Source organism: Mesoplodon bidens, assembly GCF_964165515.1.
Source record: "Mesoplodon bidens genome assembly, chromosome: 9".
Classification (NCBI taxonomy): Eukaryota; Metazoa; Chordata; class Mammalia; order Artiodactyla; family Ziphiidae; genus Mesoplodon; species Mesoplodon bidens.
The window spans coordinates 39,876,156-40,020,334 of NC_138166.1; the positions used below are offsets into that span (position 1 = coordinate 39,876,156).

A 144,179-nucleotide genomic window follows, 5' to 3' on the forward strand; every position below is an offset into this window, starting at 1 on the left:
GGAAGAGTGTGGACCATGGCAAAACTGAAACCCATGCTCCTTCACAAGAGCTTCACAAGCTCCAGCTGATGGTTGCTCTTTGGGAATTTAGTCTCAGTGTTATCATATTCTCTGATTTGTCAAGCAATAGTGGAAATCGAAATTTTACGTGTTGATGAAATTTCCAAGCATGTCAACATTATGTGGGTCAAGCAAAACATGTCCAAACTAGTAAACATTGCAGGTCTCCCTTTGGATTTCTGGTAGAGGTCCAACCCAGGGTTTCCCCAGAAAGATTCAGAGGCCAACTACAACAAAATCCTCTGCAACAGAATTTTCATGTGATGTGCTTGTTGGGCCCAAGTTCAGGTCTACTGAATCGGAAACTCTATGGGTCCATCCAGGAATCTGAATTTTTATCAAAGAGTTTCTTAAGTAATCTCAAGTTTGAGAACCAGGAACACAGCATACTTTTTAACAGCTATGTAAGCACCATAATTGAATTGCAAAGTATGAAATGATCATACTATGTTAAAAACCATGTCCTTATTGGTGGGTATTGAAGTTGCTTCTAAATTTCCCCCGCTATACATAATACTTCAGTAAATGTCCGTATGCACATTGCTTTTATTTTTATAGAATAGATTTCCCAAATCAGGATTATTGGGTCTAATTAAGGTCTAATAGATACTGTACATTTTAGATCTAGTAGATACTGACTTCATACTTACTTTAGACATTTTAGGGTCTAGTAGATACTTGCTTTATAAAGGTTGCAGAAAGTCACGTTCCAACTAGCAATACATATGAGTGCCCTTATCCCAACACTAACATCCCTGGACATTAGAATTTTTTTCCAACTTGATGGGATAAAGATGTTTTTAATTTTTTTAATGAATAATGTCCTGACTTCCAATGCAGTTAACAATTTTTTAAATCACATTTCCTCTACAAGGGAATATTGGAAATATTCCCCTGCTGAGAATGGCAGGGTTAGAGTGGGAGCTAACACCTTGTACACAGCATCAATTTTCTTGATACCCTTACCTTCTTCCTAGGGTCTACCCTCCTCTCAAATCCCTGCTTCTCTTCCCACAGGGAGCCCACTATAGCCACTCATTATCTTTCACTATTCTGGCAGGTTTCTAAGTTTTCCTTTAAAATTATATTCACCTGTTCATTCCTATGCCCACTTGTCTATTTAATGGTCTATCTTTTCCTTATCTATTTGATGTAGCTCTGTGCAAACTAGGCCATTAACAGTTTGCTTATAAAGAATTAAAAAAATTATACAGTTTACTATTTTACTTAATAATCAACCCAGTTTGAACAAATTTCATTTAATTTTAATCATATTAACCATTTCAAACTATCACTACCATTTTAGTTTCTTTCTGCTGCTTTTAGAAATGTGCTTTAACATCAGGCATTTTCAGTATAATGCTATAATAAGTTAACTGCAGAAAAGCCACTAATGAATTTTATTTTATTAAATAATAGCAAAGGAACTATAAAGATTTAAATAGCTTTTTATGCAAGTTAAAAACTTTCCAAACTCAGAAATGGATTTTTATGGGGGGCGGAGGGGGGCAGGTGGGCTTTCTCTCAAGAGCTCTAATTTCAAAACCCAAATGGAATTTCAAAATACAAGTAAATAAATGTCAAAGCCTCTTGGCCTCTGCTCTGCCATTCTATGCCTGAAATCCTGCCAAAATGAAATTTTCCATTCAAGAAGGACTGGCGTTTACTAAGCTGATTTTTAGACTCACTTTCAAAAGTAGTGGAAACTTTGTGCAACTTTTGACGTTCCTCTCTGTGGATAGAACAGCTGCCTCTGTAGACATTTTCCACAACGGTAACAATTTCTGAAAAACGAATTTTTTTTAGCCCTTCCAATGCCTTCAGCCACTAGGTCTACTGGTTTTTCCCAGCGCCAAGCAGAGAAGATAAACAGCAGCCAAACTAAAAGCTAGTGTCTCACTAAGTATCTCGGCACAAAAAGGACAGAAAGAGAAAGGGCAGAAGAGAAAGTGGGAGGGAGGAGGGAGCACGGTCCCATAGTCCACTTGCTAGAGGGAAACATTAATCTCAAAACTGTGTGCTGTTTCAACAAAACTGAGCTGTAGTGAGACTGGCTTGTCTGCTTATTCACATATCATCATATTCAGTTACTGTTAAGGTCAAATAGTTAGAAAAGCTGAGTTCGTTTAAAGAATACAAAGGGAAAATATGGAGCCCCTGGTAGTCAAATCCGAGGATTAAGGCTCAGCTTCTGTTGGTCAGTCCAGCGTAGGTGGGAAGTAGGGGCAGTGCTTTTGGGGGCCTGTGAAAGAGTGAAGTCTTGGCAAATGGAAACTAAAACTGTCAGCCAGTGAAAACCTGCAGTGTGCCTAAAAGAAGTTTTAAAAACTTAACAAACTATGGGATAAATCTAAGGTAGGAATGAAAATTACAGAGTGTTGTGAGAAAACTGAAATCCATTTACTCTTTGACAGTCTAAAAGCAATAACTTGAAGCAGCAAGCCTAAGTTCCTAGCTTGTCCTTAAGGCTTTCTCCCCACTCCTTTATTCTCTTCCTTTCCTCTTTCGCAGCTTTTCTCATATGCAGTGTATGTACCCCGTAATTATCTCCCTGTGAGTCTTCCTTTAATTTCGGACTTATTTTTTTCCCCCCTCTTTGTTGCTCCCAGACCCAAGCCTCCTTTTCCTCATCTTCTAGTATGTGTTCGTTCACGGAACAGAGAGGAGGTAGCGAGGCAGAAAAAAGTTCTGTGGCTTGGAAAACTTGGGCCTTTGTTGTGTCATTTCCCCTGCCCCGCCACGCCCCCAACCACGTGACCAAGAAAGGCCGGAATTTTGTGAATGGAGCCGAAAGGTGGCTGCAGGGGCGGGAGAGGCTCCGCCTCTTTTCCTAAGGCGGCCAATCTCCTAGCGGAGCGCTGCGGGGTCAGCAATAAACAACAATGGGCTGGGAACAGACGGTAAGTTATTGGCTGCCGAGAGAACCTCGCGGGGGCTGAGTCTAAAGCTCCGCCCCCTCCCGGTTACCATCGTTACCCGTCAGGCTCCAGCCGCAGAGAAGGTCTTTGGAAACTGTTGGTCAGGTTACGGGGGCTGGGTTATCCCGGGAGTGCTGCGCGGCGGGACACACTTGCCGCCTGACTGCACCCTCAGAAAGTACCCTAGAGCCTCACGATGCCAGCCTCGAGGCCAGGCTGCGCCCGAACCCCTCCCCGGCTCGGGTAAATGTGCAGTTCCCTCTCAAAATGCTTGTAGGTGCGCGCCTTAGGACGGGCTAACTCTGATTTACTACTTTCAGGGAACGCACGGTGTGTCCTTGCTGTCTACAGTTACTGGGTGTTTCCCCAGTAATAAGTTTTTTGTTTAATATTAAAAAAATTTTTGGACCCATGACCTCCATGGGTCCGGAATTGAGCCTTGTGCGCTCACACTCCGGTTTAATACGGCTCCATAACGTTCCATTTAAGGAAGGAAACTTTCAATTAGAAATTAAGAACTGCAGCACGTTTCTCAAAGGGCTGAACAGCTGCCGGAAACATCCTTTGGTCTCTAGCTCTGGTCGCCACCAGGATAACAAATGAATTTCAACACCACTGAGTCCCTGGTCCCAACCCCGAGGCCTCTCATCCCCGGTTGGGCCGAGGCTTCTTAAGTGACTCTTTACAGCTCTAAGCCCCATAGGAGGGTCAGGGCAAGTGGTTTCAGAATTGCAGCCCTCACTTTTTAACGTCCTAGTCATTGTCCTTGAAACCCGACCCCCCTCGCCTCTCTCCCCCAACTCCCGGCTCTGGCTGTTTAAAAGCTGGAGAGGAAGTGAAAGCGTCAAGTACAGTAAGTGACACCCTCCGCCTCCGTGTATACATAACAAAAGCTCAGGAAACGTGCGGGTCCCTAGGATATCCGAGCCACCCCTAACCTATCCCTGCTCCTCCCCACCTCCACCAGGGACTGGAAACACCTTGTCCCAGTACACACGTGGGACAAATTTTATTTTAATACTTTCCCTCACCTAGATCGCTCTGTAGTTCTCCCTTCCAACGCAACCACTCCTGAAGCAATTCCTCTGCCTCTCCCAGGTGCTTTCCCCATAGATTTTACTGTCCCATGAAAGATTTACTTGAGGATGACGTTAAAAAAATAATGTTTTTGATGCGCCATAATGGTTATGGTGGGTGTTGAAAAATGGGAAGAGAACCTGGGCCAAAAACTTAGTGGGAACGAGGCTTTAGTGTGAGGTGGGCTCCTTATCAGGTTCAAAGTAGAGGGGCTGGAGATCTTGAGGGAGGGGTGGTGGGAGACTAAGGAGGCACGGTCTTGGTGGATCGCACTTCAGAGTATATATCTGACCCGAACGAATGTGCTTTAGGAAATCAGCCCAATTAGTGGACCAAACACACCAGTAAGGAGAACTGGCGACTCGAAACACATGGCTTCGGTGTCCCCGGGCGCCTTAACAATAAGCAGCGGGTTAGGACGGCAGTCGATTTGCTCTGTGGCGTTTCCAGGCTGTGGTCACCGCGCCAGCCGGCGGAGCACGGGTATGGGCAGAGGGGCGCGGGAGATTCACGAGCAGGGGCAGCAAGCCTCCTGATTGACAGCCCGAAATCCGATCTTGTGAAAGAGACGCGGAGCCAATGGGAGGCAGCGATCCATCAGTTTGGATTGGAGGCCCCTGGAGGAGAAATAGAGGAAAAACCACCGAATTGAGCTCTGTCAGAGGCGCTTTCGGCTTCCAAGGGGGAAGTGCTGGGCAATAATTAATGTTTTTATTAAAATTGGAGGGAATTTTTTGCAGCCGTTCGCCTAGCGTGGCCTTCAGGTGGGTCTTTCCAACAACTTTTTATGTCTCTCCAGATAATTGCATGGTTGTGGGTTGCAAAAACTATCCTTATGAAAGAGGTGTCTCCGTCTCTTTAGTCCCGTTAGGTGCAAAGCAAGTCTCGTTGATCGCCATTGCTAGTTTTGCACACGTTTGCGAATCAGAGCTGCCCGGGGTACACCGACCGCGCAGGGAAACATCGAGAGTGTAAATAAATACATCGCCTCTGGTTCGGATTTTTGCTACTGCCGAAAATATGTAAATTGTGAACTCTCTTGGCTCTCTTTGGATCCAGGTGAAGGAGGCGGTGTAGGGAGGGTTATTTTTGTGAATGGGACTGTCGGAGGGTAATTAGCTATGCAAATTCAAGAGCTTCATTCATGATTTTTTTTTTTTTTAGCCTAAAAGCCATCTTGTTCCCCTCTAGGTTGATAGAAGTCCAGATCCCGAGGAAATCTCCAGCTAAATGCTCAAAATATAAAATACTGAGCTGAGATTTGCGAAGAGCAGCAGAATGGATGGATTTTATGACCAGCAAGTGCCTTACATGGTCACCAATGTGAGTGATCAGTTCGAAAGTTGCTGTTTATAAACTTGACTCCGACGGAGGGGGTGGGGTGGGGAGGAGGGAGAGAATGAGAAGGGAGGGGGCAAGGGGGCTGGGATTGCAGATACTTTATCTGCTTTGTTGCCACTGTAGGGCGACTCTGCTTCTAGAAGCCCAATCTTCAAAATGAGCTTACCTTTCAGTGATTTGGATAAGGCATAGTTTTGTTTTTAAGACTCCTTTTTCTGATTAAAGTGCTCAAGATGAGTGGAAGAGGAGATGGAGGGCAGCAGCAGCTGCTGCTCTCAAAGTTTTTGGCTGGGTTTGTCTGCCACATTGAAAAGAATGAAGTTGAGACAAATGCTGACACTTTTTGTTTATATGGGGTGTTTTTCTTCTTCTTTTTTTTTCATTGTCTCTCTTACATTTTTCATTTCACCACTCTGTTTTTGTTCTTTTTTTAGGGGGGTATCAGAGAGAATAAAATTCACTGTGTTTTAATCTAGCTTTGATCCAGCCTAAAACGACTTTAAGTGTAATTGCTTAATGTTGTTTTGATGTTGAGATACCATGAATATATGACTGATAAATAGTGTATTACCATCGGCACAGGGAAGCAACTCTCCCTGGCTGTTGAGTTCTCAGCATAAGCTTTCACTGTCAAATGAACACAGAAAATGATTATTGGAATTGATACGATGGACTTTTATTTTTCTATTTAGGGAGAAGATCCAGTAGACTTTTGTATGCATGTGTGTTTCTATGTGTGTGTGACATGTGAGGTTTACATTCTTTTAAAGGATTTTATCTTTCCCTTTGTAGAATCAGCGTGGGAGAAATTGTAACGAGAAACCAACAAATGTCAGGAAAAGAAAATTCATTAACAGAGATCTGGCTCATGATTCAGAAGGTGAGGTTTGATTTTGGGCTGAATCCCCCCTCTTTACCTATACTTCCCACCCTCCTAAAGAAGTGAAGCACTTCAGTCTTACCTTAAGAATAATACACTTTCAAATTACTGCATTTAACCAAGACTTTTATTTGGAGCAGTAAACATGATGTGACAGTTTGCGCTGAGGGGTATCTGATGGCTCTGTCACAAAGGAATGCAAGAAGGAAATAAAAACTTAACAGTGACATCCTTCTTTTAACCATTCTTTTGTGTTTAAATACCTTTGTCCATATGGCATACAAGTAATCCCATACACTAAGGTAACAATTTTGAAATATCCAACACAGTGGGACAAATTAGGCAGCTGTGCACACTGCTTAATTTCTCTTTTCTCCTGTATTAGAAGTTGAGCAATATAAGTGATTGTTTGATTTCCCGTCCCCTTACACTAAAATCATATACTGTTATCAAACTTTTCATTGATGATTTTGATGACCACATGGTGAGGCCTTAAAATGTTCAATGAATCATAATCAAGGCCTAATTAGTAATTATAATACCTATTTGGGAAATTGGGTCACAGATGCTTTTTATGAACTGTTGGTAGGAGGTCAATATATTATAAATTATTCCAGCCCTATGCAGGCATTCATAATAAACTTACCATACTTAGATTTAATTACCAAAGTTCAGTTTGCCATTTAGATTAGGTATATTGAATTCTGAAACATCCTCAAATCTTCATATAAGTATAAATAAGTTACACATGCCTCTCCCTCCCCACTGTGACAGAATACACAGTTTTGGACTTGATAATAAACAGGTACCAGAGAATTATCTCTCTGACTTTTGTAAACCTATTACTGTAGAAATTTTCTTCCAAAATCTTATATTTAAAAGTTGTCCCTTTTAGTTTTGAGGCATTGAACTTCAAAACATATAGTACTTTGAGAACTATACAATGTACTGTTACATGTTTTATATAAGATTCGGAAGATAGAAATAAAACGTTTTTCAGTAGTTCTGATTTTTCCCCTACTACTGTTTTAGCAAGAGTTTAATATATTTAAGAAAGGTTTCTGTGGATAGACACATGCCTTTACCTCAGCCGTTTTGAGTCCTAGTGTATGCGTGTTGTTTGAGGTCCCTAAGCTTATTTATTAAGTTAACTGGTAAAAAGGGGAAAAAAGATATTGAGAAGTATTGCTTAATAGGCACCAAAATGGGCAGCATTATTGATATGATTAAGTTATAAATCCTGATTTATTTTTATATTGATGCCCCTCCCCAAATTAAATTGATCTATAGTACTAATTTCATGACAAACATTTCCATTTAATGTAGGCTAAAGGTTTGCAAATCTTTTGTTTATGTCTTTGACTTGTTTTTTAGAACTCTTTCAAGATCTAAGTCAATTACAGGAAACATGGCTTGCAGAAGGTAAGGCAAAAAATTGCTTTCAAAGGAGGGGAAAAGCAACTCTAGAAGGGGAGGAAAAAAAAGTCCTGAACTTGCTGTCTTAATGTTCAGCCCAATTAATTGAGCTCTAAAAGAGCCACCTCATGTGTCATGCATACATTAGAGCCTCTGATGAGTTTGTCTTGGGGGAATCTGGGACTGCACTACCCAGTGTCATCACAAATTACCAGGAGAAATTGCTTCCAGCTCACAATCACATCTGCTTTTGGCAAGAACTAATGCACCAAGACTTCAAGTTCTAAGCCTCTGTTCAGATTTTAATTGCAATTGATCAGGTTTATATTATTGTACCTCGAGAGACCTCCTAGAGCCAGAACTCGGCTTGCTGTTTCCTTTAGAGCAGCGCATATCATTATTTGGTGTTCTGGCGGAGGACTTTTCTGATGGCAGAAATTAGTTTCTCTGGGTTCATCAGGACGGGATGCTTCAAGATTTAAGTGCAAGTGTCTTCTTTCCACCTTGTTCACAACACAGAACGTTAGGTGTGTATCCAATGCTAAGGAAATCCATGGCTTTAAAATAAATTTTGGGGGGATTGGAGGATTTTAAAAATGTTTTCTGTTTGTTACTATGATGTGATGTTTGTTGAAATTGACCTTTGCTATTATAACACTTTTATTAGGATTTATTTAATATAGCAAGGAGATATTTAAAGGCATTACTTTTATTTTTGATTGCTTTTTGATAAAATTTTGTGTTGCAGGCTATTGTATCTTTTATTGTGAAACTTTATTTTGTAGGAACAAGGAGATATTGCTTCAGTACAGCTTTATACAACTTGAGAAATGTCTAATGTTGAGGGACTTGTGTTGGCGTCTATAATTTGAAATTTTTCTTTTGGATTTGGTATACTAAATGTGAAATAATAATTTTATCCTACGATGTGTTTTGTGGGAAATACAAAGAAAATTATAGATATTTAGGTATTGAGTATAGTTGTATTATTTCTGTCTTTGCATTACATGGGAAACATGCAATTTTTGGAACAGATTTTTAAGATGGTTCAAAGAAGAGAGAGGGTCTCTTTAAATGGAACCCAAGCATTGCTGTTGCTACTTTGAGGCAGACTGCTGTGTTTTTTCTAGTGGTCTTGCTTGCAGTTGATCAAGTTGCTGTTAGCATGTAAAATAAGTTTCTTTGTTTTGCTGATATTCTAGTTCCTCCAAAGGGCTTCTGCAATCTTTATAAAGCTTTTAAGTTAAATAGCTTTTCCAGTATCCCTTTGCAAGGGTGATTGTGTTTGTATGTTAATGAAAGGTAAGTATTAATGAACGTTTTAGTTACATTTAAAGGTCATTTTGCTTGTCACTGTAAATGAAACTTATTGCAATAGATTACTTATTATTGTAACATAAGCCATATATTCAAATGTAACTTTCTCAAGAAAAATCTGCACAGAGGCTCTTGCATGAATTTTATCTGTTAGTTTTGCAAAGTTAAATGTTGTGAGAACATTATATTTATGAGGGAATTTATTTGCTTATCCAAAATACCTTCAGATATCTATTTTAATTGTTCTGGAAGGTTTGTTGCTTCTTAAGATGTTTAAGTCTCATTGATTCCAAGTCAGTGCACTTGCTGGCAGATTTTGAATGTGCACAGCAACTCTGTTCCTGGAATTTAAAAATGTGGAATCTGTGACAGACTCTTACCATTTTATAATCAGTTTCAGTGCAGTGTTTTACTTTTGACTTGTTTTGTTTCTTTGTCCCTCAGTTAAGTGATTTGGTAATTTATCCAAGTTTATTTTAAAACCCTGCACTGAATATTCTTACCCATGATAATTAACTTACCTGTAAATCAGATCTGAAGATCTAGCTTTATATAAAATAAACCTAGAAAATGATTGATGTATTTGAAAGAACATGCACTTTTACTTAGAAAAGAATTTATAAGCTTAAATAAGTTCAGGAATTAATCCTCGGAGTGTTTTACTGAATACCCAGGTGGGCTCCTATTTACAAACCATGAGTAAGATTGCATTTTAGGATAATTTAAACATTTTTTCAGAATACTTTACATTAATTTATCCTGTCATGATATAAGCATAACATTAATTTTATTTTTAAAAATCTAAGAGTAAGAAGAGAGGTGGGTTTTTAAAATTATCTGTTAATGGACTGCACATTTATTTTTAGCAATTTTATATAATTATGCTATTTGCATTAGTATTTTAACTTATCCCACATCTTGAACAATATTAGCTAAGAAGAGATCTCAGAATTATACTAGTTTATTTGTAGCTAGATCTGTTCATTTATGTTCTTCTGGTCATCCAGAAATTAAAACATTGCCAAACTGGCAGGCTATAAACGGTTTACATATTTCTTTTCATAATTCTTTATCGCCAAGAAAGGGACCGTGGAATTTTAAGGCATCTTGACCCTTTTTAAAAAGACCATTGGCAATTAACCAAGTTTCTCCCATAAGAATCCCACTGGGAAGTTAAACAGGTCTAAAAATGTTACTAGGCAGGAGAGTCAAGGTACTTGTAATGTGTCACGTGAATTTAAAAAAAATTATCAAAGTCCCTAAATACTTGGGAAATAATATATTGTTTCAGGTTTAATTTATTTTTTTCCTGTAAAAATTTTTATAAGGTAGACCCGAAGTGTAACATGGATTGGTCATAGGTAAATTATTATGGATTATGAAATGTGTTTTATGTCCAAGGAAAAATTTGGATAGATAAGGCAGGATTTTTTGAGGGTGGGGTTGGAACCAGTATTTTCAATTCACTAAAGTCCTCTCCAAAAAATATGCTTCCATTCTTCCCCCAAATTTCTAAACAGGGATCAAAAATATGTTTTTGAAGAATATAACTTTATATTAGTATCACTTTTGAAGTACTAACACTGCAATTTTAAGGTTTTTTTAACATATACACCACAACTTAAAATAATCACATCTTATTCTGAAGAAAATTGAAAAGGTAATGTTTTCAGTGACCAGAGTAGTAGTTAAAAAAGTGAAGAATGTGCTTATTTTAATAGCCACTTTATATTGTCATTTTACTGTGTACAATTCTTTATTGATTCTTTGACTTTTGAATTAGATTGCCACTGACAGAAAGGCAATTCCCATTATTTGATCCCATGAAATAATGAGTTCAAATATCAATTCTATCAACATCTTGGTAACATCCTGTTTTTTAAAGTGCTGCTTTAAGGAAGGGCATCCTAGAAATTCATAGTTAAAATGGAACCTTTTGTGGGGGGGGGACAGAAATAGAAGGATGTAAAATTGAGTTAAAAGAGGATCACGTTCTTTTAAAGTTGCTTGTTAAAGTTTACCTTTAACACAACTTAAAGAAAAATAATACATTTCATAGGTATCTAATATAAATACATAGCAACTTTTGAGTGTTATTTTTGATGTTGATCTAGATGTCCTTGAGGTTTCTTTTCACCAGTAATATTAAGGAAAATTGTCGATAGTGATTCGCTGCCATCAGGGTAGAATGTTTTTCAATTGTGTTGTAAGTCAAGTTTCATGCTGCCAGGACACTTGAGTCAAGTTGTGCCTCCAAGAATAACCTTTATACACTAAAGATTATTATTACCTCATGCCCTCATGCTGATAAGCTTTCTTCCTTTTGTTTTATGTGACCTTCTATTAATAGTCAGGTTTGCTGAAAAGTAGAGATGTCATTCTATCTCCTCAGTTCACTTCAGTGGCTGATACTAAATTTATAATCAAAATCATTTATTATGAATTTCCTCAAATAATATGTGCTCTTGTTACTCAATATACATAATGCCACCCATAATACACAGTAGTCATGATGTACTCATTTTTATTTTTTAAGAACTAGACTGTTTCTTTTTGAAACGGAACATAAATTGGGTATGTACTCATGATTTTTTTTTTTTAATGTGAGGCAGTAAGGAGAACAGGCTTTAAAAACGACATTATTTTGTGTGGTTTAAATAAAAAAGGAATTGAGAATTAGGCATTAAATTACAGAAGTCCATACTATATCTTAGAGTTGAGCAAGAGTCATTGTATGGGGGGAGGGGGAAGCTCCTATCCATCTTTTTCTTGTACCAGGAAATACTCTAAACTATGAAACAAAGACTTCTTGTTTGGACTTCAATAAAGGATAGCAGGTAGAGTAGATGTATTCTATTTCTCAACATTTACTGGAAGTATATAAATGCATTTTCATCTAGGGTCTATTTGCAAAATAGAAAAATTTGTTAAAAATAGAATTCGGATTTGGTGTAGCCTAGATATCGGTTTTCCAGAGGGTCCTAATACATGTTAATGAAATATTGCTGAGCTTTTCTAATTCAGTTACAGAAAATGTATAATTTCTTGAATTTCATAATATAACTTTATTTCCTTTGATCTGTGCACAACATTGTAATTAAAATAATAATAATGATAATAATAATAGAAGTCAGACCTCAGTAGCATTAGAGAAAATATATGGGTAATAACAACAGCTCTGAGCTATGCTTAAGTTTTCAAGCCTCTCTATAGGTTAGAGTTAGTTAGGAAATTGAAGTTGATTTGAGACTAAAGACAACTAAAACTGTTTTCTTTCTTTTAGAGCATACAGAAAGAATGCCTTTATCAATATTAAAGATGTTTTTGTCATGGGAAAAATGCACCCCCTTTTTTCGTCTGTTTAAATGTATTTATACTTCTGCATTAATTAATGTTTATACATTGGTACAATCATTTTAATGTTAAAAGCAATGTGGTATAAAACCAGGCTTAGTGGCCTCATGATTATTTTCTTCCATGGCCTGAAGCTTCATTTTAGGATTAAACAAAATATGACTGTGTGAAGGTTGATTTTCTTGTTGTTTTACTTTTATTTAAAAGAAAATTTAAATTTCTTTAGAGAAACTTGTTTCTTAACCCTGTGAGAGTGAAATGCTACTAAGTTCAGCAATAAACTATTATAATCTTAAGATAAAAAGAACATTTGAATAATAAGCAAGAAAAATAAGGTATTTCTTTAATGGTTTGGCTTTTTTTCCCCCTTCCTTCTTTCCTTCCTTCCACCCACCCATCCATCCATTCATCCGTCCGTCTATCTTTACCTCTTTTCTTTTTTCCTTCTTAGTTTTATACATTCAAGTTTCTGTGACAAATTACCCTATAAAGCAGGATGGGTTAAACATATGTAAATATATGGATTTAACTTTGTCATTTATTTAAACGTGTACCTTAATGGATTTGAGCTGTATTTGAGACAGAGCAATAAAACTGGTATGTTTATACTGCAAGTTCAAGTTGACTTGCTTTAGCTTCTCTGGAAGGGTGTGACATGAAAAGATTGCGGTTGGGCCCCATGGCTCATGCTGGACTGTGTTTTTGTGAATGGAGGCGGAACTCCAGCTCTGCCTGCTTGTCTGGAGGAATTGCTGAGGAGATCAGCTGTCTCATTCACGGGCAGAAAGAATGACTCATACATCTTCCGCCTTGTTTGGCTCCAGGTCATTGTTACAGTGGATAGAACTGGTTTTAATTAAATATTAACCCCTTTTCAACTTGACATTTGTTTCAGTTGTAATTTTTCCACTTTTTCCCTAGCTTTAAAAGAAAACCTGACAGGCGCCTAGTTTGTAAGAAAAAGGGGTTTTTTACTTGGTTGCAGCCAAACTTGGAAAATATTTCAGCACTCACCTTTCCTTAAGTAATGATTATTACTTTATTTGAAGGTTTAAAATAAGCACAAAAGACAGACAAACTCTGTTTAAAAATTGTACACTCCCCACCCCAGCCCCGCCCAAGAAATGTTAGTTAAGAAAGAATATTAAAATTCAAAATAAGGGTTAGTGATTCTGTGACATCAAGATTGTGATTAATATTTTCATGGGTTTCTTTCTCATAATATGTATTGCGATGTAGTAGAATGAGAGAGAGAGAAAGAGAGAGAGAGAGAGAGGGATAGGAGAAACAACTTTGGATAATAATGTAGGTAAATAGCTGAGAGTGCAAATACTTCCCTTTTAAAGGCGAAGTCCTGAGACTTGATGGCAACTTGTCTATTAATGTGTGATGAACTGATAGAAGCGCTCCAGCTATTACCAGTAAAATCCACATGCTTCATCTTCTTGAAAGCCTTTTATTGGTCTTTTGGTATATGCTTTCTCTTCTCCTTTCTTACTCTTTCCCCTTCCTCTTTAATTACAGAGTGTGGGGAAACATTTTCATTCCCCAAAGGTGATTATTCCAAGCATAGTTTATTATAGATAGCAGTGAAAAGACTAATTTATTTTTAGGTTGGCCTCTATTGTTAATTTTCCACTTTGGAGTTGGTATGGCTTGTCGCAAATTTTCAGGAAGCTGTAGTTTGCTACTTCACAGAATTCCCCGTGAATGGAGGAAAAAAAAGGAAATGTACGATATGAGTGTGGCAATACTTTGTCATATTTTCCTTGCCCAGATCCAACTTGTGTTTTTCGTTAGCTGCTTTCCTTTGACTCTAACTTGAAGTTAGAGGTAGACTTCAGCTTTTGTCCATTTAAGTAGCATGCTGCTTCATTTGGTCTATTCAGTTTCTTAAGATTAGCTTCTGTGAAAATGTGAGTCATATGTTTTTTGTTAAAATTCTGGAATATGTTCAGGCATAAGTGTGAAGTATTTATTCAGTATGTTAAGGAGTTAGAACAGAAATAGCAGTTCTTATTCTTTTTACAAAATTGTTGGTATGTAGCTATTTTCTGTATTTGTGAGGTATAACTTCTGGTATCTTCTTCTCCTGAAGTTTTCCCTCCCCGACTCCCATCTCCCAACGTACGCTGCTTATCCATCAGCGATTTTTATGCCTTTCTTGCAGTGATATATATCATTGAATTGCAACTTTGTCTTCTGATAGTAAGAAAAAAAAAGTCTGGCCTTTGGGACAGTCATACCAGCATATTCTGTTACAAATACATTTTTGTTACTCACCCGCTATTTTTAACTATTCCTGTAAGGGGATATTACGTTTTTATTAGATTCTTGTAAATGTTGGCTTTTTAAAAGCATAGTAATTGCTGTGGTTGATAATTTTGCATCTCAGTAGTTATCTGGGTTTAGCTGTTAATTTCAAAGGCAAACCAAAACCTGTGGATATGGTGGGGAAAATGTGTAGGATTTGATTCTGTCTGCGCGCTGTTATTTATTAAATAGATATTAAAAACATTTTTTTGTAATTTTTTTTGGTGAAAAGACTTATTTTAATGGATACTCCTCCACTTATAATTTGTGAGTCTTTGCGAAAAATCAGGTTTACTGTACTGTCAAAAAATGTTTATAGCTAAGAGAATGCTAATGTACAAATTTTAGCTGCGATTTTTATCTGTCTCCAATATAATTCATTAGAAGTAAAGATATTAAACTTGCATTGTAATGATTTGAGTAGTACTTTGTGTGTGGATTGAAAAAAAGGGATGGGTGGTAGAGGTTTGGAAAGAAGAATATAAGTAACGTTTTAATTGAGTATCTGATATTGTGTCTGGCGTTGTGTTTAGACTATTCCATTTAATCCTCATGAAAAACCTATATTATCACTATTAAACTGATGAGTAAAATGGAGTTCAAAGAGGTTAAATAATGTTACACAGTTTACACAGCATAACATCGAACAATGATTTGAAGGTTGTTGGCCTTTAGTTAACCTTGGTATCAGGTATTAGTGGAATCAGAAGAAAAAAGTACCTCTTCCTCCAGTACAGGCTGATCAAATAGGTGTCAGTTCTAATTTGGAAAAAAGTGCTTAATTTGTTTGGTTTCCTTAAGTGGCAGAGGATGGAATTTGTCTTCAATAAACTTAAGTATTGGTGTACAGAAGAAAGTTGTTAGAAAATAATTGAATGTCAAACTGCATATGTCTTGGTAATAGGCAAGATTATCGTTTGTTCTGCTCTTAATAATATAACATAAATTTATTTCAACTAAATATTTGTTTTTTTAAATCCTATTAAATAAGCTGACACAACAGACATTTTAATTCTATGTATGTTGTGTTCCTTTTTTATACAGAATTTTTTAAATGTAGAATTTCTTTTTATATGAATTTTTTTCTTAACTCAATTACCAACACAAAACTTTTTCAGCAAAGACTGATTATGTTAATAAGAATTCCCCATACAGAATAGGCACTTTTAAAAAAATTAATTGACATCTGTTTTAGTATGACTTGATTGGATAAAAAGTTTCACTATTAGATAATACTAGTAAAGTAATACTAGCTAATCAAGTTATAGCTAAAGTTAATTAGGATGATAACTCATTATAAACCCATCTTTTATGTAGTTTGTATGTCTGTAAGTGTGCATATTTGTGTGTGCAGATGAAAACTTATTTTTGTAATATGTCAATTTGGAATAGGTTATTTTGACATCTAAATTAACTGTGATGAAAATATTCTAGAAGTGAAAAATATACTTGTGTTTTGATTACCGAATACATTAAGTTCTTGCTCTTCAGAATTTTTTTCCTTTACTAAAAATAGGGTAGTCATTTGACATTAGGACTGATGAAATAGTGATATTCTTTTGTCACCTGGAAAATATTTTGCATGAAAAGACTAAGTTTGTTTTTATTATTTATTATTTTTGTTATTGTGACCATAATCATTGAGATATAATATTTTATTATATATGACCAAAATCAATGATAATCTTTTCATGTAAAAAACTTTGTCACATATTTTGGCCAAATTTAGGGCAAACATTTTTAATTATGGTAGTCTAATTGGCAGTAGACCAAACATATCAAAAGCAGATATTTCTAAAAAGCAGAGGGATATGTGTAGTAATTACACATCATTTGAAAGGATTGTGTGGTTAATTTAAATGCGCCGCTTAAGCACCGGCAGTAGGTGAATTGAAATACTTCTTACTCCATTCTTGCAAAAACAAAAAACAAAAAAACCCCCACGGCATCTAATGGAATTCCTGTAGCTTCTTTTATTTTGCATGTTTCTTTTATTTCCATGTGGCAGGTGAAATTCAGAGGGACTACAGCTGCCACCATTTTATTTCTGACATATGTGTTTTCTGGTTGACATTGATGATGGCTTCTATTTCTCCTCCCAAATATTGCTGTCAATGCCATTTTAAATATGAGCTCATTGGCAAATAATCGTAGGTTTGGTCTCAGTCTAAAAAGCTCTTCCATGAGAGATCTTACTTGACATTCTTTATGCCTTGGCAGTTTCTCTCTTAATTTTGTTTTCTTTTTTTTTTTCTTCAGCTCAGGTACCTGACAATGATGAGCAGTTTGTGCCAGACTATCAGGCTGAAAGTTGTAAGTATACTATGACTCATCTCTTGAACTTTTCTTTGTCTTTGTTTCCTGCTTTTATCCTTTCTCTTTGGTTGGTCTCCACTTCCAGTGTCTTTTCTTGCATTGTGTCCGTGCCATTTTAGCTTACAGTCATGAGGAGATTGTATTTGTCGGGTTGTGACATCAGTAGAACCCCTGTAGGATCTGAGCAGAGCTTAGGAAAACTGTTTGGATTAAAAGAAGGTCCTGTTCTCTATTTCGTTAATATCCTTGGAGAAGAAACAGGGTGTGATCCATGAACATGCAAGTGTTTACTTCCAGCTTTTCAGTATGTTCAGCAGGAAAAGTGTGTGTGCTGATGGGAGATGGTCAGTAGTTCAAATCCTCATGAGATTTATTGTATAACATAAAAATCGTAGACCACGCATCCTCTGGCTTATTGTATTATTTTACGTTCATGAACTTTCACCTGCTTGGATTTAATTTTTAGCCTCATTATCTGCTTCCTGGTTGCAGTCACACAAATGCAAGTAGCCATTGGCTTCTCTTAGGATCCCTTCTGTGTTTCTTTCCCCGAGCCTTGCTCCAGGGCTTGTCATAGCATGTGAGAGGAGTGATTCAGGGGTTCTCCCCTCCTCTAATGGAAGAATGAGCATTTTGCCTGTATCAACATGGTTGCCTCGGGGTTTACTTCCGATATTTATGGTTTGCCTCTATCAGCAAACTGCAGCTATTGACCTGAGGTGTGAATAGTAAAGATAAGGGTATAAATGCCATCCTGATTATAAAACTGACCTAATACATTTTTGTTCTTTTAGCACCAATTAAAGCTCTAACTTGTTTCATTTTTCCAGGCCATTGACGTTTCACAGGAGGCAGTAGCAACAGCAACAACAGATGCTTAATACCTTACAACTTATCAAACCCATATTTTCACACCTAATATCATAAATCTAACACAAATACCTGCGTTACTTTGAGTAACAGATGTTCGTGTGCAATGTTTTCACCTTTTATGTTTGCTATCTTACATTTCCCAGGTGTCAAGGGTTGTAAGAGGTTTCTTCCAGATTCTCTCCCGTGTTACATATTTTAGTTCGGCCTCATTACAGTTTTTTTTTTTCATTTGTGGTAAAATATATATTACAGAAAATTTATCATTTGAATCCTTTTTAAGTGTGCGGTTCAATGGCAGCCACATTGTTGTGCAAACATCAACACCATCCATTTCCAGAACTTTCTTATCATCCCTACTGAAAGTCTGTACTTACTAAAAAATAACTCCCCACTTACCCTGCCCCCAGCACCTGGTAACTACTGTTGTATCAGCTTGATTTTTGATCTGAGAAGAGAATTTTCTGTACTGTTTGATATATTTATTAGACATAGGATTTCAAGAAACCTGTTCAGCTAAGGTTTAGACCTTAATTAGAGACTCTTAGAAATTCCCGGAAGGATGATGGCTAAGGAGGACAGCTAGGCAAGGTCTCCCTTTCTTTAGTAAAGTGTGGGAAGAGAATGGTCACATTTCCACATGTCCCTTCCTGTGAGGCACTGGAGCTCTTTCTAAAAACTAAACCTGTCATCTGAGTGGGAGAGTTAGTCTCATGGAGTCATTTTATATCTGAAGAAATTGGTAATGATTTTAATACTCTACCAAACGCCTAAAGGTAATTTTTTACTCCTTTTCTTATTTGCCCTCTTTTTGGTTTTTTGTATTCTTGATTAATTCGTCTCCCTGAACTCACTTCTCTAGGTTCACAGCATATGATTCTTTCTTTCTTTCTTTATTCCTTTGATTACTCCTTCTCAAGTCACTCATCTACTTTCCCTGTCTTTCCCATGGTTCTGTCCCCAGACCTTTCCTCTTCTTTTCCTTGTGCCATGCCAGCACAGTCTCACAGAACTTTCTGCGATGATGGGAATAATCTATGTCTGTACCGTTCAGTATAGGAGCCACTAACCACATTCCTCACTGAGCACTTGAACTGTGGCTAACGGGACTGAAGAAATTAATTTTTAATTTATTTATTTTTTATGACTTTAAATTTATGTGAACACATGTGGCTCTCGGCTACTGTGGTCAGCATGCTTCTGTCGAGCTATGTCTCCTACGTCGTTTTCTCTAGTGCGGGTCTCCAGTCTGTCCCCGTCTACTGAACATCTGGTGTCCCTGATCCACCACTGAGGTCCTGGTGCAGATTAGAAAAACGCAGCACCTCTGCACTCACCCCCTCCGCCCTCAGCTGAGCATCAGCATAAAACACCATTTACATAGCACACCCAGTTTTCAATGTGATGCTCCACTGACAGTTCACTCTCAGTAAGGCCAATGGTGAAATCTTTACCTTTTTTCTGCCCAGCATCTCTCTTCAACTTCTGTTGCCTTTCTAAGTTGATGGCATCACCAATCCAAGCTGAAAACCTTTAATTTATCTTCAGTCCGTCCCAGTTCTTTACCATTAACCTCCCTTTGCTTACTAAGTTGTTAATTCTACATCTCAGAAGTATCTTAATTTCATGGCTTCGACTCCATTTCTAATATTTCACTGCCTTAGTTCACACCCACTTTCTGCCTGCACGGAACTTGTGAATCAGCCTTTCTGTTGGTGTTCTCGCCTTCGGGTTTCCCTCCTTCCAGTCTGCTCTCTGCAATGATATTAACACACAGCCATGTGACCTTGTTAATTTTCTCTTTAAACTTCTTTTGGGACAAAGTCCTAATTCTTTAGCTGTACAGAACATTGTTCTATAACCTGGGCCTTGGCTATCTTTTCAGTTTTAACTCTTGCTATCCCAGTACCCTGTGTCTCTCCATTCTCTAAACTTGAGCCTTTCTAATTTTTCAGTTCCCCAAACAGAGTGAGCTCTCTTATGCCTCTTTACCTTTGCACGTGTTCATTTTGCTTTAAATTTTTTTAAAATTTTGCTTTGCAGTTTGGTGTACCTCCAACTCCAGACTCAGCTGCGAGTTCACCGCACTGAGGTCTTTCTTGACCTTTCTTTGCATCATTACCCTGCAGAGTTAGACTCTATAGCATCTTGTACCTTCTGTTTATTATAATATTTTAGATACATGTCGGTAAGACTGTGAACTTCTTGAGGATTAGGAGCATGTCATAGTCAGTATGCCTGGCGTGTTTCAGAAGCACAATAAGTAAAATTGTTGTCATAACCATGATCAGCTTCTTAGTGCTGATTTTCTCCTAAGTATTTTCGAAGTCCTAATTCCCTTCTTAAGGTGGAAATGCCTGATCGTGCCTTAAAGCATTATATATAGTGTCCTTCTGGAAAAACATGCTAAAACCATGCATGTTTAGCCAAGCACTTTCAGAATGCTGAAATTTTATTTTACTTCAGTTAGTGAATATTTACAGTTTAACAAATATGGCTCTGGGACTTGTGAATAAAACACCTAATTATAAAGGGAAACCTATAAACACATGTAAAAATAAATCTGAAATAATCTAATAAGAAGAAAGTGGAGGTGTGATTTATTTTAAGTTTCACTGAGTTAAAGAACTATTGTTCAGATGATGGTGACCAGCTAATTTCAATCTTCACTGAGGATGGAACAAGAGGGAAATAATTTAAATAGAGGAATAGAGCATATGGATTAGACTCTAAAGAGCATTTCTGGATGGAGAAGGTTATCAAATATTGGAATTGAAAGGCTATCTTGTCTCCTGAATGCCCTTTACAAATGTTTGATACTTGTCTGTCTGGAAAAGCTTAGTGGAGTGGAGGGATCCTATCTCTAGGAACAGAAAGAAACTCCATCCCCTCTGTGTGGCCCATCTATAACTTCTGTGGGGCTATTTTTTTCCAATGGGAATAATCAGATTTCCTTACATACCTCAATCAAATAAAATGCTTCTGTTTTTGCTTTTATTGCTTTAGCCCTTTGGTAAATATAGGTTAGGAGAATGAATGGCAAGTTTCTGCCCAGCACTGTTTTACAGAACATACATTCGAGTGTAATGTGTATAAACATTCGTAGAAGAGTAGTGAACAGAGCATTCAAAAAATCTGAAAAATGAAATTAAACCATAACACTGGGGTATTTCCTAGAAATTTTCCTGAGCATTTCTTATATTTATTTATAAAGTTTTTCTGTTGGAAACCTGGAATCTTAATGATGTCATGCTATAGTTTGGCAACCTTTGAAGGATGCTGACGTTTGAAGCATGTATAGACATTAAAAACAAATGAAAACAAACAAAAACATCATACAAGCCCATCCTAGGAATTGAATGGAGGCTAAGAAAAACAATTATGTGGCTCAAATACACTGTTTCTTAGAAATGAATCTTTTCAGAATTCAGACACTGTGGAAAAAGATAGAGTAACTTTAGGATACGCTTTAGTCCAGAGGAAGTAGAATTATATCTCTTCAGAAAAGAGAATTAAAAGAGTACTTAGAATAATAGATGAGCCTTATCTTTCCAAAGTAGATACAAATTTGTGTATAGACTGAATTTTTGTAAATCATGTGTTTTAAATTCAATACATCAATAATCTTATATTTTAAATCATCTACTTTAAATTTAGTTATACCACTAGTCTTTTAAAATCTACCACCCCTCATTTTCTTCATTTACAAAGTTGTGTGTTACTGTTTTTCTAACTTGTTCGTTTCCATTTGATTACATTAGTTCCTTCCCATGTTTCCTCTGCAGTGATTCACATGATAGATGATATTCACATTTACATTTTATGTTCTCCCAGAACATTCCCAGGGGTTTAGCCAGGGTTATGCAAAATTCCCAGTAGGACAGATCCTTGTAACGCTACACCTTTCTTTCACACCCGAGAAAGAACACTGGAATGCAAATCAATTAGAATGATGTCATTAAAGGAATAATAACCTTGACTCTTCTCTGATATATTTATGAAAGTAAATATAAAAAGTTTGCAAATTTCTCTACTTTAATTGAAGTTTGTAACACAATACTAGTGACCCATTCTGAAAATAATCAAGACAAACCAGTGTGTGCGGACTCAACTGTTTAAAGCCATTATTACATGGGTGATACGTTGTCTATGTAAATGAAAGTCATAGCTGCACTTCATCTTCTTAGGAATTTTTTTAAAAAAGAATAGCACTTGGGGTGCTTTTTGCAGTGAAGTGGAGAAAAAAAATACCTTAACAGATTCATGTTACAAATCTGCTTCTGAAAAAAGCTGAAGTTAGGTCTATGCAGACCCTGACTGAATAATTCCTTTTATATTAACATGTGTTTGTCCTGGGTTGGAAAGTTCCACTTAGTATTTCTTAATTTTCTTCCTTTCTACTAAGCTACCTTCCTGCATTCTGTTCCTTTCTACACAGACAGTGAGTACTTTATAAAATTTACTTTTTGTTACTAATTTTGAAACCTTTCTTACCTGATTCATGTTTTGGATGTGACTTGTCAGGAAGATTTCGTCTTTTATTTCTCTAACTGCTTTTACCAGAAGGTGAGCACACATTCACAGAGGAATTCTGTTTCTGAGATTTGAGGAAATGAGTTTGTTACTGTGTTTTGTCTTCTTTTTAAACATTTTTGGAGGTAAATTTAAGCATGTCACCGTCATCAGACTTAAACTATCCATTTCGAGGACGAAGTGGCTTCTGCCTTTCTCACCTGCGATCATACGTATGTGTACGATCTCAGCCATTGCCAGCCCTTGAAGGTTGATTGCTTTGTGTATGGTTTTTGTTGTGGTTTTGGTTGTTTTTGGTCTGTTTGTTGCTTTGCTTTTTCTTTTTCTTTTTTCTTTCTGTTTAAATATTTTATCAAAGCAATATATTGATAGAGTAGGAAAACGCAAGTAAGATCATTCCCCATTTTTCACAGTTCTCTAGAGGCAACCATTTTTTTTTCCTTTGTAGTTGGCTCACATACTAAATAATGTAATTGTACTGCAACTTATTGATTTATCAGTTTTAGGGGTTTTTTGTTGTCCTGTTCAGATAGATAATCATTTTGGGTAAGTTTAAATTATTTTCCTGAAAGTCATCAGCTATGTAATTTTACATGAGTCCAGTAATCTAATTCACACTTGAGTGTGAATATGAACTATTTGGGAAGCTTATTCAAATGCAGCTTTATGGTCCCTATCTGTGAGAGTTTGCCCGTTTAGGTCTGGAATTGGGCCCTGTAATTTCTAACGAGCTGTTAGGTTATTCTGATGCAGGCCTTCCAAGCAGCACAATGTTAGACATTTTACTATCCTGTTATTTACTTATTTGTAGAATAAAGATAGCAGCATCAATTTTTTGCAGTTAAGTTGTAAGATGGACTTGGCTATTCATACACAATTCATTATGTAATAGATACAGTTTCTGAAGATGTTATTAAGTAATATATTGTCATCTTATTGAAATATACTAGGGAATTAAATCTATATAGAAATGATACTGTTGAAGTGGTTTCTTCATTTTTATCATTTTACTTGAGTTATTTGTGTTTTCCAATTGCAAAGACTATTTTCTACTTATTTTCTCTTACCTTTAGCTATAAGAAAGTCATGTAGATGATTGTAGATCCTGTCATCCTTGAATCAATTCTACTTTAGAAGGCTACCTAGTAAATTGTGAATTTTCCCAATATGGTTAGAGAGAACCAAGCATTGGGGGCCCCATCCTTTTCCAAGTACATTCATTAGGGATTCTTGTTATTAGATAGTCTACTCTTTCATTGGTAGTGTACATCTGCCCTATCTATGCCAGTCTTGAGTCCAGCAGGCACATTTTCAGCAAAAAAAATTTTATTTGGTGCTTGTTTGTTTCACAAGGAACGTATTTTTCAAAGCAAAATAGAAACCCAGTGAAAAATAAGCTGCATCTTGTAGTAATTTTCATTTTAGATAACCTCCCAGGAATCCACGAAGTTTTAGAGAAGAAAGAAAATCTAAATAATACACCTTGGGCCTGTTTCTTAATCTTTATTTACTTATCCATAAAATGACAAAGAAATAATCTCTCAGACCCAGGCCACGTTGTGATTGTGACTCTTTTTCCACGCTCAAGGGAAAAAAAGAAGGGTAACATCTAAATATGGTAAATGCTTGCTTGAATTTGAAAGTGGACTTTAGAAAAAACATAATTAATGGGGAAATGTATAAATAGAAATTACAACAAATTACTATGTACTTATAAGTAAACAGTTGGATCAATTTTATTAAGATCTGCTCTAGGAGATAGATCCCTTTCACAAATTTTAGTTCTACCGGTTTATTCTTCATAAGGTAGATAGTTCAGACTCAGTGCCAAAGTGAAAACCAAAAGACAAAGGAAAACAGCCCCACCTTCCAAAAAAAATTGGAGTTTGTTGTTTCCTTATAGCTGAAAGCTAAAATTACGTATCTCAACCCAAGATTTTAGCTTTTTGCTTCCTATTTTCTTTATCATTCCTTAATTTTGCCTTTAGTATTACAAATTATCCTAGAAATTAACTTCAGAAACATGCTCAAAGGGAGTACGTCAACAAATGCTTTCCACTTAGCCTGCCTATACTTAGTAACAAATTATTTTGAGAAAAGTGATCTGTGCCTTCTTTGGTTGAACGTTACTCAATATTAAGTAAGTATATCATTATGCAGTAACTGGATTTATTAGTCTGAAAGCCAAACAGTATTTATTGGAAAATTTAGGTAAGGGTTGAAGGTGGAAAAGTATTTGCAGAACCAAAGTTATGTTCTTTGTTCTAGTATTTTTAATATATACACAGATGCGTATATATATTGATGAATAAAAAAAGCAAAAACAACATTTATTAGTATTTGCAAGTAAAGCCAAAGCAGTCATGAAAATGAGTACATTTTGGGGCCATCAAATTTATGTAAAATTCATGAAATCAGATATAGAGGACAGATGAAGAGATAATCTGAGCTAAACTAGTACATGAGAATCTTTATGTCATAATTGTATGTTTAGTGTTCTTATGGGGTTTTATTTATATCATTCTTTTTTTCCCATTTTTTCCCTTTTATAACATTAAACGTCTACTTAATATGCATAGTGCTTATTTGCTTCTGTCTGTTAATGAATTTTCTCCTAATGAGAGTTTGTGCTGTGTGTCACTAAGTAAAAATGGTTGGTTTGATGTGGTTGCTTTTTTAAATCTAATGAATTGTGCCCCAACAAGCACTACTTTGCTTTGGCATTAGCTGAGGCTTTTGTTAACTCAAGAAAGTATTTATCGACAATTTATCAGGAGTGGCTAGATTAAAAATCCTACTTATATAATGTCTGATTAAAGTTTAAGAAAAACTGCTTTTGTGTGCTAATGATTTTGTATGCCATCTTTAAATCTTATTTAAATCTAAGGTTAACAAAGTTCATTTTGCCATGGATACTATATTGTTAAACCGTTCAGGCTTGTTTCATAATTACTCCTAGTTGTTGAATTTACAGTGCTTTTAAGAGCGATTTTTAGATCCCATGGAAGAGGTTTGAATTGTGATTGTTCCTTTATGTTTTATAGGGAAATATTATATTCATATTTCTGTTTGCAAAATTGGAGTGCTTATGTATGCTTACAAATGTGAGCCATATCCATTATCTTCATTTTTATTATTTAAAATATGAATAATAAATCTTAGTAGTATAAACATTTTTATTTTACTTAGGAGATTTTAATTTAACTTATTTACTGATACATATGTCTATACAGTTGTATATTAAGGATGCTAAGTAAGTTTATAAGACAGTAAAAGTTTATTCATTCAGCGAATGTGTTTTGAGCCTATTATATGCCGTGCTTTGTTCTAGGCACTGCTGATACAGTGGTGGGCAAACAAGAAAAGTACCTCTGTTCTCATGAAGCTTTCCTTCTTACTGCATGTAACTGATAAAGTCTTATTCATCCCATGTTGAGGGATGTGAAATTGTATCGGGGTCAGTGTGTATTCATAGTCATTGTCTGTTCAGACTCTGATCTATTATGTTCTGAAGAAAATGTACTTAGGTGTTTTTTTTCAAATTTTATGTTTATTTCCACAGAAAGCACTCTGCTTAAAGGTGTAGCCCCTGGATTTCCCAGTGGATGACTCTCTGTGTTCATACCTCTTTAGCCTAAGCCTAAATTCCTGTGATGGTTGACTAAGAAGAATATTTTACAGCTTTTTAAAAATTAGGTACTCTCATGTTAATATTGGGTTGGCCAGGAAGTTCGTGTAACATCGTACGGAAAAAGCCGAACGAGCTTTCTGGCCAACCCAATACTATACATTGTATATTACTATATACAGTGTATTAACCTCTACATTTTGAGACCCTACTTGTTCTTTAAGATTCAGTTCATATGTCATTTATTCCTTAATTATCTTAGAATTAATGACTTGTATGTGCCCATAAATGCTTTGTGTACATCTCAATTTAAACACTATTTCAATTGGCTTGTAGAGGATGGATCATGTCCTAGTGTATGATTCACATGTTGTGGGGATTGAATGAGTATTGAAATGAATGAATAGCTTCTTGGGTGCTTAGACTCTTTTTAAAAACATATTCATGCACAGGTGGCTTAAGCTGTTTGAAATCTAGCACAGATATCTTCTTTTATTTTCCATGTTTCATTTTTATTTGAAGGATAATGGAAAGCTGTTTGCATTTGTGTAACAATAGAGCCAAGTCTCAGTTATCAGATTAGGGCTCTCTGATAAATATTATTTAAGACTCATATCTCACATTTCTCAGTAATCTCTGTTTAGCACGAATACTCTGAAATAACTTGGTATTGTTCCAATTTTATACAGAGAGAAACCTAGGATGTAAAATAATTCAGTAGGTAAAGCATGTGATAACTGATATTACAGAGGTCAGACCCCAACTCATACTTGCTTTCTCTGTGGAAATCTTCCTTCCCTGAGAGCCCTTCCTTAGCCCACTTGTAAAGATTTCAAAACTGTTATTACCCTTGGGAAAAAACCTACATTGCTCAAAAAGAATGTTCTTCATATGGGACATCAATATTGTTTTAAAATTCTTCTTATCAAGGCATGATAAATTGACAGAGACCAAGAGAGCCAGGCGTTTGTCCCAGGAAAGATATTCGGTGAACTGATACGAGCTAATTACCCTACAGGAAAGCAAGATGGGAGGACTTGGTATTTGGGGACTATTGCCAATTCTTATCTAGGCTACAGTGCTTTTTTTCCTCTTCCTCAAATATTTTATCTTACTTTTCCAGCATTTGAGAGGTTTTTGACAACACTATATATTTTCATGTTTATGTGCAGGTTTTGACTTCAGAAATGTTTCAGATCTGGCATATTTTCCCCACAGGAGGTGGAGGGAGAAGAATAGTTTGGGTAATTATGAGAGTAGTAGTAGTTAGCAGCAGCAGAGTTAGTAAGAGTACTAGTCACAGTAGTAGTGTTCATGGAATTGCCAAAATAGTAGTAAGTATTCATGAAAATCCCAAAGCTGCAGCTTGAAGAGACATTATAGATTAGTGATATCAACAGTCTTATTTTAAAGATGAAAAACTGAAATCCAGAAATATTATTGGGCTGTCTCTGATTTTAAAAAGAGTATATGCTCTCACTTGTGTCTAGGTAAAACAGCAAATAAAAATTCTATGAACCTAGACACTTTCACTTATATGTGACATTTTCTTTATCAAATTCTGTTTGTAACCCTGGAATAAAAAATATTTTTCTCAACCATTTTCTCATTCAAGAAGGTACTTTTAAACTCTGCAACCTTATTAGCACAAATGTGTATTTTTCAGATAAAGGAATGCATTTAATTCAATACATCTTTATGGTAGGCTTTTGTTTATCTGCTTTACCAATTTTAGTGTGTCTGTATGTAATTCTTAGTTTACTATTATTTAGGTTTTTCACATTAAGTATGATCAAAATTTATAAACTGCTATAAAATTCTGGATACATTTTGATCAGAAAGAAATATATACCCTGCTTTGTCCACTTTTCCCTCTGAACTTTTCAACGTTGACATTTAATCCCAAACCAAAATACACTCTTCTTAGATTGTCTTCCAGCTATAGAGTTGCCAGGAAAAGTTCTGTCAAATACTCTCAAGGCAACTGGACTCGGTTAAAAGTGGCTCTTTCCTATCAAGATGTATGGATAATATTGAAGCAAACCCTTCAATAGTGTTAGCTTTTCCTTTGAAATGGAGGTCATGCTGTGAAGTGAACTCTTACTGCTGTTTGAGGTTGTTTTCCTCCATCCTCATGGACACAACAGCCTTATTATGTTGATTTGATTTGATTCTCTAGTCCATGGCACTGGGGCTAGAATGTCAGGTGACTCAGTTGTCTCAACTGACAGGGCTGCAGGGAAAGCCAAGTAACTGGATGTCATTGCTCCCTTTCTTCTGAATGTTTTTGCCTTTCTCAGTCTCTCCACATTCTTGTTTTCTTCTAGGGTAATCAAACCTTATTTTCTTTTCTGAAAGCTCTACGTTCATTCACTGTTTTATTGCAGATTAAAGGCTGGTGCATTAGAAGGTTATCAGCTAATCAATAAACTTCAGTCATCCCATCTTGTGGTAAAACTGTTTCATTGATCAGAGTGGAAATTTAGGCCCTTAGCCTTTAAATGGCAGTTTCTGAAGGTTTGGAGAATGTGCTTATGGAATGTATAGCCCAATCCTCTTATGTATATTGAGAGGTAGTCATATGAGTTTATGTGTGTGTGATGTACACAGAAGCGGATCCACATATAAAAATGTCTTTAACTGTATTTTATTTAAAATATTGTTCTCACTTTTCTTAATTTTTTTTCAAATTCTGATCAGTAAAACTCTTTCTCCCTATCTCTCTAAATATATAAAACCTATTTTTGTTAAGACTGGTATTAAGATGTCTTCTAAACCCCTAAAGTGAATTTTCAATAATTGCACACATAGTAGAAAAAGGTTCAAATGCTGTGATTGTGAAATCGGAAAAATCATACTCTTATTTTCATATTAATTACGTAGTTAAATAGATAATAGCTTAAGAATCTTAAGATTTCGCTTCTTTATTTTGGTAAATCGAAGCTTGCTCTTTTGGTTGAGTTCCTACCATTGCTTTTTTCTTTTCCATAATGAAAAGTAAGTTTTGCCAACAAATATTCATAGTGCCAGGCATTATGCTAGGTGCTATAGAATGAAATTTAAAAACAATATTTGTGATAATACTAATCTCTACTTGTTTAGCAATTTAGAATTCATAGATCATTTTCACACCCACGTCTCATTTGTACCTCGCAGTGGTCCTGGGATGTAGGCAGAGCAGACAACATCATACAGGTTTAGTGAGATCCCCAAAGTCTCATAGATAGTGAATGTCAGAACCAACTCATCTTGTAGCATTTTCTCTTATACGCATCTGAGCAGTATGTGTTAACCCATCATTCCTTGAAATGCTAAGACTAGACAAGTGAATAAAAAACATAAGTATTTTTTCCATTTGCATGTATACATACATAAATTTATGTTTGTATAATATAATAAATTAAAGGAAAAATGGAAAACATCCAAAAGTTTCTTACTGTTTATAGATTTCTTCTAATTTATAACAATGTACAAAATAACATATATGGAAAGCACAGGTGGAGTAGACAGTCCTTTAAGTTCCCTATTACTCTATGAAAATCATGCTCATACTTTGAGTTGTAGAGGTATGGTTAAGTCCTGTGTATACATAAGCCTTCAGCTTCAGGAATCCTGAATGTTTGATTAACAAAATAATGAAGCTCTCAAAAGAGAATTTTTAAATTTTGGTTTGGAACACTATTTCTCTTTGGGCAGTGTATAATTTGGCCAGAAATATTTCCTAATATTGTGCAGAAATTAATTGAACATTATATTTGACATTTTGTCTGGTACAACTTTTTATGTCTATTTATGCTGTTTTATAGTATTAATGCTGTAGACACTAAAGCCATGTAATATAAACATGGGATCCTTTCAGGGGACCAAGGGCAGTGTACTACATAAGAGCAAGGCATTGGACCTAGGATGCTTGAGTTTAAATCTCTATTTACTAGGTGTGTGGCTTTGTAGAAGCAACTTAAGATCATTGTGCCTCAGTTTCCTCTTTTTTAAAACCTGGATAATAATGTTCCCATCCCTTAGGGTCACTTGTGTATGTTTATATAAAATATGTAAGTAATAAACAGTGAGTAATAAACTACTATGCCATTTTAAATAAGGACTTGAGCATTGGGATTTTGGTATCCATGGGTGGGAACAGATCCTAGAACTAATACCCTAAGGATACCTAGGCAACAGCTGTATGTCTGGCACATAGAAAACACCATATAAGCTTTTATTCTATATATACACAAATATATATAAAATACACAAAATACCTAATTCATATTATAATATTTCACAAATGCATTTATTTTGATCAACTTACTTTTCTGTGTTGTTTTTATTTGTTTATTTGTTTGCTTTTGCTATATTCAGAAATTATATCTCCCAACTTACAGGCTTATCTACACATATTGTAAAATAGTATAAGAACAATTTGACCTTTTACTGTTGGTCACACTAAGCAGTTCAGTGCATATCCACAGTGATACTGTCAGAAGACACTCAGAAGTGTTGTTTGTTCAAAGCTACTTTCATTTTGACTCTAAGGATTCATAAACAGAAAGTTGACCTGGAAACATTCGGTACTTGAAAAACAGACCTGGTTATAGGATCAGTTAACATCTTACGTTTAAGATTATGGTTTATGCATTCTGGTTGATCAAGGACACCCTGATTTGTGGGTCCAGCAAAATTGCCTGCATCTTCAATGTTTTTGTTGATTTTGAAGTTGATGTATTCATTGAAAGGGAAAAAAAGTGTTGATTTTTCAAGATGCAACCTTTACAGTGCAAAGCGATAATAATTATAGTGTTCACTCAGCCTGAATAAAAAATTTCACCAGTTAAATAGGAATAATCAAGATGGGAACTATATTAGAAGTGTGCTAATTTTATGATCCTCTCTTATTTAAATAATAAAAATTAATCCCCAGGACCTTTGCTGTAACACTACGTGCAATGAAAGGGTATTCAGCTTTAGATGTAGCCTGTGGAAGCCCATTTAAAAGTAATTGGTTGCTTAAGTTGTGAATGACCTAAGATCATCCTTATCAAATAGGATGAATGAATTAGTTAGGCAGTGGCTGGGCTTCTACCAGACCAGTTGTGTTCGACCTAAGAATTGGACTCTGCGCGCTAAATTTAAGAAAAGTTGATTCTAGCTGTACCTAAAACAGAACTGGAATTACTAACGTTGGATGCTTGTTCAGCACTGAAGTAAATAAAGATCTTAAAGTAGCTGTAATCTCACAAGGCAACACGTTGGCTTTAGGTCAAATCTTAAGTTCCACAATTTACCGTATTTGTGATCTTGGGCTAATTACTTAACTTCTTTAACCCTTGTAAGTAAGAGGAGAAAGTAAATGAATTGGTGTAATGATTAAATGAGATATTTTATGTCAAGATTTTGGCATGCAAGTTAGTATTTGATAACTCAGTAACTATAGAAGTAAGACGTTATCAATGCCTATACTCTTGAGGCCAGAGGATTTCATAAGCTACAGTGACAGTTTCAGAGTAGTAATGCTAATAATACAGTTAAAAACAATTGAAAATGACTGCACTTGATTGACCTAGCGGTGAAGAAATTTGGTTTGTGTTGTCATTCCTGCTACCTAACCACCTGTTGGTAATATACCTACTCTAGATAGAGATAATGAATAGATTGTTCTTTAAAAAGTAAACCTCACCCTCCTTTCCATTATGCTCCATTTTCAACCCACAAGGAAGAAACACTACAGATGTAGCAGTGTATACATTACAAAATTGTGGAAGATCCTGCTCTTTCTCTAGTTGGTGTGGTAGGTTGTCTACGCCCAGTGCTTGAAGTTTTTCCTATAGGAAAGATAAACACTGTATTCATGACTCACTACTGGAAAAAAAAAAAAAAAAAAAAGGTGTTTTAACAGACCCAACCATTTTTATTTATTTTATTTTATTTTTTATCGACAGAGGCACATTTAATTTACAGTGATTATACTATCTATTATTCAGCACAGTTTTAAGTACTACAAGCTCCCTGGAGAACAGGGGGGAAAAATGCATGTAAAAAGAACCCAACCCTCTCCAAAAGCACACAATGACAGAAGAATCTCAGTGACAAAATACAATTCATGGCACAATAGTGTATTTTAAAGTACTTTACATTTCTCAGTTCTGTATTTCATTCCCATAAGGAACTCAGTTTATTTATTCTTTTGAATTTTATTTTATTTTTTTATACAGCAGTTTCTTATTAGTTATCCATTTTATACAGATTAGTGTATATATGTCAATCCCAATCTCTCAGTTCATCACACCACCACTACCATCCCCCGCTGCTTCCCCCCTTGGTGTCCATACGTTTGTTCTCTACATCTGGGTCTCAATTTCTGCCCTGCAAACCGGTTCATCTGTACCATTTTTCTAGGTTCCATATATATGCATTAATATAAAATATTTGTTTTTCTCTTTCTGACTTACTTCACTCTGTATGACAGTCTCTAGATTCATCCACGTCTCTACAAATGACCCAATTTTGTTCCTTTTCATGGCTGAGTAATATTCCATTGTATATATGTACCACATCTTCTTTATCTATTCGTCTGTCAATGGGCATTTAGGTTGCTTCCATGACCTGGCTATTGTAAATAGTGCTGCAATGAACATTGGGGTGCATGTGTCTTTTTGAATTATGGTTTTCTCTGGGTATATGCCCAGTAGTGGGATTGCTGGGCCATATGGTAATTTTATTTTTAGTTTTTTAAGGAACCTCCATACTGTTCTCCATAGTGGCTGTATCAATTTACATTCCCACCAACAGTGCAAGAGGGTTCCCTTTTCTCCACACCCTCTCCAGCATTTGTTGTTTGTAGATTTTCTGATGATGCCCATTCTAATGGGTGTGAGGTGATACCTCATTGTAGTTTTGATTTGCATTTCTCTACTAATTAGTGATGTTGAGCAGCTTTTCATGTGCTTCTTGGCCATCTGTATGTCTTCTTTGGAGAAATGCCTATTTAGGTCTTCTACCCATTTTTGGATTGGGTTGTTTGTTTTTTTAATATTGAGCTGCATGAGCTGTTTATATATTTTGGAGATTAATCCTTGTCCGTTGATTCGTTTGCAAATATTTTTTCGCATTCTGAGGGTTGTCTTTTTGTGTTGTTTGTAGTTTCCTTTGCTGTGCAAAAGCTTTTAATTTTCATTAGGTCCCATTTGTTTATTTTTGTTTTTATTTCCATTACTCTAGGAGGTGGGTCAAAAAGGATCTTGCTGTGATTTATGTCAGAGAGTGTTCTTCCTATGTTTTCCTCTAAGAGTTTTATAATGCCTGGTCTTATATTTAGGTCTTTAATCCATCTTGAGTTTATTTTTGTGTACAGTGTTAGGGAGTGTTCCAATTTCATTCTTTACATGTAACTGTCCAGTTTTCCCAGCACCACTTATTGAAGAGACTGTCTTTTCTCCATTGTATATCCTTGCCTCCTTTGTCGTAGATTAGTTGACCATAGGTGCGTGGGTTTACCTCTGGGCTTTCTGTCCTGTTACATTGATCTATATTTCTGTTTTTGTGCCAGTGCCATACTGTCTTAATTACTGTAGCTTTGTAGTATAGTCTGAAGTCAGGGAGTCTGATTCCTCCAGCTCCGTTTTTTTCCCTGAAGACTGCTTTGGATATTCGGGGTCTTTTGTGTCTCCATACAAATTTTAAGTGTTTTTGTTCTAGTTCTGTAAAAAATGCCATTGGTAATTTGCTAGGGATTGCATTGAATCTGTAGATTGCTTTGGGTAGTATAGTAATTTTCACAATATTGATTCTTCCAATCTAAGAACATGGTATATCTCTCCATCTGTTTATATCATCTTTAATTTCTTTCATCAGTGTCTTATAGTTTTCTGCATACAGGTCTTTTGCCTCCATAGGCAGGTCTATTCCTATGTATTTTATTCTTTTTGTTGCAATAGTAATTGAGAGTGTTTCCTTAATTTCTCTTTTAGATTTTTCATCATTAGTGTATACGAATGGAAGAGATTTCTGTGCATTAATTTTGTATCCTGCAACTTTACCAAATTCATTGATTAGCTCTAGTAGTTTTCTGGTAGCATCTTTAGGATTCTCTATGTATACTATCATGTCATCTGCAAACAGTGACAGCATTACTTCTTCTTTTCTGATTCAGATTCCTTTTATTTCTTTTTCTTCTCTGATTGCCATGGTTAAGACTTCCAAAACTATGTTGAATAATAGTGGTGAGAGTGGACATCCTTATCTTGTTCCTGTTCTTAGAGGAAATGCTTTCAGTCTTTCACTATTGAGAAAGATGTTTGTTGTGGGTTTATCATATATGGCCTTTATTATGTTGAGGTAGGTTCCCTCTATGCCCACTTTCTGGAGAGTTTTTATTATAAATCAGTATTGAATTTTGTCAAAAGCTTTTTCTGCATCTATTGAGATGATCATATGGTTTTTCTCCTTCAACTTGTTAATATGGTGTATCACATTGATTGATTTGCATATATTGAAGAATCCTTGCATCCCTGGGATAAATCCCACTTGATCATCGTGTATGATCCTTTTAATGTGTTGTTGAATTCTTTTTGCTAGTATTTTATTGAGTATTTTTGCATCTATATTCATCAGTGTTATTGGTCTGTAATTTTCTTTTTTTGTAGTATCTTTGCCTGATCTTGGTATCAGGGTGATGGTGGCCTCATAGAATGAGTTTTGGAGTGTTCCTTCCTCTGCAATATTTTGGAAGAGTTTGAGAAGGATAGGTGTTAGCTCTTCTCTAAATGTTTGATAGAATTCACCTGTGAAGCCGTCTGGTCCTGGACTTTTGTTTGTTGGAAGATTTTTAATCACAGTTTCAGTTTTATTACTTGTGATTGGTCTGTTCATATTTTTTTATTTCTTCCTGGTCCAGTCTTGGAAGGTTATACCTTTCTAAGGATTTGTCCATTTCTTCCAGGTTGTCCATTTTATTGGCATAGAGCTGCTTGTAGTAGTCTCTTAGGATGCTTTGTATTTCTGCAGTGACTGTTGTAACCTCTCCTTTTTCACTTCTAATTTTATTGATTTGAGTGAGTCCTTTCCCTCTTCTTCTTGATGAGTCTGGCTAATGGTTTATCAATTTTATTTATCTTCTCAAAGAACAAGATTTTGGTTTTATTGATCTTTGCTATTGTTTTCTTTGTTTCTATTTCATTTATTTCTGCTCTGATCTTTATGATTTCTTTCCTTCTGTTAACTTTGGGTTTTGATTGTTCTTCTTTCTCTAGTTCCTTTAGGTGTAAGGTTAGATTGTTTACTTGAGATTTTTCTTGTTTCTTGAGGTAGACTTGTATTGCTATAAAGTTCCCTCTTAGAACTGCTTTTGCTGCATCCCATAGGTTTTGGATCCTCGTGTTTTCATTGTCATTTGTCTCTAGGTATTTTTTGATTTCCTCTTTGATTTCTTCAGTGATCTCTTGGTTACTTAGTAATGTATTGTTTAGCCTCCATGTATTTGTGTTTTTTACGATTTTTTCCCTGTAATTGATTTCTAATCTCATAGTGTTGAGGTCAGAAAAGATGCTTGATATGATTTCAATTTTCTTAAATTTACTGAAGCTTAATTTGTGATCGAGATGTGATCTATCCTGGAGAATGTTCCATGCACACTTGAGAAGAAAGTGTAATCTGCTGTTTTTGGATGGAATGTCCTGTAAATATCAATTCTATCTGGTCTATTGTGTCATTTAAAGCTTGTGTTTCCTTATTAATTTTCTGTCTGGATGATCTGTCCATTGGTGTAAGTGAGGTGTTAAAGTCCCTGACTATTATTGTGTTACTGTCGATTTCCTATTTTATGGCTGTTAGCAGTTGCCTTACGTATTGAGGTGCTCCTATATTGGGTGTACATCTATTTATAATTGTTATATCTTCTTCTTGGATTGATCCCTTGATCATTATGTAGTGTCCTTCCTTGTCTCTTGTAATATTCTTTATTTGAAAGTCTATTTTATCTGATATGAGTATTGCTACTCCAGCTTTCTTTTGATTTCCATTTGCATGCAATATCTTTTTCCCTCAGTTTATTTCTAGCAGAGGAAAAAAAGTATATCAACAATTTAGAATTCTGAGACCCAGCCATTTTTAAACCATGGTTAAGAGTCATTCCATTTTGGAAATTGTGTGAATTATTTGCATAGATGTAGTGCCAAGATAAAGATAGACAAATATTTAAGTCTTTATTTACATGGAATACAGTGCTTGTGCATAAAAATATGTTAAAAACCAAAACCATGATCCTTGAATTCAAAAAACATAGTGGGAAGTTTGGAAGAAGAGGGTGGAATATGCCTGGGATAGTTAAGATACAGTAGAGTGAGGAGTTAACATAGCAGCTAAGAGTACACGTTCTGGGGTCCTACTAGTTAGGCTCATGCCTCAATCTACTACTTTCTAGTTCAGTGATCTTGGTAAGTCACTTAATCTCCCAATACTTCTATTTCCTCAGCTTACAAAAAGGCTCTCAGTGGTAAGGATGCTATAGATGTGGAACAAGGGAACAAACATACAACTAATCAGGGCATTTATAATTATTGACACTATTACTATTATAAAATTAATAAAAGTCCTGCATGACTAACAAATTAAATAAATGTTACATAAGTTCTATAGCTTTTTTAAGAGATTAATGTAAATTGGAGTAGTTGAGAATGTCTTCATGAAGCAAATGAAACATGACCTGGAACCAGAAACCCAGATTCATGGAATGAAATGATCCATGAAATGAAATGAAACTAGAGATTATCCACCCTTCGTGGGCAGTAGTAGTGAATACTTGCTTAGTGCTCCCTGTGTGCTGGGTACTTTTCTAAGCACTTTATATATATATCTTCATGCATCATCCAATCTTTACAGCAACCTTGTGTACTGTAAACTATTAGTTCCTTTTTTTCAGGTGGGAAGATTGAGGCACAGAGTGGTTAAGTGGATTGTTTCTGATCACACAGCAACCAAGTTGCAGATCTGACTCTAGAGTTTACACCCATAACCACTATCCTATGCTGTTCCAGATAGAGTTTTGTGCCATAGAGTTTTGTGCCAAAACTAAGGTTGGTGAGGGAAAACAATTTGCTCAAGGTGACTAGTAGATAGTGCCCAAGAAGTTAGGCACTTTTTGTGTGATTTCCCTAGTCATGATGGGAGGGCCCATGAGGTGAGATGAAGGCCAGGTGTTAATTTCTCTGAAGAAGGCCTGAGCATTTTCTGTCCTTTGGGGAGCAAGGCAGCAGTATTTGGAGATTAGGTGTGCATTGGATAGTGGGAAGATGAAGTTTGATAGGTCACAGTCAACATTTGTGAGCCAGCAAAAGTCAATCAGGTACATTTGGGATTTATTCCTAAGGACAAACAGGCCAGCCTGGAAATTTCTAAGCATGAAATCAGATGTCGTGTTATTGAGGACGAGAAAGTGGAGAGAAAAAAACAAAGGCGCATAATATATATATTTTTTGTACATATATTTCAGCATGTAAGCACACTGTAGTTAACCATATTTAAAAGGGATACATACTAAGTAATGCACCTGTATCAGAAATGTTATAATTATGTCGGTGGAATCTAATGTGGTAAATTGAAGAAATGTGCAGTGGCTACGAATTTATATGCATGCAGTTGTAAAGGGAGAGGGGAATCAAGCTTAATCTGACTTAATATTTATCCCTATGCACACCCTCAGTTTACAAAGCTTCTATTAACTTCAAAGGAGCGAGGTGGAGAATGCAACCCAGGCCTGTTTGGTTTGTGATCATACACTTGTTTTGCGGGTGGTATCCATGTGTTTCTCCAAAGTTCATCTTTTCTATTTGCACACACGGAAGGAGAGCCGAGTCCTCTTTCATCTTCTTATTTTTCTAGTTTCTTGGAAATGTCAATTACAAAGGAGGGCTGTATAAATCTTTGTGTGGTTTAAGTGCTAATATAAGCTGCCAAACGTATCAGCTGGCTACAGTATTTGACACACTTAATACTGACTTTACACCTGCAGTTATAGCAGACGCAGTGGTAGAGCTCTGTGTTCTAAAGAATGAGATTATATTTCAGAATACAACATAAAAAAGAAATATAAAGAAATCCATTCTACTCATGAGTTTCCTACATTGTGTTACATCGGTAAAACATTAAACGGCTTGAAAAAACGCTGTTTGTTTTCATTGTCTGTTATCCTCTTTGATCACTAAGCTGTAGAAAAATGATTATTCCTGTATAATTTGTGATCTACAGTAGGCATTATAATATCCATTTATTCACATGGGCTTGCTGTTAACATTTAAGCGTCTCAAGAGACAAATTTTAAATAGGTGCTTTAGGTTGACACAGCAGTAAATACAGTTTTGACAGTTTTAAAAGAAAGCAGTTAAACATGAGAATACATTGATTGTTTGGATATACCACCTCATTTGAGCATGGAAATCCATTTATATATACCTTACATCTTTAATTTTTAAAATCCACAAGGATTATTAGTAACTAATATTTATTTAAGTGAAATTTATGTGAAAATACAATCCAATGCAGAATTTATTTCCCAGTTAGTGCATTTATATATTATGGATAACATAAAGACTTGCATTGTGCAAAGATTAGTATGATTTGATATGTATCTTGATGTTACCACAAAATGCTTTTCCAAAGTAGAAGTAAAAAGATTTGTAATATACAAACATTGCCTCCATGTTGTGATTTTCTATTTCCAATAACACCTGTACAATACTGCTTCCTAGTTATGCTCTACATTTTATGTTTAATGTGGTAATCTAATTTCCCCTTATTTGCAATTAGCAAGTCAAAGTAAAAAATGTACATTGGAAAGTTGCCATGACACTATTGCTCTGGAGCCAAATTTAGTAACTGGTGAGAAGTCTTGGTTCCTATCAGAGAGGGCTGGTTCCTGAAGGACGAAGCAGAATGATCTTATTACATGGCGTTTTCCCCTGTAATGTAACCTCAAGGATGCACTTGTGGGATCATGCAATAGGAAGGCTCTAGAGTAGCAGAAAAAAGGAACAGACTTCCTTTGAACTAGCAGCTGCGAAGTTACATCAACAACTCTATGAAGTGTAATAAAATTTTGGGGATAATTTTCTACACATTTAAGAAGCCCTTCTGGAATACTGTGAATAGGGTGAAAATTAAGGAAATTTCTAAGGTTATCAGTGTGTGTAATTAATGAATAGTTGTATAATACTTGATTTCGTATTTTCAGCTATTCTCATGATTATATATCCCTAGATCATAGCAAGTAAGTCACATATAATTGTAAATTTATATAAATATGTCGAGATAAATTGGGCTGCAGGGTATAAAAATCATTTAAAAGGTTGTATATCCATGGTTAAAGTCTTTCTTAATAACTGTTCATTGTGAAGATTGTGAAAGTGGACAAGAGTAGTCTCTTAAACTCTTTATGTAATACCATAAACTGACTTGGTTCATTTGTGATTCATAACTCCCAACTGTTAAGCCAATTAAAAATTAGAGATGTCTTCCTGTAGAAAAAAAATTAATTTAATCTATAATATAATACATTAAAAAAAAACTTACATTCAAAGGAAGCAATCTATTTTTTTTTATAAATTTATTTATTTTTGGCTGCGTTCGGTTTTCTTTGCTGTGTGCAGGCTTTCCCTAGTTGCAGCGAGCGGGCTTCTCCTTGCGGTGGCTTCTCTTGTTGCGGAGCATGGGCTCTAGGTGCGCGGGCTTCAGTAGTTGTGGCACGTGGGCTCAGTAGTTGTGGTTTGCAGGCTCTAGAGCACAGGCTCAGTAGTTGTGGCGCACAGGCTTAGTTGCTCCATGGCATGTGGGATCTTTCCAGACCGGGGCTCGAGCCCATGTCCCCTGCACTGGCAGGCGGATTCTTAACCACTGCGCCACCAGGGAAGCCCTGGAAGCAATCTATTAAAAATAAGTATGTTAAGAAATCACAGAAACCACTTAAAAAATGCTAGTGTAATTCTGAAACTCTTCATCCCAATAACAGTTTTCTTGGGATTATATCCTTTAGCTGTGGAAATGCGATCTGTGTATACACTGATTGTTTACATTTGCTTTCTGAAACATTTGCAAAGTAAAATCAGCTCCTTATATCTTATGTGGTATCTCTTGACTGTTTATTTCATGGCCATGTTTAAGCCTATCCAAAGCTCTCTTGGTTGGTTTTCTTTATCATCCTTCAGCTTGTTTGCTTATTTTATTTATGAAGGCTGGGCCTGTGTCAGTAGAGACTTTTTATAGTTATTCTGATATCACTCATGCTATAGAAGTTTTACATTAATATTTATTGTTAAGAAATGACAAAAGGGCTTGATTGGCATCTGGAGGTACTGATGGTATTGTCACAGTTTAGGAAGCAAACACTCTACTTAGCTACGAGTCTCATTTTTTAAGAAAATCTTATGAATTTTCATAAGGAAGTTTGGTCAGCAATATTATCTGCTGTATGAAAAATAACGTGCACTTTTCTAAATGTTTCTACATAATAATGACACATTTTTTTCTTCATAAAGGCTATTTTGGGGTTAAAAATGTGGCTCCCAAATCATAGTATTTACTTTTATATTTCATGAATCTCCCTTTTCTTGGAGAGAGTTCTTAATCTGGTACAGTTAAATAACCATTTTTCAAGATGGGCAAAATAGTTTGGATAAAAGCTTTTCTGTAAGAATGGTAATTTCTCATGGAAAATGCTCTAGTGTACATTGAATTAAATATTACAGGGCATATTTAAAGAAAATCCCCAAATTTATTTTGGGGAAGAAATTCTAAAAATTTTGTACCAAATTAGTAGTTGGTTTAAGTAAGACATGTTTGTGGGATTTATCCTCATTAGTAGTAACATCTGTAACAATTGAGGCCAAGTGACAGATAATTTCTTTTTTAAGAAGGTGTTTATTGTCAGGAAAATTACAAAGTTTCCTTTGTAATTACTCTTTGTTATTTTGGCAGCCTGTAAAGTTTTATTGGCATTTACTGAAAGGTACTTTTTTTGGCTCTAGCCAGCTGCCTTTCTTTGTGGGGTAAACTTTTCTAGCTCTGGTATTCACAACATATTTTCAACTTTGTCTACCGATGGTGTCTTTTTGAACAAGGAGCCAAGTGGCTAATAATGTCTGAGTTGTTCTCAATCATGTTTTCAGGAGAGTGACATCAGAATACTGCAGGTGTACTTCAGCCATTTGAGTGTTGTATCCTACTTATCCGGTGTATCATTTTGGTACTAAAGTGGTCAATTTAAGACCATGCAAATTACAGGCTGTTTCACATACAGCCTGGAGGAAAAGTATGTTGAAATTATGAATCGAAAGTGAGGATTCACTAATTTGAAAGAAAATAGAATCTTTCAAGCAGTACTGGGTCACCAAATCAGAATTGAAAGATTCTTTTCAAGAGGTGAATATTAAAAGAAGTAAAGCCCAAACATTGAAGAAATGGTGCTATAATAGAATTTTGTTAGACTTGGGAGTGTGACATATACGTTTGGAATTTCAGTTGTCTTGGTGGCGGTATTCACTCGGTCGCCCATGTACCATTTCTCTTACCTCTGGGCTTATTTAAAGACTTTTCTAGTTCAAGCCATTACATGTGAGATGAATTCTAAATTTAGAATTACACTGCTCTAGTTCTGAAGACCACCAAATTCATTTAAGCAAGTCTTTGCATCACTAATTACTTATTTCATTGCTTTGAAAATAATACTGGAGAAAGTGGTTATACTTTATTTCACAAAAACTTATTTATTTGACTACTTGTTCTTAGTGAGTAAGACTTACAAATCATAGAAAACTGCTGGTCTTTTTACTAATTATTATTCCAAGGTGATGACAAGGCACGTTAGTAATTGGCAGTCTTCTTTGGCAATGAAATATCATCTTAATTTTGTTTTTTATGTTACTATGGTCTATAGAGTAATTAATGTAAAATTTTAGGTTGGAGCTTCTGTATTTGTGATTTCATAAAAAAGGAAAATTAAAGATTATATTTATCATTTGCTACTTCTAAGTAAAAATATCCTTAGATGCTACTATCTGCCTTGGTTCTTCTCTACTGTCTGTGGTCTACTTTCTTTTTTTATCAATAGATTTCAAAGAATATATTTACCACCTTTTATCTGAACCACTTGTTAGAAATCTATATAGATAGTTTGCAGAGGGTGGTACTCTGAGGTTTGTTCTGGAGAGCTGGACGAGGGAGTGGGGTGCAGGATAGAAGAAGCCCACCTTTTACATGTCCTTCCTATGGGAAGGACCTGTCTTCGTGGTCACACAGGATCAAGGACAGAGCACTCTTGGTGTCTGGGTGTTCTGCAGGGCCCATCTGTCATGGCCTGCTTCAGAACTTCTTCATGCTAGACTGAGAAACACCAGGTAGTGTTGGCATCTTCCAAGTCAGCTAGGAATAATAATAGATACTGGTCAGCCTTGTCCAAGACAGTATTGTCCATTATTTGAAAGAAATTACAGAATTACAAGGTAGAGAAGTAATAGTAATTGTTGTAACCGTATAGGTCTTAACGAGCATCCATATCAAAGCACAATGCAACAATTTCTGCAGAAGAGGTATCTTCGGTATTTATCAAGGTCGTAAGTAGGTAACTGATGAAGTAGGGCCGTTTCTGAGGGGTGTGGGTTTGGGTGGACATCTTGATTCAGTACTTCATTTCAGTTTATTAGATCTGTTTCTCAAATAGCTGCAGCTTGTTCAGGTTTGATTCCTGCCAGCTGGATATGAAGTACTCTCTGTTTGGGCTTGCTGTACAGAATCTCTTTCCAAAAAAATAGTGTCGTGCTGCTTTCCATCTACTGGACCAGTAGGGGAAGGAAGATCTGATTTGAAGCCAGTACAGAATGCAAAACTGATTAGATTTGGATTGTTTTTACATTAGGTCTTCTTTTCCCTGTTCTTACCCTTTTCCAGATGGAAGAACCAGTTTCCCACCAGGGCACTTTCTCCTGGCAGTTAAATTGTGAAGGTGAGGATCATTTAGCACCACTACTGCTGAAGTACTGTTATAGTAGGATTAGGCTTTAAAATTTAGAGGAATGAATCAGCACTGTCCGAGGTCTCTCTTTTTAAATTAATGGTGCTTGTGATGCTTTTAAACTAGGAATATACCTTTTTATCTTTTGATTCTGCTTTTTATTTTATCAACATAATAACATTACTTTTCATCATCAGCTAGAAAGAAGGTGGTCCATGAAATGCCTTTTAAAGCATGAAGTGTTTTAAAATGTTAACCATATGTACACCTTTCTAATGTGCATTATGCACTCTCCTTTCTTGAATATAGTAGATGACACCCAATTTTGCCTTTTCTTGGTGATTAAGTCTCATTATGAATTTCAGTGACCACCATTTGCTAAAATCCAGTAATGCCCTCAGGGATTACTGAGGTGCTTAGAGCTGTGTGGCCTCAGAATGTTATGCCCTCTGAATTCTTGCATCAGATTTTTACATTTTTCTTTGACATCAGTAAGCAGGTACTTACACCCAGAGTTACATTTTAGAACTACAAGATTGCTTAGTCTGATGCTTTCGTTTTGGGGATGAGGAACAGAAGCCCAGAGAGGTTGCACACTATGCCCGAGGTCACGCAGCTAGTTAGCCGTGGGGCAGGAACTAGGTACAGATTACTTGACTCCTTATCCAATGCTCATTCTGCCAGGCCACACTGTTTGCTCTTTCCTTTTGTCAAGGTACCTTCCTTATAGATTCTTCTCCATGTGTACATTTTTTGTTCTTAGTGAGTAGTTGACTTGACATACTACTGTGAAGTAGTATGTGTAGTATGTGTGAAGTTTCCATGTGAAATTGGAAACAAGATGAAATAGAAACCATAATATGGTAACACTCTGATGGTTGAAGTCCCATTCCTATCATTGTTCACTTTACTTTCTTGAGTTTCAGTTTATCTTCTGTGAAAGGAAGTGCTTGGGGTAATAATGGTAATAACTAATGTTTCCTGAGTTCTTACCATGTGCCAGGTACTCTTCAAAGTTCTCCTGTGCATTACCTCATTTAATTCTTATACAAACCCCATGAGGAAGGTCTATGATAAGCCCCATATTACACAGGGAGAAACTGAATCCTGTAGCAGCTACCTAGTTGACCAGAAGTCCTTAAGCTAGTAAGTAGCAAGCCAAATTTCATCTCCACGCTCTTAGCCACTGCTGTTATGTTTCTGGATGATCTACGTGTTCTCTTTTAGCTGTCATGTGTAAATATTCTGGGTTTGAATCATAACAATGCCAATAGCTAATATTATTGAGCACTTACGTACTTTACACGTAGCGTCCCATTTAATCTTAACAGCAACTCCACAAGGCAGGTGCTGTTATCATGCCCATTTTATAGAAGAGGAAAGTGAAGTACACAGAGGCTTGCCCAGTCTTACAACTGGTAAGTAACAGTGGCAAAATTTGAAACCAGGCAGATGTAAGTACTTGTTACCTTCACTGCTCTGCCCTATTGCCTGAGAACGAGTACTTGAGTACCTAAGCCAGAGCATGCTATGAGTTTTGTAATAGTTATTTTTGCTGATTAGAGGTAATGTGTGTGTGTGTGTGTGTGTGTGTGTGTCTGAGCACATGCGCATCCACATGTGGAAACACACTGACTAATGATTTCTTAGCTGTGTGTTTGATGAGGTGTAGAAAACTCTCATGCCAAGCATAGAAATGAGGGAAGTGAATTTAGTGCCAGAGAGAATGGGGTGTGGAGTGGTAGCGATGGTGGGAACTGTGACAAATAGGAAAACACGGGTTGTGGCCAAAGGGGAAGCTGATATAGGGCTCAGTCAACTGCTGGCCTATTTTTCAGGCTGGAAAGTGGATTCAGTGTTGCTGGATATTGTGTTTTTTTCTAGAGAAGCCAGAATTTTGGATTTTTAAACCAGAAAAAGATTTTAAAGCTGATTTTTAAATGATCACAACGAATTGAAATTATTTGAAGCCACTACGTGAATCAAACAGAAACATTGGCAACCTCTGGTTTAGACCATCAGGACTGGTAGATAAGTGACCTTCAGATGAGTCAGAGTTGGTTGCATCTCGCTATCACCACTAGCTTTTGAAGAGGGAGGGTTCCAAATCCAGAATACTTGTCCATTCTATTCTGTCTATTAAGATGGCATAATGGTAGTCTGCGGTGTAGAGAAAGTTGAATTATGAAGTGTACTTTTAAGAAATAACTTTCTTGCGTGAGGCTTTACTCTGTAGATTGTGAGGATTCCTGGCTTCTGATTTTGGCTCTGTCCTCAGCACTGGTTTTCACGTCTGTAGACACCACACCAGATTCTGGATGGGGCTGTGGGGTGCAGGATGATCTCTGGGACTTTTTCAAGCTCCATCCCCTCTTTTGTTCGGGTATGTACACCCCTGGCAGGACCATTCAGGAATCCCTGCAATGGAGCATGCAGTCCCTGTTACTGATAGGAAGAGTTTGGTATTAGGAAAAAAAGTTTGATACGCCCTTCTGAGAAAGGTGTGGCTTCACTGAGATTCAGTTCTGGTTTCCAGACTGCCCAGGAAGTTCCTTGCATGTGCTGAACATTTACTTCTGGGAGCAATGCAGGGGCAGTTTGATGACTGTTTGCCTTCCTCCAATTAGTGTAGCTCCTCTTGTTTATATTTTTACCCATAGGGCATCCACTTATGATTCCTTTAGCACAGAGGTTTCTGAGTACGAACACCGGCTCAATCACTAAAACTTGATCATATCTAATGTTTTCAATTTAAAAATTCTGAGATTGATAACAAGAGGTGAGAGTCTCCCTTACTTTACCTTTGTGATTACTACAGAGCAGCATTCTATGTGTTGCCAAAATAACATCAAAGGACCAACTAGGTATGGAATCTATCCCCACTGATAATATTCCTTTAAAAAACATTGTATCATCTTTTTGATAACTGCTTTACTCATAGAATATTCTTTCAGAAAAAATATATATCAACTTGCTGTGCAGTGGTCTAAATTTTTGTCTTGGAAATATTATAGGTGAATCTATTTCCAGATGCTGCAAATAATGGAAAATCATGGAAAGTGGAATCAGGGTCTCTGTCCTTAAATGTGTTTCAGTTTGCATTTTGATAGCAGTTTAGAAATGTTATCGCTTGTTTTGTCACAGACATAATTCACATCTTTCTTCGGGCACTGTAAACAAGAGAAATGGTTTAATGGCCCCATAGAGGCACTCTGCTGATAGCTGAGATTAGGCCCTTTAGTAATGGATGTCGGTGTGTGTATGTGTGAGTGGTATGTGTACACAGTGGGGGTGGGGAGGGCTTGGAAGAAGTAAATGTACTGGAAAAGAATCTTTGAGAGGCTCAGATGCAGCAGAAGTACCTGCCGATTTTCTGTAAGACTTGGAAGATGGATTTACAGTGTGTGACACTATTGTCTTTATTTGTACACAAGCCTTCCCCTTTGCTTCTGGAATTTAACCCGGTACTAATTGAGGTCATTGCCACCCATTTATCACCTGAAATTGAAGTGATGTTAACTTAAAGTGAATGCTTTTCATCTAGTGAGTGTATTCCCAACTATATATATTTGTATAAAAGGCTACATGCATTTTTCATGCCGTGCTTGTATCTGGTCTTAAATAACCTAATTTATGTATACCATTTACTTTTTCCCCTCTTTACAGAGTTTTTTTTAATTTGCTACTATAGCCAAGTGAAATTATTTTACAAACACTTTTGTGTCCACAGAATGATTTGTTTTGACTTCCTCAGCTATATTTTGTAGACAAGAGTAAAAAACTCTCTGCATTATACATAACCATGGTCTAAGTAAATGCCTTGAAATACCTCAAAACACATAAATTTCTAGTGTTTTAGAGCCTCAATATGATGTCATTTTTTCACCATCTTTTTTGTGTATACCCCTTTAAATTGGCTACACAGCCAGAGTAAACACAGGGTTAGTGAAGCAGAATTAAATATCTGTTGTTAACTAATTTAGCTGTTCCCTATCACTAGCAGGGGTCACTGTGCCAGATCTTTCTTCTTTCTCATTGCAGACCATAATCTAGACTAGGGATCAGCAGACGTTTTTTTCTGTGAAGGGTCAGATAGTAAATATTTTAGGCTTTGTGGGTCAAAGTGTTTCTGTCACAAATATCCCATTGTTACTCAAAGTAGTCCTAGACTCTACCTAAATGAATGGGTAGAATGGTGTTCCAATAAAACTTTATTTACCAAAACAGGTGGGAAGCTGGATTTGACCCATGGGCTGCAATTTGCTAACCCCTGTACTAGAATACTGTACAGCAGACTATTCTAAAACAGACTTTTTGAGCAGACCAGAAATCGCAACATCAAACTCAGGAGACTCTCATCAAGGCTCTAAATTCCCAGCTAATATTGATTCAAAAACTAGAGATGTGATTCAAAGACATAGTTTTGTTTACAGAAGAAGTAGTTAAAAATCTGATGTGCTTCTCTTTGCAGGATAATTGTTTTGTAGTCACAGAAATTACTGCTCTATTTCACTCTTAGGATAAGAGTTGGGAGGAAAGCAGAGTGAAAGGTCAGAGCTAAGACAATTTATCACTGTATTTACGTTCACTGTCCACATAGAGAAGGGGACCCATCACTTGTGACATTTTGGTTATCAGAATCAAGGGGAAGCTTTAGATGTTGGATAGCAATGTTTTTCCTTCAGTGGAATATGAGTGGTGTGAATTTTTAAATGCCTTTGGCCACAGCAATAAATTGAAAGAAGGCAGAATGCCTAAAAGCAAGCATGAATGCTCTAAGTGTTTTCATTTAGATACAAGTGCCAGAATATATTATTAAGGTCATGTATACAGAAATATGCATAGCATACACATGAATTGATCAAACTTAAAGAAGACTGGCTAATATATTTATTAGAACTTTTCTTTAAAAAAACAACTAAATAAAGCTCTAATTGGACTTCTGTGAGCTCTTGATGGTTAGGACTGTGCCTTACTGTTCAGCTTCTTCTATAGCTCCACATTCCCTGCCCCTTAGCAACTGGCATAATGTCTGGGCTGTAGTAAATGAATGAATTAATGAAGAAGTAAATGGATAAAGAAACATCTGATATAATGTTGTAGTGGTGTTCATGCATGAAGGAGATCTTAAGTGTGCTCATTCAAAAATATATTTGAATTGTATGCTCAAGTGTTCAAGAGTTGCTGCCCAAAGCCCATGGCTTTAATTCCTAGGCTGTTATAAGTTAGCCCTAGGTCTTTAGTTGGACATGAAGCTTAGCTTCTTCATGCCTTTAAAAATTCTTTTTGCAAACTTGGAATGCTAATGTCCTCATCTTGAATGATGAGAATCGAGAGTTGGTGAAGGTTCTTTGAAAACTTTATAATACTATGTAAATTTGAGTCTTTTTTTTAAAAAAAACATTATAGCTGGTGTTTTCTAGCACTATTCCAAACTCAACCAGAGTTCAGTATGTTAACACCTACAGTTTAGCATATGATCTTTCTTAAATTTATCTCATGTTCACTATAGAAATATAAACAGAAACTCAACTCATAAGTTTCATTGTTTATTCTCTGGACTAACATGAACCAGTAAGTCATAACATGGTCTGTTTTCAATTTAGTGGTGCCAAAAAATACTCCAGGGTCAGGATTGTTTAGGAAATTATTCTCCTATGAGCAAATTTTTAAATTCATTATCTCCATCTCTAATATTATAGGTGTTCACATATGACTTATATGTCTACCCTGAGCCAAAGACTTGGTTGTATACCAGCATTGTTGCATTTGTAAAGCCAAGGGCATTTCTGTGCTCCAGGAGAATGATGACAACAAGAGTGGGCCTCTGGTCAAAAATGTGGGCAGAAAAAAATGGAAGCCAAGATGATGCCTCATAGTTCATAGTTCTAAAATGAAAACAGTCACTAATCTAACAAATACTTTACAATGAATACCATAAACCCAAGTAAACTGTGTGAATTAAGAAGTGGTTAAGTTTATTTTGGAAGTGCATTTTTTAAAGTCCTGGTACTTTGGAGCACTTACATTTAACCATTAGAGGAACTCAGTCATTGTAAGTCAGCCTTAAGATGTGGTTTTAAAGGTCAAGCCTCCATCAAAGAAAAAATGCAAGATGCATCTCTTGAGAGTTCTCTTGGCTTCTCCTCCTAAAAATCTGATTGTCCAGAGGAGTTGCAGGTCATAAAAGTTTACATGGAAACGTGTTTGAGGAAGATAGCAGATTTCATAGATAAATGATCTGAACTGTTTGAAGTCAGGCATAAGGATATAATATAATATCATTGGGAACCATCACTTCTTTGTAAATGAAATGAAGGCGTTAACTCACTTGATTTGATACACTTGAAGAAGGAAGGATTCACTTTAATTAAAACTACAAACAATGCCGATGCCTGTAGCCCTGGTTCCAGAGCCAGCCAGGACAGTACAGTAAGCGAGATGAAATGTACCTAAGCAGCCTCGGCAGCAGGCTGGAGCCATGTTCAGCGAAAGTAATTTAATTAGTGTTGATCATGACTCCAGATGATGGTGATTTGATAAGGAATAATTTAGTACTTAACAGCCTTTTACATGCACCAACTCCTTGTGGGAAGGTAAAGCAAATTGCACAAAATGAATGTGCTGCTTCCACTTGTGACTGTGCCAGTGAGCTGGAAAACTGCCTGTTCACAGACGCTCAGGCTCTCAGCCCTGTGATGAAATACCCAACATGGTCTCAGCTCAGCCCTCTCTGGTGAGAGTCTCTGTACTACCCTTACTGAAGAATAATAAATAACAGAAGTCATTTTTATGATCTAAAATCTCGAGGAAGCAGAAAAGTGAAAATGAGGAAAATAAAGGAGCTCTGGTTCTTGTGCAAAAGGTTGACGATCTTAGGTTGGCTTCTTTTTTTCCCTCAACACAGCAATTAAAAAAAAAATCCTAGCATTTGGCTTACGATTAGAAAAAAAAAAAGTCATGATTCCAAGGGCACACAGTGATTAAGAGGCCCACACACGGAGAGAGTAGGGGAGCCCTAAACTTCTTGGAGAACCTGTGAGAATCCTTGAGTGTTGGCATCTAACAAAAAGGAAGACATGGTTAGTTTTTTTAAAAACGTCTTTTCAAGTACTGGACCTGTTTCAGTGCAGCACACACTGGATCCAGGTGTTGCCAGGCATCATAGTGGATTTGAAATTTGCCCGGTAATGAGAGTCACCTAGAAAATTTTATAAGATACAGAATCCTGATCTATATACCAGCTTTAGTGAATCAGTTTCTGGGAACAGGGTATGAGTTTGCTAGGGCTGCCATAACAAGGTACCACAAACTGGGTGGCTTAAAAAGTGGAAATTTATTGTCTCACAGCTGGAGGCTAGAAGTCTGAGATGAAAGTGTTGGCAGGGTTCTGAGGGCTGTGAGAGAGAATCTATTCTATGCCTCTCCCCTAGATTGTGATGGCTTGCAGGTAATTTTTGGCGATTCTTGGCTTGTAGAAGCTTCACTCTAATCTCTGCCTTAATCTTCACATGGCGTTCTGTGTGTCTCAGTGTCCTAATTCCCCTTTTGTACAAGGACACCAGTAATACTAGATAAGATCCCACCCTAATGACCCTATCTTAACTAATTTTCCAAATAAGGTCACATTCTGAGGTGGGGTTAGGACTTCAGGATAAAATTTGGAGGGGACACAACTGAACCTGTAACATATGGAGTATGGGAATGCCTGTCTGAAATTTTTTCAAAATTTCCCTCGGTAATCTGATGATTGGCCAAATTTGGGGGTCCCCTGTTTAGGGATCTACTTGCCTCTGATAGCACTTTGGGAATCCTTATGTTCTTTCTTCTAAAGTCACTTTGGGAAACTCATGGGGCCAGTCGGAAAGCCCTAGAGCTCCAGATGGTGTATCTACAAGGATGGGTCATGCCTTTTGCTTCTAGGTTGATATTAATGGACATTTTGATAGGAGGCTACTGTCCTGCTAGCAACCATTCCCAATGGTACCCCAGACTTGTCATTCCTCCCGTGAGTCATCTGGAATTATTTATTATGTGAAGTTGAAGCACATTATCAGATGTCTCTGCTGGAAGAGGAGGCCACCAGACATTTTCAAACATCTTAATTTGTATAGCATTGCTTACATAGGTATATACTCATATACACACCGCCAAGAGCAAGATATAAAATATTTACAGCTCTGTAGTAGGTTACTAGTGCCCTTTCTCAGTCATTAACACTCCCATCCACCAACAGAAGGAGATTCTTTCACTATCCATTAGTTTGGTCTGTACTTGAAATTCATATACTGTGTACTCTTTGTATACTCTTTTGTGTTTGTTGTCTTTTACTCAATTTACCATCTGTGAGACCATCCACGTTTCTGCATGTGTCATCAATGTGTTCCTTGTTAATTCTTGTGGAATATTCCATTGTATGAATAAGCCACAATTTACTTAGCCATTTTTCTGCTAATGAACATTGGAATTTTTCCAGTTTTTGGTATTGTGAATAAAGCTGCTATGAACATGTACTTTGGTAAACATATTCAATCCTTTCTCTTTGATATCTACCTAAGAGTATAGTTACTGGATCATAGGGGAGATTTATATGGAGACTTGGTAGATACTTCAAAAAGTTTTCCAAAGGGTTTTTGTCAGTTTATACTCTTAGCAGCATATATAAGCAGTTCTTATTGCTTTAAGTCTTCTTCATATCTTGGTAATGCCAGTCTTTTTCAGTTTAGCCATTCTAGTGGGTGTATAGTGAAAACCTCATGTGATTTTTTTTTGCAGTTTCCTGATGAGTAAAGATGCTGAATACTTTTTCATATATGCTTGCTTTGTTGTTCATTTGTTTGTCATTTGGGTATCTTCTTTTATGAACTGCCCGTTTGAGTCTTTTGCCCGTTTTAATTGGGTCTCTTGTTTTCTTTTATTAATTTGTAGCAATTCTTATTATGTTGAATATGATTTCTTTGTCAGATCTTTCTATAGCAAGTATCGTCTTGGTGTCTGTAACTTAGTGTCTTGATGAAGAGAAGTTCTTAATTTCAATGAAGCCTAATTCGTAGATTATTTTCTTTTATGGTTAATGCCTTTTGCATCCTGCTTACTAATCTTTTCCTACACTATGGTCCCAAAGACTTTTAAAATATAGTAATGTTGAATATGGCAGTCTCTGGTATGTTTGATACTTTGATAAATATGATAAACTTTGCATCATACTGGCAATTTATTAGCTTTTAAGTTCTTATCCATTTTCGTTCATATAATTTAGATCTCATCTCTCAGGTATAATGATTTGTTACTTAGTTGAATGGCAAAGTGAGTTCCTTTGATGTTGCTACTCCTTTTTCTTAGGAAAATATAAAACCTACTACTTAATCTAAAGTGCTGAACTAGGGTATACACATTTTGTTGTATATGTTCAAGTAAGTAATAAACAGTGGAAAACTATTTGTTAAGAAAGCAACAAATGCATGGTTAAGATATTACAAGATTGCATCATACAATATTTGTCATTCTAAGAAGTAGCACACACACACACAGAGGGAGAGAATTTTCTTATAGAATACTACTTTAAATCTTTTGTGATTTTTTTCCCCACATTTTAAAAACATTTCATCTTGCAAATTCAGGCAAAAGTAAAGAAAATAATGTAGTGAACTCCCACCTATCCATCAGTCAGCTTTTAACATTTATCAACATTTTTCTATTTGATTCTTCCCTCATACATTTTTTTCTAGAGTATTTTAAAGAAAATCCCAGAGCTTATTTTTTATCTGTAAATATTTTATGAAGCTTTAGCTTTAAACCTTTCTTTTTGGTACAACTGCCAATTTCATTATCACATCCAACAAAATTAACAATAATTTCTTAAACATCTAATACCTAGTCCACATTGAAATATCTTATTTGTTGGAAAGGTGTCTCTTTCAGTTGGTTTGTTCAAGTCAGAATCCAAACAAGTCCTCATGTTACAATTGATTCTTGAGGTTCTTAAGCCTCTTCTATCTTAACATTTTATAAATTATAACTTTCTGACTTGGTAAAGTTAATGAACATACGTACCCTTTGCATATGAAGAGACATGTAATTTCCCCTTTGTTTCTATTCCTCTAACTCTCTACTTTGAGTAGGTATATTAAACACACATTAAATTAGAAAAAAATACTTTGAAATAGACCACTCAGCAAAATAATTGTATTATTATTTATTAAATTTTCCTTAGACAACTAATTTAGATGAAATTTGTTTACTTCTGTGGCACATTTGTTTTCTACAGTGTTTCAGATGTCTCTTGAGTACCACTGAACATTTTTGTCAAAATTATGTGCTTATATAAACAATTAGCATTTATTTTCCTGGAGCTTGGTAGCTCTTGATATCAATTTCTTATACTAAAATTATATATGACATTCAAGTTAGTACAGGTTCGTAATGCTGCAGTATCATAATCAAGATTGAATGGTATCATAAGCCACAAAGTTTCTCTTGTAATATCTTCCTTTATAGTATATACACTTAATATTTTGTTTTAATCCGAGGTTTTATAGGACTTGGAGTAACTATCCACAGTCTGTCCTTCTTGTGTTTATCCTTGATAATTCATACCTGTGAAAATTGTATGAAAATAAAATTCATTCTCATGTCTATTTTCCCCTTATCTTTTTATTCATTTTCCATTTATACTAAAACTTCAATTATTCTGAGGATCTCTAATATGCATTTGTTCAGTTTCATATAGAAGAATAAAAATAGGTAATCTTATTTATTTATTGGTTTGAAAGCTATGATTCCACTCCAAATACACATATTTCTTCATATTTTATGATATTGTCTTTATAGTATATTGAACAGTAATGACATATGACACTAAGTCATATGAAAAAGGAGGAAACATCATTTCATATAGAATAATTGTTTTATGGTAGATTATATATGAAAAATAACTTTAACATATTTCTCACAATGTATCTTCACACTTCTGGTAAGTAGTTAGGCAAATAGTTTTATCTGTATTTTTATATATGAGCGCTGGTCTAAAAAGAGGTCGAATTTTTTGTCCTTTTGTCCAAAGTATCATTAGTTACCCTGAGAACTGCATGCATCTGGATTTTCTTTCTCATAGTCCAGTTGTTATTCCATTAAACCATTACTATTGGTACATTTGAGACGTTTTCCTTTCAATAATACTTAAAATTATGTTCCTGTCTTCAGTTAATTCTTGGATAATCAGTTGTATTTTTTCTGCTTTAGTCATTGGAAACCTTTCTGAAATGTTTTCAAGCTTACTTTCTGAAAACTTCTAGTATTGTCAATATCAGCTAAGCCAATTACAAGTAGTCATCTGACTTTAAGTAATGAGAGATAGTTTAAGCATGCATTTCGTTATGCGATAAAAGCAAACAACGAGTATATGGAGATTCTCCAGAATCTTTTCTTGCATGAAATTCATCCAATGTGATTTTTCTTATGTATGAAAGTTAATACGAAATGTTAGTGACATTTTAACCAAGAGGAGTAGAACAGATTAGTGTACTTAATCCTAACTGTATTTCATTTTTGTGGGTATTTGTGTTTTGTTTTCTAGTGGCTTTTCATGGCCTCCCACTGAAAATCAAGAAAGAACCCCACAGTCCATGTTCAGAACTTGGCTCTGCCTGCAGTCAAGAACAGCCCTTTAAATTCAGCTATGGAGAAAAGTGCCTGTACAATGTCAGGTAAAGCAATCAGGTGTATAGAGAAGGCCTGATGGTTCTTATTGAAACACGATTCCAGCATAATATAAAGTCTCAAGTCATATTTTATGAGTTACACCTGCAGCATCTAACAAGCTAATTAGGTTATGTGTTTAGCAGAACTCGGAAGGACCATTTACTGTCTGATTGCATACTTTCAGAATTATTTTAATTAAAGGTCAAGTCAGAGACCTATCTTTTTTTTGGGGGGGGGGTCTTTGTTGCTGTGTGCGGGCTTTCTCTAGTTGCGGCGAGGGGGGCTACTCTTCGTTGGGTTGTGCAGGCTTCTCATTGCAGTGGCTTCTTGTTGCAGAGCACAGGCTCTAGGCGCGCAGGCTTCAGTAGTTGTGGCATGCAGGCTCAGTAGTTGTGGCTCACGGACTCTAGAGCGCAGGCTCAGTAGTTGTGGCACACGGGCTTAGTTGTTCCTCGGCATGTGGGATCTTCCCAGACCAGGGCTTGAATCCATGTCCCCTGCATTGGCAGGCGGATTCTTAACCACCGCACCATCAGGGAAGCCCCCAGAATCATTTTAAAGCAGTCATTTTTATCCAAATCATGAGTTGCCTTTCCACTGTAGTGATGCACTATGGGATTGAAAAGAGGGTCTGGGGACTTCCCTGGCCGTCCAGTGGTGAAGAATCCGTACTTCCACTGCAAGGGGCACTGGTTCAATCCCTGGTCGGAGAACTAAGATCCTACATGCTGTGCGGTGTGCCCAAATAAATAAATAAACAAGTAAAAGAGAAAGGTGCTTCCTGTGTCTATCTTCACTTAAAAAAAAAAAGAGAGAGAGGTTCTTACTTTGCATGCATGAATAGCTGCTGAAAGTTCTCATTAGAAAGAAAGCATTATGCACTTTAGATAGAGTGTGTAGGAAAAAATGAACCATTTGGCAGGTCTAAGCAGTACATTAGTTATCTGACAGGTTTTGCAGATGATCTATAAGATGCATTCATGGACAATTGCAGTAAAGTTAGAATTTTATAAGGCTTAGCAGAGGCTATTATCTATTAAAAAGCCAGTTGTTCCTTCAGATGATAATAAAGGGTGGAGCAGTAGAAGTGCATTGTTCATTTGTTGGAAAATTTGATAACATGTATGTTCATTAAAAACCCTTCATAGTAAATTGCATTCTGCTGCTTTTCATGTCGGCCTCTAGTTGCGTACGGAAAAATTTGGCTCTGTATATTGTATGTTATTACTCTCAATTATAGTAGAGATGTACATAGTTCTTTAAAGGAGTTAGTTTAGAAACTTATAAAAATGATTACAAATATTTGTGGTCTTATAAATTATGTTGATTCAAGTTCATAATACATTATCATCCAAAGGAGTCTTCTATTTCCTCAGATTTTTTTTACATATATTCTTTTTTCTTTCTGTGGAGTAATTTTTTCTCCTTTTTTTAAAATTGAAGTATAGTTGATGTACAATATTATATAAGATAGAGGTGTACAAGATAGTGATTCACAACATTTAAAGTTATACTCCATTTATAGTTATTATAAAATATTGGCTATATTCCCTGTGTTGTACAGTATATCCTTGTAGCTTATTTTATGCCTAGTAGTTTGTACCTCTTAATCTTCTACCCCTGTGTTCCCCCTCTCAACTTCACTCTCCCCACTGGTAACCACTCATTTGTTCTTTATATCTGTGAGTCTGCTTCTTTTTTGTTATATTCACTAGTTTGTTGTCCAAGATATTTAAGATTTGAGAAACTTCGATTTGTGCAGTTTCACAGTACCTGACCAGTGCTTGGACATTCTATTACTATTTGTTCTTGCCAACTTGTCTTTTATATCTGCTTTTCTAGGAGGTTCACCAGAGCCTGAAATGATGAGGCAGTTCAATTGCACTGCAAAGCTTTTATAAAACAAATCTCTTGTAGAAGCCAACTATTAAAACATACTGAGTTCAGATAAAACAATATTGATCAATCTGAGTTTTATTTTTATCGTTTTTTAATTTTTGCATTTTCTCCTTAAGAGTACTGTGTATTCTCAGAGTAATTATTTAACATATGGAGGAATTTTTAATTAATAAACCAAATAGGTATAGAATTGCCATTGCATTTTAGCATTGATCAGAAGTGTGACTATGAAATAATTGCTGCTTTATGGACTTAGAAAGAAGAAAGACATATCTGACTTTCATAAATTAATGGTAGAAGAATTACCTGAATATTTTGAGGTTCTTCTTGGGGACCAATAATTCCCACAGTGATATATGGATTAAATTTTGTTATTTCCATTTTTATACAAACAGTGTAACTCAATACAGCATTTCATAAGGGAAAAAAGTAATATTCTAGGACAGGAGATGTATCATTTTTTCTTTTTATGTGGGAATGAGACAGGTGAACCATTTTATAAAAGAAGTGGGTTCACATTCAGAAATATTGGTAAGGGAAATAGGTAGAACCAAACATAATATGAGTTCCACTGACTGCTTTAAAGCAAGAAAGACTTATGCAGCACATACTCCTTCACTTCTATAAAGTATTTTTGCACTTGGATGTTATTCTGTTGTATATAGATGGTGCAACAGGGTAAATTATTACATGTCAGGTTTTTTTTAAGTTTCTTTTTTAAAGAAAAACATATATTAATGAATGCTTTTTATTTTAAAATGAAATACAGTATTTTAATCTAGAACATCTTTTTTTGTTCAGAAATTTAAGTACAATTTGTTTTCAATAAAATATTTTTTAGATTACAAAAATTAGTTAAATCATATTCCTGAGAGCTACGCTAAAGAAAGCAACTTAAATTCATAATGTATATAAAAACAAGCTTACTCATTTTATTATTTTGTAATTGTGTTCAGAAGTTAGACGATGATAACAGGATTTTACTCTTAAGAACATTATTTTGTACCTATTCTTATACTCCAAGAACGTTTAAAGATATCAGAGACATAAATCTTTATTAATTTGCCTCATAATCCTTTATTATCCTATGTGAGGAAATTAATGCCAGGCTTCACTTATTTTACATTAAAAAAAATGACAATAAGGCAAAAACATGGCCTTCTTAGAGTTCTACCACAAATAAAGGCGAGCCAGGTATGATCCGCATCTCGTTAAACTGATGTGAGTTCTTATTCTAAAATCTTATGTAATATAGAAGGATTATAATATCAGAAATATTTAATGATCTAGAAAAGATCTATGAAACTTGCTTAAGGAGACATATCAAGAATAGATGGAAATGATATGCCACTGCTTTCATTGACAGAGATGTTCCTTATACTGTGTTGTTTGTATATATATTAAAAATAGATGTTTTATATTTATGCTGTTACCAAGTTATTCATTCATTATCCTATTTTCTTTTTAAGTGTGTGTGACAGTTTCAAAGATTATATGTTCTAGAGCTGCGGAAACCAAAAAACATGCAATACCAACTTCCTTAAGACTTAAGCCTAAAATATTTTTTCTTCCCTTGGGTTGGGGGAAAAAAAAAGTTTTAATTGCTCCCAAGAAGCACATGTTCTCTTTTCTTTCATTCCTTGGGTAGTGCCTATGATCAGAAGCCACAAGTGGGAATGAGGCCCTCCAACCCCCCAACACCATCCAGCACCCCAGTGTCCCCCCTGCACCATGCGTCTCCCAACTCAGCTCACACTTCGAAACCTGACCGCGCCTTCCCAGCTCACCTCCCTCCGTCGCAGCCCATTCAAGACAGCAGCTACCCCATGGACCACAGGTAACTGCAAGTACCATTTAAAAAATTTTTTTGGTTGGAGTATAGTTGATTTACAATGTTGTGTTAGTTTCTGCTGTACAGCAAAGTGGTTAAGTTATACACATACATATATCCACTGTTTTTTTAGATTCTTTCCCATATAGGCCATTACAGAGTACTGGGTAGAGTTCCCTGTGTTATACAGTAGGTCTTTATCAGTTACCTATTTTATATGTAGTAGTGTGTACGTGTTAATCCCAATCTCCCAGTTTATCCCTTCTCCCACCCTTACCCCCTGGTAACTGCAAGTACCATTTAAAAAAAACAAACCAAAAAAACAACTATTTTTAGCATTTTTGGAAGAAATTCCTATTACTACCAATTCCTAAGACCTATAGTAAATTCAAGGGGAGTGTATTAATTTTTCACATCTGTGCAAAATATTTTTAGGAAGAGCTTGCTCTATCTTTAGCTGTAAATAATTTGTGGAGAAGGTCATTTATAAACATTCCTTTATAAACATTTAAATTGGTTGCTAAAATGGAAAATTAATCTATATACTGACATTTGAACATTTCCCTTTCGCTTTGCTTGAATTAGATTGCTTCACTTAAACTTTAAATCAGATCATCCCATTTTTATGAGCATATGTGTGTACTTTTTCCATAAAGTTAGGAGACTAATTTTAGTAGGTGGCTTACAGAATTAGGTTCTTTACCTTAGATGAGTGGTTTAGCTGTACATAGTTTTGCAGAAGAAAACTTATTTGATAGAACTGTCTTTCCTCCTTTCCAAGTGATGAATATTTAATGTCAGTAGAGGCATGACCCTGAACACTGAGAATATAAAGAGGTAGAGACTCAATTAGTATTACTTAGAAAGGAACAAGGCAAGACACAACATAGAGCTAAAGAGAATGTTATGGTGGGTAATTCTCGACTCCTAGAGATGAAAAAATTCGTATTGAAATAAAGTATTGGAGGACCTTTAGAGGCCTTAATAATACAACTTAAAACGCAAGTCAATTATGTATAGCATCCTTTCTTCCCCTTCTACCTTGTACTTAAGTAGAGTGAGTGGTATGCCGGTAAATGGTTAACAACGGGCTCTATGGGAGAAAACCCAAGGACCTTGATCTATAGCATTTGATGAGTCTGTGATGTAAATATTGCCCCCATGGCAGACTCCAGGGTATCACTGTGACAACCCTGAATGTGGAATTGCAAAGAGATGTGTTGTAACATGCCATGAAACAGTATTTCTACCAAACAGATAATAGACATAACCTCTAGAGCATAATTAGTATAATTAGTAGTAAAATGTAGTAAAAGAATGAGGAAGTGATGAGTTTTGAGTGTTCTCTGCCTTTGTTTTAAATATAATTTTTAAATAATTTTAAATTTACATAATTTAATTCTTAACAATGGCTGTGTTTAAGAGTTGGCTCCCAGAATTCCTGAAAATTTAACAATAAGCCCGTGCAAATTGGCTCTGACACACCATTATAAAAATAGCTCAGCCAGAGGAATCTCCCAGATCAGCAGAGGAAACCAGAAGATGTGCCACTGGCAGCTTTCTGAAAATAAGGGAATACTCAGATCTGCTTTTTATAGGTTATTTAATGGGACTCAATCTCAAGTTCAGTAACTCTTTTGATATGAAGGTAAGATGAAAGCATTCTTTCCAATGTGAGACCAAGTAATAACTTTCCTACCTTGGTTTCCATCCCTGAGTCCTCTTGTGCTTTAGTTAGGAAATGCTTCCCATTATCTTTCCCTTCTCACCCTGTGGACTTGAGACTTTGTGTAATGGTATGTGCATCTGTGTAAACAGTTTTGTAAATACAGATGAAAGACATCGTATTGCCGGGTGGGCCATTAAACAGATGCACATTGTGCAGGGCTGAAAGGGAAAAAGAGGACGACAAAGAAAAGCAAGTTTTGTTTTGTCTACTTCTGGTGACTTCCCAGAGTTCTTGATAGTGCGTCTCACACCTCAATGAGGGCCAGAATTAGAGATTGCATAGTCGGTGCTCTGTGCAGAATAGTTCTTTCTTATGGGAGGTGACTGCTGAACAAGCAGTATGGCTGTTTTTAGGTGACCTAACTTGAAATGCTGTAGCCAAATCCATTTTAGTTTCTCTACTTGAAGTCAAATATTTGAGACTGAGAACAGCCGGCCCGGAACTAGAAGAGGGAAGCTCAGGGTCTTTTCCCACTGCACCCCACTGAGTGTTGAGGACAGCACCAGCTGGCCGATCCCAGGAAAATCTCTGAAGCCGTATGCTTCTGAGGAGGATTTCTTGGAGAGCTCTAGCCAACAAATGACAGTCCCTCAGTTATAATTGGCATATTTGCTCTGGGAACAGATCCTTTCCCCCAAATAGCCCCATCCAGCCGAGGCACCCCACCTTACTCTGGGAATGCTTCATGGCCAACTGGGCTGCACCCCGCTTCCTTTCCTCAGCCTCATTCTGCTCCTTGGGCCAGCCCTTTGGCACTTTTTCCTGAACCCACTGTGCAGGAGCCCTGTCTCTTTTTCTCAATGTTTCCCACCACTTAGGCACTGTTTTTCTTTACCCAGGAGTTCATCAGCACGCTCTCCTTACCCATGAACTCTCTCCAGAAAGCTTCTGGAGTCGCTTTCTCTTTACAGTTGGTCATAAGAATGATACCACAAACCTGTAGTTCCTTATGAAGCACGTGTGTTTGATATATTCGTGGTCCTCAGTGAGTACCAACTGGAATCACGTTGCCTTGTGAAAACAAATGGCTTGATTTTTCAACAAAGCTTTTAGTAGAAGTATTATTATCTTCCTTTGAAGGCTTCCCAAGTGAGCTGGTTTCTTTTTTTAACTTCAACTTACAATTTTCTTATTCATTCCTTGACAGTTCTTAATGATAATTTGTTTCTTTTTTTGGCTAATGAAATAAGCAAGAGAAGGGAAGTGAATGCAGTGCCAGTCAGCCTGTTTTGCTCTGAGTTTCTAAGTTTATTTTCTGCAGGTGTAGGTGGAATTTCAGTGCTTTCCATGGCAGCCAGAGAGGCTAGAGTTAAATCACAGGGTGGAGTGTTCTTAGAAATGCTAAAGCAATTGCCTTGCCATTCTTTCGCTTTTACCTTGTTTTCATTTAACGTTACCAAAATTAAATGTTAACTTTCCAAATTAAAGTCTGAGGAATGCTTTTGGGGGCGGGTGCAGGGGAGTTAATAGGCTTACATTTGCTCATAGAAATGTTGGATAGGTTATTTGTAAGAACTCCTGGGCATGTTTAGAGCTGTTAAATCTTTAATTAATCCACATCTTTGCGGTGGGTCAATGATATTAGGATGAGAAACACAGAACTGAACGATGAAGTGATGAGCCAATCAGTGCACAGGATAACCAAGAAGGAAGGAGCATAGAGACTCTCAGCCTCCTGCCAAGGCCTCAGAACTTCCTCCTGACCTAACAGCACGACCTGTCCCAAAGCTATGTGATGCATGCATGTTCCTTCCATCATTGGAGGTCTGCTGTAATATTTTATGCTATTTTTATCAACCTGATATTTTGTTTGAAGCTCTTGGAAGCCAGTGAGTTCTGTGTTGCTGTTTGACAGTATAGAAGTGTCTTTTAAAACTAGCTTGGATTTCAGTCTCTGTAATATTTCCCGGTTTAATTTCTCACTAGAATACAGTGTTATTTAGGACATTGTTGAAGATGTAAGAGTCCTGCACATTTGAGAAGAAAGTCATTCCCTTCTTGCTCCCTTGATAACTGATGGTAAGGGAAGGAAAACCAATAAGGAGGTTTTTATTTGGTTGATTTTGTTTGTTGGTTGGTTGGTTAGTTTGATAACAGAATTAAAAGCTGGAGGCTGCAGTTTGAAATCAGATTCTTTCTGGTTCCCCTGTTTTGTTTTTCTTGTCTATAATTAATTTGAGACCCTCTTAATAAGGAAATCTGGTAAATGATCCAGTTGATTTCTAGTTGGGCATTTTAACTGTTAGAGTATGTTATTTCTTGCAAACACTACAATGCTCTCCTAGCCTTCCCCGAAGCACATCTTTAACTTTTTGTCATGTACTGAAATGGTGCTGAATGGAACTAATTAGAAGGGGAACACAAGGTGTATTATGATTAGAAAGCACAGTGCTACTGACCCAGGAAGGAGATATCTAGTCTTTGTTAAAGATTTACACTTCGGGTCAGCTGGTGTCATGTTCATTAACTAAGCAGTTAAAAACCGTGCCAGTATTTTTAAAGGGTATTCCTTGTTACTATTTTATTTGAAACATGCTCTCTTATTTCCCAGATTTCGCCGCCAACTTTCTGAACCCTGTAATTCCTTTCCTCCTTTGCCGACAATGCCAAGGGAAGGACGTCCCATGTACCAACGGCAGATGTCTGAGCCAAACATTCCCTTCCCACCTCAAGGCTTTAAGCAGGAGTACCATGACCCAGTGTATGAACACAATACCATGGTTGGTGGTGCGGCCAGCCAAAGCTTCCCCCCTCCTCTGATGATCAAACAGGAGCCCAGAGATTTTGCATATGATTCAGGTAGGCCTGTGCTTTAAGTTATGTTTAACATAAATCTTTTCACTTGCTTGTCAGTTTCATTCGTGATGGCCACACAGATTGGGTGGCTCCTGACCATTTTTTGGTGGAATCTTTCTGATTTATTCCTTCTTTGAATCTTTCTCTTGATGTGAAGGGTTGGACTGTCAAACCATTTTGGTATGAGCCAATGGGTGAAATAGTGTCTAGAAATGAAACCTGTCCAAAGAAGAATACAATTTGTAAAATTAGGCACACTCTCAGCCCAAGAGACGAACATGATCATTCTTTTCTTGATTCTGGGCTTTCTTTCCATTTGTTCCTGCTGCACTGTTTAATAACAATATTTACAGAAAGCAATATTCTTCTGTACTGAGTAACGTATTCCTTATAACTGTTTGTTTGTTTGCTTCTTTATTCTTGTGGCAAGATTCCAAGGGTCCAGAAGTAAGGATTCTTCCATATCGGGAGAGGAATAGCAAAAGTAGCAATAATAGACTTAGCTCTAGTCTCACTGAGCCCGAAAGATATCACTAAGTAGTACGTCAAGATGGAGAATTGGGGTTTGCCAAAAGTAAAAAGCATTTATGTCTATTGTTAATGTTACCACCAACTTTGCCAATATTTGGCCTTAAGAACTCAGAAAAATTACTTAACTATTCTGTGCTCATTTCTCTTGTTATAATCTCAAAATCAGGACACCTGCCTTTCAGAAATCTCAGGAATTTTGGGAAAAAGTATGAAATAAAAGCTAATGCTTCTAAGAAGGGCACCAGGCAAAATATTACTAACGTTATTGTAAGCGTGGTCAATAGATGGTTGTGGACTTAAAAATATTTGAAAACAATGTGACTTCCTTTCATCTGGATGCAAAGTTATGGATGTTCTTTATGAAGGAACTATTGCTTCTCTCGGCATAACTCTGCTCAGTTTTTCTATCGGTTGTACTTGAGGAAAGAAAATTGTCTCCTGGTCTTAAGTTTCCAACTTGCATAAAGTTACCTGTTTTATTATAAACTGGTCTTAAAGCTCAGCAAGAAGGAGCCCTACCACTGAGAGTCTCCCTCTGGCCACCCTTCCTCATTGGACAAGAAGTTGAAACGGACTAAGGGGAATTGCCCACTGAGATGCTATACCTCTACTTCTGGAAGGTACACCAGTTACCCAGGACCCATGAATTCCCTGCCCAGCCAGCCTTGAGTCCACTTCCAGGGCCTGAGCAAGTTTATCCCAGGCCTAGTTTTCTGAAGGCAGAGCACACTGTTCCTGTGTATACGTCTAGGTCCAAGGAGGTGGCCAAGGGACAGCTGCTTGTGGGAGGATGAGGATGAAGCTTGGTTGTGCCCATATGTTTGGTGTGTGAGGCCCCTGTGGTGTGGAACAAGGTGGGGTTGAGGGATAGGAAGAGAGGCAGGAAGGGGGTGGGGAGGGGCCGGGGTCTGAAGACTGAAAACTGGCTCCATACCATCCTCTTTCAGCACTAATCCTAGAGATTTCCCCAAATTCTAGGTTTGGCCTGGCCTTCCAAGTTGTTATGTTGTTATAGTTTCAAGGAATAGGAGGAGAGACATATTTATTTATTGGTTTGTTTGGCTGGTTTATAGTTTAAAATTTTAAACATATGGTGTGAGGGACTGTACTTGAATGCTTGTCCCAGGCCCTGTAATTTGGAGACGGTCCTAGAATGTACCATAGTGTTTACACTTTAGAACCTTTTATGTTTGTCCATGATTTACAGGCATAATTAAGAACTGTGCACTACAATGGGCTTTATTATAGATACGATTCACTTTTCTTTGCAAGTTTCTAGTCCTGTTAACTGATGTTATCCTTACTCTCCAAACCAAATTTTAATTTGCTGCACAGTTTTTGAATTCATCGTGATTTCAAGAAACTTTACATGGAAATCAGTTAAAATAGCCCAAATAATTGGTTCAAAAGGACTTGTAGGGCATAGCATTTTTAGAAATTTCTTTGTGTTTTTTAGAAATGTTTTTATATGTATAAAGATTATCATTGAAGTCATTTTCTTGATTCTGTGGTTTTCCATACATATATATATACACATATACACACATATATATATATATTCTCCTTATATTTATATTGTATATAAAATTATATATAACATGATGTTGAAGACGTGTAACTTTTCTTAAGAAGATGTGAACCAAACAAGAAAAAATTTAAATAATCCATTGAGGGCAAAAAAGTAGGAACTGGGGCTGTGAAGTTTAATTGCATTATTTGTGGACCATATATAATATGAATTTCAGAGTCAGCCACGGTCTGACCCTCAAAAGCACAGATTCAGTCACTTCTAACCTAAAGAAGGATAGTCCATTCCTTAGCTCAATCTGCTATAGTAAAATACCATCAGTGGGAAAGCTGAAGTAACAGACATTTAACTTTCACAGTTCTACAGGCTGGGAAGTCCAAGATCAAGGTGCGAGGATTCATTTCCTGGTGAGGCCTCTCTTCCTGGCTTTGCAGATGGCTACTTACTCACTGTGTCCTCATGCGGCAGAGAGAGGGCTCTTATCTCTCTTCCTCTTCTTTTATGAGGACACTAATTCCACCATGGGGGCCCTACCCTCATGACCTAGTCTTATTCTAATTACCTCTCAAAGCCCCCGCCCCCCTCCAAATACCATCACTTTGGGCATTAGGGCTTCACAGTGAATTATGGGGGACATGATCATTCAGTCTATAACAGTCCAGTATCCTATTTTAAAGGTACATAGGGCATCTCTTTTGTAAGTTGCCATAAACCTTGCAAATGACTTGTGGAATATTTGTTTAATATTTGAGAAGCTGTTAATTTATGTTACTTTCTCCCCTGTAAATTATATTTCAAATTGCTAAAGTTGGACAACATTTTTGAATTCTAATTTCAGTATTGCCATTAAGATACACTTCAGTTTTGCTTGAATAGTTAAATAGTAAAGTTGTATCTTCTGGATGGATGTGGTCTAAAGAACTGTAGTTACTGTGTAACCAGGGCAGATGAAAAATTAACCTGTGTGTTTCAAAATATGTTTTACTGGCCACCAAATTGCTGCAATTAAGTTGACGCATCTGTATACGTCATACATTGCCGTCAACAAGTACGATCTCCAGATGTTTTGTTTTGTTGTCATTAGTTCTTTCATCCTTGCTGACAGAATATTAAATAACCTTTTTAGGAAATCTAATGTATTTATCACTGAATCATTAAGTTCTTTGTTCACTTATTGATGTTGAACAAGTAGCACATTAGAAAATACTTTATGTGATTTAAAGACAATGCAAAAAACGTTTCATAGTCCATTTACTCAGCATCTGTGATCCAAAGGTTGTCCTTTAAGAAGGCCTCTAGAACTCGTTATTGCTTAATTCAATATAACATAAATGTTGTGAAAATAAAAGAAGCTTTGTAAGTGAAAAGGTAGCATGATTATGCTCTAATAAAGCCTGACATTAATTATGATATGGGAAATGGAAGGTCTATTAGTTATAATTATAATTACAGGAATGCAATTTCAACTGCTGAGTATTTAAGCTAAAAAATTGCAAAATATTATGTTAGTAGAGTAGAAATTTTTATTCAGGAAAAGGGACAAATCTTGGATCAGAAGACACTGAGGAGATAAAAAAAATTGATATTTAGGGCCAATTTGGTGAACTAGTACAGTGTGATCATGATTATATGATATTAAGTTCTCAGCAGTCCAATTGCATCTATTATTGTTGTTTTTCTCCTCTGTTTCTCTAGCCTAATAGTGCTGCATAAAGCAGGACACAGGTTTTTTGTTGGTTGGTTGGTTTTTCTTGAATCCAACCTGATTCCTCTCTTTTGCCCCTATGACCAAGTGATTATGTAAAAAGCGTTGAATAAGCATTGTGCGCTTCATATGGATGCAATGCTCCATCTTCATAAAATCGTGGCTACTTTCCCATTTTCATGCTTGCATATGAGGTTTTGCAGATTCAAAATGCCCAATGAGGTAAATATTTTAGATACTCACAACATATTTTATTAGAGTTGTATGTGTTCGTTGATTCGTCTTTTGTTTTGGTTTTGGTTTTGGACAGCTTTGGGTAGTAATTTTTAGGAGGGTGGTGGGCACATGAAACTAAAGTTTGACTCAAGAAAATATCAGCACACAATGTTCATGTGCTTTGATTAGTAGGTATTTTCACTCTCAGAAAATTATCTTAAGGAAGGGGAGACGCAGGATGAATGTTTAGGGGGGGAGGAATATTACAGAGTAATTGAATGGTAATGTAAGTTATGGCTATCAATAACAGAAATATTATGCAGCCATTAGAAGTCAGGTTTTAAAAAATATTTAGTGAAATGAGACTATTGAGTAAAAAAAATTATAAGTGTAAAGCCCAACTCATGAAAAATAAGACTCAGGACAGAAATACTATGGTTATATATGCGTGGTGCTATTATAGGCAATATTTATTTTGTCTGTAAAGTGCTTTGTCTTTCAATAGGGCTTACGTACTGCTTTCCTAATCAGACAGAGTACGTATTATATTTTAAAGTATCAACCAATTTAGAGTTAAAGAAAAAAAGTTTCCAAATTAATCACATCAGTCCTATAAGTGAAAAGAATGCTAAGTTAAGGATGATATAGTCTCATTCATTGCAAACCTGACTTTCTATTCGTTTGTTTCCAGGACTGCCTTAGAGAGGGAGGAGAATGAATGTGCTCCTTGTTGGGTTTCAGGTTCATCCCTGCACTGTTCTTGCAGTCCCATCATTTAATGTTATTACGTTCCTTTGCCTTTTGGGGTGTCTTAAAAATCTTAACCTAGGAGTTGATTGGAGGGGGTGATACATTAATAAGGTGTTTTTAACACTCAGTGCCTATTCTATTACTTTAATTAGTTTAAAAGATAACTTCCAGCCCTGTGATGCAGCAGTTTAAGCTAGGAGCTGGGAAAGAAGAGGGGAAAGAGAACTTTCAGGGACAGAAAAAGGTTTCTGAAATAAGAAAAAGGGGGAAAGCATGTGCTTGGAGCTTCGGGAGAGGAGGAAGTAGTTGGAGAGGGTAGAGGAGAAAGCTGACGTCATGTTTTCTGAAGAAAAAGTTTCTGTATTTTTTAATTGTGTTTTTTAGGGCCATGAGTCCTGGTACTGATGAGGCCTTCTTTCAGTTTGGAGGCATGTCGCATTTATGTGGTAGTAAATGTTAGCATTATTTTCAGTTGGGAAATTGACACAAATAGCTGTTTCATAGAGTCATAAATCTTTAAACTCATGAAAGCTCTGGGGTATCACCTAATTCACATTCCTTCTTTAAGCCCTATTGTACAGATAAAATGTCCGAGGCTCATTCAAGTTAACTTACCATCAGTTAGAAAGGTGTTTTGTGAAACAGCCAAAACCAGAACCAAGGTTTCCTTATTCTTAGTTTAGTGCACAGTCCACAACCTATCTTTCTATATAATTGTCCAAAATAAAGTACTTTAATCCACAATTTGTTAGATATATTATTTATTCTTTTCTCTAATTCTTAGAATGAGTATTTGCCTATGTCTTTTTTTTCTTTTTTTTTTTTGCGGTACGCGGGCCTCTCACTGTTGTGGCCTCTCCCGTTGCGGAGCACAGGCTCTGGACACGCAGGCTCAGCGGCCATGGCTCACGGGCCCAGCTGCTCCGCGGCATGTGGGATCTTCCCTGACCCGGGCACGAACCCGTGTCCCCTGAATCGACAGGCGGACTCTCAACCACTGCGCCACCAGGGAAGCCCTTGCCTATGTCTTTTAAAAGCTCTATGTGACCCAGGGCAAAGAAAGCATTTGTATTAAAACTTAAGGTGTGCTTTTCCTAAGTTGGGGGTATTTGTTTCACATTAGACAGTCCCCAGATTTTATTCTAACTGTTAGGTGCTCACTGTTGTAAGATAGGAAAATATAAAACTTCAAATGATATTTCAGATTAAAATGTGTTCTATTTCCTTTTTAAAAATACACCATAAACATTATCAAAAATTGAGATTGTCTGAGAAGTAACTTTTCCTAATAGTTCTTCTGGAAAAGGCTGAACAGTAATTAGAAGGAAAAGTATCAAACTGATGGCCTAGCCAGCTCTAAAATTCTTTGATTGATTTTATAAACTTTGAGTTTGTCTGAGCCTTCTTTCTTATTGGACTTCACCCTTTGTTAAAACACTTGATAGCTTGATGGCTTAAAATTTAACTATAAGAGTCATTTTCAAACTTTTGTCGGCTGAATCTATTTTTCAGCAGAAAGCTTATGAAGGACTGTGGTATCTAAAACAGATACGGGACTTCCCTGGCGGTCCAGTGGTTGGAATTCCATGCTTCCACTGCAGAGGGCGAGGGTTCGATCCCTGGTTGGGGAACTAAGATCCCACATACTGCGTGGCATGGCCAAAAAATTTAAAAACAAAAGAACATATAAGGAAAGCTTACATTTGGAAAAATAAGACGGGCCTTTTCTATCTTTCATTTTTAAATCCTAGTAACCCTTCCCAAGTTCTCCATATACTTCATCACCTTAGGACTTTGATGAAGGCCAATAGACAAACCTTCAAATTTAGAGAGTAATCATCTGTACTTAGCAAGTAGAAAAATAATATGTAGGCAGAGAAATGATAAAATAAATGCACAATACTTAGCTCATGTTAAATATGTTAAAACTAGGAATACGTTTAACTTTCATCTGTGAGAGCTGACAAATATATCTGGTACTCACATAGGTCCAAGCTGGCACTGTAGTCATAAGAGTTAAATAGTTTTGCGTTTCTGAAATGGCGAGAGAAGATTTTTTTTTTTTAATAGATTTATTTATTTATTTATTTATTTTGGGCTGTGTTGGGTCTTCGTTTCTGTGCGAGGGCTTTCTCTAGTTGTGGCAAGCAGGGGCCACTCTTCATCGCGGTGCACGGGCCTCTCACTGTCGCGGCCTCTCTTGTTGCGGAGCACAGGCTCCAGACGCGCAGGCTCAGTAGTTGTGGCTCACGGGCCCAGTTGCTCCGTGGCATGTGGGATCTTCCCAGACCAGGGCTCGAACCCATGTCCCCTGCATCGGCAGGCAGATTCTCAACCACTGCACCACCAGGGAAGCCCCCGAGGGAAGATTTTTATGTTGTAAATGTTATTCTGTGTTTTGCTGTGTTGATGGGTACTCATCTTAAATAGCAGAGAAAATAGTGAAGTAATTCCTAATGCTGCTCTTAGTGAGCATTGCTTGGGATTCCCGTTGCAGAATTTAGAATATGGTTTTAAGGTTAAAGTTATAGGATGAAATCAGTAGATAATAGAGCAAGAAAAACATAATTGTTTTCTGCAGCCACATAGAAATATGAGTAAATAGTGCTTTATGTGTTTGGAGATGATTTGTCAGGGCCTCAATCAACTGGCTCACCTTGCACAAAATTACAAAAAAACAAAAACCAAAAAACGCCAAAATTCAGAAGGCAAAATGTACTCAGTAGTTTATTTCTAAACTGTTACTATTATGATTGTTACTACTACTACTGTAGTAATAGCTCAGAAATTCTGTCAACAGGATATATTATTTTTTAATGATTTTTTATTATTTTTTCAGAGGGGATATATATTTTAGGGAAACTAACCTCATATATATTTTATAATAAATGTTCTTATATGTTTTCTGAACAATTGAGTTATACATAAGTAAACAACCAAAAATATTGTTCAAGAAATACAAGGAATGCAGTGATGACAAAAGGAAACTGTTGAAAAATGCTCATTAAAGTTGGATGGAACAGAGAGAAGAGAAGTAAAGGCTAGTGATATTTATTTTGAACTTCCAGGCTTGCCATAAACTAGCTTCTTCATTTCTGAAATGGAAGGCCCCATGACTGATAATTATAACTTTAATTTTTTAAAATATGAAATAAAAACATTTAGAAATATTAAGCTTTACTTCATCACTTTTACTCATGTATCTTTGAACCACCTTAAAAACTAATTCTTAAAAGAATACTGAAATTTTTTAAAGCCAAAAAAAGAGAATGTTATTTAAGAATTAATAATTGAATGTACGTTGACTCTTCAGTGGTCTTTCTCTGTTCCATGTTTTCTCTGGATGATAGATTATAGGATTCCTTATTATCTCCCCTCCTGGCTGTGTCAAGTATTTTAATTTTAGTTTAAAGTTAAATATGGTGGTAACTTGATTTATTCTCTATCACTTTATTAGTCAGATATTAGAAATTGGAAGATAAATATTAAATTATAACGCCATAGTAGAAAATCGTGCACACGTTTAAAACCAAAGACCATGTATTTTTCATGTTTCTCCTCATTCCTTCTTCTATAGGCATAGCAAAGATCCTATGAGAAATCAGTTAGAGATATATTCAGGGATTGTTGACTGCAACTATTTCCCAAAATGGCTTCAGGTCACTGGAAGAGAAAAGTATTTTCTTCCCTCTGGAGTCAAGGACCAAGTTACAGATGGCTGATAAAACCCATTATATGTTTTAACAGTGTTTGGTATTGGACTGACTCTTTTCAAATCATTCCCATAATTGCTCATAAATAGTTTTCTTCCCTCCTAAAAATTCTAGGTATTTTTAAGCATTACCATCTTTAGTAATTTCCAGCACAACGATGATTATGGTTCCATGAACTTTGGCTTTTTGTACCTGGTATTTAACACTCCCAAAGGCCAAGCCTTGGCCCTACTCCATTACTAAGCATCATTTGCTTATGGCCACATTTTCTCCTAAAACATGGCAGCTGATTTTTTTCCCTCCTAACTTTGAAACCATTGCTCCAAGAATTTCAAGTGGAGAATCACTTGGGAATTTAAAGGAATAAGCTATTGATCCTTCAGAAAAAATTAACATCTTACCTGTTTCTCTAGCATCCAAATATAATTTTCTTTTTCTCAGTGTGTGATTTGTGGACTAGTAGATCACTTAATCTCTGATTTTTAGGTGCTTAAATTGTGAAAAGTGACAGTGATGCCTTCCTAATTGATTTCGTTATTATAATAGAGCTCACAATTTGACTTTGCTTTATATTGCTTAGCAGATCTCGTATGAGTTTTCCTCATTCAGTTCTGGGTTAAAATAGCAAATCTCCCCAAACAGTACTTTGGTCCACTCTATCAGTTTTTCTAAGAAATACTTCAGTATGCTCTAAATCTACAGTTACAGTAAGTGGCATTGGCTAGTGATTTGATTTGAGAATTGAGACTATGGTCTGGATTTACTCTTTATGCATTAACACAGGTCAAATGGACAGGGACTGTATTTTAAGTCAGTAATGGAAGGCTGAAGGCTGTCTTAAACCAATCATATCAGTTTTACCCATGACTGATTGATCCCTAGGGGCAGAGCCCTGTAAGCATTTCTCTTACATGAATGGACTCTATAGAGCCTGGAGTTTCATTCATAAAATGGAGACTGAAAGGAAACACACACACACACACACACACTCTTTACTCTCTGGAATGTCCATTTATACAGAGCTGAAGGGTATAGTGTTCCATCAGCTGCTGCTTTTGCCAGTTGACTGGAAGTAATGATTAATGCTCATTGGTCCTGCCTGCATGTAACCTGACACTATTTATGGCCTTGCAGTGTTCCTAATGTATAGTGAATGAGAAGACAACATTCTCAAATCAGAAACATAAACAGGAACTGGTGGGTCTGAATTCCATTCAAATATGTCATTTCAGCCACACAGTGTTTGTCTAACTTGGATTTTACAGGCAGGAAAGGGGGAAGGGAGAGATAATCTGCTTGTGAGTTGAACTAGCATGAAAAAAGGGAATTAGAATGGGGAGGGGGGTGTACTTTTTTAGTGTGGGATTTTTAGTTTCTTTTTAAAGAAAACAACCAGGATGCTTAGGCCCAGAACTGCTTATTGCGAGTGGGTGAGATGAACATACAACTGTTTTCATATGTGCAACTAAGATTTGCAATTAAATGAGACAGTTTAAGGATGCGCATTTGGATTTCTCTCTCTGTGTGTGTGTTTCATAAATGTGAACAAGAGGGAAGATAAATATTTATCTTTTACAAGTATATATCTGAGTATATATGTTTAGGTTTAGAATATTGTTATAGAATATTTTACACTTAAAGGATCTCTATACTTAAGTGACTTAACTATTTAATAGTTTAGAGGAAAGGGAGACTTTTTATTTCATAAAATATTTTTACCTAACATAGGCATAACTTAATTGAAATCTTTTCAAGGAATTTTTTTCAGATTAAATAGATTATTGTTTTTATCATGTGTGTACATGTGTGTAAATTTTCTATTTAATTGCTTCTAATACAGTCTTGAAAATTTTACAAAGATAGCTATTCAAAAACACACGTGAAAAACAAAGCAAGGCAAAACTGAAAGAATGACACGCATATATCATTATGATTTATTTACTCTTCTCTTAAGTTTAGAAAAGTATCTTTGAACATTCCATTCTGCTAACCCTTCTTTTCAGTGTGTGGGCCCTCACAGTTCACTGTTTTTATCCACATGTTTTTGTTATTCTTAGCATTAAAAAATAAAACCACCCACTTGGTATGACACTGGAAACATTATACTGAATCCTGGACCTGTTACCTATTTACTACTAATGTCATTTTGAGCATGTTTTGTTACCTCTTTTGTCCTCAGTTTCCTCATTCATGGAAAGGGGAAAATAATTCCTATACCTTTTGTGTTTTTGTAAGGATTAAATATGACTATGTTTGTAAAATTGCTAATATAGTGTTAGGGGTCCAGGCAATTAGAATAAGGATTTCTGTTGATAGGATTTTATCTTAACTTCTAGAGATTTCCTCAGACTGTTGCTAGTTCTTGAATGAGGTGCCACTATTATTTCTAATATTTATAAATACACGTTGGTGCTAAAGGATAAGACAAAATAAGAGAGATATTCTTATGTTAAAACAATCATATTGTGCATAGCCAACAAGATAGTGTACAATTATGCTGTTTCTGACGTAGTGAAACAATCATACTGAACTTACTGCTAGTGTCATTCGTGTTTAAAGCAAGGAAACTAAATCATCTGAATATTGAGGTGATCCAAGGAGAAATGAGTGAGAGGACAAAGCAATTCATGATGTATTTGTTTCAAATTGTGTAGGTTCCAGAAAGGGAACAATTCAGTATTGAAGCTCATCATGAAAAATTCCCCCACTTCAGAATTTTTTTTGTGGCCTGTTTTGGCAACTAATGGCATCTTTTCTCATATATTTTTTTAAACTTCCGTTAATTGTCAGAGTGCGATAATATCTAATAAGTAGTCAGAGTTAAAATTGTGCTTATTTTGTGCAATTGTGTTTCCTATCATTTCAACTTTATTTTCAACTCTAACTTACTGAAACCTCCACAGGCTTGTAAAACTTGTAAAACTGTGAGCCAACTAGATCACCATAAGCTAATCCTCTTTGAATGTGGTGGTTATTTGTGTAGGATACTGTCCCCTGCAAAAAAAAAAAAAAGAAAAGAAAAGCAAAATAACCCAGATGCTTACAAGAGAAGTTTGTGGTTTCTTAGGTAAAATTCTATGCTGTTATTTTAGGTTATGTAGCCTTTAAGTTTTAAAAGCATCTGAATGCAGATAACTGTGTTACTTTTTTTTTTTCTTTTTTAAGGTTTTGCAAGCACTATTCTAGGCATACAAAGACTGACATAGTTCTGTTTCTGTCCTCAAAGCCTGTCAACAGTAGATTTAGTACATCTGATCTGTGGCAAAAGAAATATCTCTGCAGATTTTACATTACTTATACACAGTTTACTAAAAATCCTAATGACAAAGCTCCCATCTAAGTGTGAATGAAGTAATACCAAATGCATCACTCTCTTAAGATTTCAGCCACCTCCAACTTTTCTACCTTCTTCACATGAGTTTCAGTGACTAAGTTGCTATATAGAGCTTTTGTGACTGACAACAGATAGATCTTATAAAACTTGACTTAAAGCCTTCACACTTGAATTCAGACATATTAATACTGGGCCTTATTTTTTAGAGTTAATTACTTTCAGGTTTGTTCTATAAATAGATTGTATGGGTGTAAAAAAATCCTCAGGTTAGCATCCTTTTTAGAACACTTTACAAAATATATTTTCTTGATTAGCTACACAAAATCTCTTCATGTGGCAAGTGGAAATGCAGAGTACAAGGATGCTACACTAGTATGTATGTGAAGACCTGTGCATTTAAATACATCTTTATGAAGCTCATTTATTTATGCACTCTGGAAAACCTTTGGATTTTAAACATTAAACTGAGTTTGCCAGGAAATGAGAAAAAACAAAAAACTTAAGTTTAAGAAAGACAAAACTTAGGCAAGATCTGTCATAATGCTCTTCTTTCTTGAATGAGATTGATGCCATTAGTTCTTGGTACAGCTCAGTATTTGTTTAGATGATAAATAAATGTCTTTGAAAACTTGTTTAAACTCCTGTGTTTACACTGAAGTACACACACACACAAGCACATTTCTCACCAAGTACCTGTTAATTTCAGATGTATGTTGACACACACATTTTGGCCCTGGAGTTTTAATTTCCACCACCATCATTATACCATAAACAAGCTTAGGTGGACTTGATCTTGTTACATCACTTCCTCAAGGAGTTAGTTAAGTGTGTCATCAATCCATCTCTGCAGTGCACACTCACATGAAAGCAAAATCACATTAAAATACAACATCGAACTTATGTCTATTTTACTGGGATTTCTCATTTACTCTCAGAGATTTGAATGCTTAATTAAGTTATCACACTGGTTGTTTCTCCAGGAATTTAACTAGAAGCATCAAATGAAAGCAAGGTGTTTTTTCCCCCTTATTTAGAGTTTACAGTCTGAAGTGTTTTCAGCTTTGTACACTATTTGATAACAAACAATTTCAACAAGTTATAGGGATGTCTCATACAACTGTGGCAAATAGTTTCTCTCTGATCCGGCCTGTTACAGCTCCTAGAAACTTCAGGCAAACCATGCCCTGAAGAAGAAACATCATCCCATACTATGGGGCAACGCATATGCAAATCAGAAAAGTGTCTAGCAAATTCAAAACTGCACTTTGTGGGCAGACCTTTGGTAAAGCTTCCCGAATCAGTATTATGTTTCCCAAGACAGTTTTAAAATGCAGGTCAAGAAACAGCTTTTTAGTTTCATACTTGCTTATCTTAATTTAAAGGAAATTTTAACTGCGTTACTAAAGGTGAAGACTAATCAAATCAGGTAGTTTAGTGTGTTAGTTTACGTCTTCTTAACTTCTGCCACAGTGACTATGACTAGCGCATTAAAATGACAACAGTGCTTTGCTGCTTTGAATTTTTGCAGCATATTAGATCAGCTTTCATCACCATAAACTCATCTGTGACAAATTATAGGCAGTTTAGTTTCTGCAAACTGATTTGGCCCCGTCCTAAGGTCATGCTGAAGAGCTCTTTGATCCATAAGTTTCCAAATAATAAAAAAAAATCCTTTACCCTAAATTAAATATACATAATTCAATTTACAGATTGAATTTAAAACTTTTTAGACTAAAGCCATTTAGCATCAAATATCAGGGAGTAATACTGTAAAAAGAAGCTCAAAAGAGGTACCTCCAAATATTCTGAAAATATAATGGAGCTTCTCACTTAAACCTTATAAATCATAAATTTATAATGAATTTAAAATCAATATATTTTAAATATCATAGGTTAATAGATTTATGAAGAATACTACTGAATAAGTACACGAATAAGCAATGTCAACCATCTCAATAGATACATGATTTAAGAATAGCAAATTAAGTTACAAAAGTAATTTTGATATGTAATTATTTCTGGTTTTAAGTACAGTGATTCACACAGTTTAAATACTTGTGAGGTTGACTTAAAAATAGATTCTGTTAATAATAAGTACCTTAGGGGCTTCCCTGGTGGTGCAGTGGTTGAGAGTCCACCTGCCAATGCAGGCGACACGGGTTCGTGCCCCGGTCCGGGAAGATCCCACATGCCGTGGAGCGGCTGGGCCCGTGAGCCATGGCCACTGGGCCTGTGCGTCTGGAGCCTGTGCTCTGCAACGGGAGAGGCCACAACAGTGAGAGGCCCGTGTACTGCAAAAATAATAATAATAGTAATAGTAATAATAATAATAAGTACCTTATATTGAATCCTCAGTGTTAGCAGAAAGTGGGCAGAATGTTGCCCGTGGCTTACTCCATATGGTCTTCCAAAAACCCTTTGAAGGAAATCACCATTATTCCCATTTTACAGATGTGGAGGTTGAGAGTTAAGAGGTGTTAAATAACTAACAAAATGTTATACTCCCATAAAATATCAGAACTGAGATTCAAAACCAGGTCTCTTAGATGAGAAGGTGAATGTTTGTAATCACTGCCGTACTAATGATCCTAAGATGATAATTATGGATGCATATTAAGACAGTGTAAATATACTCTCATCTTAACGTTTGTGAATAGGATAAACTGCAGCTTATTATTGTCACTGAATTATGTAAGTTTTATTTCATGGATAAACATAAACGAATACGTATGAAATGCCTCCATTCCCTGCTACAAAACATTTCCCTTTGAAATCACCACTTAGCTAGTTTGGATCTGAGTTGAGCATTTAGCAAAAGTTAAAATGTAATGCCAAACTTCATTGGTTGGATTTTTTATTAGATAAGGTAGAAATGAAAGCAGCAGGCAATTTAATTAGCAGTAATTTTTCTGGGCAAGTCATTACTTTGATGAACTTCAGAGCAATGTTTATGGCTCCTAATTAACCATGTTAGTCATTTGATTGAATAATCACTTTGGAAATGTTTCTACAATTTGATTAGAGTCTGACCCACTCTGATGGTCATAAATTAACTGATATCACTTTAGGACAACATGACTTTAGTTACTTTAGGGGAATAAACTTCTCTTAGCCATATTTTTTTCAGGCTTCTCTGGACCATATAGAGGACACTGATTTTAAAGATAGACTGGACTTAAACAATGCTGGCCAAGTGTCTCAATTTCAAGAGCTAGATGTTAATTTTATTTACTCTGGGGTGTAATAAATAGTATTAAGAACTGGCATAATCACAAATATATTCTCATGTATGCATTTTTTTCTAAATTGCTGTTCAGTGCTTTTTTGTTTAGAACTTAGACCACAAGTTGAGCCTTTGGAAATGTAATGGAGTTTCTGGCATTAGCCATATTTTATGTCATTAATTTATGATGAATTTTAAATCAGTATACTTTAAATATCATAGAAAAATAAGTAGAATTTATGAATAATATTACAGAGTAAGTACAACAAAAACCAATAAATCAGCTAGTTCAATAGACATGAGTATTAGTGAAATTATCCATCAAATCCTATCTTTGATGTCAAATGTCTAGTTTTCCAGGATTTTGATTATTTCATATGATGTTAGGGCACTTTTATAAGCCGACCCTTCAACTTTGAATAGTGGTTTTCTCAGAAACGCTTGCATTTTCTTTCTTCCGCTTTTTCTCCCCCTTTGGGGAGGAAACTACATTTAGTCACACTTAATATATAATAGAGTTTAACCTATACATTTCCTAGCTGCCTCCAGAGCCAGCCAGCTGTTTTTACAGCCACACTCCAGCTGGGCAGCAGTCAGTAAAAGTATTTTGTGGCAGGGTGTCAACATTGGTACAACAAAATGCTTGCCTCTAAGCAGCTGGGGAGCTGATGGCAGAGTCATTAACACTCTCCCTTCCAGGCCCAGCTGCCTGAGGGAACTTACGCCTTGGTAATAAATCAAAATAACATTAAAAATTAATTTGAAGTACCATCGGTTAAAGAGTTGGGATAAAATGCATTGCTAATCATTTGTTAACCCAGAAGATCAACTCCACTGCAACCCTATTGTAAGCACTGATATCAGAAAGCACAGTTTAACCCTGTAGGGTCAGAATTATATACTACATAATACTTTATAGAAAGAAGGCGCAGTGTAACAAAGTGTTTGAAAATGGGTTTTACAGTATTTTCGGCTTGTAAGCCATTGATTGCCACATACTTTTCAATCTTACTGCTATTAGGGATCGCCATTAAGCTATTTTTGACTAAAACCACATAAGATAAGCTTTTTTTCTGTGAAATAATATCTCATATTTTGGTTGATATTTATCACTAGAAAAAATTTTAGAACATCAGGTAGACTTTAAAAATGGAACATTCCAGACCAAGAAAGAATGACATCTGGGCTAAATAGTGCTCATTATCTATTACAGCATGAAAGTCTATAGATGGATAGTTAAAGAGAGATAAGGGCCATTGGATTCCCATTCATTTAAATGTTATTACTTGTTCAGAAGTTAAGGGCTTACTATAAGTGGTGGAAAGGAAGATGTATTCTTATATTAAATAGGACACTCGTCATATATCTTTTATACATTTATTTTTGTACATGTTGTTTTAAAAACTTAAGTAATACATACAGAAGATAGAATCAACTTAATCACATGTGTATATATTCCTGTGGAACCTATATATGTTATATGTAGGGTTGGGCCCAGGTTTTTGGTACCTAAAACTTATAAAATTTGGGGAACGCTCTGAAAGAGAAAGAAAAGGAAATGACATATACAAAATTAGGCATAGGATTTCAGTAGGGCTCTTGCAAGTAGAGGGTCTTGAGGTTGAAACTTCACTCTCTTCACCATGAATAGACCTCTGGTTATATGAGTGAACTTCTATATTCAGAGTTAAATAACTAGGGACAATAAAAGACTCAGATAACATCTCACCCAACCCTTTGTTTTATATAAACTTAGACACAAAATGGCTTATCTAAAGTCATGTAGCTTTATTAGTAGTAAATGAAGGACTTGAATTTTAATCTTTTGTCTCAATCTAATATATCTTTCCTTTTCTCCATATCGAAAGCTACTAAACACATTAGATACACAACCATCACTATGACTCAAGCTTAACCATTAACCAAGCTTTATTTTCTCAGGGATGAGTTAACTTGGTCACACAGGCAAGGCCTCACTCTTAAGGTAACAATGGTGTTTGCTCAGAAGTTGTTGGATTTCTCTTTTATAGCCTCACTGTTTTTGGATCTGACCTGTGAGCTTAACAAAATGAAAAGCCAGTCATGTTTCTATCTGAAGAAAAAAGAGCAGTCACCTTACTAGGCTGGAGTAATTTTAAGAGATGTAACAATTTCGTCTTCTCATAATAATTTCTAGCCAGTGTTCATGAAATAAACTCTGAATGAGTCTTTTATTGATCTTTGCTTTGGATGACATTGAGTATACAAAGTTATTCCATACATGTCCTGAAATATTTTTTAACTCATGACACTTTTTGAGGACACAGTAGCATTTATGCAGGGTTGCTGGTAGAGCCACCTTTACTTTAGTAAGGTTGGTGTGGGTAAAACTTTGAATTCACCTGCCTGTTCAGGAGAATCAGTATCCACCATGGCATGCGTCTCATCCTTACGTTTCTTGTGTGGGCCCTGCCTGAAATGTTAACTATGTGTTGACAAGTTCCCCTCAAGAGACTCGTGTCAGTTTCTGTTACTTTTCCTTTCTGCACTCTGTCCACTGATAACAGCACATTTTCAGCTCCAGACATCTTTGACCGATGTTGTTTCCTCTTGCAGAAGTGCCTAGCTGCCACTCCATTTATATGAGGCAAGAAGGCTTCCTGGCTCATCCCAGCAGAACAGAAGTTAAGTTTTCCACTATTGAAATTCTTGTAAATACCTGTCAACATAATTGGACATCCTAAGGATGCTGTCAGATTATCATTATATTACACATGGGGAAAATCACTTATGTCCACTAAACCATTATTTTAAAACTTTTCTTTTTAAAGTAAAAGGAAGATTCTTCAGGTCATGATCTCTTATATTTGGTTGTTAACATGAGTCATGTGCATATAAACAGCTGAAAAGTGGACTTCTCTGTTCTTTTTTGCCAGCAACTACATCCTTTTGAAAGAGAACATGTGCTTTTATAAGATCACCTTACCTTACTGCTTTCTACTGAAATGTATCTTTGAGGAATTTTCAGTTTTGCTTTAGAGACCAAAGTCACTGTTTTGAAATAAAGCACCGTTGATTTAAATACATTCACCTTTAAATATCCTAGATTTTACATTTTGGGACAAGTAATTGTTAAGAATGGACTTTCACATAAGAGACTTAGAAAAGGAGTTTTCTGTTGTGGACGTGTTATGGTAAACGTGGCGGGAAAGTTTTGTTCTAATGGGCATGATACCTGCAAAGTAATGAATGAAGATGATTTTATCTGGATAGACTCCCCTTTAAAGTATTTCTGGAATTATATGCATGGTCCTTGATGTCAACACTATGTATCTTCAGTGAATGACTTAGATCCATCCTTCTAGGTTGAGTCCAATATTGGTTGTTTTGTTTAAATAACATTAATAGAAGTAAATCCCCATGTTTAAAGGATAGTATTATGAGATGGTAAATCCAGAAAATATGAGACCAAAAATTTTGCACAAATGCAATATAATTATTGTTGCTATTTTTAATATTATGTACCTACCACAGAGACCAATACTTTTGAGAAATAAAACTGTGACTAAACTATGGGAAGTTTCTTCCTGGTCATGAAAGATAACAGCAATTAATTGAAGGTCCCACAGTCAAGGATATTTGGGGGAGAAAATGATTGTGAAAAGCTGTCAATTTATTTTGCATTTTTCCTATGGACTTAGTTATGTTACAGCAAAAAGGGAAAGTTTTTTTTAACTGCCTTGGCTATTGAAGATGAAAACATGAGAAAGTTAACCTAGCTAAATATTTCTCCAAAGAAGTAAGGGGGTAAAACCGTACCTGTTTCAGTTCATCAGGGTCATAATGCAAGGTACATGACAGTAATTCACTCTGATTTCCCTCTCATCTGGTTGAATAACAAAACTTGGAAGAAAATGGAAAAGGAAATGATACGTTATACATCCCAGCTTTGCCAGTGTTTATGTAAGCTCTATGCTTCGGTTAGTAATAATATAAATTGTTAACTCTCATGTATTACCATGTGCTAGGCAGTGTTCTAAAGTTGCATATATTAAATCATTTAATCCTCACAACAACCCTATAAGGTAGATACTTTATTATCATTCCCATTTTATAGATGAGGAGACTGAGGCACAGAGGTTAAATAATGTGTCCAAGGTCACAGAGTGGAAAAGTAGAAGAGTCCTTTTCTACCTCCGTTTTTGTGTTAATGGTTATATTTTGATTTTATTTGTGAGTGTTATTTCTGTCATGAATAAATGTATTTCATTTCCCCCCACAGGCTGCATGTTTGAAAAGGGCCCCAGGCAGTTTTATGATGACACCTGTGTTGTCCCAGAGAAATTCGATGGTAGGTTTTTCATTGTGTATCAAGTTTTGATTTCTGTAACAGGGTGTGGAGAGATCACCTTCGCCTCTCCTGAAAGCAGTCAACATCGCTACTTAACGATTTTTATGCCCATCACTTACAACGCACTCAAGTCTCACTAAACTTTGCCTCTTATAAATTCCCTTTCCTTTGCCCATTAAGAAGCTTTTTTCTTTTGTTCTGTGACAGATCCCATTTTTAGAGTTAGACAGAGTATCATTCTTGCTGAGCTTTATGTAGAATAAGAGGACCCTTTCCATTGCCTGGCTGAGAACATGCAGCTTGTTGCTCGAGATTTATTGAGAGCTGATCCCGTAATTAACAAAGCAGAGGAGAAAGCATGCTACTGTGGATGCATGGATGACTAATGCAGGCTCTTGCCTTTTATTGTTCACGAAAAGATGCATTATGGAACACAGGAGCAATACAGCTGCCCATTTAGTTAGTGATTGTGAGTCTTCCTTTTTTGTTTTTCCCCTGGGAAGATGTTCGTTACTAATGTGACATGACTTTGTAATTGCTTCAGATGGAGTTAGGAAAGCATCACTCTTTTAATATCATTTGCTGTGGCAATGAAAATGAAAATATCACCCCCCCCACACGTTAGAAAGGGGTGTCAAGTTAGAATCTTCTTTTTTTGACAAACGTGGCCGCAGTCAGCATCTACACAGAGGCTTGGGTAAAAAGTGAACAGTTGATCGACTTAGTGGTTCTTCAGAGTGGTCTCCATATTTCCTGCTTTGATTGTTTAACAGGAAATGAGCAGGGGCCCTCTGATTAGCTGATTGCACAAACTTTGGGGATCATGGCTGTAATGGCCTGGGTACCTCTCAGGAGTTTTTAATTGTCATTATTTAAACAGCAAAGTGTATGTGCAGATTGCTTCTCAGTCTCTAATTAGCTGCTTGAAGTCTACTGTGTTCCCCAGGCTTTCGCTACACATAGACTTTTCAGAAGGGGTGATATAAGTCTTGGGAAGATCTGTTTCCTTAGCCTCCCTTTACATTGCTAAATTCATGCCAAGGTCACAGGGTTAAACTCCAATAGGGATCACTTTTTCAGCCTTACTCTATAATAGATGTTACTTTTAACCTTTGAGTTTCAGAGGTGTGATCTGTGTTATTTTCTTTAGCATCATTCGCAGAACATCAAAATCCTTAAAATCCAGCTTTTTCTCTTGAGATAAAGCATAAAGTCTACTTTTTGGCATGACCTGCATCAGTTTCTTTCATGCTTAGTGAGCTTAACATTTTAAGAAATTGCGATAATTAGTATGGGCATGTAAGGAAGGAAAATAGCTCAAAACTGTAGACCGGATTATGATGTAATCTAACAGGGCAAAGTCTAAGTCACTTACATGTTTGGGGAAGCTAACTGTCTTGATTATTTTTTCCCTTTGGCTTTTAAATACTCCTCAATTTTATACTAAGAAAATATTTTTGGGAAGATAGTATTGGGCTTACATTTTATAAGGAATAGAGAACAAGGAGAAAGAAGAACAAAGGGTTATTTTTTCATTGTACAAGGCCAGTATGATCAGTCACATTTATAAGCAGAAGCAATCTAAAGGTTAGAAAATCTGAATCTGACAGTGTTTCACTCTATCTGCATAATTTCTCAGTTACCCCCATGAAAATTTCTAAATCTCAGAAGGAAAAACTGAGATAAATAAACCTGTCATTGAAATCAGTATGAAGAGACACTTCTATATTTTCTAGTTTAGACCAAAACAACATAATGATTTTTAGCAGCTGTTGAGTGAATTTATTTTGGTTTAGGTACGCGGGCCTCTCACTGTTGTGGCCTCTCCCGTTGCGGAGCACAGGCTCCGGACGTGCAGGCTCAGCGGCCATGGCTCATGGGCCCAGCTGCTCCGCGGCATGTGGGATCCTCCCGGACCGGGGCACGAACCCGTGTCCCCTGCATCGGCAGGCAGACTCTTAACCACTGTGCCACCAGGGAAGCCCATTCCACACATTTTTGAGACAGTTTGCTGGAGATAGAAGTAAATAATCAGTAGTCATGAAACTGAGTTGTGGTTTTTTTTTTTTTGGTTTGTTTGTTTTTTGGTAAAATCAAAATATCTGGCCAGATATTCCAAAGAATTGGAAACTAACACCTTTGCTGCTGTAATCTATTTAATAGAGTTTTTTACACTTTGTATGAATAACAAATAAATGTAGCACAAACAAACCTTTCTTGTTTACAAATATAGATAACAGAAAACTCTGGTGTATTCTTTTTTGTGTGTGTATAAACATTATAAAATTGGACTTTTAGAAAAAGAATAGCAAGCTAAACTCAAATAAGTGCAATACAAACAAGAGACAAGGAAAAATGAGAGAATTTTCATTTGCTGCCAGTTGAGAAAGCAGAGTGCCAGTGAAGGTGTGGAAGAAAGATGGTATACCAGTAATCCAGAATGCCCTGAATTACCCATGACATTGTCCTAGTTTTTACTTAACTCACAGAGTCTAAGATGCTATTAACTTTGCTTTGAGGTATTTGCATTAAAATTTTCACTAGTTTGTCATGTGCAGGTCAATGAGGTATTTACAAATTGCAAAATTTAATTTGTGCAAATAAAATGCACAGAGCTTAAAACTGATTACTCCCTCTGCATTGTTACTTAGAGCAGTAAGTAATGGCATTAACAATGAAGGAAAGAAGTATGATCGGATACTATAGTTTTTAAAATAGTATCTAAAGAAAAAAAAGTTATACAGCATTTTTATAAGTAAATGACATCCATGGATTTATTCTGCCCTTTGTGCGTTTATAGTGACCTTTATATATACAGTTGTGTAAATTTGTAGATTCCTGGGTGATATTCACCCTTTTACCTGTTTTAAATCCCTATTTAATGGTAACAGTATATTTCATAGAAACCCTTAAATTGGTTGTGGTGTAACCATTTTAGTGATTGGTTTAATATCAATTTTATGTAAATATCATTGCTAATCATAGAAACTTAAAATGTTTTTAATTTAGGAGATATAAAACAAGAGCCAGGAATGTATCGGGAAGGACCCACGTACCAGCGGCGGGGATCACTTCAGCTCTGGCAGTTTTTGGTAGCTCTTCTGGACGACCCTTCAAATTCCCATTTCATTGCCTGGACTGGGAGAGGCATGGAATTTAAATTGATTGAGCCTGAAGAGGTGAGTTTAGTAGATTCTAGTTAGGAAGATCAGATATGTTTTAATATAAGGAAACATATACTTGATTAATATGCCAAAGAAGTATTTTTTAATTTTAAAACTATAGGGAAACATTTTGAATTAAAAGGTGGGCCAAAAAAAAAAAAGCAGGAATATATTTAAAATAAGACATGAATATGTTGCAGACTTTTTCCAGTTGAATGTCATCCTACAGGAATTGAAGGAAATCAACCAGATTATTAGCATAATCCTTTATTCAAGAGAGCAGGGCTTGGGAAGTCTCTAAAGGTGCATCTAAGTTGGGCATGTTTGGTGGTCTTTGAGGAAGAGAGGAGATGTCTATCAAAGTTCAACTAGTTTTGGGTATGGAGGAATTGTTCTTGAGAATTAGCAGTTATTATTTGGACAGTCTTGATTTTTGTCAAGAGGGTTAGAGAGGAACATTTAGAGAACAAAGTCATGTGTAAGAGGGTGTAGGGGAGACATAGCTGTGGGCGATAAAGGCACACAAGGGCCACAGTGGGAAATTCTTACTCCTTAAGTGTTTCTTAGGAGACACAGACCTGTACGAACATTGTTTCCCTTTGATTATTGGTGACACCTGTTTTGAGTCAGCTGGGCTGTGTACGCTCCTTTGGAAGGTAGGAATAAAGTTTAAAATGTCACCATACCTAAGAAGACTCTGGATAGAGATAATACAGGTAAATGGAACACCTTTCATTCTGTTCAGCTGTCTTACTTCCTCCAACCCTCCCCCATGCACATACCAATGGAGCGTTTTCCTGAAAAACCTCTCAGTTCAATTTTTATTCTTCCCAGGACTAACTTTAGGCTTAAGCTTACTTTTTTCTTTCTTTTTTTGGTTGAGGCATGCAGGATCTTTTCATTACGGGGCGGTCTCTCCGTTGCCGTGCTCGGGTTTCTCTCTAGTTGTGGCATGCAGGTTTTCTCTCTCTCGTTGAGGTGCATGAGCTCAATAGTTGTGGCACACGGGCTTAGTTGCCCCACGGCATGTGGGATCTTAGTTCCCCAACCAGGGACCGAAGCCGCGTCCCCTTCATTGGCAAGAAGATTCCTTACCACTGGACCACCAGGGAAGTCCCAAGCCTACTATTATTATTACAACATAACCTACCGAATAGCATTTTGGACCTCAAAGGAAAGGTGACTTTTATATGAAATGTTTGTGTCTTATTAAAGATGCTTTCTCTGCTGCTGTTAAAATTGACTTCAGTTTACATTAGCTGAGAAAGCAATGGAAGACTTTTAGCTAACATGCCTATGACTTATCATATTGGCTATAGGATCTAAACACCTCAGAAAAGTCGAAAAATTCAGAGAGAGATATCCAGCTATTTTTTAACTCAAAGTGATTAGTTTCACATAGACTAGACATCTACAACCTAGACTAGGCTAATGGGCCTATACATCTTGCATTTTCTGCTCTATGAGACCATGTATTTAATCATAATCAGATAACGTGTCCTAATTTGATATCCAAAAGATAAGGTGACATTACTTATTAAGATTTAAGAGATTATCCGATTGGAATATGTATTAAATAAAGTATGAAATCAGAGGAGATGGTTAGCACAATTAAGTGTACTCCGGGTTACATCAATACGCTGGTAGCATTTGAGGGCTCAAGTTAAATCAGAAATTCAAAGTATCCATTACTGAGTATAGGCTAAATGTTTGGCTGTTTGAATTTTGTACTGCATCTAAAACTTAATTTGGCTGTCAAAAGAAATTCATTTTTTATGTAGGTGTACTTAAATGATATAAGTGAAAGAACCGCAAAAATATGAAGCACTAAAAATTGAGACTAGAAACACTTAGCGTAAAGTAATTTGAAAGCCCTTTAACATGATGGGAATGTGTGCTCTTCACCTCATGAAAGATGTTAATAATCTCTGCAAGAGTTGGTTCATGCTAGAACTGAGGACATTCAACAGGGGTTTATATCAATTACTTCCATCCATCTGTGATTAAAATAAAGTGAGCAGAAACAATTTTTATTTTTGCCATCTATCTGTTAAGATAGGGGAAATGACTGAATTATGTCAGTGATTATTGATCCACTCAGAAGTGTAAAAATACTTAGGCACGTGATTAAGTTCTTTATATAGCAATTGTTGATTTTTAAGCTGATCATGTTTGAACAAGTAGAATAGGAGACTTGACCAGGGGACCCATTAAGTTACATCAAATTGTGAGTTTCTGTGATTTTTTTTTTTTAATGCCAGGAAGGAATACAATTACTTCTGTTCCATACAACAAACCAACATTTAGACACCTTTTCTGTATCAGACTCAGAAAGTAAAAAAGGACAGGGGAATTCAGAGTCAGCCTAACTCCCTGGCAATTGTGCAATAAGCACTCAATGTCTCCTAAGGCCCTTTGTTCAAAATGAAACATTCCATTTCTGATTGCTGCATTGCTCACTGCTACAATTGCTTCCATCAGGCAATGACTGTGCTGCTTATGTTTAAATTTCTTCTTTGGAAAATGTTTGTGAAATTTCTTTAGTCTCTGTGGCCCACGGTCACCCTCTTCTTTCAACTACACAGCAGTTAATTGAGGGTCTGTGACAGCACAGCTCATGAAAGGTGGCTCTGAAGCCATCCTTGTTGGAATTACTCATGAGTTCCACTTTTTGTATTTCCTCTTGCGGTTTAAAATGATACTGAGTGAGACTGCAGTCTTGCGCTGATTATCTGCTCAGTGTGTTTGGATAACTTTAGCAAGCACATAATCTTTAACATCTCTCTTTTTGAGATATTTGAGAAAACGGGATGTTACTTTTTAATTCATCATGGGTTCTGGGGAATTGTTCCAGGGAACAGTTACTGACATAGTGAAGCATCTGTAGGATGCAGAGGAGAAGTCTTCTGATAATATTCAAGCTTGTTGAGCTGAAGAGTTATCGAGAAGTCTGATAGCCAGGCCCTGATTGTGGTTTCTAGGTTTACTGTTGCATATTCAAGCTTGATTTTTAAAAATAAATTGAATAATAATTGAACGATTGTGTTTTCCTGTTTAATTCATTTGGTAATAAGGGTAAATGCTAGAGTGCTATAGAGATCTTTTCACTCTCCTCATTAACAGCCAAAGTTTTCTTTTGAAGGAGTGTTAAAAGGAAGTTACTGGAAGTATTGCCACCATCGTACCCACTCCATGTTGAAAATGGTACCTTGGTGTTTTTTTTTTAACATCTTTATTGGAGTATAATTGCTTTACAATGGTGTGTTAGTTTCTGCTGTATAACAAAGTGAATCAGCTATATGTATACATATATCCGCATATCTCCTCCCTCTTGCGTCTCCCTCCCACCCTCCCTATCCCGCCCGTCTAGGTGGTCACAAAGCACTGAGCTTATCTCCCTGTGCTATGCGGCTGCTTCCCACTAGCTATCTGTTTTACGTTTGGTACCTTGGCTTTTAGTGGCGCTGGATATAGTGGTGATTGATGGGTCATATATGAGGGCTGAACGGACTTTCTTAGTTGTTGGATGGTCTAACCTATCCTGGAAATTATTTATATTATCTGTTAATTTTAAGTTTCAATCTTTTGTTTTGTTTTGTTTTGTTTTTTGCGGTACGTGGGCCTCTCACTATTGTGGCCTCTCCCGTTGCGGAGCACAGGCTCTGGACGTGCAGGCTCAGCGGCCATGGCTCATGGGCCCAGCCGCTCCGCGGCACGTGGGATCTTCCCGGACCGGGGCACGAACCCGTGTCCCCTGCATCAGCAGGCGGACTCGCAACGACTGCGCCACCAGGGAAGCCCAAGTTTCAATCTTTTAAAAAATTTTTATCATGATAGGAACACAACATGGGATCTATCTTCTTATCAAATTTTTACACGTTCAATCCAGTATCTTTAACTGTAGGAACAGTGCTGTACAACAGATTTCTGTATCTTATTCCTTCATCTTGCACAACTTGTCTGCATCTCCCAGGCATATGAGTATGTCCCATTTCCCTCAACTTTATAATGAATGTGATATTGAAACAGCTCTAAGAATAAATTTGCTTGTTTTAAAATGTCTACTGATACCCATGGTGCTGAGAATTAACTGGCATCATAAAAGTCAAACTCTGCTTATGGTATTAAAAAAACATCTTTCTCTCCCCAAAGACTTCCACTGTGTTGTCTTGAAGTTTGTTGCAGGTATTTTACTTTCTAGGTGTCTCCTGGTGAGCCTCTAGAAAAGTATCACTTACAAATGCGTAAGTGTTCAGAAATTGTTGTTCCGTTTCAGGAGATACTAATAATTTATTTTCACATCCCCTCCAGTTTTGCAGGCTCTTCAGTTGTCATGTCTATTAAAGATTCACTGATGTCCATTGTTAGCTTTTTTTTTTTTTTTTTTTTTTTTGCGGTACGCGGGCCTCTCACTGTTGTGGCCTCTCCCGTTGCGGAGCACAGGCTCCAGACGCGCAGGCTCAGCGGCCATGGCTCACGGGCCCAGCCGCTCCGCGGCATGTGGGATTTTCCCAGACCGGGGCACGAACTCGTGTCCCCTGCATCGGCAGGCGGACTCTCAACCACTGCGCCACCAGGGAAGCCCCATTGTTAGCTTTTTAAAAGACATTTTATTTAGAAATTATTGCTTTCACTTCTTATTGCCATCCGCCCATTTTGCTATTGCTTAGAACATTTACATTAAAAAGAAGTTTATCTTTGGAACTTTAAGATGTACCTGTCACGGTGACTCTGTTTTGACATATAGTCACGTCCCTGTGACGTTACATCTCTCTGCTCTTAAAAAATTATACTGATATATGTGACTAAATTACATTGTATCTTCATTCAGGAAGTAGAAATTAGTGAGAGAGAAAATAGCAAGGATCAGTATTTTTAAAAGAGAAAGAAAAAAACCCTAGGGAAAGGTTTTTGCTAATGAAGTAGAGAGAGACAGAATGATCTCTTTGCAAAGCATTCTGTTTTAGTATATTACACGTAGCAACAACTTGGAATTCTGTGAACATGAAGGAAAACTCTAACCCTATTTAAAAATGCTCTCAGGGTTACTTAGGTATGCATGGCAGCTGCAATTTCTGCTCAGATGAAGCAAAAGTGGAAATTAATGCGAAGGTGACTTTAGCTGGGGTCATAGAAGCAGGCCACCCTGTTCTGGATAAGGCTGCAGCTAGCCAGGGTAGTGGTGAGGTAGGGGATACAGATTGTTGAGGAAGGAGGTTTTGCTGAAGCTCTGTTGAAGAGTTCTCTCTCTTTGCCAGAAAAGTTGCTCCTCCAAAGCCACATTTTAAAAAGCTCGGAGATTGTGCACTAAACAACAAAAGTGGATATTCTGCTTTAGAGATTTTTGTCTGTGGACTCATATACATGGTGACCTTCTTATTTTTAGCATCTGATTACTGTTCTTTAAATTAATGCTTAATTCCCCAGTGTAGTATTGGCTCCAATTTTATTCTGATGCTGCTTCAGGCAATAAAAATTTTTTGCAGTTCAGCTTACTAATTGGTATACTGTTTCCTCTGCTGTACACACTGTGCCACTTGTTCACTCTTTTATTCAGTGTCATGCAGGATATCTATTTTCCTTTGGTTTATCATAACCTCAAAAACACCTTTACAAAGAGATCACGAAGCCGCTCTTGATCTATAGATTTTATCTGAAAAGAAAAAATAAGAAGGAAAAAACAGACAGCGTACCTCAGAATGCGAAGCATGCCTCATTTTGGTGAATTGCAGCCTGTTCATTACTGTTGTAAATACATTCCCTTATTTCCATTTAATTTTGTATCTAAAACAGTAGTGACAAAGAATTCTATTGTGATGCTTCAGAATGATCACTGAAGGCCTGGTTTAGAAAGCAAACCAGGACATAGGATATGCAGATCATGATAGCTTTTGTGTCTTTACTTATGTTTTTGATTTGGATGTGTTTTAGAGTGTTTGGAAGTAATTAATGAATTAACTAATTTTTATGAGATATGTTGATAAGTTTATACTTAACACTACAAGGTAATTCTGTTTTGGTGGCAGGTGGCCCGGCGTTGGGGCATTCAGAAAAACAGGCCAGCTATGAACTATGATAAACTTAGCCGTTCACTCCGCTATTATTATGAGAAAGGAATCATGCAAAAGGTGAGCAGCTAATACAGCATTAAAATTCATTGAAATGTTGCACATTCATCTGCATGTCATACTTTAGAGCCACAAATCATTACACTGCTGAAGCAAGGTTTTCACCCACTTTAACATATGCTTAGCTGTTTGTTTTGTTATTACAAGGCTTTCTGTTTATAAATTCATGGGCATTATAGACAAATGTGTAATAATATCATATACAAAGTAGTAGACTTTCTGGAAGTCCCCACTTTCCTGTGTTTGGTAGAAGAAATGTTGTTTTAGTACTAATATGGCAAGCATATATCCCCAGAAGTTGTTGATATTTTGCTACATTCTCCACAAGTATATAATTTTGAATACTAACTGAATTATTACCTTTTCCCTCTTGTTCTGGTTCTTAAAACATTCAGAACATTGCTTGTTCTCATTCTGAAAAACATTTTTTCTTGGCTGATTTCATTACTTGACAGCTTAACATCTTAAACCATTGATTAAAAATAAATATTTGATCTTATTTCATTGGTATAATGAAGTTAAATTTATTTTATTTCAAATGAGTGTCTCTTAATATTTCCAGGGAGCTTTTTTAAAAGGTGTGAGATAAAACAAATGAATTACACCTAGAACAAAATATAAAATTTTTGAAGAAGGTAATGAATAAATGAATAAATAAAGATAAAACATTTGGGTATTTGTTATTGCTACATCCTTCAGCTTTGCATGCATATTTGATCTAATAGTCTTGACTGTGAACAACGTTTAGGATTTATTCATCGTGAATATTACATTATAGTTTTATTATGCGTCCTTTGTTCATTTGAGGGGACACAGACGTATATTACAGATTGTGGCATAGTTTTATGTCACCATGGTTCTGCCAAGAAAAACTAGACCAGTTGGTCCATGAAACTTACTAGAAGACAGGGAAACAGCATCATTGAGTTTTCTAGACCAAAGGGAATCTGTGCTCTGGAGTTGGCCAGCCTGGAAGTTAGAACTTCAAAGATCCTTAAAAGATAAGGCTGAATTATGTTCTTAATTGCTTCCTATTTCCCTGAATCTCACCTTCAAAATGTAAAACCAGTTACTACCTGCTCTGTCCTCTCCATCTCAACCCTGGAGTCTTTTTTAATTCCTCCCTTTGTCTCATCCACCACTCCCATTTGCAGCCAACCCCTTTCACATACATCCCATTCTTTTCATTTTCATCACCATCTTCCTAATTGGGCACATCAAGTGGGCTGGCACAGTAGGTGCTCTGCAGGTCCCCTGGGCAGTGTTACACCAAATGCAGTCATGACTTTGGTTTGCATGCTACATTCTCATTAGATCACCTTTTTGAACAGATTCTTCTGCTACTAAGCAGTGGTATTCTTACCTCGTGAAGCTGCTGTGATTATTAAATGAAATAATGTACTTGAGACACTTGCATTGTACCTGGTGGTAGCTGGGAATGCATCTCACACCCTGAAGCCAAGGCATCTTTAGCTTGTGTGTCTTGACCAGTAAGTCTCTTACTAAATGGAGGAGTCACAGAGAGCTAAAAAGTATCATAAAATGTCTAATCATATCTCAGGTTTTAGACACAGTGTTTGAGGGGGTATCTGCGGGATGACATGTCTGGTCTTAAATATTCTCAAAGGTGTTCAAACTTATGCTTATTACTGATAACACCACTTCCATGTTCCTATTTATTTATCCAGTTATCACATATCCTATTTATTTACCTCTTTATTTAATAAATTAATAAGGCAAGATGCTATCAAATAGTCAAATGACAGCATAGATGTTGAAAAAACAAAGAAAAATGTTGTGTGGCTTCTCACGTTTTTTCTATTAGGCTGTAATTGCCAAAGGAAACTATTAGCAACTATTTATTTGTCAGCTAATATAGGAGAGCAAAATGTTGTACATCACAGGCCTTTTGGGGTATTGCATATGATATAAGGAAAACCAGGTCGTTTAAAGGTAAAAAATGCAAAAGTTGAAGTCTACTTATAACTAGCACAACAATCAAGACTTTGGACAATTTTTACAGACGTACATATACTTATTCATCCTTCCACATGTTGAGCCATTCTACTTGCTACTCTCTGACACACCTGTGACTCTCTCATTGCTTCACTCTTTTTAGAATGTCCTGCCATCTTATCTTTACCTGTTAACATAATGGTTAAGTAAGTTCTAGTATAGTCATTCAGAGGAAAATTATGCAGTTCTTTGGAGAAAAAAAAAAAAAACTCTGATGTAGAATTATATACTTTAATGTATGGGGAAAGTGTTTATCTGACCACGCTTGTTCATGAACTTAAAACTCTGTGTGTATGTGGTGTATGTAAAAGAAAATAAAATGGAAAGATTAGAGAATAAAATAAAACCCAAGTGGATCTAAACATCAAAGAAACCCTGATTATTTTAGTAGTTATGAAAGAAATAAGAAATGAAGTAATGATCATTATACCTTATAGACAGTACATGTATGAATTTCAAAATTTAGAAATGATGGGAAAAGTATATACAAACATTTAAGCATTGGTTATTTCTGGTTGATATAATCAGATTATTATGTCTTTTGGCTTAATCTGTAATTTAAAATTTTCTTCCAATATCCCTGTATTACTTTTGAAATTTTAAAAGTTAACACATAATTTAAATAGCTAGTCTTTCAAAATTCATGTTTTATCTATCTAAGCATTGCAATTTATACTGAATGTATAGCAGTGTATACTGAATGTATAGCATTTTCCATATTGTAACTGAATAACAGAAGCCGTTCTGTCCCTTGGTTGGTTATCAGCCCTTGTTCTAAACTTTGTGGCATTTAACATAGTCCAATAATTATAGTAGTAGCCCTAAATATGTTTACTGTAAGGAAAATAAAACCGTGAGTCAAGGCAGAGTCCTTAAGAGGTTTTATAATCTTGAGTGCATATTATACATTTTAATTCCCCACAGTGATTTATCGAATCATTTCTAATTATAACCAATAGCAACAGGTTGTACAAAAAAACTTCCAGTATCCTAAAGCAAATGCCTCCTTCTCAGCGGCTGCAGACAAAACAAAGCAGGTTATTAAATGCTCTGAGGTATGCAGGCCATTTATTTTATTTTTATTCTCAAAATGCTTTGAACAAAGAAAAACGGAAAGCGAGGATTTAGTATAGTTAAGCTTTGTTTCTGATATGGTCTATTTTTACTTTTATGGCAGTTTCACCATTTCACCTTTACGAACTTAATTTCCTTTTTATAAAGGACTAAAGTGAATAAATTTATGCCAGACTCCTCTGTTTGCCATGCCCTGTGCTACAGACTTCCATCTTACTCTTGCAACAGACTTTCCAAGGAGCCATTCCTGACTCCATTTCACAAAAAAAAGGGGAACTGGGGGCAGTTTAAGAAACATGTCCAAATTCATAAAAACTAAGTCTTGGCTGTTTTCAAGCCTAAGGATATTCAGAGTATTTGAATTCTCTAAATTGATTCCTCTTACAGGGTAAAAAAAATCCAGGGCAAAAAACATTCTAAATCTGAGTCCAGAACAGCAGTGCTCTTTGGTATTTTTTTTTTTCTCTTCCCAAACATGCACAGATAGTTTATAAACTATGAACTCACCATACCCCCACATCACACAGCAAGTAGCAGAGGAGTTGAGTAATTTTCACCTTTCTAAAATTACTGCACTCTACATACACACAAAAAGTTACTGCCAAACTTAATACAAAGAACTGTATTCATCCACTCCCGCCCCGCCCAACCCCCGTGGGTTTTTGAGAAGCTCAGCATTGTCTATTAATGGCAGCGGGGGCAGGGCTGTATTTGTTCCACTCAATTGTTTATAATTTCCTAGAGAATCATTACTCTTCAAAATTTAAGTTTGGGACATGTTATTTCCTACAAATTACACCACTTCTCCTTTATTTCAGGCAGCTGTCACATTTCTTTTTTTCATTTCCTCCCTGTGCATTGTGTATTTTAAATTCCTTTCACTTTTTTACACCTCTTACTTCAATTTGACACTTTATATACACCCTTAACTTCTGTCTAAGGCATCTTGCTTTCATTTTTAAAAGTGATGTACCCAGGATAATGCTGCCCTCTTGATCCATCTTTCGTTTAAATAAGGCTATGTATCTTTTTTTTCAAGTGAGAATATACAGTGCAAAAAAATAAAAAATAAAGAAAAAAAAACAGTTCACCCTGCAAATCAGTGAATCACTAGTCTAGTCTTATTAGGAACACGATACATTTTTCTTCTAAGGTTTGGAAGTTTAGTTTTTCTACAGTTTCAGAAATACAATGTTAAGAGGGAGACACTACACTTTAAAGGCCTGGTTATTTTATAAGTACTATAGATATTATCTTTACAAACAGAGGGGAAAAAATTGTAATGTGAAGATGCCTTCATGAAATCATTGATTTTTTTTCCCCAAATAGCAATGTAAGTTTACACTTACATGAAAACAAGCAAACTGCTAAGCTTTCTAGCTATATCTGGAATGAATGTAATTATTACTCAAGATCAACATTTTGCATTTCCCTCGATTGAACCATAGTTCATCCCACAAAGTGAGGATTTTTTTTTCTATCTGTTAATAGTTAATTGCTTCTTCTTTTGTTATTCATCCTTTCTGGAGTATTAAATCATGTTTTTGTTTATTTCTTTCTCTGCCCTTCCAATCTGGGATGGTGAAGATGAGTTGTTGGTTTCTTTTAAGCTGAGATGTAGTTGACAGAACAACCTCACATTAGTTTCAGGTGTACAACACAACGATTGGATATTTGTATCTCTTGCGAAATACTCACCACACTAAGTCTAGTTACCATCCGGCACTGCACATAAGGATGGGATTTCTCTTCCATGTTTCCCTTAGGTGGCTGGAGAGAGATACGTCTACAAATTTGTATGTGATCCAGAAGCCCTCTTCTCCATGGCCTTTCCAGATAATCAGCGCCCACTGCTGAAGACAGACATGGAGCGTCATATCAACGAAGAGGACACGGTGCCTCTGTCGCACTTTGACGAGAGCATGGCCTATATGCCAGAAGGGGGCTGCTGCAACCCTCACCCCTATAACGAAGGCTACGTGTATTAACACAAGTGACAGTCAGGGGCCTCCTCGCGCCTCTCCTCTTTTGCAAGATGCAGAGAATCTCTGAATTCTCTTCAATCTTTGATTTTTGTTGTTTGTATTTTATTTTTAAATAATAATACACAAAAAGGGGCTTTTCCTGTTGCATTATTCTATGGTCTGCCATGGACTGTGCACTTTATTTGAGGGTGGGTGGGAGTAATCTAAACATTTATTCTGTGTAACAGGAAGGTAATGGGTGAATGGGAGGGGGGGATTAGGGGATTACTTTTTACTTAGGCTTGGGATGGGGTCCTACAGGTTTTAAGTATGATGAAGCTCTATCATGTTGATTTGATTTCATAACAACCTAGAAAATGTTCATTTCCTCTGGGTGTCTATAGTACACAGTTAATTCACATTGTGTAAATATCCACTTGGAGACTATTTGCCTTGGGCATTTTCCCCTATCATTTCTGAGTCTCTGCAAGGTGTACAAAAAAAAAAAAAACTACTGTAAAAGGCAGTTTAATTGTTAGAAATGACTGTTTTTGCACCTCTTGTAAAAAGGTATCTAGAGATTGCATTTGCTGCTTTTTGTTTCGTTTTGCTTTATATATGACTCATAGAGGGTAACCATAAAATGGGTAATTCTCTCTGAAGTTGAGTAATCACCATGACTGTAAATGAGGGGCACAATTTTGGACTCTGGCTCCAAACTGAGTCACAGGCCAGTAGCAGTATATGTATCTGGTGCCACCTTGCTCTTTAGATACAAATCATACTGTTGTTAAAGTATTTTGAAGCTCATTTCAGTTAAATAATGATATTTTTCATGGTCCTTTGAGATCTTCATTTAAATGTTAAATCTGGGATCACAATGAAGCAAAAAATATCTGTCTCCTTTCGCTTCCTTCAGTACATAAAAATATTATTTAATCAATAAGAATTAACTGTACTAAATCATATAATATGCTGTTCTAGATACAGCAAGCACTCCTTAAGAAAAATATCCAATACACTAAATAGGTACTATAGTAATTTTTAGACATGGTACCCATTGATATGCATTTAAACCTTTTACTGCTGTGTTATGTTGAAACATATATAAATATTAGATAATGCTAATGCTTCTGCTGCTGTCTTTTCTGTAATATTCTCTTTCATGCTGAATTTACTATGACCATTTATAAGCAATGCAGTTAACTACAGATAGTATTTCAGGACAAAATAGATGACTCGAACCATTTATTGCTTAAAAAATAGCTTATGCCATGGTATGCTATAAGCAGCTTTTATGCACATTGACAAAATGAAGAGTAAGCTTCAGCTTGCTAAGGGAAACTGTGGAAAATTTTGTAACTTTTGGTGAAATGGAAAATTATTTACAAACTGTCAAAGAATATGAGGAAGTTGCTGTATGACATAGTGCTGGCACTGGTACTATCCATCATCTTGTTTTGGACACTCGTGTAAATGTGATTGGATTGTTTGAAAGAAGATTTAAAGATTTAAAGTTTCAAAGGTTTTTGTTTTGGTTTTGTTTTGCATTTGGAGAAAATACTGAAAGCAGGGTATAACAAAACCATAAGTAAATGGTGTTACAGTATCTCTGAAGAGCTTGCTAAAGTGATTCAAGCAAGAAACACGAATTTTGTTCACTCCATCAATATCCCAGAAGAACAAAAATTTTTAAAGAGTCAGTAGCAAAATTTTTTAAAAAGTCCTAAACACAAAGCCAAAATCGACTTATAAAAGCTTTTCATAATGAACACAGGAAAAATTGTTGAAAGATGATCTCCTGGCTACCCATTTTCCAACATGTCATGGATCACAACTCATGTCTTTAAATTGAACAGTTATTGGGAAACCCACATACCATAATCAATACTACTCACATTTAATCCTACAAAAGAAAAAAAAACATATTCTAATTTCAACATATCTATGTAACCTGTGATTTCAATGCTTGTTCTACATTTACATTATATAGCATTAGGCCCATTATGGGCTAATAAATATGCCTTAAAAATCAGAACTTTTTTCCCCCACTTTGCTCATGTGGCCATTTACAGCACGTAGAATAAAAACAGATTTTAAAATATTCAGCTAAAGTTTTACTGGAAAGAGAATTGACACATTTGGAGAAATTGAAGGAGAAATTGAAAGTGGGTCCTTAAAATATGATCTAAATGAAAATTATATTGAGTATTCTTTTTCTTCTCTCTTTTTCTTTTATTCTTTTAAAACTTCTAGTTCTAGTCTGACAGTGAGAAAATTGGGCTATGAGTTATTTTAAGGAATCAAGGAAGAATTGGTATTGATTATATAATATTTAAGGACAAATTATATATTTTGCTGTTTACGGTACTAACTCACTGAATGAAGTAAGTAATTGGCCAACATTAAGTATATTTCTCATACAGAAGGGTTCAAGACATTGCATTATAAATTCTTGGGAAATGTATCTAAATTTTTTTTTTTGGTTCTGTTCTTATTCTACTTTTTGTTTGGTTGTATTTTTATTTTCAGATAGATTAATAAATCTGGCAGCTGATTTCTGCAAGATTCTTGTGTTTTGAATTTCTAATTGAATTGGCTATTCAAACGTAGAAATCAACAACATAACATTTTCCTTCAACTTGGTAAAGGAAACTAAAAGGATTATCTCCCCTCATGTTTGCTGCCTTTTGATGTTAATACCCAACAGACTAACTACAACAAAGAATGTCACCTCTCCAATAACTAATGAAAGATGATTTTCTTTAAGTTATGCCTATAAAAATGCTTAAAAATAAAAATTCACACAGCTGACAGTGCAGAGCAGTTTTCTCAAATTATAGAAAGTTCTTGGGGGTCACTTAATTGAAACTCCTTTTTATAGATTTTTATCAGTTTCTTGTAGATGCTATAACAAATTACCACAAATTTAATAAAGCAACACAAATTTATCCTCTTTTAGTTCTAGAGATCAGAAGTCCAAAATGAGTCTAAAGGGGCTAAAATCAAGGTGTCTGTAGGGCTGGTTCCTTCTGGAGGGAAGAATCCCATCCTTACTTCTACTTTTAGAAGCTATTGTCATTTCTTTTCTTTTTTTTTTTTTTTAATTGTCATTTCTGGCTCCAGGCTCCTGGCTTCCTTACTCCAATCTCTGCTTCTGTGGTCACATCTCTTTTTCCTATACTGTAGTCAAATCTTCCTTGGCCTATCTCTTACAAGGATATCTGTGATTACATTTAGGGTCTACCCAGATAACCCAGGATAATCTCCCCATCTCAAGATCTTTAACTTAATCACATCTTTGACGTCCCTTTTGCCAGGTAAGTTATCATTCACAGGGATCAGGACACAGGTAAGGGGCATGGAGGAAAAGGGGTGGCTGTTATTCAACTTACCACACAGATGAAGACACTGTGTATTAAAAATACTGATTGACTTACGTATGGACAAAAATGTTCTTATTGATGGATCTAAGGTGAGAAATTACTGAAGAACATTTTTGTTTACCATTGAGATGGTCTCACTTTACTCTGCATAAAAGGTAATGAAAGCATTCTATGTTAAAGTTCACCTACTCCACTAAAGCATCTGATAATCACATAGAGCTTTTAGATTATTTAATTCCCCCACATGTAAAAATTATGTAATGAGAGAAAAAATGGTGTGATAATTACAGAGTTATAGCATAATAATTATGTTATCCAAGTCAGATTATTTTTTTTAATATAAATTTCTTTTGGTGCTAGTATGGGTTGTTACTATACAACCTTAACATCTACAAGTTATTACTGTTTAATAAAGAATGATATGTAGAATATGTTACTCAAAAGAACAATTTTAAAATATGAGTCAACTTATGTTTATATGACAAGGAAAGAAATCTATTACCAGATGTTTTAGCATTTGACCAGATCATAGATGCTTCTAAAATGAATGTTCTATCAGGCAGCATTTTCAGAGCCTATAATGACAAAACATTACAGAGGGGAAGACCATTTGAATGTTTCTTACTTGGTCTCTCAAAAGAGAAAAACTGAAATTTGAAAATAAGAAATGAGTCAGCTATTTTCCAGTTGCAGTTTGATACGAGGAAGGGGAAAAATAGAATTGTAAGGAAAAAATAAAGATGGGTAAAAATAATAGAAGGAAGTTGAAGGCAAATGAACATATTGAGCAATTGTGGTAAGAATTACATAAAAGCCAAGTTTCCATAAGATATCAGTGTTGGACATGATCCTGAAGAATTAGGCTCAATTTACTCAGAACTTAACTAGTACATACTTTTAGGACTTAGCTTTTTTTCTTCTTCTTCTTCTTTTTTTAATATATGAGCCTTCTTCAGAAAGATTTATTTATTAAAAAAGATTTTATAGAAAATTATAGTTTAAGAAGAGGAGAATTTGATCAGAGTAGTGGATGCCTTTACTGAAAAATATTGACGATTTTAGAATGTTCCATTAAAAGTATACATAGAATAGCTGTGGTTTATAAACTCATATATAAGATAGGGTTGTTATTTTTCTTTTTCTTTTTGCATATAGACTCCAATATTCTTATTTAGTTCCATCCTAAAATTATGTTTCTATGGAGAAGAAATTTTTAATTCACTGGGATGTATTAAAATTATACTTACAGTTTGAGAAAACATTCCATGAAGTTTATGTGATTATAGCAAATAAATATGCTCAAAATTTAAATCTAAAATAAAAGCCCGGAAACTGAAAATATTGCACTATTGTGATCACTCTGGGAGGTGGCACATGTAAAACTGATAAATACCATCTAAGTTGTTGACTTGCTTTGAATCATTTTAATCATTTAATTTATGACCAGTGTACGTGAGTAGTGTTTTGCCCTCCTATCACTTCCCACGTGTTATTCTTTTCTGGTAATTTAGGTCTCAGGACACCTGATAAATATTTTTCTAGTACTGTGTTCTAATCTCTTTCAATACATTGTTTCACTTAATCTGTTCAGCAACTATGTCAGGAAGAAATTTTGGGAAAGGAACTATCTAAATTATTTCAGTGACTCCCATGTGCCAGCCAGCGTGCATGTTTGACAGATGTTACTGCTTCCATCACTGATTGGCTTTGAGGAGAAGCTGAGGCTAAAGACAAAACCAGAATGTCATTGTGTTCAAAATGTCATGTGATCACTAGCAAATTCATAAACGCTGATTTTTTTTTTTTTTTTGGTAACCTGGACCTAGCTACTTTCTTGATTTAAATTTTAAATAACTTAAAAATGTATGTAAGTCTCTCCTCAGCTCTGAGAGGGACGCGGCGGCCATACAGGCCCCGGGGGACAGCGCTGTAGGGGCAGGGGGTGGAGTTGGCCAGCAAAGCTCTGGAACTTCTGATCGCCAGAGTAGTTCAGGTAGCCTGGAGGTGAGGGTGGTCACCGGGGCCCAGAAGGCTGGGGTGGGCCTGGCAAAGGAGCAGTGATGGAAGCAGCTGCCGCTGGTCCCAAGGGTGAGCAGGCACCATGTGCCCTAGGACATGGTGGAGATGCAGCACCCGTGGCTGTAGGGCCTGGAAGTGGACTGCTGGTGTTCACACTCACAGTGCCTTTCCGACCCCCCCCAGGGGTGGGGGCAGACATGCCCCGCAGATGTCTGATCCCAGATGCCTAATGCCACCAAGGCATGATTCATAAGGAATATACAGTGAATGGCAGTGCCCTGGCTATTAGATGGATTGCTGAAGGCCTTGTCCTCTTCCGGATTTCCATCAACTCCTTCCTGGATCAGCTTTCCCTAGTGATTCGGAATATTCGGCACTTTGGGCCCCTGCCTCCCCAAAGGCTAGGCGGAGGAAAGGGTGCTGTGGCCTAACCTTGTGTCCCCTCCTAGGCAAGACATAGGGAATTCAAACTTAGAGTAATTGCCATTTTGTTATTTGGGTTTAATTTTTTGCCTCTACTGGCCCTTGGTATCTCTTGGTTCACTTGTTTTGTCTCCCTGCAGCTTGAGGAGTGGGATGCTTCAATGTTTATTACTGCATAAAATAAAACTTAGCTACTTAAAAAAAAAAAAAAATTATGTAACAGTGACTCACATTTTGCTGAAACACAGTCTTATTTAAAATGTATTTCTTTAAACATCTTTGATTAGGCTTTATAGAAAAATCTGAAAAAGAAATCAAGTACTACTTAAACAATAGCAATATCATAACATGAATTTTTTTTTTGAGTCTTTAAGCATTTAGAAATCAAAATGATTGAAGTACCACTTTGGTTTTTCCACTGGAGAAGGATGCAGCTTAATGATCCCCAAAGAGACAGATCAACTTCTTCAGAATGTTGTAAACACTGCCCCTATGACGTACGCTATTAAACATGACTTCTGAAAGTAATAGATTGCCCAGAAAACTTTTAAAGCATGGCAGATTTGAAGTCACGTGATTCAGAAGAAGCAACAAATGAATTTTTAAAGTAGAAAGTAGAATTGAAATCACAGCAACTATTTTCCAAAGAAATCTTAATTTTTAAAAACTATCACATTGTTTTAGAGGGGACTATGACATCTTACATACGTTTAAATTTTCTGAACAGCCAGTAAAACTATTTGTCCTATAGAAAATTTAATGTGAATTTAATTGACAGAAGACAAATATGGCACGAAAAGATGGGGAGAAAATAAGATAATGCATGTGGCATTACATTTTAAAAAATTTTTATTTATTTATTTTCTTATTTATTTCTTTTGGCTGTGTCGGGTCTTAGCTGCCACACGCGGGATCTTTTGTTGCAGCGTGCAGGCTTCTCTGTAGTGGTGGTGAGCTGGCTCCAGGGCGTGTGGGCTCTGTAGTTTGCAGGAATGTGGGCTCTCTTGCTGAGGCGTGAGCTCAGTAGTTGTGGCATGGGCTTTGTTGGCCCACGGCATGTGGGATCTTAGTTCCCCAACCAGGGATCGAACCTGCGTCCCCCTGCATTGGAAGGCGGATTCTTTACCACTGGACCACCAGGGAAGTCCTGACATTACATCTTAAACTGCACAATGCTCTCCTACTTTTAATACTTGAGAAATATTTTACTTGATATTTAAAAATATTAAATTCTTTAACTTTTTTCTATTTAAAAAAGTTGTAGTAAAATATATGTAACATAAAACTTGTCATTTTAACCATTTTTAAGTGTCTGCTTCAGTGGCATTAATTACATTCTCAGTGTTGTGCAACCATCACCACTAGTATTTCCAATCCATTTAGATTATTTTATTCTTAAAGTATTTAAAAAAAATACTATAGGAGATACTTTGTTATATATTAGAATTAGAAATGTAAAAAATGCAACCTTATGCTTTCTAATAATTCACATTACTTGTAGTTCCTTTATTAATAGGTTGGCCTTGATTTCATACTATAGTTTAATAGTGTTATTAAAGAAAAAAAAAAGAACTTTATGTATAAACACTATTTCTACAAAGTCCCAACGATTGCAGGGAAAAATAGTTCATTTAGATAAGGAGCTTCCTGGATGTTTTGAAAATAACTCAGTTATTTACATTATGTTAACAAATAAAAACAGCCCAGAACCTTAAAACAAACTACATCAAACAGAGCACTGATCTTTTGCACTCTTGTTCCTTTAGTTTGAATGGACAGATTTGATTAACATATCATAAAGACACAAACATACTGAAGCTATGCTCTTTAATACAGTGATAATTTCAGGTAACTTTTTTTTTTAGGAAAAAATTCCCAAACAGAAACATGTGAGATTTAATAAAAGTACTGAATTAATGTCAAATCGGGTTAACAAGATACACTGAGCATCACGCCACCACCCCCTCACCAAACACTAAGAACTTGCTAAATTAAAACAGAAATTGAATATTTTTCTGTGACTTTTCAAATCTCATATATTCCTTTTAAAATCTGTCCCCTGAAATATGGTGCTTAATCACAAGGTGACTTGTTTATAATCATTCACTTATAGAGTAAATTTTGGTTTATTATTGAAAGCACAGCATCTGAAGAGATAAGAGTCTATTATTTATTTTTTCCTCAGATATATAATACCAGGCCCAAATGTGATAACATTCCAAATTTGTTTGTTGATTTTTGTCTGTTTCATGAAGAGCTTGCTTTGCAGGTGTAACAAATAACCCATACAATTGCCATTTCAATTATTTCATAAGTCAACATTTGAAATTCACCATCACGAAAATTATGAAGGACTTCCCTGGTGGTCCGGTGGTAAAGAAGCCGCCTTACAATGCAGGGGACGCAGGTTCGATCCCTGGTCAGGGAACTAAGATCCCACATGCTGTGGGGCAACTAAGCCCACGTCCCACAACTCACACACCTCAACGAGAGTCCACATGCTGCAAACTACAGAGCCCACGTGCCCTGGAGCCTGCACACCACAACTAGAGAAGAGAAAATCCTCACGCCACAACTAGAGAGAAGCCCATGCACCACAATGAAGAGCCCGTGCGCCACAACTAAGACCCAGTGCAGCCAAAAATAAATAATAAATAAATCTTTTTAAAAAGTTATGAAATAGAAACAACCGAAAAAAGAATTCTTCCCTAGAATTTACTGTTTAGTTATTTTCATAAAAATTTGTGATCATGTAGAAATCCTGATGCAGTTTTCCAAAACCAAAACAAGGAGAAATATGAAAATAAATATTTGGATAATTTAGATCTCAAAGGAGAAGTACATTGCTCACTAATTTATTCATTGAGTGAGTATTAATTCACTCATATTAGAACAGACTTTGGATTATTCATTTCAATTTGTTCTTTGTTGGGAAATCCATTGATTTCATCCCTCAAAAATCCCCAATTATGAATCTTCTACAAATTGGTCTTAAACATTGCTATAAAATCAGTTGATTGTGTACTTACTGCATCCAAATTAAGTTACCCCACCCCATAAGTAGACTCTATGGAGGATGTAGTAGATTTATAAAAGCGATCCCTGCCCTCAAACTACATAAGACTAACCCACGTGAATCTAACCCACACTTAGAGAACTACATATGATATATCAGTTAGGCAGAAATAATCCATTATTTAGTGCATAAAGTCTGTGGAGAAGGAGTATGGTAACGAAGTGGTCTTTAAAGTGCTAGTGACAGTGGGAAGCAGGGATACTTTTATTCAAATATAATGAGTGTTTCAGGTCAATCATCCCTGTTGCTATAAAATGAAGCTTTCTATTAATCACTATGTGCAAGCCTATGTGGCCCATCATGGACAAGAATGCTGAACATTTAACTAAAAATCAAGGCAGGGCAGACTACTGACCCATTAACTTCCAGACTGTCTTGACCCTGAGAATGTTGACTAAAAGCATTTATCAAATGCCCACTCGCTGTGTATGGGTACATCCTAGTAGCAAGAAATAATCATCAATCTATTCAGGTCACTATTACTGAAATCAAAGATTACCAACTATCGTTCCATTCTTGCATTACTTTACTCAAGAGTCAGAGCCCAGGGCTTCCCTGGTGGCGCAGTGGTTGAGAGTCCGCCTGCCGATGCAGGGGACGCGGGTTCGTGCCCCGGTCCGGGAGGATCCCACATGCCGCAGAGCGGCTGGGCCGGTGAGCCACGGCCGCTGAGCCTGCGCGTCCGGAGCCTGTGCTCCGCAACGGGAGAGGCCACCACAGTGAGAGGCCCGTGTACCGCAAAAAAAAAAAAAAAAAAAAAAAAATTCAGAGCCCAGGAGAGAGAACCCAAGGGTTTGCCCTTTGTTTGTGTCCTTCCCCTTTGCCGGTAAAAGGGCATGGAATCTTACAGTCCCATCAAGCCCTTGCATGCTGGATGAGAAGTAATTCCCTCAAGTAACTGGCATAAACAAGAAGTGGAATTGCCGGCTGGGGGTGTTCAGTCTTTCTCAAAGTCCCTAAAAATAATACTATCTTCCATCTTCAGAATGGGAAAACTGCTGAATATAGAATGTCGTTTTTGTTCTTCCATTTCCTTCAAGAGTATTTTGATTCCTATAGGTCCTTAAAGCCTGCTGACATGGTAATGTGCAAAAAAGCAGTGATTAGCAAGAACTGGACGTATTTACCAAGTTCTAGAAGAGTATAATCTAAGAGGAATAATGATGAGAACACATCAATATGCATATAGGATTGGTACTATATTAGTTCACTGGGGCTGCCGTAACAAAGTAGGATCAACAGGGTGGTTTGAACAGCAGAAATGTATTATCTCATTATCTCATTATCTCTATGGGGCTCAATCTGTTGCAGGTCCGTCTCCTTGGCTTCTAGCTGTTCTTTTTCCCATTTCTCTTCATATCGTCTTTCCCCTGCACCTGCCTCTGTGTTCACTTTCTCCTTTTCAGGATAGTGGTCATATTGGGTTAGGGCTTACCCTAATGACCTCACTTTAACTTAACGTCTGTAAAGACGCTGAAACCATGGTTAAATCCATTTCACCTGCCTTTACTAATCACGGCCATTTTAAGATTTGCATGCCCTCCAAGCCGCAGGTAGCCGAAACGATAAGTTGTTCGCCTGAGTTGTTTTCTAGGAACTTGGTGTCAGCTGCGTCTAAATCAATCTGAATCCAAAACTGGTTAGAACCACCAACCCTCCAACTGGGCATGCGCTAGCGTCCTCTCAATGACCTGAACTGGCAGAGGCCTGTAGCTTAGTTACGCCTGCGCAGAACCACACACCTTCCTCCAATCACCTTTCCCCATGCTCCCCAGGCCTCAAACCGCCCTGCTTGCTTATTTGTTATCTCTGAGCTTCTTGCCTTCAGGGAAGGCGGAAGGCGGAAGGCGCCAGGCGGCTTTGGGATTCGTTTTCCTGCTCCTCGCTGGACTGCCTTGCGAGTAAACGCTCTCTTCTCTGCAAACCTCCGTGTCTCAGCGCTTTGACTTGACAGGTAAGACGAACCTGGCTCGGTAGCAATCTCATCTCCAAGTAAGGTCACTTTCCGACCTGTTGCAGTTAGGACTTCACATTTCTTTTTGGGGGAGAACACAGTTCAACCCGTAACAAGTTATGGTCAAGCGAAAGTGAAAGAATCCATTAAAATGAAATTATTACCCATTACTTGTGAGATTTAAGCTTAAGAGAGAAATTACAACTGTATCTTTCTTATATTACATGACTAATGTGGATAAAAATACTGCATAAATATAACCAAGGCATTGCCCTTTATTTTCAATGAGGATGTTCAAAATAAACTTTATTTTCATCGTCCTCTTGTCCCTCTACCAATGAACACTTTTCCTAAAAAAAAGTTATAGGAGAATAGAAGTAAAGGAATTACTCACATAATAAAATGAAAATCTAATAAAAATTGTAGGGGGACTTCCCTGGTGATCCAGTGGTTAAGACTCTGTGCTTCCAATGCAGGGGGTGCAGGTTTGGTTCCTGGTCGGGGAACTTAAGATCCCACATGCTTCAAGGTGCAGGCGAAAAAAAAAAAAAAGAAATTGTAGGGATGATAAATGGGAAAAATAAGTAATATGAAAGTAAAAGAAGAAAAAGCGGTACCCTAAAAATTAGTATGTTGTTTCTGTTCTCTGGTTTTTAAGACCTAGAAACTTGCTATGTGCTAGGAGAAAAATCTATGAACAAAAGCACTATAAACTTTTCTAGGCTAAAATGAGAAGTTAGATGGGGAAATTTGCATTGAGCACTACTTATAATTTAAGCACCATTGAGCAACAAGCAGCCTGGGTCTACACAGAGCAAATCATGCCAAACAAACCTGATTGCTTTTTTTTTATTGAATTACAAGATTAGGGGATGAATGCAAAGTGGGAAATGTAATACATTTGGATTTTAGCAAAACATTTGATACAGCATCTCATGAACTCTGAAATGAATTCAAAGAGTCAGGAATATTAACACTGAGGTAAGGAATAGAAATTAAATGAAAGATTGCAAAGAAAAAAGTCACAATCAACCATGATATGGCAGCCTGGGAACACATCATTATAGGTACTACAGCGATCACAGGATTTATTCAGTCCATATTAACATTCATACAGCTTTCTCAGGCTTGATAAAAAGAAATGGAATAAAGGATTCAGAATGCACCCCATGATTTCAGGCCGTATGTACAGTCAATCCAGATTTGGGGGAAGGAGAAAATAGATTTAGCTGCAAACATTTTTGATGCCTTTAAAAATAGTTATTTATATCACTGGATCATTTAATTCACTTAATGCTCCAAGGTTTTGTTGTGATGCTATTATTTGATCCCTTTTCTGTGTCTCAAGATGAGCCAGTTTTTTACATCATGCATATTCTTACGTAGGGTAAGTCATACTGTATTTTAGTATAAGTCTGCCTGGCCTTATACTAAAGATCAATGAAGAAGCTCTCTCGGTTGCCCGACTTTTTAGCGTTCAGGAGACTTAAATCCCACCACCGTGTGTGGACTTCACATTAGATACCGCCCTCAAGGTGCAAGTGAAAAGGATACCTAATTAAGTAAATGGGAAAGGGTAGAAGCATTCCTGTGAAATCCACAGTTGATAGCTAAATTGGGAGGAGCTGCTAAAAGCAGTGAGACCAGTAAAATTACAGCTGGTGTCCTGGCACAGCTGAAAGATGTGTATGTTAAATGCAAAGCGCAAGAGTCACTTGGAAAAGAGAAAAACATTCAGCAGAAATGCCGGAGGCGACGGGAAACAGCAACTTGCATGTGAGTTTACAATGTCAGATATTACCCAAGAGATGTAGCAGAATGTTTGATCTATTAGATGAGTTTGAAAAAGATTCATCCGTTTCTAATATAATGCTAAAGTCCCTTCTGGAAGACTGAGTTTATTCCCTTTGGAAACATCCTTTTCCAGAATAACAAAAAGGTACAGAGGGAAATCAGAGCATAGCAACAAAAAATGATTATGAAGTGGCAGGATAGTCTCACAATGAAAGATCAAAATGTGTATAGTATTGTTAAAAGGAAAAGGAATGGGCTTCCCTGGTGGCACAGTGGTTGAGAGTCTGCGTGCCGATGCAGGAGACACGGGTTCGTGCCCCGGGCGGGAGGATCCCACGTGCTGCGGAGCGGCTGGGCCCGTGAGCCATGGCCGCTGAGCCTGCGCATGCGGAGCCCGTGCTCCGCAACGGGAGAGGCCACAACAGAGAGAGGCCCTTGTACCGCAAAAAAAAAAAAAAAAAAAAAAAAAAAAGGAAAAGGAATTACACAGTTAATCTGCAGATGTATAATAATATCTGTTAAGGTGAGTAGCAAAAGAGAATCAGTATTTTCTAAAGAGCAGGAAAACAGTCAGTTGAAAAAACTGAGAATAAATTTATAAGCACATTAATAAAAAATTAAAATCTTGAGAAGGGGAGACACTATATATCTGAGAAAGTCTTCAAATTTCACCCTTTGATTAAATAATTGACTTGAATATGCCAAAAAGTTAGAAATGCAATGGCTTTCTTTTTGGTTATCAATTTTTTTTATTGAAGTATCATTGATTTACAGTGTTGTGTTAATTTCTGCTGTATAGCAGAGTGATTCAGTTATACATATATAAATATACATACATTCTTTTTTTCATATTCTTTTCCATTACGGTTTATCATAGGATACTGAATATTGTTTTCTGTGCTATATAGTAGGACCTTGTTGTTTATCTATTCAGTATGTAATAGTTTACATCTGCTGATCCCAACCTCCCACTCCATCCCTTCCCCAACCCCCTCCCCCTTGGCAATCACAAGTCTATTCTTTTTTTTTTTTTTTTTTTGGCGGTACGCAGGCCTCTCCCTGTTGTGGCCTCTCCCGTTGTGGAGCACAGGCTCCGGACGCGCAGGCTCAGCGGCCATGGCTCACAGGCCCAGCCACTCCGCGGCATGTGGGATCCTCCCAGACTGGGGCACGAACCCGTGTCCCCTGCATTGGCAGGCAGACTCTCAACCACTGTGCCACCAGGGAAGCCCCACAAGTCTATTCTTTATGTCCTTGATTCTGTTTCTGTTTCGCAGATAGGTTCATTTGTGTCATATTTTAGATTCCACATATAAGTGATATCATATGGTATTTGTCCTTCTGACTTACTTCACTTAGTATAATCTCTAGTTGCACCCATGTTGCTACAAATGGCATTGTTTCCTTCTTTTTTTAGAGCTAAGTAGTATTCCATTCTATATATGTACCACATCTTCTTTATCCATTCATCTGCGGATTGACATTTAGTTTGTTTCCATGTCTTGGCTATTGTGAATAGTGCTGCTCTGAACACGGGTTCATGTATCTTTTTGGATTAGAGTTTTGTCTGGATATATGTGCAAGAATGGGATTGCTGGGTCACATGGTAGCTCTATTTTTAGTTTTCTAAGGAACCTCCATACTGTTCTCCATAGTGGCTGTATCAATTTACATTCCCACCAACAGTGCAGGAGGGTTCCCTTTTCTCCACGCTCTCTCCAGCATTTATTGTATTGATGGCCATTCTGACTGGTGTGAGGTGATACCTCATCGTAGTTTTGATTTGCATTTCTCTAATAATTAGTGATGTTGACCATTTTTTCATGTGCCTATTGTCCATTTGTATTTCTTTGGAGAAATGTCTGTTTAGATCTTCTGCCCATTTTTCGATTGGGTTGTTTGTTTTCTTGTTGTTGAGTTGTATGAGTTGTTTGTACATTTTGGAAATTAAGCCCTTGTCAGTCTCATCATTTGCAAATATTTTTCCCATTTGGTAGGTTGTCTTTTCGTTTTGTGTATGGTTTCCTTTGCTGTGCAAAAGCTTGTAAGTTTGGTTAGGTCCCATTTGTTTATTTTAATTTTTATTTCTTGCAAATCAAAACTACAATGAGGTATCACCTCACACTGGTCAGAATGGCCATCACCAAAAAATCTACAAACAATAAATGCTGGAGAGGATGTGGAGAAAAGGGAACCCTCTTGCACTGTTGGTGGAAATGTAAATTGATACAGCCACTATGGAGAACAGTATGGAGGTTCCTTAAAAAAAGTAAAAATAGAACTACCATATGACCCAGCAATCCCACTACTGGGCATATACCCTGAGAAAACCATAATTCGAAAAGAGTCATGTACCACAGTGTTCATTGCAGTTCTATTTACAATAGCCAGGACATGGAAGCAACCTAAGTGTCCATCGACAGATGAATGGATAAAGAAGATGTGGCACATATATACAATGGAATATTACTCAGCCATAAAAAGAAACGAAATTGAGTTATTTGTAGTGAGGTGGATGGACCTAGAGTCTGTCATACAGAGTGAAGTAAGTCAGAAAAAGAAAAATAAATACCATATGCTAATACATATATATGGAATCTAAAAAAATAAATGGTTCTGAAGAACCTAGGGGCAGGACAGGAATAAAGATGCAGGCGTAGAGAATGGACTTGAGGACACGGGGAGGGGGAAGGGTAAGCTGGGACAAAGTGACAGAGTGGCATAGACATATATACACTACCAAATGTAAAATAGTGGGAAGCAGCTGCATAGCACAGGGAGATCAGCTCTGTGCTTTGTGACCACGTAGAAGGGTGGGATAGGGAGGGTGGGAGGGAGACACAAGAGGGAAGGGATATGGGGATATATGTATACGTGTAGGTGATTCACTTCACTATACAGCAGAAACACAACATTGTAAAGCAATTATATTCCAATAAAGATGCTAAAAAAATTTTTTTTATTTCTATTGCCTTGGGAGACTGACCTAAGAAAACACTGGTATGATTTATGTCAGAATATGTTTTGCCTATGTTGTCTTCTAGGAGTTATATGGTGTCATATCTTATTATGGTGTCATATCTTATAAGTCTTTAAGCCATTTTGAGTTAATTTTTGTATATGGTGAGAGGGAGTGTTTTAGCTTTATTTATTTGCATGCGGCTGTCCAACTTTCTCAACACAACTTGCTGAAGACACTGTTTTTTCTCCATTGTATATTCTTGTCTCTTTTGTCGAAGATTAATTGACCGTAGGTGTGTGGGTGTATTTCTGGGCTCTCTATTCTTTTACGTAGATCATATGTCTGTTTTTGTGCCAATACCATGCTGTTTCGATTACTGTAGAGAAATGCAATGGCTTTCTGAACAAGGGTTTGCCAAGAACTTAAGAATTTTCTTGACAAACTGATTCAATAACTTATTTGAATAAAAATTCAAATTCCAATACACATTTTTCATATATCTGTTATGACCATAACTATTGGATCTGCATGTCCCTTCCTTCCTCCCTCCCTCCCTTCCTTCCTTTCTCCCTTCCTCCTTCCCTCCCTTCCCTTCTTCTCCCTATCTCCCTTTCTCCCATCTTTCGTTCTTCTTTCCTTCCTCCCTCCCTCCCTCTCTCCCTCCCTCCCTTCCTTTCCCTCTTTCTCTCTCCCTCCCTCCCCCTCTCTTTCTTTCTTTTTCTCTTTCTTTCTTTTTTTCTTTCTTGCTTCCACCTTCCCTCCTCCCTCTTTCTTTCTTTCCTTCCTTCTTTTCATTTTTCCTTCCCTCCCTCCCTCCCTCTCTCTCTCTCTCTCTCCCCCCCCTTTCTTTCTCTCTCTCTTTTGGTATGATTAACCTGCATGTTTTTAAGTGGTTTGTGTGCTACCCTGTTTCTCAACCAGAACAGTGGGCATTTGGGCCAGACAATTCTTGAGCAAGACTCCCGTGCATTATAGGATGTGGCATCTGCAACCCCGAGACACTACATGCCAGTAGGTCCTCCAGCAACGATAACAGTCAAACCCTTACACACACACACACATTTCTAAGTTCCCCTAATGTCACCCTCTATCCCAGAAAAGTTCAAAACAGTTTTAAGCACACTCACCATAGCAAGCTCATTAATTAAGGTTTCCATATTTAGGTTTATTGTCATACCTGCTTGGGGAATTCAAGGATCGGTGTCACAAGAACCTTGTATCAGTCAGGATATATTAGCTTGTGCTAAGTGGCTTACAAAAACAAAGTTTATTCTTCTGTCTACATATCCACCATAGGTCAGCTGCAGTCCTGTCTCAGACTTTGTTTTGATAGTGCATTCTTAAGGCAGAACACTGATGGTTGTTATGGTGTAGGGAAAAGGAACATGGTACCCGTCTGCTGGCATAGGGAAAAAAGAACATGGTAACCAGCTTCTGCTCTGAAGTTACACTACCACTTCGGTTCATACGCATTGGCCGAAGGGTGTCACTTGCCCGTGCTTGAGTTCCACAGAATGGGGATATACAACTTTTCTGCTGGGAGGGGCATTTAATATGAGTAAACAAACCGTCTTTAGCTCTTAATATTCTTTTTGAATTTCAAGGAAAATAATGTTGGAATTCATCATAAAATTTCCCGTAGTGGAAATGACACCTTTAAACAAGGTGATGGTTGCTACACCGATATTCATAGTAAAAATTTTAGGGAAACATGGAACAGAACTACTTTGCATCTGGCCATGCAGAGTTTCCTAGAGATGAGAGGGTCAAAATTACCACTGCAGAACTTGTCTCACTGACTTCTCACTTACTCCTGTTACTGTGATATGTGTATTGTTGTGTTTATAAAACAAGTAATTCTTAATTACTTCAACATATATTTATTGAATAAGCTCTGAAAATGAGAAAAATAAAGAAGACACAGCTTCTCTTGAGGAAGTCAGTGTCAGAGGCAAGAAAGACACAGAGATCACTGTCTAATTCAATGTGTGAAATTTTGTATTACAAATATCTGATAAGTATCTGAGTACAGTTATGCGAGCAGTTAATCTTGCTTGAATGTGGATATGGAGACATCTTTATAGATGAAATGATGTAGGGCCCAAGCACGTAAATTTGGTGGATAATTTCAGGTAGATAATAGAGACTGGCAAGTGAGGAGAGAGAGAGAGAAAATCTGGGATTGTCAGAATCTTCTGGGAACCTTTCTTAAGCTATGGATCCCCATCCCCCAACTCCCCATGATACAACAGAAAAAAGCAGGAGACATGCTCATTCTGATAAAACTTCCAAGTTGATTCTAATGCACGCACAACCCTTACGCATATCATCACCACCACCACTCCATGCTTTTTTTTTTTTTTTTTTTTTTTTTTTTTTTTTTTTTTGCGGTAGGCGGGCCTCTCACTGTTGTGGCCTCTCCCCTTGCAGAGCACAGGCTCCGGATGCGCAGGCTCAGCAGCCATGGCTCACGGGCCTAGCCGCTCTGCGGCATGTGGGATCTTCCCAGACCGGGGCACGAACCCGTGTCCCCTGCATCGGCAGGCGGACTCTCAACCACTGCGCCACCAGGGAAGCCCCACTCCATGCTTTTTGATCTGCTCTCCAGTAGATCAACAACCCACCCAGCTGGGTTCTTTAACATTGGAATCACTTGGAGTTTTGTTTTAAAATAAAGATTCCTGAGTTTCAGATTCAGTAGGCCTGGGATAGGGCCCAGCAATCCTAATCCCATGTGATTCTACTATAAGTGATCCACCAACCTCACTTATGTGGGATACAGGATATGAGGAAGTATGCCTGGGGTTGAGGTTATTGGGAGAGGCTGAAACTAGAGCTTGAAATTCTTCTGTGGAAAGATAAGGGGTTCAAACAGAAATAGAGACACAGACATAGAGAACAAACGTGTAGATACCAGGGGCAAAGTGGGGGTCGGATGAATTGGGAGATTGGGATTGACATGTACACTATTGATACTATGTATAAAGTGGATAACTAATGAGAACCTACTGTATAGCACAGGGAACTCTACTCAGTGCTCTGTGGTGACCTAAATGGGAAGGAAATCCAAAAAAGAGGGGATATATGTATATGTATAGCTGATTCACTATGCTGTACAGTAGAAACTAACAGTATTGTAAAGCAACTATACTCCAATAAAAATTGAAAAAAAAAAAACAACTAAAACCAGAAAAAAAAAGATAAGGGGTTCGTGTGGCCTGTAAATATGTGGATCCACTATTCTGCCTACCACAACATGCAGGCATAGAATTGCATAAAATTCATAGGATTGCAAACCAGTAGGAAAAAATTCAATTTTACTGTATGTAATTTAATTCATAAAATAAAATGGCTCAACTGATTCTTAATATAAAGCAAGTTCTAGAAACTCAGCTTTTGGCCAAGGTGAGCCATCAAAGTCTATTAAGCAGAAGTATGAAGAGTGATATTTTTGTTTAAAAAAAATGTTCTTTTGTAGATGTGTGAAGGGTATATTGGGGGCTATGGAGTGGAGACAAGCTCATCAATTAGAATGCAATTAGCTACGGCAAGAGATGGATGAGGATCATAATTAGACCCTGGAGCCTCATTTTCTAGAAATTGTGACTTCCTCTGGGAAGAGCCTAAGAGAAGGACTCTGGGTTTATGCTCCTCCCTTTCCCCTTACCCAATAGTAGTGTCTGCTTTCCATGTTAAAAGCACAAGGAAATTGTGGAGAATACAAAGCTATCATCTTCACACCTGTTCTCAAGAAGCTTAAAATCTGACATTCTAGATGATGAAAAGGAATAAACCAAGAAAGAAAGGGTGTGTGGGAAGGTTCTGAGTGCAGGCTTGGTCTGGATAAGAACAGTGGTACCCTGGTGTGGAGAGACTGCTTTTAAATACATTGCCAATGATGCTAGGGAGGTCAGCATAATACCCACATCTGAAACAAGTTGGTTGGAGGGTCTTTGAAATTCTGCCCCAAATTGCAGCTCAGTAGTAACATCGTGGCTCATTTATAAATTATAGAAGAGACTAAACGAACAGGTCTGTTGGAACAGTTATTCAGTGTTGGCATTCATTGCAGAATACTGTGTGAGCCTGAAGATTGGAGTTTGGATGTATGTCTTTATTCTCTACCTATCATGATCCATCAACTCATCCTAATAAAAAAAGAATTCCAGGGTTGAGGTTTTGGGGCTTCCAGCTTGAGGAAGATGGCCTTTAAAGCATTATTGAGTAGAGTGTCTTTGAATGTAGTTGAATATATATATATATATATATATATATATATATATATATATGCGCACACACACACACACACACACACACACACGTATATGTATTTAGGCTAGTGAATCAACCTGGCTTCTGTTACCGATGCTTCCTCTTATAGGTCCTAAAGAGCCTTAAGATTGAAATCAGAAAGTTAAAAGAGCAAAAATAGCCCTATATAGTTCAGGCATCCATCACTTAGGGCCTATTAGAATAATTGGCACTGAGAAACAGAGGATCTGAAAACTTTTGATGCCAACAGAAACCAGATAAGAGGTAGACTCCGGTCTGGTAGCATCGCAGCATGAACAGGAGTGGATGGGGGCTGGACAAGGAATGGAACAAAGCAAAAGGAGTATCTGGCCAAGGCCCATCTTCAAGGTGAACAGGAGCCAGTGCATCAGGAAGGATCTTAACAGGACCTAAAAGCTGAGTACAGCCAGAGTCAACACACATAGGTAGACGACACCAAGGAAAACTAGAAGCAACCTTCTTATCGAGCACTAGATGCTTCTGATCAGAAGGGGCAGTTTCTCCTGTGCGTGGAGAGGGTGGGCTATAATGAAAATACTTAGAGAAATTTGAGGTCTAGGTTGATTCGTGGGGGACTTAGAGACAAATAAAACCTTTTAGTAACACTTGGCCGCTTTTTCTGTCTTTAAGAGACTTCCAGATATTGCTCTGTCCTGCCTTTTTAGTCACTGTTGTCAGTCCCCTGTGTGTGTTCTTGCTCTGCTGGCCATCCTTGGCCTTTTTCTAGTCTCACTTTATGGATTCTCCCTGGCTTATCTCTTTGAAGCCTATGGTTCCTATCACCACTTATTTTGACATATTCTAAAAATCTAATTCTTAACCCCAGCTCCAAATCCCAATTTCAGATTTCCTGCTGGACATCTGGCTATTCCACAAGACTCTCAAATGTATTGTGTCCCAAACCGAACCCAACGATTATCCTCTTACAGGCCCTTTGTTTCCCTGCACTGGTCCCACACCTCACCCTATAAGCATTTACTCTGGAAAGTCTTCTACAGCTCACCCTCCAACTGTATCTCCTTGCTTATTCTATCTGTATTTTGTATTAGTGTCTCATAACTAATTGAAATAATAAGTTGTTTAAATTTGACCTTGTGTGACACGTATTTTAATAAAGTAGTAAGCAAACATTGAATAATTGTGTCCTATTGCTAATTTGATAAACACAGCAGGGACATTGGGGCAATGGAATTCCAAATATCTTATGTGCACAGACATGAAGATGACCAGGGATATTAATGGGAAGTCTAGAACCGATCTTTACCCCTGTATGTGGCACAGTAGGGCACTATCCTCTGTGTCTGTCCTCTAGAAGCAGAAGATAAAAGCCATAAAGATCATGTGCGAAATTATCCTGGACTGTGTTGACTGGGTGTGTCAGACCTGACTTGCAGAGCCTATAATGTGTCCACTGTTTCTTGCTTCAGGAGAACCCAGTAATTTTGGTTCTGGCATAAGAAATATCCCAACCTTGCCCTACGGGTTGGAGGAAGGGAAAGGAATAGTGTTATATTGATATTTTTTGTTTCGCCACTATACTTAGGCCGGAGGGCTAACATGCTTAAGAGAGTGATGGGTTAGAGAAGAGGAATATAAACTGTACACACTGCTGAGAGAGTCTAGCTCTCCCGCTGAGCTCTGTAAGGTACTGGATTGAGTCCTTCCGTGACAGGCCCAGAGGCTGAGTATGGGCATGCTCTGAATCTGACAGTCAGGTGGTCTTGAGGGAGCTATTCTGATAAATGTACAGTGTTACTGGTGGGTATTAATACATATGGAAGACACTGTATTAAGACTGATTTTGGCCCAGAAAACTCTTTTGGGTTTCATGTATTTTGTCTACAGTTTCCCTCAGGAACATTTTTAGTTTTTGCTTCCGGCTCTGTTTTCCTTTTGTCTCCAGAGTAAGAATTCTATCTCATCTCAACTTTTGTTACTAAATCTGGGAATAATTCTAGAATAATCAGTTTATAACCTGATTTATTGACCTGGATGACTTTCTGTGTTCTTGAGTATAACTGTACATTGTGACTTTTTAAAGCTATGTATAGGTGTTCTACGATTTATTTAACCAGTTTTCAAATTTGGACACTTAGTTGCTTCTAGGGTTTTTTTGTATTGTTATAAATTTTAGATAGATTTATCTTCGTATTTTTATCTTAGAGTTTTGTTATTGTTAAATTTCTTAGGAGTGAAAGCAGTGGATCACAGGATATGCTGTTGTAGCATTATTTTAATTTTTGCTGAAGTTTTAATCAACCAGCAGGAAATCTGTGTCAAGGTCATTTTTGAGAAAATAACAAAGCCATGTTCCTGAATAAAAGGTAACCATGCAAAAACAAATCAATGAAAATTTTTCAGTTAAGATAAGTGACTGGAAGTTCAGGGTAGTTTATTGAATATTAGAGTAATTGATTAGCTACAGGGAGATGTAAATGTACTCTGGGCTTAGGAGGAACATTGGTAAAGACCTAGGAACATTGTCTCCTTTTTCTTTCTGAAGAAAAAAATGTTTTCTTGTAGTGAATAATATCTTATGGCCATAGAACCATAGAATCCCAAAGTACATGCAGACCTAGGCATAGCTGTTGACATCAAAAGGGGATAAACACAGTGGTGTAGCTATATATAACAGGAGACAGAAGGAAACACCAACTGTATGTATGTATCTCAAAAGATGCAACACAGAGAAGGAATGAGAGAAGAAAATAGCAGAAGGCAACAAGACAAAGACACAGAAGGTAGATGATCTACCATGGTATACAGGGGTTCAGAAAGTATAGGATCAAAATTAGTTTGGATAGAAAAGAGGAACCTAAATATCCAACATTGGAAAGTGGTTAAATATATTGAGACGATTGATCAAGTTTGAACATGGGCTATATATTATATAATAGAATTTTATTGACATTAAATTTCATGATTTTGATAATTATGCTATAATGTATAAAAAACGTCCTTGTACTTAGAGCATGAGTGCTGAGAAGGGTGAAGGCCATGATGTTTGCAACATACTTTGAGATGGCTTAGAAACATAAGCATGCACACACACATTATGAACATTGTGATAAGTTTTAAAATGTGACCAAATGTTAACAATTAGTAAATTTGGGTGAGGGAAATAAAGGAGTTAATTATAGTGTTACTGTAACCTTTATGGAAATTTGAAGTTTTTTCCAAATAAAAAGTTGAAAGAGGAGAAAATAAGAATACTGTCTATTCCCTGAAGTTATTAAAGGATGGCTTTAGTTATTCAAGGATGAATTTGTAACCCCAAATGGACCAATCATAACTTTTCTTTATAACTTTTCTGTTATGATCCAGCATCAAAGACTGTCTTTGGGGTCACAGTACAGGAAGATGGAAGTTTAGAACTTCTTATCCAGTCACATGAAACATGTTTAACTGGCAAACTCCTCTTCTGCTCCATGGAATTTTAATGGGGCTGCTGCAGAATTAGATACTTTACCCATCTTCCAGCCCTCAATGTTTAATTCAGGGATTAGCATGAGACCAAATCCAGGTCAATCAGTGTACTCCCCATATTTTTTAGCAAGTAGTACTATGGATGACTGTCTCTTGCCTTTGGAATTTCAATGCTAGAATAATACAGATTTAGAATTGCTTGGGTCAATATTACTAGGTCTCAAAAAGACAGCTTATTTGCAGCAGGAAATAATGAGATCAAACATGTAAAATTAAGCAGAACTGAGCTAGGAAAAAAAATGCAGAAACATCCATAATGTATTTTCAGTCCCTGGTTCAGTGATGCCTGAAACCTGAAGATCCAAGCACAGACTTCCTAGTTATAATAAATTATAATAAATCAACAGATTCCCTTTAGTTGTAGCTTAAGTTAGTTTATAGTATGTAGTTGTTGGTTTGGATATTCTATATTTCTCAATTATGTCAAATTGGTTAATTACGTTGTTCAAGTCTTTTATCCTTACTGATTTATCTGCTTGTCCTATCAGTCACTGAGAGAGTTGTTTTAAAGTCTTTCAATATAACTGTGAAATTGACTGTTTCTTCTTGTAGAACTGTGAAATTTTTCACTATTTTGAGGCTATGCTAATATATGTGTACATATTTAGAATTATTCTAGTTTTATAGTGGTTTTACCCTTTTATCATTGTGAAATGTATCTTTGATCTGTAATAATGTATCTTTCCTTAGAGTCTGGTTTGTTTAATACCAGTGTAGTTTTAAAAACTTCCTTTTATGTTGCTCTATAATTCTTTTATCATTCTTTTATTTTTAACTTTTCTGAATTTTAAAATTGGAAGTATCTCTTACAAGCAGCATTTATTTGAGTTTAGTTGTTTTCAAGTATTTAAATCTTCATCTTGTAATTTTAGTTCATTTACATTTAATGTTTTTACTTATATATTGGTGTTTAAATCTACCATCTTATTTGTTTTATGTTTCTTCTATCTGTCCTGTGTACCTTGTTTTCTCTTTCTAAGTCTTTTTTTGTTTGCATTTAATTGTTAAATTCCATACCCATTAGCTTGTTAATTATACATTCTTGTACTATTTTTACTGTTACAACATTCCTTGACATATTAACATACGCCCTAGAGATTACAACACACTTTTTTGACTGATTAAAGTCAAATATAAATGAATACCTTTACTATTTTCCAGACAATAGTGACCTTACAACAGTATATGTTTTAAACTTACAACATTGTATTTCTTTTATACTGTGAATAACTATTTAAGTTTGCTTATGGATTTCCAAAGACAGTGCTCTTTCAAATACTTTTTCTTCACTTTTATGCTTCCCTCTTTTATCGGTTTCACCTGCCTGATAAACTCCCTTTAGAATTTACTGAGCAAAACATATGGACAATGACGGTGTCTGATCAGAGATGAACATAGCCCTTTTCTGGAGATGTAGATCGGGGATAACATACAGCTATGTCTAATTCATTTTAGTTGAAAAGTTGGCAGTAGTATGTAGGCGGCTGTTAGAGCAAACAGTCTCATAGACCTCTCCTGGTTTTTGACTCTACAGCACTCTTCTGTCTTAGAATTTTGGCCTCAGTTCCTAACACTAACTGTCAAACTTCCAGATCTTTATTTTGGATACATAGACTGCGAACCACATTGAATTCTGTCGGGCAATCTACCTGACTTCTCTATGGCCATACAGGGACAAGATTAACCAGAGATTAATCTGGTTAAACTCAAACTCATGAGGCTGGAAGTTTTACTGAACGATACTTAATAGCTGATCTACGTTGAACAAAAATTACCTCCTGGGGGCTTCCCTGGTGGCGCAGTGGTTGACAGTCCGCCTGCCGATGCAGGGGACATGGGTTCGTGCCCCGGTCCGGGAAGATCCCACATGCCGCGGAGCGGCTAGGCCCGTGAGCCATGGCCGCTGAGCCTGCGCGTCTGCAGCCTGTGCTCCGCAATGGGAGAGGTCACAACAGTGAGAGGCCCACGTACCACACACACACACACACAAAAATTATCTCCTAATTGATATGTACTTCCCTATATCATGTAAATTACAAAGTATCTTTTTGTTTTATGCTCAATCAATTCATATAGTTAATTTTCCATGAAAAACTGAATTATGTATGTTACTGATTGTATAAAATCAAGACCATTTAATATTTTTTGACATTGAATTTCAAATTTGTTAATGTATACACATTCTAGCTAAGTCTGAAAAGTTACTGACAGTTGTTCAATGGGTTTTGTCTGCACTTGTTCAACTATAACATTCCTTTGAGTAAAAAAGCATTTCATGTTCTCAGCATAAAGTTTTGTTACTGAGAGTGTGCCTTTTACACATCTGAACAGCCTGAATTGAGTTTTATTTTGAATTTTGTACCTGCTTCAAAGATTATTGGCACACAGGTAAAGCTTTATGAAAATACATGGAGGTTGTAAATGCCATGAAAATGCTACTTTTCTACTCTTGAAACATATGTCTGTAAATGACAGATGATTATTGATTTGTTGGTAGAAAAATGCACAAAAAGTACCGACCTCACCCACATCTTCACTCATATATCTCTTATATTTAGCAGAGAAATCACAATACTGTATACTTTTCAACCAGAGCACTTAACAATTGATGGTGTCACAGCTCCCATGTGTCTCTCCATTTTGATTCTTCGACTAGTCTCATAAGTAGGTCCCTTATCAACTCTGGCTCTCTCCCACATACTTTGAACTGAACACAGGTAAAATGATACTTTAGAAAGGATTACACTCGAAAGAAAAAAAACTGTCCTTTAGCATTCTGATCTGCTGAAGGAAAACCAAATGCAACTTGCAGCAAAATACATGTTTATCTCAGTCCATCAGAGAGATGAAAAACGGCTACTCTTTTTACCTTTACCTAATCAAAAGTTTCAATCTGTTTGATCCCAGGCTTTGCAGCCCAGCCTTGTGCTATTGTATATTGATTGTGCCTGAGGGCACCTCCTTGTGGAGAACAATTGATTTTTCTTTGTTAGCAAAGCGATTTTAATAGTCTTTCTACAGGCTGTCATGTTTCAAGGCCCCAGAATCAAGATGCACCTGTTACTAGAACTGAGTGATCAATCGCTCAACCCACAGAAAATGTACCTGTCTGCTGTGCTGAAACACCTCCACAGCAATTACTCAGAAGGTGACTTTAACTAGTTTTGATAACTATGCTTCCTGGGAGTCTCAGGTGGGTTATCTTAAGAAGTTTTACCCCTGGAGCCCGAAGTTAGGTGTTTTGTTACATTGCCATTAAGAGATCTGAGTTGCAAGAACAGAGTTTTGCTGTTACTTTAGTAGCTTCATGCCAAACGTCCTTGCCAAAGAAACTAGCCCAAAGTAAAGGTCACTGCTTTGAAGAGTGAGTGATGATAACTCTATGTGTATTGCCCTTGATATTTGAAAACAGCTCCTCTGGATAATTGTGTGGCAGGACTGAAAAGTCAAAGGTAGGCTCTGGAGCTTCTGTACAGTCGCCATCTCTTCTCTTTGAGCAGTAGTGACTACTGTTTCCTTAATGTCATACAAAGTATCCCCCCCCTTTTTTTTTAAACCTCTCCATGAATCTGGCTCAGAAGGTTTTTCTGTGTGTGTATGGAGGCCTCTCTGTGATCTATAGCCATGCTAAATTCTTTAAAAACTTCTAGCAAGTCTTAAGTGTTTGATTCATGCCGTTTAAAGAACTCCTGCCTTTAGGTCATTGTTAATGGGACCAACTTGTAAAGTTTGTAGCCTTAAAGAAATCTCCATGCTAAAAAGTTTGTTCTGCTACAGCTCAAAAACATGAAGTGACTGCCTGGAATCTGGAGTTAGTCCCAGTGTTCAGGTGAAGGAGAGGTGACTGCTTTCCAAAGAAGGACCCAAATACACTACCACTGTCTTCTATAGGGATTGTTGGGCAGGCCTGGGATCCAGGTCTGTACAGTGAACAGGAAGAAAGAAGAGCTCTGAAACAAGGCTCTGATACCATGGGTATATGTAGGAGAGAAGTAACAAGATTCTGTTAATTAAGATCCAAGCAGAACTTGTTTCAGGAGTCATTTTACCTGACATGATCATTATTTCTGCAGGAAAATGGATGTTCAACGCTCCTTTTTACACTTTATCTTGCATATGTTTGTACACAAATTGTCTTCATCCGGGGCTTCCCTGGGTGGTTCCGTGGTTAAGAATCCGCTTGCCAATGCAGGGGACATGGCTTCAAGCCCTGGTCTGGGGAGATCCCACGTGCCATGGAGCAACTGAGCCCGTGCACCACAACTACTGAGCCCGTGCACCACAACAACTGAAGCCCACGTGCCTAGAGCCCCTGCTCTGCAGCAAAAGAAGCCACCCAGGGCTTCCCTGGTGGCGCAGTGGTTGAGAGTCCGCCTGCCGATGCAGGGGACACGGGTTCGTGCCCTGGTTCGGGAAGATCCCACATGCCGCGGAGCGGCTGGGCCCGTGAGCCATGGCCGCTGAGCCTGCGCGTCCGGAGCCTGTGCTTCGCAACGGGAGAGGCCACAACAGTGAGAGGCCCGCGTACTGCAAAAAAAAAAAAAGAGAAGCCACCCAATGAGAAGCCCATGCACAGCAATGAAGAGAAGCCCCTGCTCGCCAAAAATAAAAATAAATAAAATACATAAATTAAAAAAAAGAATGGTCTTCATCCTTGTGGTGCCTACCCATCTGAGCCGTCTTCATAGTCCTCATGCCTCTGCTTCGTTTTTCTTTTGTCGAGTGAGGCTTTTGCTTTTGCCTTAAGGTTTCCCTAGGGAATTAACAGGTCTTGTCATTTTGTACAGCTTTTGCAGCATGGATCAAACATTGGCTTACTATGCTAATGTGTGAAGAGAAAAAATTATCTAAAGCAGGTGAGCTTTAATGAACAAATGTGTATTTTCTCTGAGTTTGATTAGGGTGTGTGTGGTTTTGTTTTAATAAATTTATTTATTTATTTTTGGCTGCACTGGGTCTTAGTTGCTGCGCACGGGCTTTCTCTAGTTGCTGCAGGTGGGGGCTACTCTTCGTTGCGGTGCCCAGGCTTCTCACTGGGTGGCTTTTCTTGTTGCGGAGCACGGGCTCTAGGCACGTGGGCTTCAGTAGTTGTGGCGCATGCGCTTAGTTGCTCCGCGGCATGTGGGATCTTCCCGGACCAGGGCTCGAACCCGTGTCCCCTGCATTGGCAGGCGGATTCTTAATCACTGCACCACCAGGGAAGCCCTTGTTTTGTTTTTTAATTAATATGAAGAAAGTTAAGTCCAGTTCTCACAGATATTCATCAAATAAAAATTGCTACTCATTCTTGAAAAGGTGCAAATGTAAAATTGACAAAATAAGTGGAGAGGAGGCTAGAACCATGAGAAAAATATTTACCAGCAGGTTCATTAATTATTTTGGATCTGGAGCTTGGCTTTGTTTTTTAATAGTGATAAGAATGGTGGAGTACTAAGATGCTGTTAGTTTTACTTTAAAATGAGAAGATGGTGTTTCTCTATTTTATTGTTTTCAATAAAACTTCTTAAGTGTTTTGGGAAAAAACCCACAGAACTTGTAGCAAGTCTTGCAGAATCGTGTCAGCACTTTAAGCTTGTAGTCATCCTGTACCATAGTACTATTAGCTACCGTTGTTGAGAACGTTGCACGTGTTATCTTAATCAACTTTCAGTCAAATTCTTCAAGGTATGGACTAGAGGTCATGCTTTATAAATGACATTTGAGAGAAATTCGTGAGAAATTACGAAACATCAGGTTACATACATACATAAGTGACAAAAGCGATATTTGAGCCTAGTCCAACCTCTTAAGCACAGTATTATGCTGTCTCTCAGTACGATGGTGTAAATGTGACTGGAAGCTGGAGAATCCTTGCCTGGCTCCCAACCGCAGAAAAATTCCTGCCCCCCCCTTAAGGGGAGAAACCTTTTCAATTCAGCGAGCATTTTGGGGAGGTCTACGACATGTTACACAGCATGATAGACTTTGGGGATAAAATAGCAAACTAAGAAAAATACAATCCCTGATTTCAAGAATCTTGTCGCGAAGTAGGGAGAGGGAATTGTCACTGAGGGACTCAGCAGGGGAAAATACTCCCTGAGCTTGGAGTCAGGGGAATGTTTAATGAGAGAGATTGCTTTTGCATAGGTCTGGAAACACAAATCGGGTGGTTAGGAGTTGAACTTTGGCCCTACCCCCAAATTCATGTCTTGAAGTCCTAACTCCCAGTACTTCACAACGTGACGTTATTTTGAAACAGGGTTTTTGCAGAAGTAGCCGGGTTAAGATGAGGTCATTAAGGTGGGTCCTAATCTGATTTGTGTCCTTATATTAAGGGAAATTTTGGACACAGAGATACAGTGAGAACGCCACGTGAAGGTTGGATTTACGTTGCCAAGGAAGGCTAAAGGTTGTCAGCGAAACGCCAGGAGCTAGGTGAGAGACTCGAACATATTCTCCCTCCCTGCCCTCAGAAGGAACCAGCCCTTGCAAATAGACTCCTAGAAATTTGCTAAGCTTGATTTCGGACTTTTAGCCTCCAGAACACTGTGAGACAATACTTTACCATTGTTTAGGTCCCCCAATCTGTGGCACTTCGTTACGGCAGCCCTGGCAAACTAACACAAGGGTTTTGACCAGAATAATGAGAGAGTTTTTTTTGGTTTGTTTTGGTAGTAGACACAGGGGGAAAAAATAGCAAAATTTGAAGATTAGGAAATACTTGTCGTCTGAGGAAACAGTGAGAAGCTTCCAGTGTTTCTGGAGCGGGCAGCCCAGCAGCACTCTCAGAATTGTGCTTTAGGAAAACTCAGGTCACATCATAGGTAGAAAGACTGACAGATTTAGCTGGCCCCGAAATTTTTTGCAGGGTAAGAAGGAGCAAGGAAGAAGAGAAGTTTGCTTGACTTGAGATTATTTAAAACTGAACTTTCTTTAAAGATGTAAGCAACTCTGGCCCTTATATTTGTAGATGAGGGAAGAAGCCCCTGTCATTTTGCCTGAGGGATTAGAACCAGGAATAATGATGCAATAGGTTAGATTTATAGAAAGCAAAACATTTTAGACATGTTCTTTCTCTTTCCACCTGTTCAGGTCTTACATGGGTAGAAACACCTGTCGCTGGTCAGTCGGCAGACTTGAATTTGAGTCAGCTTTGCAGTAAACTACATAACCAGTTTGGTTAATTTCTCCACATTTCTCGATTTTGGTTTTTTTTCTTAGAAAGAAAGTGGTGGGTGTATTGGTAGTTATGTTCCTTTCAGCTGTAATAAACCCCCTTCTTAAGGAATGTGGTGAGTTTACCTTCCCTTTAGATGGTTTTTGTTTCATCCTGTATCTCTTTCTCAGTGTTTTTAGGCTGTATTAACATAGTTAAACCTTTGAATAACCTTGAATTTTAAGAGGTTGCCCACCCACTGCTAATCCTCTAATCATTTGAAGTGCTCACAGAATTTACATGGTGTCCAGAGACGCAAATGCTATAAGTAAATGTGTCGCAATCACAGCTAGCAAGTGGAAAAAAGTCAGATTTAAAGGAACAAAAAAAAGTTCAGAAAGCAAGTGAAATTTCAGAAACATAAGTAAAAGCTAGCTGAGAAATAAAAGGAAAAGAGGAGATGGGCTAGTACAGGTGTAGAAAAAGAGGAGCGTAAATCTAAGCAAGCAGCATCTAGGCGATGAACAGGTGCAACAAGAGAGGTGCAAAGATGAATGATTTATTATGGAAAATTCACATCAAGGGTCTGTTTCTAGCTCTGTTACCGAAGGGGACTATTCTCACTAAGTGAAACTAATCAGTGCTGATTACTCACATCTAACAGTTTTAAAGGGGTTAAGGGTAAAGGAGGAGAAGAGGTGATGTAGGCTTAAATGCTGTTTCTATATGCGTGTTCTCATGACTGAACAAATCATTTGCCACAGCAGTTGAAAGGAGGCAGGGGTCAGCAAACTGTGGCCTGTGGGCCAAATCTGGCTGACTTCTGTTTTTGGAAATAAGCATTTATTGGGACATAGCCATGGCCATTGTATACATATTGTCTACGGCTGCTTTTTCACTACAATGGCCAAGTTAAATAGTTGCAACAGAGATCATTAAGCCCCCAAGGCTGAAAATACTCACTATTTCACCTTTTACAGAAAAAGATCTCTGACCTCTGCACTAAACGATGCTTAAAATGCATTTTTTGGCCTACGTATGTTTTTAATTGAAATATAGTTGATTTACAGTGTTGTTAATTTCTGCTGTACAGCAAAGCGATTCAGTTATACTGTATATACATTCTTGTTTAATATTCTTTGCCATTATGGTTTATCACAGAATATTGAATATAGTTCCCTGTGCTATACTGTAGGACCTTGTTGTTTATCCATTACATACATAATAGTTTGCATCTGCTAGTTCCAAACTCCTAATCCAACCCTCTCCCCCCACCCCCTTGGCAACCACAAGTCTGTTCTCTATGTCTTTGAGTCTGTTTCTGTTTCATAGAAGTTCATTTGTGTCATATTTTAGATTCCCCATATAAGTGATATCGTATGGTATTTGTCTTTCTCTGTCTGACTTACTTCACTCCGTATGACAATCTCTAGGTCCATCCATGTTGCTGCAAATGGCATTATTTTGTTCTTTTTTATGACTGAGTAATATTCCATTGTATATATGTACCACATCTTCTTTATCCATTCATCTGTTGGTGGGCATTTAGGTTGTTTCCATGTCTTGGCTATTGTAAATTGTGCTGCTGTGAACACTGGGGTGTATGTTTCTTTTCAAATTAGAATTTTCTCTGGATATATGCGCAGAAGTGGGATTGAGGGATCATAGGGCAATTATATTTTTAGTTTTCTGAGGAACCTCCAAACTTAACATATGTTTTAGAGTATTCTCAGCTCTGGAAATTTGACTGCTTGAGTTAAAATACTTTTTCTTCTGCCTGCTAACCTTGTAGTCTTAGACTAGACATTGCCACTCTTCAACTTTGAGTTTTCCTCATGTATAAAATGGGTATAATAATAATCGTTCTCTACTAGGGTGGTTGCTAGGACCAACTAAATATGTTAAGCGTTACAAGAACCACTGCTGCTGATTTTCACTCCATCTATGCTATTGTATTCCTTCCCTATTGGCGTCTTCCAGGGATTATTACAGTTTCTGTCATCCATGCTGACCCTTTACTACATACATTTGTGACCACCAGGCATTATAAAGGTCCTCAAAGTTCCAAAGTTTCACAGCTATTTGTAGCAGTTTAGACTAGGGTGACACCATTTTGCTTTAAAATTTGTTAGAAGCATGCCAAAAAAATACATGTTGTGCTCCGCAGTTTTAAAGTTTTCACTGAAATTGTCCTTTTGTTTTAAACTTGGAGTCCTGTCTCTCCGTTAGGACCCAGATAGAAATCCATGGTGGTGGGCCAGTGACAGCCTGACACGAGAATCACTTTTCCCTTCTGAAAACAAACATCTTGTAGTTAATCAAGTTGGTCCTTGAAAGCTCTCTTTTTCCTTGGAATGAGTTCACGCCCTGGAGACTTCTCAGTTCCCCATGCAAATAGTTCTCTTTCTCTTCATCCTTTTTACAGGTATTATCAGAATATCTGAACTCCAGCAGATGACACAGTTTAGGCTAAAGCTGGTGACTCCTTTGCTCTTCCTTACTATTTTACCCTTTATAGTATTCACAATAGGGATAACTGAATATATTTAGAAATAGTTGATACGCTTTAAGATAATATCAGTTGCTAATATTTACTATGTGCCATTTACTTATATGCATTTGTTGTAAGCCAGGTGCTGAGCTAATCACCTGAATGTATTGATATTTTATCTAATCCTCAAAAACTCCCAAGGTATTGTCATTAATCCTACTTTATACATGAAAACTAAGTCTTTTTAGGAAGATTAAATAAATGGACCCAGGTCACAGTTAGTGGTAGGACAAGGTTTTGAAACCAGAGCCTTTTCATTCCAAAGCCCCTACTGGTGGGCGTCACTGTTATTGTTTCTCAATATCAGTAATTGTTATGAGTTTGAATTGTGTCTCTTAAAAACAGATGTGTTGAAGTCTTCACTATAGAACGTGACTTTATTTGGATTTAGGGTTGTGGCAGATGTAATTTATTAAGTTAGGTCATACTGGACTTGGGTGGGCCCCTGATCTGATATGCCTGGTGTCCTTATAAGAAGACGGCTGTGGAAAGAGAGAGACACATCAGGAGAACCCTATGTGACAAAGAAGGCAGATATTTTATTTATACAGCTGCAAGCCAGGGAGCGCCAAAGATTACTAGCAAACCAAGAGAAGCTAGAAAAGGCAGGGAAGTATTCCCCTATAGGTTTCAGAGAAAACATGAAACTCGATCCTGCCAGCACCTTGATCTTGGACTTCTGGCCTTCACAAGTGTGAGACAATACATTTCTTTTGTTTTAAGCCACCCAGTTTGTGGCACTTTGTTATGGCAGCCCTAACAAACTAATACTGTGATACAGATGGAGAAACTCTCAGGAAAAAGACGTTACGATGCCATGAATAGAGAACCCAAAATATAGTACAATGAAGAGGGACAAGAGACTCCAAATAAAACAACTTTCTAAGGAGGAAGAGACCAAAAAAAAAAAAAAAAAAGTTGAAAAGTGAGATCTCTGATGACATCTGATTTTAACAGGCCATCCATGAAGAATGAAAGCAGAGATGTGTAAAACCAGAGTAAGTCAATACAGATAAGTGAGTTCGTGATTAACAAGGTGGTTAAAACTTGGTGGCTTGGTGATGGTGACCTGGGAAGAGGTAGTTACATACAGCTAAAGACCAAAGCTAAATAAGTGCAGATTGGATTTAATGTAAACTTCTCAAAGTTAAAATGACATCCAAATGTAGCATTCTGTAAATGGCATCCAAAGAAGAAAATACACTAGAGCTGTAGTTTAGATCTACAACCATAAATTGCCTGATAAAAAATAGCTAAAATTGCTCTCTATTGAAATAGTCTATTATTGTTGCCTCTCGCATCTCAGCTGAACTCTCACTTTTCCCAGTAATGGAATACAGCATCAGGGCGCCCGTCCTCTGCAACAGACTCAAACAAATTTACTGTGTTTCCATGTGGTTCCAAGTAATAGACACATCCTAATATGTAGGTGTTTTAAACAATTCATAAAAATATAGATTCATTCAAAAACATGTAGTTTCTTTTTTACTGCAGTTAATTTGAAAATGGTCAACCTACTTATGAAAATTAGAGTGTTGTATGCAAGAAGCGTGTGAAGTATCAGATGTGCAGATAAATGCTTTACATCCAAAGCCATGGTCCTTTTTTTCTCTTTGCCTTGTAGCTGCTTGGATTTCTCTTCCTTTGATCTTGTCTACCTGACCAATTCTTTAAGGTACGGTTTAAGAAAAACTTCTTTGTTAAGAAGCCTTTACAAACTGCCTATCCCTTAGCCCATGTCACTAATCTCTCCTTTGTGCTAACGGTACACTTTTAAAATATTGTTTATTGTGTAATGCCGCATACTTGTGTGCCTAGCTGTAGAAGGTGAGCCCCTTGAGGGCATGGCCACACCTTATTAATATTTATATATCTGACATCTAGTACAGTATCTGGCATACAGTAGCCACTCTCTAAAGAATGAATAGAAGAACAAATGTAATTTGATAAAAAAATATTAGGGGAGATGCAAAAGAATTTATCAGTTCTATTCAGATCTAGAGAAGATCGAGAATAGACTCAGGATTCAGGCAGAGATAATATGAGTGAGAAGACAGAAACGCTAAATGCCTATTCTGTTTCCAACTTGTGTTTAAAGATGAATCCTCTTAAAAATGAAGCCAAGATCATGGTTGAGAGGATTTAAAATTGAAGATCAATGAGGTGGCTATAACAGGCACTGTACTGGTTTCAGTGAATACAGGTCTCTAAAATTAGGTGAAGGACATTCTCAGGTTTTAAAAAAAAGATTCTTTCCAAGTCACTAGGTTATTTTGATTCTTTCTTCACAATGTTGACCAGGAATCCCCTTAGGGCTATCACTGTAGTTGGACATTTGATTATCATCAGTTTAAATAATACAATGGCCTAATTTTTATCTTATTTCCTGCCTCAGGTTTGTCTACTCTTAAACCCATTTTGCACACTACCTTGTTCATATCACTCCTGTGTTCAGAAATCTTCACTTGTTCCCTAACTGCCTACAGACCAAAGTTCATCTTTCGTAGCCTTCAGTGGCCTCTCTGAATCCATCCAAACCATTGTTCCAACATAATTCCCCATCATCCACAGGAATATCCTTACTCCATTTTATTTTATTCTTTGGGAAATACAGTTCATTAAGTCTTTTATTAAATATAACTTGATTGTTTTATTTTTGAAAGACTATTTTGATGCTTGCTACCACCTGATAACAAAGGACCCACAATTTTTGGAAATTTTCATCCTCTCTTGAACCCTTGATATTTCTGGGAGTCCTCTGCAAGTTTCTCCCATCTTTGTGGTTCCAGCAAAGTCTCCAGTTTTTCCCAGGAAGCTGTCCTTCTCTGAGAAGAACCTAGTGAGTGGTGTCAATCATAGTTAGAATTGTGTCCTCTGCTCTAGGTGGTCATAGCTTACCCCAACTCTGGGGTGGTTCAGGAGTACATTTATCTCCTATATCACTGTCAAACTCATTACTTAGTTGATAATATCCGTGTGGCACTTACATAATTGGCTTGTTAGTTTAATAATCCAGTTTGGTTGATTATTTCTAATACACTCAGGATCACTACTACTCTATCACAGAGAAGAGGCTAGAACTATATTTCACAGAATTTACTTCACTGTGTGTCCCTGGGTTAGAATTTCTCCACATGAAACCCTTGCATGCAATTTGAAATGTGAACAGGAGTAGCTATTATTTTTCTTAGGCAAAAGCAGCCACACCCGTGGACAGACACGATTCACCTTGCTGCTCTAGGTTGATGTCTTAGAATTCTTGGACTACTAGAACAAAATACCGTAGATGACATGGTTTAAACAATAGAAATTTATTTCTCACAGTTCTAGAGACTGGGAGGTCCAAGATCAGAAGTCAGCACGATCAGGTTCTGGTGAAAGATTTCTTCTGTCTTGCAGACAGTAGCCTTTTCACAGTGTCCTCACGTGGCAGTGGTGGTGGGGTGGGAGTGGGTGTTAGGGGGTGGGGTGGGTGGGAGTGGGACAGCATGGTAGACAGTAAGCTCAGGTCTTCCTTCCTCTTCGTATCAGGGCACTAATCCCATCATGAGAGCCCCACCTTCACAGCTTCATGTAGACCTAATTACCTCCCAAAGGCCCTGCCCCCAAATACCATCACATTGGGTTTGTTAAGTCTTCAATATGTGAATTTGGGAGGGGACACAATTCAGTCTGTAGCAGTTGAGATATTGACTGGAAGCATTCGGGAGATTCTTGAGAATTTTATCAGCTTCCTGCAGAGTTGTTGAGACCCATCTACTTTGGTGCTTTAGGTTGAGATTGAGGACAGCAGTTTCCCTGACCTTAGCTCCCAATCCTCCCAGTGATTTTCTGTGTTGCAACCTTTCACATTTAGAATGCAGAAAGTAGCTTTTGTTGAAGGGAGAGAGATTGGATTTCCTGCTTTGACCAACACATGGCATTTATGGTATTGAACTCTGGATCTTGCCTGGTGTTGTGAGAGTCCTTGCACTCCTGCATGTCTTATTGGTATACCAAGAACGCAAGACCCTGACTGCTGTTTCTCAGGGTTGTGTTCACAGAGAACAGCTTTGACAGATAGGTAAAGTCTCCCTCCTCTTTTTTTTTTTTTTTTTTTTTTGCGGTATGTGGGCCTCTCACTGTTGTGGCCTCTCCCGTTGCTGAGCACAGGCTCCGGACGCGCAGGCTCAGCGGCCATGGCTCACGGGCCCAGCCGCTCGGCAGCATGTGGGATCTTCCCAGACTGGGGCACGAACCCGTGTCCCCTGCATCGGCAGGCGGACTCTCAACCAATGCGCCACCAGAGAAGCCCAAGTCTCCCTCTTTGATGAGCAGCAGGCTTGCTTATTGCTTACCATGAAAGTAATAGATTCTCTAGTTCAGTGTTCCTCTGCTATAACACAATCTACTGAGTGTGCAGATATCTGAGCCCTCTGCATCCCCCACCCCGGCCTCTGGGACTTGGGTGTGGGGCAGTAGGAATCCACACAGTCATGTTGACGCTCATGCTGCTTGCTGTGTCATGTATGATTAATAAGGTCCTTGGTTTCTAAACCAGGAGTCTCTTGTCTTCTGCTGGTGTCTATGAAGCATAAATAGGCTAATTTACCAGTTTTAAATGGAATAGAATCAGATTCCAAACTTGACAACTGGGATACAGTTTGCATCTCAAATACTAAAGAGAGGCACACAGCTCCATGCCTTTCTTCTGTTAGGTGAAGACCTTTTTGAAGACAGAAATTTCAGTGTTATTTTATTCACTTTTGTAGCCCCATAGCTCTATATATTTTGCAATTATATTAGTATTCATTAAATAGTTATGGAATGAATTAATGAAAGATATTAGTACATATTGCTTTCAACTCTTCCCAACATTTATTAGAATATCTCAGGACCATTGTAGAAGCAAAGATTAACATGGCTTCATCTCTGGAATTCTGATTAGTAGAAACTTTGATTTTTTTTTAATTGTGAGCATTAAATATACTGGAGTTTGTCAAGTGACTTATATTTTGTAGGTTCTCAAAGTTAGTTATGTACTTCTCCACCCCATTTTCCCAAATCATTCATTTTTTCCCAGTTTTATTGAGATATAATTGGCATACAGCACTATATAAATTTAAAGTGTACAGCATAATGATTTGACTTACATATATTATGAAATTATTTCCACAATAAGTTTAGTTAACATCCATCATCTCATATAGATATTAAAAAAAAGAAAAAAATGTTTTTTTCTTGAAGTAAGAACTCTTTAGGATTTACTTTCTTCACAGTCTTCACACTTACTACACATCAGTGTTAACTATAGTCATTGTGTTGTACATTACATCCTGAGTACTTATTTATCTTATAACTGGAAGTTTATACCTTTTGACCACCTTCATTCAGCTTCCCCTCTTCCCCGCATCCAGTCCTGGTAATCACAAATCTGATTTCTTTTACTGTAAGGTTTTGTTTTTTTTTAGATGCCACTTATAGGTGAGATCATACAATATTTATCTTTCTCTGTCTGATTTATTTCATTTAATATAATGCCCTCATGCTGCTTCCATGTTGTTGCAAATGGCAGGATTTCCTTTTTTATGGCTGAATAATATTCCATTGTATATATATACCACATTTTCTTTATCCATTCATATGTCTGTGTACACTTAGGTTGTTTCCATATCTTGGCTATTGTAAATAATGGTGCCGTGAACATGGGGGTGCACATATCTCTTCCATATACTGATTTTAATTCTTTGCATATATACACAGGAGTGGGATTGCTGGGATTATATCTTAGTTGTATTTTTAATTTTTTAAGGAACCTCCAAACTGTATTCCATAGTGGCTGTACAAATTTATAATCCCACGAACAGTGCACAAACGTTCCCTTTTCTCCACATCCTTACCAACATTTGTTATCTCTTGTCTGTTTGATGACAGCCATTCCAACAGGTATGAAGTGATAGCTCATTGTGGTTTTGATGTGCATTTCTTTACAATTAGTGAGGTTGACCACCTTTTCATGTACCTGTTGGCCATCTGTATATCTTCTTTGGAAAAATGTCTATTCAGGTCTTTTACCGATTTTTTAATTGGATTGTCTGCTTTTTTGCTATTGAGTTATATGAGTTCTTTTGTATATTAACCCCTTATCGGATATATGGTTTGCAAATATTTTTTCCCATTCCATAGACTGTCTTTTTTTTAAATAAATTTATTTATTTGTTTATTTATTTTATTTATTTTTTTATTTATTTTTGGCTGCATTGGGTCTTCACTGCTGCACGCAGGCTTTTCACTGCAGCGGCTTCTCTTGTTGCGGAGCACAGGCTCTAGGTGCAAGGGCTTCAGTAGTTGTGGCATGCGGGCCCAGCAGCTGTGGCTCGCAGGCTCCAGAGCACAGGCTCAGCAGCTGTGCTATACGAGCCTAGTTGCTCCATGGCACGTGGGATCCCCCCAGACCAAGGATAGAACCCATGTCCCCCGCCTTGGCAGGCAGACTCCCAACCACTGTGCCACCAGGGAAGTCCCATATAGACTGTCTTTTCATTTTGTTGATTGTTTCTTTTGCTGTGCAGAAGCTTTTTAGTTTGATGTAGTCCCACTTGTTTATTTTTGATTTTGTTGCTTGTGCTTTAGGTCATATCCAAAAAATCATTGCCAATATCTGTGTCAAAGAGCTTTTTACTATGTTTTCTTCTACAAGTTTTATTGTTTCAGGTCTTACATTTAGGTTTTTAATTCATTTCAAGTTAGTTTCGTGAGTGGTATAAGATAGGGGTCTAGTTTCATTCTTTTACAAATGAATATCCACTTTTCCTAGCGCCGTTTAGTGAAAGACTGTCTTTTCTCCAGTGAGTTTTCTTGGCTCCTTTATGAGGCATAAGCTGACTGTACCTGCGTGTGTTTATTTCTGTGCTCTCGCAAATGGTTCATTTTTTAAATGCATCATTAACAACCTTTGTTCTCTGGATTATTTTTTCATATCAAGAATTTCAACTTAACAGGTCTCAGAGATTGTTGCAGTTTTCTTAAAAATTCCCGACTGTCCTGGTGTATGGAATGAAATTAGGCCTATGTGAGATGAATTCAGAGAACTGTTATTTTTCTTGCTTTCCTGAAGTAATGTGTCATCACTATCACCTACTGTTTGCTGAGCACCTTGTACACTCAGTGACATACATAGCACCTCTTCTCTACCTTTTTTGGTGCTATCATCTCTACAGGAATAAAACTACCTTTAACTTTATAATTAACACGTTTTACACCAACTTTGAAGGCCGTGAGTTTTCAGATGAATATTTTTTCCCCAACAGTCCAAGGTTATCCCAGGAAATTCAGCAGTTAACTGTCACTGGGAGCTTCTGGTGCCCTTTCAAGCCCAATTGCAGCCCAGTCTCAGGTTCCAGAGCTGAGAGTCATGATTCCATAGCTCTGCCTTAGAGAGCTGGCAGGAGGCCATAAAAGTAAACCAGTGGGTAAGAATCAAGTGAAATGGGCCAAGGTGGTGGGATTTACCAGCCTTTAAAGTAAGCGCTTAGCTCTTTGATTTTAGAAAGGCAGAACACATTTTGGTTTTAATTTTCTAATTTGTGGTTCTAAATGCCTCAAGATTTAGTCAAGGAGTAAGCCGGTGGTTAAACTGCCTTTTTCCTGGTGGTATGAGCTGTTTGAGTCAAGCCACCAACGCAAATGAAACATATTTGCGTTTCTCATGTGTGTAAACCTAGTAAATGTTGATTGCTTTCAGCTCAATGACATAGGGCCCCCCCCCCCTGCCCTGTGCTTTCCATTTTGTTACCAAATAATAAAACCTGAAACAGAGGCACCATCCCTGGGCTTAACAGGAAGCATGACTCACACCTCTAACCACCAGAGAAGGGAAACAGCAGTGGTGCACTTAGCTGGTTTAAAATGAGCCTTAGCACTAACTTTGTAACATACATTAGAAAGTGGTCTTCCCAGCACAGTCTTTCCTCCTGAGCATGGTTAAGGGCTGAAGGGCAATCTTCAGTAAGGGAACGTGTGAAATAATATATACCATGTTCTGCTTGCCCCAGCAGAAGAACCCCAGCACAAGGATTTACTAATTATACACTTGCTTTTCTGCATCTTTGCTTATGTATCAGGATTTTCTTCTGTTGTTGAATGCAAAAAAGCAACAACAGCGACTCATATTGACTTAAACTATAAAGGCAATATTTTGTATATTTTGGTTCACATCTAGGTTAGGACTTAGGCAGTGTTTGATGAACAGTATTTCTTTTTTGATGACTGTATTTCTCTAATTTCCTCAGGTTGTTTCTTGTTTGTTTGTTTAATCATGGTAGGAAAATGGCTGCACAAGTGTTGGGATGTATATCTCTAACCACAGGATCTGGAATAATTTATCTTTACTCAACTATTGAAAAAAAGGAGTAGGCTTTACTAATTGGACAAAATTAGGTCACATCCCTACCTCTGACCCAACCACCAATCACTGTGCCCGATGCTGAGGCTTAGGCCTGGAGCCCTGACTACCCTGAACCTGTGCAAGAGTGAAGGTGTTTCATGGAACGGATGAGGCCACTTAGCCCTCTCTGCTCATTCCCTGAGCTAAGACAGGGTGTCGCTGCCAATGCTAGCCAAACCAGAGTACTGCAGCATGGCACTGGCCTGGTGCATGTAGGGAGGAAAAAACCCAGAGTCTACTACAGTGTGGAACCAAGTCTTGGCCTGAGATTGAGGAAATTGATGTTAAAGACTTAGCTTTAGCCAATTATCTTGTGATTTTGCCAGATCTGATCTGATCTCTCAGTTGTATGTTAATTCCTTTTACACAGGATTTTTTAAAACAAAATTATTCCTGGGCTTTTGGTTGTGTTTTTGATTTTTGTTTTTTCTTTTTTTTTTTTTTAAGAAAATTCGAATCTAGTTCACACAACCTCATTTCAAAACCAAAAGTAATTCAGTCACTTTAAATGCCATATGGAATAAATAAATGTTTCAAAACAAATCAAACTTAATTCCCTGTAAAAATCATCAGCATTGGTAACTCTGATTATATATGTAAGGCCAGCAAAGGCCAAGGCTTCTGGCAGGCCTATAAAGGAGAAATGAAAGGAATTAGAAAGCAGGAGTCACTTTGTGAATTAAAAAGTGATGGCAGAATTGTTATTTTTATAACTTCCCAGAATAAAAAAAAATGTGGGCTTGCAGCTGAAAATTGGCTGGTGATCACAGCCTGGCAGACTGAACAAGGGCACATGAACCGTGTGTTTGGATCATCCATTACATGAGCACACGCTGAAAACAACCAAAACTGGAGGGAAATCTTACCACCAGTTCAGTTCGATTCAAGAAACAAATACCGATTCAGCAAGCACTCTGTCCCAGGCTTAGCCTTGAAGAGATGGTAAAGAAGAGGAAGACATTGAGTCTGTCATCAAAGAGCTTACTATATTAAAGAAATGAGGCAATCGTCTAACGTTAAAAAATAATTTTAAAGTGCAAGCCCCATTTTAGAAGGAGAGAGTGATTGTGTTACATGGGTGTCAGTAGTGATATCTACCATGTATATGGAAACCCACCTATGCCAGATAGTGTCTAGGATTTTACATTCTATTAAAAAAAATCCGTGAATTAAACTTTACAATTTTAACGTACTGATAAAATAATGGATAGACAGAACAGCTTACATACCTTGCTCAAAGTTATCCTGTTCCCAAGTGGCAGAGTCAACATACAAACTGAGGTTTCCTTATGGCTCGAAAGTGAGTCCCTTCTCCCACAGTGCGCTCTTCCTAGGAACCTTCTCCAGGTTAGCAGTTTGAGTGTATTGATCAAACATCAAAGTCAGACAGAAGTGAAGGAAAACTGAGTTCTTCACCTCCAAGGAAATGTATATCGCAGAATCAATCTCTGACCAGATTTTAACAATCCAAGAAAAAGAGATCTGTGAGATATACATATATATATCACAAACCAAAATACAAAAAAATCTAAAGAGTAAGTAAATATATAATATACATATATATTTTATATATAATAAAGTATAATATAAATACACATTAAACATATATAAACATTTACCCTTTTTAGATTTTTCTTGTGTGTTTTGTTTCTCCTGTACCACTCAAGAGGGAAAGAAATTGACCCATCCCTACATCAACATAGAGAGGGAGATCATTCAATGTTTATTTGACAGATAATTGTTGACTGCCAGCTTTGTGTTAGTCACCAGAGAGAGGAAGTTCACTAAGACGATTTTTATCCTCAGGGGGTTGATAATCAAGTGGGAAAAACAAATTCATAATCAATTACAGTACAAGATAGGAGTCATAAAACAGACATGTATATAGCAAGAGAAAAATTGCAAGAAGAGCGAAGTGGGAAGTAAAGGAGAATAGGAATGGGACGGTTCACAGTTGGTTTACTTGAGGATTGAAGAATTTACTAAGCGGATAAGAGGAGATGGAGGAGAATGCCAGGCAGGAGAAATTCCATTTACACGGATATAGAAACAGCAGGTCACCTTGGCTGAATTTAGGCAAACTCTGGGTTGAGGTGAGATTTAGTTGGATCTTTTTTTCTGCATGTCAGTGATCTCCAAAATTGTGATTGGGAAACCCATCAGTGAACCTTTTTGAATATGAACATCCAAGATATGTGTATTTCTGTGGTTATCACTGTTGTCCCATTCTGTAAATACAGGTAAAACTCTGCTTGTATCAAATTAAAAAATCAATGACAACAACAGCAATAATAGTTACAACAATAAGTGCTACCATTTATTGGTCAAGGAACTTCCAGACTATTTTAGGTGCTTTTTGAGAATTAAGTCATATGCCCTTTTCAGCAACCCTATACAATAGATGCAGTAGTAACCCTTTCTCGTTATTAATGGGAAAATCCAGGTATAAATATGTTTTAACTTTTTCTACCCTCAACTTCATGGATCATTTTGCAGTAAATATTAACAGAGACCAGATGTGGTTGTGACATACAAACCTTGATCAAATATCTCAAGGAATATTGGGGGTGCTTGAAAACGTGTGTGTGTGTGTGTGTGTGTGTGAAGATTGGTTAGAGTTGATGTTAAATGTCATTGAATGTCCCTTCCCGTCTTTGGTGTTCCACAAAATAGTTTTTGCAGCTCTGTGATTAAACAGGTAACCTTTCTGAACCTTTATTTTCTCTTTTCTGAACTTTTATCTACTGTGATTGGGCAACTCTGTATTGTTTTCCTCAGATAGTTTTCAAAATAACATTTTTTTCAAATTATAAATTTGTCATCTTTCCAATGTAGAAAATTCGGGAAAAAAGAAAAATATGAGGATAAAATTATGGATGCATATTCCACCAACCAAAGAAAACGCTGTTCACATGTTACTGTGTATCGCTTACAGTTCCAGGATATCCATCATGGGTTCTTGACAAGTTTAGTCCTTCAATTAAGGCCTCCCTCCACCTCCCCACCCCTTCTACATCAGCACATTTTTCTTTTATACATGGTAATTTAGTTTACTCTTTGCCAGCTTTAGATACGGTAATTAAGCCAGATTTCATTTAAGACTACTTACTTACTGATCTCTAGATAAGAGGAAATTTCCAGCCCTTTGCAAGAAAATTTCTCATAATTTCCTTTGAAAGCCAACATATTTATGAGAGTGCTTTGCAATAAATCCCCTTCTTTTATATCTTCTAAATTAAACCTGCATTGTGTTTTGAAGTCTTTGAAAGTTATAAAAACAATTATTATTTCACCCATTCCACTGTACAAAGATGCCTGCCCACAAGAAAGGGAAACCCAGTTATGTAAACATTTAAGTGGAGTAAAATGCACTAATGTTCTTATAAAAGTATGTAGGCCCTCAGTACTGGGATTAGTAATAGAGGTGGAAAGACCACCAAGAGAGTATTCATAGGTCAATAGATGTGAAATACATCTTCCGATATGTTTGGAAATGTCAAGACTGCAAGCAGTTTAGTGCTGGGGCTCCTGGGTTTGGTTGTCTGGGAGTAGAGTGAGACCAGAGGAAGGCAGAGAGGGAGACTAGAGACAAGAACCTGATTATGGGGAGTCCTGAAGGGCGCGTAAAGGATGTAAGATTTTAAATGTAGGCAGCAGCAGGCAAACCTGGATTTCAGTCCTAGTTTATCAACTTCCTCAGCTGTAATTTCTTATCTGGAATAATAATTATAGGTAACATTTATAGTTTAGAATTACACAGCTAATAGCACAGATTCAAATCTCAGCATTCTGACCTCAGAGACCATATAACTGGGACCTCTACTGTAATAACTCTCCAGATGAGGGCGGATAGTGAGTGTAAAATTAGGGGCATGGCCCTGGAGGCAGAATGCTTAGATTAGCTATTCTCAAAGCATTGTCTGGGGTGTCCTTAGGGTGATTGGGGTGGTCCCTGAGATCCTTTTAAGGAGTTAGCAAGGTTAAAATCCTGTAATAATAGTAGTAGGAAGTTACTTACTTATTTTCATTGTGTTGACAGTTGCATTCATGGTACAAAAGCAATGGTGGACAAAACTTCTGGTATCCTAGCACAGCTAAAGGCCTTGGCACCAAATGGTACTAGCAGTCATTGCGTTCCTTACCAGAATTCATTCACCGAGGGGAGCAAGCCATGGAAATATTAATCTTATTAGATCTCAGTCTTTGAGTTCATGTCTGTTTAATATTTTGTATGAAGAGATGAGAAGTACTCAAAGAACGTCTACTAAATATTAAGGTAGGACAGTTATTTCAGAAGCACTTGGGTGATCGTTTCAGGTACAAGCTGAACTAGCCAACTTTCTCAGGAGCACTTGAAAGAATGGTGCATAGACAAAACTGTGGCCATTCAGACTTGGGTGGTAGACACGTTTTTTTGAAAATGAAAAAAGTGAGCTTATCACTTCAAGGAAGACAACTGACAATGTTTGATGTCAGTGAAAAAATTGAAGTGTTCAAGAGATAATTAGAATTCCGGGAAACATATCCATTACTTTCTGGTACTAGAGATTTTTCTGATGAGATTAATGGTGATATTAATGAATGTGATTTTTTAAATATTATGTGAAAAACTGGGTCAATAGTTGGAAGATCTGCATAATTCAATAAATTACGATTTTCCGAACAGCCAATGCATGATGTTACGTGATAACAGATACATTCAAAATGCATGATAAACCAATGGATTTTAATGTAACACATTACAGAAAGTTTATTGATATGATTTCAGATACCACATTGCAACTGTTCTTTAAGAAACTGCTACTTGGTGAGTTTACTATGATATCAAAGAGGAATATTCACAGTTACATGCAAAAGTTATTAAAATACTTCTCCATGTGTTCAATTATATAATAATATGAAGCAGGGTTTTCTTCATTTACTTCAATCAGTACAACATATTATATCAGGTTGAATGCAGGAGCAGATATGAGAATCCAGTTATCTTTTATTAAGCCAGACATTAAAGAGATTCATAAACATTTAAAACAATTGCACTGTTCTCACTGTTTTTTTCTGTTTGTGTTGGAAAATATAGTTATATTTAATAAAAATATGTTATTTATAAAAGAATAGAAACTTTTTTAAAGGATAAAATAAGAAAACCGCCAGTTCCAGGAATGGCAGTAAAGATCCAGAGAGGGATTCTCATAAAAGAGGAGACATAATCTGAAGGAAGGCCTGATTAACTATATGCAAATATGGGAAGAGGGTGCTCCATGGGTTGAATGCCAGTTTTCTCAATGTAATGACTCTAAAAATCATGTTACATTTTATTATGATAAAGAATATAGGAGGAACAGATTTGGAAACTGTGGGAGGGGAAATGGTAATTTTAGTTTTGGACATATTGATTTGGAACTTACGGAGGGCATACATTTAATGACCTTGATTAGGACGTTGGAAATACAAGTCTGTACCCGAGGGATTTGACTGGGCAGGGGATATGAGTTTGATATGAGTTAGCAGCTCCATGTATAAATTAATGGGATGGACAAAATTAACTAGGGAAAACATATATAATGATAAAAGAGGAAAACTGAGGACCAGTCCATCCTGCTAGGGACAGGTGGGGCAAGACAAGTGCAAAAAGAACACTAAGAATGAATTATCAGAGGAAGAAAGAGAAAATGTTTAGGAGAAGAGAATGTTTTTGCGAAAGAGAAGACAATGTGTGGAGAAGAGAATGAATGAATGTTTGTGAGGAGACTTTCAAAGTCTTTTATTTTTTAATTTAATTTATTTTTTAAAATGAATTTTTACTGGAGTATAGTTGATTTACAATGTTATGTTAGTTTCTGCTGTACAGCAAAGTGTATCAGTTATACATATATCCACTTTTTTAGATTCTGTTCCCATATAGGTCATTACAGAGTATTGAATAGAGTTCCCTGTGCTACACAGTAGGTTCTTATTAGTTATCTATTTTATATATAGTAGTGTGTTTATGTCAATCCCAATCTCCCAATTTATCCCTCCCCCTTTCCCCCTT

General features: G+C 37.0%; 1 protein-coding gene across 5 annotated transcripts; it reads left to right on the plus strand.

The window, feature by feature from the left end:
* The first annotated feature begins 3,807 nt into the window (after nt 1-3,807).
* On the plus strand, nt 3,808-99,210 carry ETV1 (ETS variant transcription factor 1). Of its 5 annotated transcripts, XM_081244746.1 has the most exons (14): nt 4,655-4,819; nt 4,918-5,114; nt 5,247-5,378; nt 6,189-6,276; nt 7,651-7,698; nt 16,936-16,989; nt 54,589-54,718; nt 58,261-58,449; nt 62,724-62,971; nt 80,564-80,630; nt 82,228-82,298; nt 85,308-85,477; nt 91,489-91,590; nt 96,447-99,210. In XM_081244746.1, exons 3-14 carry the CDS (start codon nt 5,334-5,336, stop codon nt 96,666-96,668), a joined length of 1,434 nt encoding a protein of 477 aa, XP_081100872.1. In that variant the 5' UTR covers nt 4,655-4,819; nt 4,918-5,114; nt 5,247-5,333; the 3' UTR covers nt 96,669-99,210. The 5 variants fall into 5 exon arrangements, with proteins under 5 accessions (XP_081100874.1, XP_081100872.1, XP_081100876.1 ...); XM_081244748.1 differs by lacking the exons at nt 4,655-4,819; nt 4,918-5,114 and adding an exon at nt 3,808-3,831; XM_081244750.1 differs by lacking the exon at nt 80,564-80,630 and having other exon boundaries at nt 82,230-82,298.
* Nucleotides 99,211-144,179: the final 44,969 nt, after the last annotated feature.

Bases quoted from the DNA above. Each gene is read 5' to 3' on its own strand.
- ETV1 (XM_081244748.1), top strand. From the start codon at position 5,334: ATGGATGGATTTTATGACCAGCAAGTGCCTTACATGGTCACCAAT. The intron at 58,450-62,723 runs GTAACTGCAAGT...CTTATTTCCCAG, and splicing joins AGCTACCCCATGGACCACAG to ATTTCGCCGCCAACTTTCTG. The intron at 82,299-85,307 runs GTAGGTTTTTCA...TTTTTAATTTAG, and splicing joins TGTCCCAGAGAAATTCGATG to GAGATATAAAACAAGAGCCA.